The sequence below is a fragment of the Eptesicus fuscus genome, chromosome 6, assembly GCF_027574615.1.
Source record: "Eptesicus fuscus isolate TK198812 chromosome 6, DD_ASM_mEF_20220401, whole genome shotgun sequence".
Taxonomy (NCBI): Eukaryota; Metazoa; Chordata; class Mammalia; order Chiroptera; family Vespertilionidae; genus Eptesicus; species Eptesicus fuscus.
The window spans coordinates 29,820,209-29,942,104 of record NC_072478.1 but is presented as its reverse complement, the minus strand read 5'-3'; the positions used below and the strand labels follow the sequence as shown (position 1 = coordinate 29,942,104).

The following is a 121,896-nucleotide window of genomic DNA, read 5'->3' as shown; positions in this document are numbered from 1 at the left end:
TGGGAGGGAATCATTGATTGGCTGCTTCCGGATCGAGCCTAAAACCTGGGCATGTGCCCTTGACCGGATTTGAACTGGGGACCCTTCCGTCCGTAGGCCGACGCTCTATCCACTGAGCCAAACCGGCCAGGGCTCCAGAGCAGTTTTGATGTGCCTCTTCTCTCTCCACATTACAGCTGATTCACCCAGGGCTGTCAAAAGGCAAAGCTTACCTAAATGCACACCTCAGCTCCTTGCAGACCCCAGGCCCTCCCCCGCCCCCGCCCCCGCCATTGTGCCCACTCCCTTTGGGACCCTGATTTGAGCTCCAGCCTCCACTTCCTTCCCAATAACTCACTACTATCCCCCCCTCTCGCCCCTAACTCTAACCCCCAGGGCAGGGGTCCTCAAACTACCGCCCCGCGGAGGACATTTATCCGGCCCGCCGGGTGTTTTTGCCGCCGCTGCCTGTCCTGCTTAGCAGCCGACTCGTCTCCGGCCGCAGTGCGCAAGTGTGGAATGTGCAGCACTCTCCGACTCCCCTCCTTCTCTCTGAGGGACAGTGAACTGGCCCCCTGTTTAAAAAGTTTGAGGACCCCTGCCCCAGAGGCTGCCCTTTCTCTCTGTGATCTCCACAGCCTCACCTCCCTGCCACCTCCACCCCCTCCTGCAGTCTGGCTGTGGCCTGACCTCACCCCAGATCACCTGGGGCCCCTGCGGCCATGTCCAGCTTCACCGCTGACCTGTGAGCTGGGCCGGGTTAAGCACTGCCTGCCCACCTGTGCTGGTCCCCGGGACTGCCAGAGCAAATGACCACAGCGGGCAGCTTAAAACAATGGGCATCTTTCTCACAAGGTCCCGGAGGCCAGAAGCCCCAAATCAAGAAGCGCAGGGCCGCGCCCCTCCCAAGGCTCCAGGGGAGGGTCCTTCCTGCCTCTTGTGGCTTCTGGGGACCTAGGCTTCCCTCGGCCTGTGACCTCATCACCCCAGTCTCTGCCTTGTCGTCATCCTCAGTGTCCGAGTTAGAAACCTCCCTCTGCATGTCTGTCTCTCCTCTTCTGCCCCTTATAAGGATACTCGTCATTGGATTTAGGGCTACCCCAATCCAGAATGACCTCATCTCAAGAGCCTTAATCATATATCCTTTTTCCAAATAAGGTCCCAATCACAGGTTCTGGGGGATAAATCTATTTAAAAAAAATATATATATATATATATATATATATATATATATATATATATATATATATTTTTATTGATTTCAGAGAGGAAGGGAGAGGGAGAGATAGAAACATCAATGGTGAGAGAATCATTGATCAGCTGCCTCCGGCACGCCCCCCACTGGGGGTCAGGCCCACAACCTGGGTATGTGCCCTTGTCTGGAATCGAACCTGGGACCTTTCAGTCCATAGGCCTATGCTCTATCCACTGAGCCAAACCAGCTAGGGCTGGGAGATAAATCTTTACGGCTATGATTCAACCCACTTGACCCCCCTGAGCCTCACCAAAGTTGGGAGTGTGGACGGGGGATCACCTTGTTTTACAGAGGGGGAAATTCCACGGGCTGGGCTGGGCCCCCGCGTGTGTGGCTTTTCCTGATACCCAACCCATGCCCTGACGCCCTGACCAGGATTCAGCCCTCCAGGTGCTTCCACGCAGCCAGAGGGTCTGATGTGACTGACACTCACTGGGTTCACTGGCCTTGGGGCTCCCGTCCACCTGTGGTTTTCTCGCCGTCTCTTGGTGTTGCCCCTCCTGACCTGTGTCCCAAGCCCCTTGTCGCCTCTTGGAAGCTCTCCCGTGGGCTTTCCTAGCGGGCTGTCCCCCAGCCTCTCATCGCCCACTCCTCAGGCCAGCCGCCAGGGGAGACCTTGTCCGGAGCCCCTCCCTGTCACCAAGTTCCGCACCCCACCCTTCCTTCACTCCAGAGCTCCCTTCCTTCCTTTGGAACTTTGGTGGTGCCCAACTACTGATGGCCCACCCCTGGCCACCCCGTCCTCGCCTCCATGCCAACTGGCCCCAGAACTGTGTCTGGTGGCCCAATGGGCCAGGTCCCAACGAGACCTAAGGTGAGTGGGGGACACCTGTGGCTCATCACTCAGATGTCCTTTTGGGATGGGCGGTATTAGGACCCAGGAGGCAGATTCCCAGACCTCAGTATCCCCATCTGCACAGTGACAGGTGGATCCTGTCTAGTGGGGACTGGGGGCCCCACACCCACCACAGAGCTGGGAAGGTGCCCCAAGGAGGCAGCCTGCCACTGCCACTCCCACAGTGGCCGTAACTGACCCCACGGCTGGCCAGCCCCAGGGATGTGGAGGACCCGAGTCTCAGGAAAGGGGGGCCTGGCAGGACCAACCGATCTCATGTTCTCATCTGGAACCGGGCAGAGCCTGGCTTGCAGAACCTGGAATGGGGGTACCCCAAATTCCTTTATCTGGAAGATGGAAGGTGAGGAGCTGGGTCTGAGGGTCCCTCCCACAACCCAACCTCTCCATGCCCACCGGCCCCACACCACGCCAAGGGCTCGCACGTCATAAAAAGACTTTATTAAGAAGGCTTTGGAGTCAAAAAATAAAACTCTTGATACAATTTTCTGAACCCTTAAGTCAGCTCAGCAAATATATAATCAGTAATTTAGCTGCGTAAGATTAAAGGTCCGTTACTTTAAAATAAAATATATTTTAGTTCTTAAAATTTATTCCATAAAGTACATACATATTTCCCTATAAATTTGCTACATATACACAAGAGGTAAAAAGTAAAAGTAAAAAAAAAAAAAAAAAATTAAAAAAATTTAAAAACGGACAACATAAACCACAGCAGAAGAGGATTAATAATTAAAAATAAAAAAGTTAGAAATTTCTGGTTGGGATACCCCTGTGCCCCTCCCCCCTCCCCCCTCCGGCCTTCCTGGGGCTGACCTACAAAAGGGTGACCAGTTAGCCCCAAAAAGGGAGTGAAAAGGTAGTAAAAACGTCACCATCCTCCTGGCGGAACTTTCTGCAGAGGCTCACCACCCCGTAAAAACAACACTGTCACATCAGAAATCCACTCCATAGAAAAGAAGGACAACTGATTGCTGTAAAAAAATTGTTTTTTCTTTAAAAAGATCACCCTGGGGGTGTAGGTGTGTGTGTGTGTGTGTGTGTGTGTGTGTGTCTCAAATAAAAAGTGCAACAGACCTTTTCTCTCGGGTTTATTTTAACCTGTCAACTCAATACTGTTATTTGTTAAGAACTGAGGTGCCACTGGGCTGCCGGGTCACTGTCTCCATGCCTGGGACCGGAGTTAAAGCTCATCTGTAAACACTGGCCACGCTAACCCCTGCCCCCGCCCCGGCCGGCCCTCCACCCCCTGCCCGCATCTCCTTCCTCCCCCACCCCGGCCGCAGCACAGCCCGCTCCAGGGGCCTCCGGCCGCCCGTGGCCGGAGCGCCGCGTTAGGAAAAGATATGAATGGCCTGGGTGGCGGGCGTGCGGCAGGCGGGGCACTCGGGCTCGCTCTTGCCGCAGATGCGCACAGCGCAGTCCATGCAGAAGAGGTTGTGGCCGCAGGGCACCAGCGCGGCCATCACCTCGCCTTCCGCGCACACCACGCACTCCCGCACCAGGGCCGGGCCGGGGGTGGCGGAGGCCACCGGCACCCCGGGCCCGGAGGTCGCTGCGGCCGAGGGCTTGCGGCTGATGTCGGAGGCGCTGGAGTCCAAGGGGGAGCAGGAGGAGGCGGAGGAGCTGCTGGGCAGCGAGGTGGCCGTGGAGAAGCTGCTGCTACTCGAGAAGGACGACAGGGAGCCCTGCGGGGGCCGCCAGGGCAGGGCACCCACCGGGTCCGGGGGGCCGCGGCGGGCCAGGGGGAGCTCCAGGCCCAGGCCGCCGGGCTCGGGCAGCGTGGGGGAGTGTCGCGGGGTACCAGCCCCGCTGCTGCGCCGGACGCCGGACGCGGGGGGCGCGGGGGCCCCGTTGACGAAGGCGGGCACGGGAGCAGCGCGCTCGAAGGGGGCCCAGATGGTGGCCGCTGTGGGCACCGTCAGGTCCAGCGCCAGGAAGTCGAAGCCGAAGTCACAGTCCTCGGGGGCGGGGGGCCCGGCCGGGGCTCCGGGGCCGTCGCCGCCGAAGGTGAAGCCCCCGTTGCCCGAGCCGCCATAGGGGCTGGCGGGGCCCGTGTCCGGCACCGGCGGGCCTCCTCCGCGGCTGCCGGGGTAGAAGGCCTCGGGGCCGCCCGGGGCCCCCAGGGTGCTGTCCCCGCGGAGGCTGGCGGCGGGCAGGGTGGGCCGGCGCCCGGGGTTGGGGGCCTTGGCCCAGAGGCCTGCAGCGGCTCCGAGCAGGTCCAGGCAGACGTCGGTGCCGTTGGCGTGGAAGTCGCTGTCGGGGCCGGCGTCGGTGAAGGCGCCGGTGCGCAGCGTGATGTGCGCCTCGATCTCCTCGCGGGCGCGGTCCACGTTCTCCGGCATGCCCGTGACGGCGAACACCGGCTCCTTGTCCCGCCCCGGCGTCACGATGTACGTGTGCGTCCGCTGCTGGATGCGCTTGATGGTGGCGCCTTTGGGCCCCACCACCAGCCCCACCACGCGGTAGGGCACGCGCACCTGGATGGTGGTCTGTCCCGGCAGGTTGGGCGGGCCCTGCGCGGTGCCGGGCAGCCCGCCGGCCTTGCTGCGGGTGGCGCGGATCACGGAGAAGTGCTCCGCCGCCGACAGGATCTCCCGCTTGGCCATCTCCACGTCCTCCTGGCGGCCCGTTACGATGAAGACGGGCTCCTCCCCGCGCACCGGCGTCTTGATGTACGTGTTCGTCTTGGCCCGCAGAGCCTTGATTTTGCACCCTGGGTTGGGGGGGAGGGGAACATGGTGAGGTCCGGGACCCCTGCCCAGGTCCGTAGGGGCCAGGCCAGCTGGCAGCCTCCATTTGTGGGCTGTACCCCTGTGGCATTTTGACATCTCAGACATACCGCGTCCTACCCTTTGACCTGGGACCTTAGTTTCTCCTCTGGTCATGCGAGAGACACCAGGGGCCCCGGCGCCGGGGGCCCCGGGGACGAAGGCCAGCACAGGTGCAACACGCGGGGTGCCCCTGGGGTTGGCAAAAAAGCAAGAAGGCAAGGACTCTGTTGTGGGTTGGATAGTGTCCCCTAAAATCCATGTCCATCCAGAACATGGGAACGGGCTCTTCCCTGGAAACAGGGCATCTACAAGTGTAACCAGTTAGGATGAGGTCACAGTAGGGTCGAGTGGGCCCTGAACGCTAGTGGGACACACGGAGTCCGCCATGTGACAAGGCAGGAGTGCAGTGACGCCGCGCGCTGCTGGCAGCCACCAGAGGCCGGGAGAGCGCGCGGGACAGAGTGTCCCCTGGAGCCTCTGGAGGGCGCACACCCCTGCCAACACCTCGATTTCAGATTTCCAGCCTCCGGATCGGAGAGAATTTCTATTGTTGCAAGCTATTCAGTTGATTATGTCAGCCCTAGGATATGAATGCAGATCCTCTGGCATCAACCCCCTATTTGACGGGTGTGGAAACCGAGGCTCAAATTGTGTAAGCTGCCTACAATTTTCTCCTGACCACGTGACCCTTCCAGCCCAGTGTAGGTGAGGTGAGGTCTCAGCCCCATGTAGACTCCTAGGCCTGCACTCAGGACCCCTTCAAAGGTCCTCATGGCCCTGGCCTCTGAGGGATGCTCAGGGACACTTGGGAACATGACACTGTGGCTTCATCCTGCCAGGGCTGGGGGTCCCACCCTGTAGAGGGGCAGGGGCAGTTGTTCAGGGTCTCTGACAGTGGTGCCTGCCCAGGTCCCTGATACCCACCCCTCCAAGGCCTTCTGAGATATCTTGAGTCCAGGCCAAGGAATCTGGAAGACACCCCACCCCCACCCCCAGCCAACCTCAGGGGAGGCTAGAGGGACACAGTGATATTGTATCAATACAGAGGTGGCATTGAGAGGAGTAACAGTGTTGCTAACTTCACAACATTGAAAGACACAAAATTAGCGGAATCATGCCCTGGCCCGTTTCTAAGTCAGTGGTCGGCAAACTCATTAGTCAACAGAGCCAAATATCAACAGTACAATGATCGAAATTTCTTTTGAGAGCCAAATTTTTTAAACTTAAACTTCTTCTAACGCCACTTCTTCAAAATAGACTCGCCCAGGCCGTGGTGTTTTGTGGAAAAGCCACACTCAAGGGGCCAAAGAGCCGCAGTTTGCCGACCACGGTTCTAAGTGATTAGAGCAGTTGACCAACACACCAAACGGTCACGGGTCGATTCCCAACAAGGGCATGTACCCGAGTTGTAGGTTTGATCCCACAAATGGGAAGCAACCAATTGATGTCTCTCTCTCACACTGATGTTTCTCTCTCTCCTCCCCTCTCTCTGGAGTTAGATGAAAAAAGTATCCTTGGGTGAGGATTAACAACAACAACAACAAAAAACACCAAAAAAAAGAAAAGAGAAAAAATGTCGGCAGGATCAGCATGTCTGCCCAGAAAGAAAACGAGGAGACCGTGCCAGAGGTGGTAGGGGCACCCAGGGGCAGCCTTACCCTAATCTCAAGGAAGACAGCAGAGCTCCCCAACCAGGGCCTTGGCCAAAAGCAGGGCAGGTGAATGGGGGTCAGAAATCTCCGAGGGAGGGGCTGCCTTCCTACCACCTCCATGCCCACCTCCTGGGTCCTTAGTCACCCCCCGACCACCACCAAAGCTGTGTTGTCTCAATGGCATTCTCTTTGGCCTCCCAAACCCACCCTGACCTGTGGCTGCTCCAAACCTGCCCTGATGGTCCCCTCCCTACCTGGCCAACTCCCTCTGCCTAGGCCATGCTGTCCCCCACACACAAGTGTCCTCACCATCCTCACCCCCGTCCTGGCCCTTCTTTGCATCACATTACAGCCCGGCACTCCCTCCTCCTGGAAGCCCAACATGACCGGGCCAGGCCCCTGCACACACTTCCAGTTTCTCCTGACACCATGCCTGACTTTCTGAACTTCCTGAAGCCACGGGACTATGCTCTCAGGGCTAGTAAACTCGGGATTGCCCTGGGCCCTTGAGGGTACCTTCCTGTACCTCAATTTCCTCACCCATAAGAGGAGGGCGGAAACACCTAGCCTCACAGATTTGGGGCTGGACCCAAAGGGCCATGGTCCCAGGCAGATGCCCTGCCCCCGAAATGTTTGTTTCTGGCAGAGCCACGTGAGGAGAGGGAATCTATTGAGGCCTGGAGAAAGGGGGGATTTGCCAAAGGAGATGCAAGCAACTGATGACCCTCCCACCCCCCAAAACCACTGATCTTTTGTACAGATGAACAAGTGGGCCTTGAACCCAAGCACAAGGCTGGAGCGATGAGCCCCTAAGGTGGGTGAGGGCAGGGAGGGACCATGTAGCTTCCCCTTGGGTGCCCCCGAGTGGAGCCCTTAGTGGCCAAGAGGAGTCTAGTTTTCTGACTGCACTTCAGCTGTGACACCTGTTGGCCCCCAAACCCAACTCATATCAAGACCATGAGAGGGGGCAGAGCTTGGGAGAGTGGGAATGTCCAGTCGAGGAAACTGGGGATCCACAGTGATCCGGGACACACCCCCTACCCCAGTGGGGATGATAGAGTGCAGTAAGAGCAGGTGGTGAGCCCTGGCTGGTGTTGCTCAATGGTTAGAGTGTGGAAACACTGAAGGGTGGCAAGTTCAATCCCTAGCTCTGGCCTGCAGGAGGCAACTAATCTATGTCTCTCTCTCTCCCCTTCCCTCAAAAAAAAAAAAAAAAAGAGCAATGGAAGAAATATTCTCCTCAGGTGAGAATTAACAACAAAAAAGTGTGGGTGGTGACAAGGGGCTGAGTCCCTGCCTGGGGAACTCTGGGGGCCACCATTGACAGGTGGGCATAGACTGAAGTGAAGGCTCCTCGGGAGCCTTCTCAGAGGACGGGGTGTGCTTGGGAATGTGGAGATAGCCCTTGGGGCTGACACTGTCCTGCCTCAGGCCCTAGCAACCCTCCCCTCAAGGCGGGAAGGCTGAGAGTCTCCAGGGGAGCCTAGGAGACGAGGGAAGCCCTTTGCCTCCCACCACTCACATGACCCCCTTATGGGGTCCTGGCCATAACCATGTGCTGGCACTCAGGGAACCAGGCCCCACAGGTGACCACAGGCTACACCTGTCAACAAAGCCCCGAGGGGAAGGAGGACCGGGCAGAGGAGCACTCCACAGAGGAACCGCGGGGGCCGAGCTCCGGGGGCAGGACAGGGCTAGGACAAGTCCCCACCATCAGGCAAGGCCAAAGGGGACTGCAGTCCTGGGTGCGCCACGTCGCAGCAGGGTGGTCTGGGAGGAAGTTGGCTTGTCTGGGACACAGGGACACGGGAAGCTCCCCATGACAGGACTGGTCTATAATTGCCAACACAAGGAGCCCCCAAGCATGGACACCTCTTTATTTCTATGCCCCACAGTGGACAGACAGGAACACCGAGGCATGGTCCCCAACACCCCTGCAGTGTCCTGGCTGCCAGAAAGGACACCTGATGCCTGCAGGGTTGGGGTCAGAGAACAGACAATGGGAGACAATTCCAGGCCACCATCCACAGCCTGACCTCAGAGATGGAAGACCCGAGGCCCTGCCTTCATCATCGCTCTCAAACCCAACATGACCACGCCCAGCCCTGGTGAAGACATGGGCACAGACCCGCCCCGAGTACAGGACATGGATGGCAAGAAGGGGGGGCATGGGCCCAAGGTCACCCCCATGGCCAGTGCACCAGCCTCCCAGGAAGCAGGGTAGGCAGAGCCAGTGAGACCAGGGCTCAAATCCCAGCCCTGCCTCGTCTCTCAGCCTCTTCCTCCTGTGCCTTCTTGGGGAGGGGTGGCCCTGAATCTAGGGATTGACAGGAAAGGATGAGTAGTTGAGGGCAGGCTGTGCCCCCTGCACTGGGGAGAGCCTGAGCAGTAAGAAGGGGCAGGCCTGGCATCCAGGGACCCACAGGGTGGAGAGTGGGGTGGGTGATGGGAGGAGGGGAAGGAGTGGGGCTGGGGCAGTCTTTCAGGGTGTGCTTGAGAACTGGGTGGGAGAGGATGGGAGCCACAGATGGTTCTGGAGCTGGGGCAATGCAACCTGTCCTGGTATTCAGGCTCCCTCCCTGGTACCCTGTACCCCAGTTGTGGGGTGGTTACTGAGTGCCAGACTGGGTTAGAACCAGTGCCTTAAGAATCCACACAAAACCCTGAGGGAGGTGCTGCCCCCCCCCCCACTCCCGTCCCCCCATTACAGAGAAGGGCTCTCATTTGCTCAGGGTCACAGGGCCTCCTCAGTCTACAGGATTCACTGTATTGCCTAGTCTTCTTTGTTGTCCACAACCACCAAGAATACAGGCTGGCACCCAACAACCGGGTGCCAAATGCACACCCGGGAGGTTGGGTGGAGCCTGAGGCCCCAGGCTCACTCCTCCACACCACTCAGCCTGAGGCTACAGGTTCGAGTGCCCTCTGCCTGACTCCCATCACCACCTGTAAGACAGAAGATGAGGCCTCTCTGAAAGGACCCTCAGGTGTCAGGACCACATAGTCACACAAAACACACCCTCATGCTCCACTGCACAGTGGTTTGGGGCAAATGGCCCCCAGGCATCGGTATCCACACTTGCCCACCTGCAGGCTTCTGGACACTCAATATGTAGCTATCTGTTACCTGTCCCAGTGCCGTTTTGGGGGACAGGAGTGGGGAAGAGGGGGCCTATATAGGAAGGGTGGTGAAGCAGAACTGTCTGGCATGGGTCTAGCCTGAAGGCAGCTGGCAGGGTTCAGAAAGTGACCTGTCTTCCTCCCTCACTCTCACTCCTGATGGTGGGTCTCAGCACCTCGCCTGGCACTCCTTGTGTCCACATGTGGAAAGGACAAATGAATGGCCAGAGGGCTTGCTGGCCGAGCCACCCCACCCACTGGAACTAGCAGAGGACGTGTCTAGAGCATCCCTGTGGTCCTCTGCTTGTGGTGGGGAGGGTGACAGGCCACCTTATAATTCAGGTCACCACCCACCCTTCTCTGGCTCCTGTTCCCGAGGGCCCAGAGGCTGGGACACCCCCCCTCCCAGCCTGAGTGTCCTTTGGCCCTACCTAAAGCCCCGCCCAGGCCCCACCCCAAGTTCTAGAACCTGGCTGACCACAGGAGGCCGGCAGGGAGGGGGGAGGTGTGGGCAGGAGAGCAGGAGAAAGTTGAGGCTGGTGGGCAGGCAGCTAACAGGGTGGGTGGGTATGTGGGCACTGCCCACCACCCTCCGCCCACCCCGCAGCTCCAGGGCCAATGAGCGGCGGCCAGCCTGATGTCACCCTGCAAATCTGAGTCTGGCTCTCTAACAAAGAGAACAATGGGGCGGCCACAGGGAAGCTCGGCAAAGCCACTGAGGAGACCCCTGCATCCAGGGCCTGTTTCCCACCTGCCTGCTAGGCTATGGCCATGGGTTGGAGCCCCTTTTACAACTGGTCCTTCCACATACCCCCAAATTCCCGACTCGCACTGAGAGCAGGGTGGGACCCTGTCTCATCCTGTCCTGCCCCCATCCCCCAGCAGGGTCCCCAGGCTGGCAAGTCGTGACGTACCCTTTGTGCGGCCAAACTTCTCTCATCACCCTAACTGAGCACCCCACAACCCGAGCTGGCCCGCCCCATGCCTGTTTTGAGTGTGGAGCGCCCACCACCTACCCGGGGCCCTGGTCCCCGGGATGGCACAGCCCGGGGCTCCGCAGCAGCGCTGCACCTCGGGGTCCTTCCGGGCCGGAGGCGCCCAGACAAAGGCAGCGGTGGGGCCGGAGCGTGGTGGGGAGGAGCGCGAGCTGCGCCCAAGTTTCTCTCGCGGGCCGAAGGCAGGACAAAGGCACAGGCACAGGCGGCCACTGAGGCCAAAGCCCACGCGGGGCGTGGCCTGTGTCTGGCTTGCGGCCGCGGGCTGGGCTGGGGCGGCCCTGTCCCCGGAGCAGCAGCGCAGAGACCCCCGGGACTGCGCCCCCGACGGCGGCCACTCACCCTGGCGACCCACGATCTCGGCGACGTGCTCGGAGCTGGGTACCGGCACGCACTCGGTCATGTTCACGCTCTTCTTGCGGCTGCCAATCACGCTCATCTGCTCGGCCAGCAGCGTCGGGGGGCCCAGCGCAGCGGGGTGGGCCGTGAAGCTGGCGAACACATCGGGCGGCGACGGCCGGGGCGGCGGGGGGCTTACGTCGGGCTCCCGAAGCGGCAGCGGGCCCGGGGTCACGGCCACCACGGGCGCGCCCGCCTCAGGCCCGTCGGGGGGCGTAGGCTCCACTGCGGCCCCACCGTCCGCGCCCCGTGCCGCCGCCGCCACGCCATCCCCGCTGCCCGCAGCTGCCCCCTCCTCGTCCTGGTCGCCCGCGCCCGCCAGCCCCAGCACCGAGAGCTGGTTCAGCGCTAGGCGCAACGCGGCGGCCGCGTCGTCGGGCTCGGGTGGCGGCCGGGGCGCAGGAGCGGCCTCCTCGGCGGCCTCGGGTGCGGGCGGCGGCTGAGCACCTGGGCTGGGGTCCCCGCTGGCCGCCGCCCCAGGCCCGTTGCCGCCCGCGCCCCCGCTGCCGTCGGGCTGGCCGATGGAGCCGGACATGGCGCTAGCGCTCAGGCCCGCGCCCCTGCCTCTGGGCCGCCGGCCGCCCGCGCCGCCGCCGCCCGCGCCGCCGCCCTCCGCCTCTGAGAGCTCGGCCGCCGGCCGCCGGCATCCAGCGGCGGGGCGGGAGCGGCGGGGGCGCGGCGGCGCGGGGCTGCTCGGGGCCGCGGGAGGCGCGGCGGCGGCGCGACTCTGCTCGCTCTAGGCGGCGGCAGCGGCGGCAGGGATCTCGGCGGCGTCGGCGGCGGCGGCGGCGCGGACGCTCCTTCCCTCCCGCCCTCCCGCCGCCCTCCCTCCGGCCGCCCGCCCCGCCCCGCCCCGGCCCCGCCCCCGTGACGCGCGTGCGGCCAACAATGGGGCTCCGGGCAGGGCGCACGCGCGGGGCGGGGCGGGGTGCGGTCACATGGGCGCCGGCCACCCTTGCCTGGGGCGCTCGGGCGGGTCCTGCGCGCCTGCAGGTGCGGGCGCTGCCGAAGGTAGGTGCCCGCGGCGCCCTGTTGCCGGAGGACTCGCTGTGCCCCAAGGCACTTTACCCCTGTCCTCGCCCCGGGGCTGGGGTCTGTACCCCCAAGACTCCTCGAGACCTGGCCTGCCTTCGGACTCCGGTCCCCAGTTCCTGCACGTACACGGCTCCCGTGGGCCCCTGGGGAGGTCAAGGGCACCCACATCCCCCAGACGGAGTGTGCTGGAGCCCGAGATTGCGCCACGTGGGCGGTGCTTCCCGGTTTAGGCTGGTTTCCACTGGCCAGAGCCCTCGGAGGTGAAGATCTTCCCTCTTCTGGGGTGCCTGGCGCCCTGTCCTGTCCTGAATAGCCCAGCGTGCCCATTTCCAAAGCTATCCTGTCCCCGCGGCCCTTCCTTCAGCCTTTTTCCTTTGGAGTTTAAGGAGCCCTCCGGTTTTCCCGTGCGGTTTCTCATGATAAATGGGCAGGGAGCAGAATGGACTCCGTGGAGTCCCCCGCCCACGTCTTCAAGGGGACCCCTCCTAAGTCCCTGGTTGGCTGTGGAACTTCAGGACTATTGCATGAGCTTTTCAGGTGGGAGAGGGGGTGAACTGGTCCTTTTTGCCATGCACTGGCCCCTACCCTAGTGCCCACCGCCATCCTCACCGATTTTAGGTCTGCCCTCCACCCTCCACCATGTAGGTCCTCAGCCAAAGCTGTCCACTGTTGAATCGTCTACCTCCAGTCACTTCTCTCCACCTGCCTTCCTGGCAGGTACCCCTCCCCCAATTAAAGCCCTCATTCCTCCCTGGCCATTGTGGCTCAGTTGGAGCATCAACCAAAGGGTTGCAGGTTGTCAGGGCACATACCAGGATTTTGGGTTTGATCCTTGGTTGGGGTGTGAAGGAAGGCAATAATGGTTTCTCTCTCTCTCCCAAATCAATACAAAACATATCCTTGGGTGAGGATTAAAAAAAAAACAAAAAACCCTCACTCCCCTGTCTTGGTCCCTGTGCCAGACCCTTCCCCACCCTCACCCCCAGGCCAATTCCAGCCCAAGTTCCTCTGGCTGGTACCAGATCTGAGCTGGCCCTGCTATTAATGCATGTTGAATGAGTGATCGGAGGAAGCTGGAGATCTAATCCTAGGGCTCAAATTGTTCCCTCAGACCCAGAGGCTATGAATGGTGTCCAGGTTCCAAGGTGGGGTAGAGATGAGGGAGGTTGAGTGAGGGTGTGTCTTCTGTGGTGGGCAAGTGGCCTCCAAAGACATTCATCCTCTTTGCAGGTGGGATTAAGTCTAGGCCCCTGAGATGGGGTGATCTTAGATTTCCCCAGGGAACCCAGTGTCATCACACCCTCAGAAGAGGGAGACAGGAGGGTCAGAGTCAAACAAGGAAGATGTGAGTTACTGGCTGTTAAAATGAAGGGGCTACAGGCCAGAGATGTAACGCCTCTGGAAGCTGGAAAAGGCAGGAAACAATCCTCCATTAGTGCCTTTGCAAGGACCAACCCTGCACACTTGGGTTTAGCCCTATGAAGTCATGTCAGACTCCTGACCCCAGAATGAATATGTTTGAATTAAGCCACAAAGTTTATGGTGATTTGTTCCAGCAGCCACAGGAGGCTCGAAGTGAGGAGGCATCCCAGGCAGGCTGAGCTGGGTGTGGGTGTAGGGTGGCTCAGAAAGCTCCTCTGCCTGCCTTGGGCTGGAAGAAGCCAGGCACATTATGGTAGAGACATGGGGGTGGCTCAGGTCCATGATGCAGATGCCCTAAACCAGTGGTCGGCAAACTGCGGCTCACGAGCCACGTGCGGCTCTTTGGCCCCTTGAGTGTGGCTCTTCTACAAAATACCACGTGCAGGCGCGCACATACACTGCGATTGAAACTTCGTGGCCCATGCACAGAAGTCGGTTTTCGGCTCTCAAAAGAAATTTCAGTCGTACTGTTGATATTTGGCTCTATTGACTAATGAGTTTGCCGACCACTGCCCTAAACTGATGGCTCAGAAACCCTGGCACCCTTGTCTCTGGGAGTCTCGCTGGGGAGAAGAAAGAATTCAGGTGAGACCCTCAAGCTTGGAAAGTGTCAGGAGGGGTCTATGATGTGACTGGGCATTCCATTCTCGCAGAACCACCCAGGCTCTTGTCCTTTTTGAGGTCAGTGGCTGCTCAGGGCCTCTCAGTGGCCAGAGGCTGGCACAATCAGCTGCATGGGTGTTGGAGTCATGAAGACCCAAGTTCTCAGGTAGGCCCAACTCCTTTCCAAACAGTGCCCCTAGGCAAGTTGCTAACTTGAGCCTCAAGTTTTCCTTCTGGAAGCTGGAATCGGTTCCGGTGGGTGGGCAGGGCTGTCTGCAGAGTAAAGAGAATGCATGTGGAGGGGACACTCAGAGGGGGCAGGGGAGACAGAAAGATGAACAGAGACTCCATGTGGGGGTGAGGAGGGGGTCCAGGCCATTAAGCCTGACCAGCTGTGGGATGGGAAACAGAGGACCAAGCGGGGGGGGGGGGGGGGGGGGGCAGGTGGATCAGGGTTCTCCCAGTTCTTGCACCAGCCTTGTGAGCCTGACAGGGGTAGAAGGTCCAATTCAGGTCCCCAAGGCCAGACTCAGCCATGTCCCTGTGTGCCCAGCCCTGAAGAACCCCCCTCTACCCCAACACATACCCACTGGGAGCTCCAGGTGCTCCAAGGGAGTCTTGGGGACTTCAACCAGTAGGTGCAGGAGTCCCAAATCTTCTAGAAGCCTCCACATCTGGCTTTATGCCAACAGTGCTGGGACTGTCAGGCCTGCACCTTGGAGTCTATGGGGAAATCTGCCATCCTCTGGGACAGGCCAGCCCCTCCTGATTCCGTTATCGCCCAGCCCAGAATTGATCCACAGGATGCAGGCCTGGCAGGCCCAGATGAGGCCCGTATTGCTCAGAAACAAACACCACTCTTCAGATTGAGTCCAGGCTCCAAACATGCTTGCCCTAGAAGGATTTATTCAGTCGTCTGTCACCCACAGTAACCTCCCTGCAGCCCCTCTACTCAGACCCGAGGGACAGAGCCGGACTCAGGGCCTAGGGACCTCAGGCCCAACAGGCACTGGGACCGGTACAGGGCAGCCTTCTTGGTTCAGGATTTGCGTTTCAACTTGACTTGGAAGGATGTGGTCAGTTTGACTGCACCAGCATCCTTGGAAGATCAAGATGGCAGCAACCGCTCACAGCTCTGAGGGGCTCCCATGTCACCCCTCACCCCTGATTCACGTGCCCATACCTAGACTGCCCCGGGTGTCTGGCCAAATGACTCAGCAACCAGGATCCTTGCCCAGGCACAAGCTGCTGGTTAGGGCAGAGTGGGTACAAGGTGGTAGCCCTCTCCCAAGGCACTGGGGATGGAGGGGAGGAGTGAAGTAACAAGATTCTGATGATCTTCGCCCCCAGTGCTCTCGGAGACCACTATTCTGGGCGTAGCACTTAGAAATGCTTGGCCATGAAACACACCTCTAGACAGGAACACACAGGAGTCTGGGCCCCAGTGCAGCTCCAGCCAGGCCACATGACAGCCCACAGCCCAGAGTGTTGGCTATTAACTGTACCTGTTATACAAGGAAAAACGGAGGCACGTAGGTCAGCCCTACTGTGCTCCTGGCTGTGAGCAGTTCTCCTCAGATGCTGGTGGCTGACCCTTAGGCAGGCCCGCCAGGCCACAGACAGCGAGGTTTTCAGATGAAGTCCAGATTTCACATCCATGTCCAGCAAACACAAAAGGTAAAGAAGTTACAGGACGTTCAGCCTCGTTTGTATCACCGATTTATTGAAGGAAAACGTCTGGGCTGTGCCGCTTTCTTTCAGACACACTCTTGAGTGTCACGGCTTTGCTCAGCTGGATGGGCACTCGGGGAACCACCCTGCAACCCTTTCTGGGAGGGCTGAGTCTGGCCCAGAGGATTGTCCCTCACACTCAAGATCGGGAGGTAAGCCTGTTTCAAGAACCCTTTTCTGAGCTCAGGATGGCGACAATGAGTCCAGAGGCCCAGTTGCATCCAGGAGCCATAACCCTGCAGGCAGGGCCCAGGAGCGACCAGCACTTTCAGAAGTCTGGCCCTTCAAAGAAGAGCAAACGGGATTTGCAGGGCAGGGGACCATCCTCCAGCCATGACCCCAGGTGTCCTAGTGGCTGGGGGAGTGGGCATGCCTGGGAAGGGAGGGCCGCCTTCCTCCCAAGCCTGGTCCCATTAGGGCAAGGGCTGAGTCTGTAGGTGCCCCCCAAAGGCATGGCTCGGGCAGGGTCTCTGGAAGGACAAGGAGGGCCAGGCCACCCTGGGCTCCTCCAGGGAGACAGGTGCTCTCCTAGCACAGCCGATACCCAGCATGGAACAGGTCCCAAGAACTCTTGGACTGTCTCTCCCCCCTGTGGTCAGACCCAAGCACATGCTGTAGCCTGGGGTCCACCTACAACTGCTCTACATGTGCTCCATTTCCTGGTCTTGATCAGGCTCCTCCTCCTCCTCCTCTTCATCTTCCACCTCCTCTTCTGCACCTGGCTTGTCCAGCGGCGCCTCACCATCCCGGGCCAGCTCCTCCACATGGGCCAGCATGTCAGCCATCAGCGCCTCTTCCAGCCGTTTGCGAACCTGCTGTACCAGTTCCTCCTGCTTCCTGGAGACACATGGAGTGCTGACAGGGAATGTCCCTATCTCTGGGAAGACCAGGGTGCGAGTCCAGGAGGATGGGATGCATAGATATACATGGGCTACTGATTTTTTGGGGCCCGAGGATCCTCCAGCCCTGGCCTGTGGCTCACACTCCCTTCTCGAGCAAGTAGCTCTGACTCAGCCTTCCAGATGGTAGACCCCAGGGGCTCTGAGTGCTCAGACACTCTATTCCTATTCCACTGGCCTCCTCACTCCCTCTTGCCACCACCCTGTCTTCCCACCTCCTGGCAGGCACTACCCCAATCAGTTCTGGTCATTCTGGTCTGCCTGACAGCTCTCCTCCTCCCAGAATGGGTGGTCACCTGTCTGCTTGGCTCTTCTGGTCTAGTGCACATGCGTAAGCTCCTTCACTATCACTTGAGTGGGGTTTGCAAAGGGGAAAAAAGACCACTGAGTGTCCAGTCCACTGCCTAGCCAGTGTCACCTGTCTTTTGGATGAGTCTGCAGGTAGAGAATTCTAGGTGGGGAATGGCTTTCCATCCCCCCCCCCCAATATATTTTTATTGATTTCAGAGAGGAAGGGAGAGGAAGAGATAAACATCAATGATGAAGGGGAATCATTGATTGGCTGCCTCCTGCACGCCCCCTACTGGGGACCGAGCTCACAACCTGGGCATGTGCCCTTGACTGGAATCTAACCCGGGACCCCCGAGTCCGCAGGTCGACGCTCTATTCACTGAGCAAAACCAGCTAGGGCTGGCTTTCCGTCTCTTGGCAAAGAAAGCGGCTGTAGCCTCGTCTGCTTGCCCATCTGCCTCCCCTCCCTGTGGCTTTTAAGATCCATCCCGTCTCAAGTTCTACATTTTCACTATAACATGAATCTAACGTTTGGGTCTGTTGCCAGGTTGGCCCTGGCCCTGTCCTGTGTGGGGAGCGTCCTTTCTCTCCTTACCACTCTGTCCTCTCTGCACAGCTGGCTACTCACCTCTCCAGACAGGACCAAATCCACTGCCTAACCCATGACTTAAATTTTTCATTTTAGTGACTTCAAATTGTAGTTCTGCTTAGCTTTAAAAATCCTTCCAGTCTTTTTGGAGTTATGTTCTTTTTTTATACTTTCAATTCCCTCTCTAGCCCTTTCTCTTGGGCAGACTCTCTGGCATGGGGGACTTGGGGGTGGTGGTGTGGTATCTTAGTTCCATGACCTCACCTTACATGGAGCACAGGGGCTTCTCTCACATCCACGAAGCCCACAAACCCACAACCCAGCACATACACCAATCAGGCCATGCCGGCTCTGGTTTCCAGTCCCTTCTTTGTTTGGGGTTAGAGGGGTCCCTAAATTCTTAACTTCTCTTGACCTCACGAAACTTTTTGTTGTTGTTAATCCTCACATGGGGATATTTTTCCATTGATTTTTAGGAAGAGTGGAAGAGAGAGGGAAAGACAGAGAAATATTGATGTGACAGAAACACATCGACTGGTTACTCCTACACACGCCCCCACCAGGGCTCATGACGGGGAGGAGCCTGAAACCAAGGTATGTGCCTTTGACTGGAATCAAACCCAGGACCCTTTGGTCCACAGGCCAACACTCTATCCACTGAGCCAAAATGGCTAGGGCAGACCTCACAAAACATTTTAAGTTTTGCACTGACATTTAAACTGTGCACTGAAATTTTAGGTTTTAAAGGATGCATATTTATCCTTTCAGCACTTTTACGTTTCCTGCCCAGTGCCAGTTCAAACCACCTCCTACCAGGTCTTCCCAAAAGGTTCCAGTAAGTGGATGCCTCTCACTCCGAGTACACCTGCACCTGGGCACTACCCACTCAGGCCCAGCACTAAAGCCCTAGGATGTGTTTATCTTCACCTCAGTACTTCCTGTTCCTGTCATGTGCCCACTTCCTGCCACTCTCTAGAGCCTCCTCCTGTGCCACAGCTAGTATCCCACCCCTCAGCAGGACCCTCAAAGGCCTCATACCCCTGAAGGCTCGAAGACACACCGGCCAGGAGCCACAGAGGGTGAGGTGCGAGAGCAGCTACCTGATGTCCTCATCAGTCACCATGAAAGCCTTGCAGAGGGGCTGGGCTGTGTTGAGCCATACTCCAGGGTTCTTCTCCACGGCAGCTGAGAGCTGGCCAGTGATGGGCATGGTGCTGGTGTGCAAGGCGCTGGCTATGGCAGAGAGCAGGGTCTCATCTGTGCAGCCGGGTCCCACTCCTGCAGGGGCGCAGGAGGTACAGTCACCACCAGGCACTGGCCTTTGTCCCTCAACCTCGGATGTTGTTCCCAAACCCCCCTTATGAGCAGGCAGTTGCTCTCACATTACAAAAGGAACTCTACATGCTCAGGGATGGATGGTTGTTTATGGTGGAGCGAAATCACACCCCAAATTTTTCCAGGACCCTCCAGGAAGATGCATCTTTGCTGGTCCTGTGCCTCCCCTCAACCTCGCGGCCTCCCTCCTCCCACAGATGTGTGCTGCTCTGGGTAACTGTCTCCAGGACCAGATATCAGGCGTCTGCCCCTCTGATCCAAAGCTGGAGGTTGGAGGCCCCCTTCCTAACTTCCCCTTACCGTCCTGGGGTCTGGGTTTACCTTGCAGACCCTTAGGGAGGTCCATGGTCTTCACAAGCTCTTCAGCAATATCAAAGGCATTCAGGCCACTCAGCTTCTTCTCCCAGAAGAGCTACCGCCGGACAGATAGATGTGAGGCCAATAACACAGCAAGGCACCCCCATGCACGCACAGGTGAACCATAGCAGTCCGGGTGATGGCTAAAGCCCATCCACATGTAGTGCAGTGGTTGGTCTCAGCATGACCTCTAACCCCTACCCTGGCTGGGCTGCTAAGATCCCAGCTTGAGAAATGAGGGTGCCATGGCCCCAGCGGGCTCCACACCCATCTTCCCAGAACAGAGAAACACCAACTCCAGTTTTTGGCAGGACAAAGACCCAGGATGTTAGATGTGCGGTGATGTTCCCAAAAGACTGTCCCACACACCCCACTATACAGTGTGTGGATGTTTGTAAATATGTATGAAAACGCTGGCAATTCTCAGTTTTTGAAAAGCAGGTTATACATCCATTATGTATGATCTTATTTAAAACCCCTTCCCCCACAAAACTTAACCATTTATTCAAGAAAACACTGGCTAGCCCTGGCTGGTTTGGCTCGGTGGATGGAGCGTCGGCCTGCGGACTGAAGGGTCCCGGGTTCAATTCCGGTCAAGGGCACGTGCCTGGGTTGCGGGCTCGATCCCCAGTGTAAGGCATGCAGAAGGCAGCCAATCAATGATTCTCTCTCAACATTGATGTTTCTATCTCTCTCTCCCTCCCCCTTTCTCTCTGAAATAAATAAAAATATATTTAAAAAACAACAACAAACAAACATTGGCCAGTCTAGCAGGCATAGCTCAATGGTTGAGGGTCAACCTATGAACCAGGAGGTCACAATTCAATTCCCAGTCAGGGCATATGCCTGGGTTGTGGACTCGATCCCCAATGTGGGGCGTGCAGAAGGCAGCCGATCAATGATTTTTCCTCCTCATTGAGTTTCTATCTCTCTCTCCCCCTCCCCTTCCTCTCTGAAATCAATAAAAATATTAAAAAATAAAATAAAACATTGGCCCTAACTGGTTTGGCTCAGTGGCTAGAGCGTTGGCCTGCGGACTGAGGGGTCCCAGGTTCGATTCTGGTCAAGGGCATGTACCTTTGTTGTGGGCAAATCCCAGTAGGGGGTGTGCAGGAGACAGCTGATCGGTGTTTCTCTCTCATTGATGTTTCTAACTCTCTTTCCCTCTCCCTTCCTCTCTGTGAAAAAATCAATAAAATATATTAAAAAAACAACAACATTGACCAGAAAAAGCCCCAAGTGTCCCAGCAGCCCTCTGCATGGTGGGTGGGGTCAGGGTGGGGCTTTGCTCCCCACAGAACTAGGTTCTGGGTTGACTGTTCCTGACTGCACTTGGGCTAAGGGACCCAACAAATGTAGGCTCTGAAATGTGGACTGAGTGTCTTCTCTGAGGAAAACACCAAATGGTGGATGATGCCGGTGCTGCGGGAGGGCCTGGAGGTCTTGGGGACCCTAGAATGGGAGGCTGAGGAGGGTTTCATGGAGGATCTGGCAGTGGCATCTGGGGCTGAGGTCGAGGCTGGGGTGGGGTCAGGGTCAAGGCCGCAGAGCTCGCAGAAGCAAGGCCAAGGACAAGGAGTAGACCCAGTCACCAAGCTGGGCCACCTGGTCAAGTACACGAAGATCAAGTCCCTGTCGGAGATCTGTTTCTTCTCCTGCTCATCAAGGAATCTGAGATCATTGAATTTTTCCTGGGGGTACCCTTCAAGGACAAGGTTTTGAAGATTATGCCCGTGTAAAAGCAGACACCCACTGGCCAGAAGACCCAGTTCAAGGCATTTGTCACCATTGGGGACTACAATGGACCTGTTGGTCTGGGTGTTAGTGTTCAAAGGAAGTAGCCACTGCCATCCGTGGGGCCATCACTCTGGCCAAGCTCTCTATTATCCCTGTGGTGAAACTGCTGGGGGAACAAGATCAGCAAGCCCCACACTGTCCCTTGCAAGATGACTAGCTACTGTAGTTCCGTGCTGGTGTGCCTCATTCCTGTCCCCAGGGGCACTGGCATAGTCTCAGCCCCTATTCCCAAGAAGCTGCTGCTGATGGCCAGGATCCACGACTGCTACACCTTGGCCAGGGGCTGCCATGTCACCCTGGGCAACTGCACCAGAGCCACCTTTGATGCTGTCTCTAAGACCTACAGTTATCTCACCCCTGACCTTTGGAAAGAGACTGTGTTTACCACGTCTCCCTATCACTGACCATCTTGTAAAGACCCACACCAGAGTTTCTGAGCAGAGGACCCAAGCTCCAACTGTGGCCACCACATCATTTTATGCAAGAAAAATAAATTGAGCCCTGCTGGTGTGGCTTCACATCTGAGTGTTGACCCATGAACCAAGAGGTCACTGGTTCAATTTCAGGTCAGGGCACATGCTCTGTTTGCAGGCTCAATCCCCAGTAGGGGGCATGCAGGAAGCACTGATCAATGTTTCTATCTCTCTATCCCTCTTCCTTTCTCTCTCTCTAAAATTAATTAAAATAGCCCTAGCCGGTTTGGCTCAGTGAATAGAGCATCGGCCTACAGACTGAAGGGTCCTGGGTTCGATTCCAGTCAAAGGTACATGCCTGGGTTGTGGGCTCAATCCCTAGTAGAGGGTGTGCAGGAGGCAGCTGATAGGTGATTCTCTCTTATCATTGATGTTTCTACGTCCCTCTCCCTCCCTGAGATCAATAAAAATATATTTAAAAAAATTAAAATTAAAATCAAATAAAACGTATTACAAAAATAAAATAAAATAAATTGATACCCTGGCTGGGTAGCTCAGTTGATTAGAGCATTGTCCTGATAAGGTTGTGAGTTAGATCCCTGATCAGGGCACATAAAAGAATCAATGAATGCATAAAATAAGTGGAACAACAAATCGATGTTTCTCTCTCTAGAAATCAATCAATAAATAAAAAAGGAAAGAAAAAGAAACTGAATTAAGCCTGTTATTTTTTTTAAGAAAGAGAGGACCCAGCTTGGAGGGAACAGAAGGTTCAGGGCTGGGCCCGACCTGGCCAGGGTGTGTAGGGTAAATGCTCACCTGCCGGGGCTGCTCCACAGCCTTCTGGGGGTCACTCTTCACCTTGTTGCTGGGATGGTTGGTGATCTTGGTCACTGGCTGCTTGAAGATGGATGCTGTCTGCCTGACAGGGAGGGCCGTGTTCAGATCAGGTTTGCCCTGTGGAGACAGGAACACTGCCACTCAGACTCCTCAGAAGCCTGACTCTTGTCTTCTCCCAGTCACTAGCACACCCAGTGGCACCCAGAGACCTGGAGGAGATGCCAAGTCCAGTCCCTGCCTATTTGCTGCCCTCGGTGGGGCTCGGGACACACACTGGCCCTGTCCTTGCCTCCTGTGCCTCATTCTCTGTAAAGTACTAGCCTGGGACAGGTTCAAAGTCCCACTGAACATGTGTCCATCAGAGACTGTCAGCTATTGAAGACACTGTTCAAGGAAGGACAGTGCAACAAGCACCAGAAGCAGCCAGAGACCTCTCAAGGGACAGAATCACGATTCCTTTTTTCTCCTTTTCTGTGGCCTCCAAATTTCCCTTAGTAAATGGTTACTTCAACACCAGAAGTAAACTCCATTACAGTATCAGCTCTCTTTCCCCCTCCACAGTGGGTCTGAAATGGTGAATCCACTCCCCCCCCCCGCCCCCCCCCCCTGCCCCTCCATTGTGATTGGGTGGAGCAGGGCAGGGTGGCTCACCTTGACCTGGTTGGAGGAGTCATAGCGCACCCGTTGCCGGCTCTTGTTCATCTTGCTCATCAGCATCTTGCCCGTCCGGAAGTCGAAGGCCCCCAGGTCCATGGAGCCGCCCAGGTACCGTGCCAGCTGTGGCTTGCTGCGGAACTTCTTCCCACTCGGGCTGCGGCCAGAGAGGAGTCAGTGGCTGCAGGATGTGCTGGGCCACCCCACACCCCCAACTCCAGGCCCAGAGCAGAGATGAACACCTGGATCTACAGAGTGATGGGATGGGCCTAGCCTTGAGAGCCTGACTGCCATTTTCAGAACATTCCAGAAACAGAAATAGGCCATGTTCTCGAGAATAGACCCAATGATAGCAGGTATTTGAGGGACATGCCCTAATAGCAATCTCCTTCTAGTGGTTATGGCATTGAGGACTAGGGGCTCCTGGGGACCAGTAAAATCTCATGTTAAGATTCGGGACCAGGACCCCTAACAACTGCTCAGGCATGACCTGTTGGGAAAGCTGGAAAGCAGGAGCTGTGATGACCTGGCTGTGAAGATTTGCATCCTGCTCAGCTCTGAGGACACAACACCCACCCACAGGGCCACTGGACAGGACCAGCACAGGACCTGGCATGCAGGAACAGTCCTGCCAGGAAGACTTGTGCAGCCACTTTGGAAATAGTCTGGCAGCTCTTCAAAGGATCAAACAGCAATCCCACCCCTAGGTATCTCCCTGAGAAATGAAAACATACATCCACGAGAAAATTTAACCCAAATATTCACAGCAGCAGGATTCACAATAGGCATAAGTGGAAACAACCTAGATGGCCACCAGCTAGTGAATAAACACAACATGACCCCATCTACACACTGGTATATTATTACTCAGCCACGAAATGCAGGGAAGCTCTGACACTCTACGATGTGGATGAACCTTCGAAGACATGATGCTCAGTGAGAGAAGCCAGACACAAAACGCCAGTTTGTGATTTCATGGATGTGAAATGCCCAGAACAAGCAAATCCACAAGTGTAAGTAGATTTGTAGGTGCCAGGGGTTGAAGAGTAGGAAGGAGGGGTAACTGCTGATGGGCATGGGGAAACCTCTGAGATAAGCCCCTAATTTGAGCAAGCGCATACCTGCCCCCTCCAGTCCTGTTCCACATGTCCAGGCACATAGCAAACCAGGGACAATGGAGGGCAGGATGGGTCCTGTTACAGCCAGAAGGAAACCTCTGGCACACTCAGCTCAGGCAGCCCTGCTGGGACCCCCTACTGGGTAAGGTTATTGCAGGAACTTGTGCTTCTTCCCTTGGCCTGGCCACATCAGCTAGGACAGGATGCTTTAACAGAGTCCCCTACTGCCTAAGGCTGCTAAGGACTCCTCTGGAAGATCCACTTTTATATTATGCTCCTTGTTGGCAGATATGAATACCCAGCCCATGTGCTCAGGGCAATGGAAAGGCAAAGAGAGAAGGAACCCACTCAAAATACTCGCCAACATTTCTTTGCCTCTAGTCACTTCCACCCGTTGCTGTTGTCTTTAAACATGAATGAGAACAGGGAGATCAAAACACAGAGCCCAGCTGGTGTGGCTCAGTGGTTGAGCATCCACCTATGAACCAGGTCACGGTTTGATTCCTGGTCAGGGCACATGCCCAGGCTACAGACTCGATCCCCAGTGGGGGGCGTGCAAGAGGCAGCCAATCGATGATTCTCTCTCATCAGTGATGTTTTCTCTCTCTCTCCCTTCCTCTCTGAAATCAAGAAAAAAATATTTTTAAAACAAAACACAATGCACAGGTTAGCAGTTGCTCAGGGCTGGGAATAGGGGAATAGGGCATTGGGGTTCTTTTGGGGGTGATGAAAATGTCCTAAAATTGACTGTGGTGATGGCTGTATCTTTGAATATACCAAAACTGTACACTTTAAATGGGTGACTTGTGTGGTATGTATTACCCTATCTCAATAAAGCTGTTTAAAACAAGTGCCAGGGGCTCAGAGAGGGAATGGGGAGCCATGCTAATGGGTAGAGGGCTTTGATTTGGGATAATGAAAACGTTCTGGAACTAGAATGGTGATGGTTGCAAAATGTTTTCAATTGTACTAAAAATTGCCAAATTGTAAGCTTTTGGAAGTATGGAATGTGAAATTATATCTCAATTTTCAAAACAGGTTTTGCAGATCTGTACTGACAGATTGAGACATCCCTGATATTTAGTGAGAAAACAAATGAGCCCCATAGCCCTTCTCTGGAGGTAGGCCTACCTGGGAGCCCAGCTGGTTATGGGGATGGGAACCTGTGCCCAGTGTGGAGCCTAGGGGTCTGAAGAGATGCAAAAAGACAGACACTTGCCTCAGACCTGGTCTTTCCCTATACCTTTGCTTCTCATCAGTAGATGAGTCTGCTGCTCTGGTTTTCCTAAGTCTACTTCTACTTTTAAATGAGATCTTTTGGAAAAATCCTCTCAAAAAATTATTCGTTAGGTCAGGGAATTAACTTTCCTCAAGTCCTCAGTTTCCTGCCTGGATAGAAAATGTCAAGCAGGGACTGTTTTCACAAAGAAAACACGGGGAACTCCATAACCCCCAGTCTCAGCAGAATCATCAAGATGGAGGGTTGGGTGGATGAGCCTCCAGGGGATGGTCCATAGGGTCACTCCCTCTCTTGCAATCCAATTCTTCAAAAGAGACACTTACTCACTACCTACCACTTTTTGAAGGAGGAAGACAAGAATTCAAGGCCTGCATGTCTCTAGGGGCAGGGCTAGAACTCAGGGCCAGTCTAATCTGACTCCTCAGCCCCCCACTGCATTAAGACAATCAGGAACGTGGAGAGTGGTTTGGGATGAGAACAATTATGTGATACCATAATCAAAAGACAATCAGGAAAATCTACCCATGCTCTTGCCCAGTTGCTTGGTTCAGAAGGGTCTCCAGAGAGTGGGGAGGAGACCAGAAACTCACATTCCAGGAAAACACCATGGTTCCACGTCACATCCCCCCTAGAACTCCCACCACTGGGAGAAAGGAGGACAACTGGTGGGACACTCAGGCCAGAGACCTGGCAATGAGGCTGGACTCCGTACCCACCTCCTCCCCCATCTCAGGTCCTCACCTCTTCAGTGCAGCCACGGGAAACCTGAAGTCGCATCTGTCCAGCCCGTTTTGGAGCTTTCCCCCACCTCCGGACCCCTATGTTCTGGGTTGGGGCCTCACTCAGCTGAAGCTCTGACATGCTCCCAGGCAGGAGGGGATGAGGGTGCTCTAACTATGCTGGCCTTGGTTCAGCTCCAGAGCTGCAGACTGCTCTCTGCTACCACAGGCCTCTGCACAGACTCCTGGTGTTCCCACTGCCGCTCTTCCTGGGCTGCTCTTCCTCCCAGCTTCAGTTAGGGCTCAGCTAGATGTCACCTCCTCAGATAGGCCCTCCCTGACCTGCCCCAGCCTCTGCCAGGCACCCCTACCACCAGCCCTCCCAGATCCCTGCACTTCTCAGCATGTCACCACCTGAAACCCAGGAGTAACAGGGTGAGGGCTGGTGCCTCAGCTGTCACCTAGAAGGGGAGGGCCCGGGTCTTACTCCCAGCTGAATGGCCAGGACCCAGCAGTGCCAGACACCTAGCAGATGCTGCAGAGATGTTAAATTAACAAAGGACTAGAAACAGAGAGACCTGCCTCAGCCCTTGGATTTAAAAGCAAGCAAGCACACAAGCATGCTTGGAAGGATATGAGGCACATGGTCCTACTCTGAAGCCTCCCCACTGACCCAGGACAGAACTAAAAGGATTTAGGTTTTCTAGAGCCTGTGATGGAGTGACCTCACAGTAAATGATAGCAAAGGAGAATGCACATGTGTCCCTAAGAAACACCTTTGCAGCGCCACTATGTCAATGAGTAAGTTAAAGGTTCCAGCCAATTCTGTATACGTTTGGAAGCCCAGTTTAGCTCCCATCGCTGCCCTGCACTTTTTGGAAACCGGAAACTAGAGTCTGAGCTTGTCCTGGACCAGTCACTATCCTTTCCCAGCTCACTTCCCTCCTTCTTCCAAAAAGGGGCTAGCAAAAGCCTAGCTCTTCCCCTCCCGCCAAGTGCTGGAGGATGGAGCATTGGTTCTGCTTTTCCTTGGCCTCACCCAGCCCGTTTCTGGGCCCACAACCAGGCTGCATACCCCCCAGCACCAACTGGCATTCAACAGGAGGCAGGTGTCCTGCCGGCTCTTTCATCAGGGACCTGAAGCAAAGGGGAGGGAACCGTCAAAGCTGGCTCAGAAACAAAAGCTCCTTCTAGCAGTCAGGGGGAAAAAGAGGGAGAAGGCAAACAGCAGGTGGCCCACTGGGAATGGGCTTCAAGCCTCCCACTAATGCTTTGTTACACGGAGGGGGTGCAGGCAATCTGGCCACTTCTCCCAGGCTAAGGGCAGCCCCTGCTTCCAATTTTGGGGAGGGGGGAACTCTGAAAACCTCGGACCACCACCAACAGGCTGGGCTCTGTTTGTGCGGGGTTCATAAAGTCTCATGTCCCGCGTCTCTGTGACTGGAGGATATACGACCAACGGGGTTGCCGCTCTCCAAACAAGCCCAAAGATCGGAAAGGGTGACCCTTCAAAACATGCATCCCCGGCTACCCAGGGAACCCAGGAACCTGCTTTCCTAGGTATGCCCTCCCGGGCCCATCAGAGAAAACTTAGCCCAGCCCCCACCCCTGCCTCCCAGCGACATCTGGCCTGCACCGGCCGGCGCCCTTCGGCCCTCTGGCAGGTTTCCCATGGCTGCCGAAAAGAGGCCGGCGCTCGACCGTTCGGTGCAAGTGCCATGCGGCCACGTTGGGGGCGCACGCGCACTCGGCAGATTGGGGGCGGGGGGGGGGGCCGCCGCGCGCGCGGTCGCGCACGCGCACAGGGCTGGGCGTCCGCCGCGCGCCGAAACGCACGCACGACGCACGCGCGGGGGCCCAGGCCGCGGCCCCGGTCAGGGTGCCCAGGCCGCCGCAGAGGCCGCTGGGAGGCGCTCGTTGGGGCCCTGCCCTGCTAGCACGTTCATTCACCTATAGTAAAAGACATCCCTGTGGCCGGCCGACAGCCCCGACCTTCTGGGCACTTCTTCCCTTTCCCAGCCCTGCGGGAGCGCCGGGCACTCCCACCTCTTCCGCTCCATCGCGCCCGACTCCTCGGCCCGCCGCCGCCGCCGCCGCCCGGACCCCCGGTCTCCGCCGCCTCAGCTGCCTCCGCCGCCGCCGCCGCCGCCGCCGCCGCCACTTACCGTGGCTGTTCCGGCCCGCAGGCCCCCACCCTCCACCCCCAGCCGGGCGCGCGCCGGCTTTGCCGCCCTCTCAGCCCCCTCCCCGCGCTCGCCAGCCCCCGCTCGGGGGGCCCGCTCCGCCCACCCGCCCGCGCGCGGGGCCGCGTGCTGCGCAAGCGCTGCGCAGGCCCCGCCCCGCAGCGACAGCGCCACTCCACACCCGGACGGACAGAGTCGGGGCCTGAGGCTGCACGAGGCTCGCGCGCTCCGCGTCTGCGTTCTCTGTGCTTGTTGCCCCCTGTCTCGGAGGGATCTCCCTCCTGCACCTGTCACCACGACCCCGCAGGGACTCCAGGATGCCAGTCCAGCGGCGGGCCTCTATGCCGCTGTCTCCCGGTCTCACAGCGTCCAGCCTCCTCACCGGTGTCCACATCCCGGGCCATTGCCGTTGGCCACCCCGCTGCATACTCCGGGTCCCACCCAGCGCTTTTCTGACGTCTCAGAATCTGGCAATACGCCTCCTCCCCGCCTCCACCTTAGTCCAGCCACTATCTGTTGGTTGGGGGTCGTGCCCTCCCTTTGTCCCCCTCCCATGACCTCTTCCCACCCCCAGCCAGAGGGTCCAGGTGGCGCTGCCCCATCAGTACCTCTCCTGGCTTCATTGTTCCCCCAGAGCAGAGACTGCATGAGTGGACAGCTGTGGCCCGCGCCAGGAGCCGGCGGGATCTCCTGACTGCCGTCCTAGAATCCTCTGGGTCAGTGGTCGGCAAACTGCGGCTCTTTGGCCCCTTGAGTGTGGCTCTTCCACAAAATACCACGGCCTGGGCGAGTCTATTTTGAAGAAGTGGCGTTAGAAGAAGTTTAAGTTTAAAAAAATTTGGCTCTCAAAAGAAATTTCAAACGTTGTACTGTGGATATTTGGCTCTGTTGACTAATGAGTTTGCCGACCACTGCTCTGGGTGAGTGGGGAGGATGTGCGTGAGAAGGCCCCAGACTCCACCCAGGGAGTAAGAGATGGGTAATCCGCATACCTGGTTCTCCTCAGCAGGTATCTTCCCAACTCTGGGCCACGCGATTCATGCTCAGGTTGGAGGCAATTCCTGGGCGGGGAAGCCCAAGCCCACAGCAGGCAGGTGTCATTTGTTTAAAGTCTTCAGGTGAGTGCAACTTCTGAAGATTTCTTATATCCCTTCCCCTCCTGGGTTCTCCAGGGTGTAGCTGCATAGACAAGTGTGCAGGCAAAGTGGTCAAGTGGGCACCCTGAATGGGAATGGGAGGTGACGAGATTCCAAAGCTGGTTTGAAGCCTTCGGTTTCTATCTGCAGAGTTCAGACCCAAACCCAGGGCTCCAGGACCCTGGCCTTAACTAGTCCTAATCTGCTAGATGTGTTTTCCAGTGGCTGTGACTTTATTTTTTTTATTAATTTTTTAATCCTCACCAGAGGATATGTTTTTATTGATTTTTTAGAGAGAGAGAGGGAGAAACATCAATTGATTGCATCTGGGGATGGAACCGAAATCTAGGTATGTGCCAGGACTGGGAATTGAACCTGCAACCTTTTTGGTGTATGGGTTGAGGGTCCAATCAACTGAGCCACCTGGCCAGAGCACGACTTTATTTCTTTTTCTTTTTTATTTTATTTATTTATTTTATTGATTATGGTATCACATAATTGTCGTCATCCCCCCATTCCCACCCCAAACCCCTCCCCACGTATGCCTCCACCCACGACTTTATTTCTTAATATGAGAAATATAATTACAACCCAGATGGTGTGGCTCAGTGGTTGAGCCTCAATCCATGCACCAAGAGGTCCGGCGCATGCCCAGGTTTCTTCAAACTCGGTCCCCAGTCGGGGGCATGCAGGAGGCAGCAGATCAGTGATTCTCTCTCATCATTGATGTTTCTATCTCTCTCACCCTCTTCCTTCCTCTCTGAAATAAAAAAAAATATATTAAAAAAAGAAATACAATTATAGAGACAACACATTAATTGTAATCAGTGAAGCCATTTGAACACGTATAAAGGAAAAAGTATTAACAACACCCCCACCCCCCTGTGTCATGGGTCCCCAGGATTATCCCCTGCCCTGCTTTCAGTTTTTGGGGTATATACAGAAATGGAATTCCAGAAGTGAAATTGCTGAGTCAGATGGTAATTCTGCGTTTAGTTCTTTGAGGAACTGCCATCCTGTTTTACATAGCAGCTGCTCCATTTCATATTCCCATGAACAGTGCAACCGGGTTCCAGTTTCTCCAGATCCTTGCCAGCACTTATTTTCTGGGATTTGTTTTGTTTTTGATAGTAATCATCCTTATAGATGTTTGGTGTTGGATCATAATTTTGATCTCAGGAACCACTGTCAAATATACAGCATATGTGCCCCCCACTTTCTCCTCACATGCTTCTCAGGGAATCTGGCCCAAGCTTGGCCCCTGGAATCATACCCAAGCAGCTGGTCCAGAGGCTGTGTACCTGACTAGGAGAGTGGGCATGACCCCAAGAGGGAGGGACAGGGCTGCCCACTCTTCTCCCCTTCAGCTGGGCCTTCCCTGCACTTTGCTCCTTTGAAGTAAACCCCCTTTCCCAGGCAGGCTGGCTCAGTCCCCAAGCAGACACCCACTCCTGCCCATCTCCACAAGGGAAAAATAGAAATTAAACCAGAAGGTGCCATATGAAGAACCTTTAAGACTTTCTATGGCAGGGTCTCCCCCTCAACACTGGTTACATCAGGAGTCCAGTTATTCTCTGTGTATAGGGGGACAGGGGGACTTCCTGGGCATTGTGAGATGTTGAGCAGTATCCCTGCCCTCCACCTACTGGATGCCAGGAGAACCCTGAGATGTGATAACCACAGATGACCCCAGACACTGCCAATGTCCCTGCAAGCTAATATGAGGCTAGGGAGGCAACTCTCCTGGGACCCAAATTTAGGGGGGGTGACAAATACCTTGGTCATCAAAATGGAAGGTATTTAAACAATACTTTAACAATTCAAAATGAATGCAAACAACTTATTGTGAACAAAATGTAAAAAAAAATGTTAATACTATATCAATAAAATTACCAGGTTTAACATTCTTGAAGCCAAGAAAACCAATGATGCCAGATTCTGAATTTATATAGCACTTTCCTTTGAACACCCAGCAGGAATAAACTGCTGAATGCAGATACCATGCAGTGTATCAGTATGTTAAAATTTTAAGTAAATACATAATTGAGCAAACAGTGTTGTGTCAAGCCATTTTGGAGACCAAGACAAAATGAGACATGCCCCTTTTATGTCGTTTTAAAATTATTTTTAATGTATTTATTTAATTTTTATGTAGTTTTTTTTAACGATTAAGTCCCCCCCCCAGAATATTAAAGTCGTTGAAACAGTATTGCCCTAGCTGGTTTAGCTCAGTGGATAGAGTGTCGGTCTGAGGACTGAAGGGTCCTGGGTTTGATTCCGCTCAAGGGCACATGCCTGGGTTGTGGGTCCGATCCCCAGTAGCGGGTGTGCAGGAGGCAGCCAATCAATGATTCTCTCTCATCATTGATGTTTCTATCTCTCTCTCCCTCTCCCTTCCTCTCTGAAATCAATAAAAATATATCTTTTCTAAAAAAAGAAAAAGTATTAAGATATTGAGAAGAAATTGTATTAAAACTTGGTATACTTGGAGCTTAGATATTCTATTTGTACCCATACCTGAATTTATTAGAATTTCACTTTTCTGCCTCTTACAGAAGCAAACTCATATATATATATATATATATATATATATATATATATATATATATTGGTTAATCTTCACCCAAAGGTATTTTTCCATTGATTTTTAGAGAGAGTGGGAGGGAGGAAAGGGGAGAGAGAGAGGAAGAGAAATATCGATATGAGAGGGACACATCGATTGGTTGCCTTTCTTGCACCCCACCAGGACTGCATCCCAGGTTCATGCCCTTGACTAGGAATCTAACCTCAGACCCTTTGGTGGGTGGGCCAACGGTCTAACCACTGGGTATGGCCAGGTTGTGGACAGTATATTTTTAAACATCTATCTCCACCTCTAGATTTTTTCTTTTTCTTTTCCACTTCTAGATTTAAAAATATATATATTTTATTGATTTTTTAACAGAGAGGAAGGGAGAGGGATAGAGAGTTAGAAACATCGATTAGAGAGAAACATCGATCAGCTGCATCCTGTATACTCCCCACTGGGGATGTGCCCGCAACCAAGATACATGCCCTTGACCGGAATCGAACCCTGGGTCCGAAGGCTGACGCTCTAATCGCTGAGCCAAAGTGGTTAGGGCACCTCTAGATTTTTTTTTTTTTTTTGATAAAACATTAAGCCTCTGTCAAAAATGTATTTCTTATTTTAGGGTACAGGATTGAAGGACAAGATGATAGTTACAAGTAAAGAAAATTTACAAGAAAAAAATTGACAAAAGTTTTTCAATTAAAATATTGTAACATTCAAACTTGACTTGAAACATAACAAAAGAAACAAAATGGCAAACAAAAAATGGTTTGGGGTTTTCCAAACAAATAAATGAAATAGTGTTTAGGCAGTAGGGCTCATGCTGATGGCTAGCAGGAAGTAACAGAGTGTACTCTACTTGGAAAAAATCATTAATGTACAAACAAGCCCAAATTATGGACTGCAGTAATTTAATCATCACTGCCATTTATCTTCCAAAATAAAGCCTTGATTAAACCATTCATACCCTATTATTACTCATACCTTTACTCCAAAGATTAAGGAACTATATACAACAAATGAATTTATTTTCACCATAGGGATAACATATTGTACCTCTCTGCCAATGTTACTTGAAAACCTTCCATGTCAAAACAACTTGACAGTAGATATAAACAATTCAATAAATACGCAATGATCTTTCATTACAGTCCTTTGAAGATGCATGTTAATTCATGCTGTTAACCTTAGGATCACAGTGCATAGAATCCAAACAGAAACAAGTTGGGGTGACTTTCAAAGTAATGTTGGATCCCTCACTTTATTTATAATCCCACTAGAACCGTTAACGTTAATTTCATAGGCCCTATCATGCATTAATCACTGGGTGGCAGGAGTTAATGAAAATTTTTCCTGTTATGACGTCCACTGCCGGCAATGAACGTCCCAAAACCGTCAAGGAAGTCATTGTTATTGCACAATACATGAGGACCTGGAACTTTTCCAAAAGCTTAAAAAAATAAAAATAAAAAATGGAATTATATTTGACATTTCCTGACACCTGCATTAATACTGTATGACTAATAAAAGCATGTCAGTTGCCTGGACTGAACCAGCGATCAACATGCGCCCAGAATGCACACGAGTAAAAATGCAGTAAAAGGAAGTAGTCTTCATTGCCTATAGGTCACTTCCAGTCAAAGGTTAAAGTTCAAAGACTGAATGATCAAAGTGCTCATTTTCTCAGTAGGACTATCTTCTGCTAGGAGGATAATAATAGTGGCATCAACAAGTATCATCATGATACCACCATTTTGTTTTCTTTGGATTCTTGTTACATGTTCGAACATAAAAAGAATTATCTGGTGGTCGTCTCTGAGGAGAGTCAAAAGGATATCGACTACTAAACTTAAATAGAAGTTGAAATTTTTCCCCTTCATATAAGGAACCTGGTGCACCTTCCATGTCTACAATCCACTGTGTAATTGAATTTTGAACACTCTTTTCATTTAAAGTCATCCCAGGAGGTGGGTCATTTTGCAAAGCCAACAGTTCTTTCTGCAGTCGTTTCTGCATTGACGCCATGATGGAACCCCACCTCTAGATTTTTTAAAAATTAAATTTCTTTAGGTAACATTGGTTAGCAACAGTATATAAATTTCAGGCATATAATACAGCATCCGTGTACTCCATTATATGCTCACTACCTGAGGACTAGTCTCCTTCTGTCACCTTGTATTTTACCCCTTTTACCTCTTTTTTAAAATATATATTTTTTTTACTGATTTCAGAGAGGAAGGGAGAGGGAGGTAGAAACATCAATGATGAGAGAGAATCATTGACTGACTGCCCACACAAAATCTCCCAAAGCTTCCTGTACAAAATTGCTGATTCCCGCTGTTCCAATACCATTTTCTGTTGTTACCCATTCATGTTTCTCTGAATTTACACACCAATAGCAGATTGGGGCTGGTGCACAGTGTCTGTAGGGCACCCACCTTTAGGCCCCAGGGTTGTGGTGGGCAGGGAGTGGTGGGTGAGGCAGCAGGGAGGCTGCAGGTCACAGCCTGCACCCTCCATGCCACTCAGAGCACCATGTTCACAGGGCTGCCCATTCTAAATTTTTTGAGGAACCTGCATACTGTTTTCCATAGTGGCCACACCAATCTGCACTCCCACCAACAGTGCATGAGGGTTTCCTTTTCTCTACTTCCTTGCCCATACGTGTTTGTTGATTTATTGGTGATAGCCATTCTGACAGGTGTGAGGTGATATTTCATTGTGGTTTTAACTTGCATTTCTCTGGTGATGAGTGATAATAAAGCATCATTTCATATGCCTATTGGCCATCTGTATATCCTCTTTGGAGAAGTGTCTATTTAGGCCCTCTGCCCATTTTTAATTGGATTATGTTTTGTTGTTGAGTTATGTGACTTCCTATTGTATTTTGGCTATTAACCTTATCGGAGGTATCATTTGCAAATATCTTCTCTCATTTAGTTGGTTTTCTTTTTGTTTTTTGATAGTTTTTTGTACTATGCAGAAGCTTTTTTTTAAAAAAAATATTTTTATTGATTTCAGAGAGGAAAGGAGAGGGAGAGAGAAACACCAATGACGAGAGAGAATCTGTCTCCTGCACGCCCCCTACTGGGGATCAGGCCCACAACCCAGGACCCTTCAGTCCTCAGGCCAATGGTCTATCCACTGAGCCAAACCAGCTAGCGTTGTTAATTTTTATATATGGTATTAGCAGTCTAGTTTCATTCTATTGTATGTGGCTTTCCCGTTTTCCCAAAGCCATTTATTGAAGAGGCTTTCTCCATTTTGTGTTTTTGGCTCCTTTGTCGAATAGTTGCCCAATGTGTGAATTTATTTCTGGACTCTCAGTTCTGTTACATTGGTCTGTGTGTGTTTTCCTGCCAGTACGGTACTGTTTAATTACTGTGACTGAGTCAGGGAATGTGATGCCCTTGGTTATTCGTGGTACCTGATGGATTGTTTCTCCCTGCACTTGAGGCAGTGAACTCTTGTTTAGAAACTGTTTTGCTTTGATAAGTAGAGGTGCCTTTTCTTTTCCAATAGGAGGTGCTGTAGTGCAAGTTTGTTTTCTCTCACCTCTGGTGCCTCTCCCGGGTTCCTCTCAGCTGCAGGGGGTGGACCCAGGGAGACAGGTTCTCCAGTCTTCAGCTTTGCTGTTTTGCTAGTAATGGCAGCTCCTAGTCCACAGCTGCCATACCAACTGTGCCACACAGCTACCCTTCACCGGGTTTAGCTATACTAGGTGCTGGCTACTCAGGCCAGAATTCTGCTCCTCCTACCCCCGTGCCATTCAGGGGCTACAACCTGACTCCTCCACAACTACCTACCCTGTCAGCAGAGCTGTGGTGAACACGGGCCTGCATCTTGTGGCACTGTTTCTGTCCTTCCTCATCCCGCATTCCCTGCTCGTTCGGATGCGCCACCTTCCGATGTCCCCGTGCACAATCTCTCAGGCATATCTGGGTGCTGAGCAGGGTCCTTTGTTGAATTACAGTTGTCTGACTTTAAGGGGAGGGACAAAGGGGTCTTCGCACTCTGCTATGATGTTGATGTCACTCCTCAGATGTTTTTCTTAAAACCATTAACCATTATAAAAATGCCTAAAAATATGGGAATGGGGGCATGTTTCCTTTTGCACAGCCTGTCCACGCTGCACGTGTTAAATATTGTTAACAAAAACTGATCAATACTCATTTATCTCACAATTCACCGTGGGTTTAAATGACAGACGTGTTCATGTATGTCTGAAAGAACCTCTCAAATATTATAAATGGCAAATGATAGGAAATGAACATCCCTGGCTAACTGACTAGTTAATAAATGTTAGTACCAGGCAGTTTTAAAAACTGAGGATGCTGCCCTGGCCAGTGTGGCTCAGTTATTTGTGGAGTGTCGTCCCATGCACCGAAGGGTCTTGGGTTTGATTCCTAGTCAGGGCACATATCCAGGTTTTGGGTTGGATCTCTGCCCAGGGCATGTACAGGAGGCAACCGATCAATGTTTCTCTCTCTGTTCCTCTAGAATCAATGAAAAATCTCTGATTAAAAATAAATTACACAAGTGCTATGTGTGTCACTAATTTAACCTTTTTAAAATATATTTTTAATGATTTCAGAGAGGAGGGGAGAATTAGAAACAATGATGAGAATCATTGATTGGCTGCCTCCTGCTGGTGATTGAGCCAGCAACCTGGGCATGTGTCCTTGACCGGAATCGAACTCAAGACCCTGACACAGGCTGATGCTCCATCCACTGAGCCAAACCAGCTAGGGCTCATTAATTTAACTACATATATAGTAACAATGGTATTATTCTTCCCCTTTCCTAATTCTGACCATATAGTTTTCCTTTTTTCTAGCTATTTTGATTGTTCCATTGCTTTCTTATAATCCTGTATTCAATTTCTAGCACATCGCTCCACTTCCACATTTTTGCACTGCTTACACTTATGTGCAGTATTATTCCTTGCCTGCACAGATGTGGAAAGCTAGATATAAATGTTAAAGCTTGTTTTTTTAAAAGCTTGAGTTTTATAAACATTTTAATGTGTAGTCTGGACAGGATTTATTGACTAAAGTTCTCTAAACTGGAAGTGAAATGCAAACAAAAACAAAACTAAGGATACTGCTTAAGTGGTCACCCAAGTCATCAGGTTACCAAGTCTTCAGCATCACCACATCCAGGCAGGGCAGGTTTCAGAGCAAGGTTTAATGCATTCATACATCCAGGAAATAAGCCTTAGATGAACCAAGTACATGTGGAAAGGTGTGTAGTAAATGCCACTACTTGTGTTAAAAATATACAGCTGCTATGGACTGAATATGTACTTCCTGCCCCCCAAATTCCTATGTTGAAGTTCTGAGCCCCAGTGTGGCTGTCTGGAGATGGGGCCTCTAAGGATATAAAGAGGTTAAATGAGATCAGAAAGGTAGGATCCTGGCACCCTGGGATTAGTATGGTTCTAGGAGATACCAGAGAGCCCAGTTGCTCTCTCTTCCTCCCTCTACTCAGGCATCAAGTGAGAAGGCAGCTGTCTGCAAGCCAGGAATCAGGTCCTCACAAAAGCCAACCCTGTTGGAACCTTGATCTTAGACTTCCAGCCTCCAGAACCGTGAGGAAATTGAAACTCCTTTCATTATCTAAATTCTGTTAAAAATAAGATAAATTCTGTTAAGCCACCCAGTTTGTGGTGTTTTGATAGCCCATGCAGACTAATATAACAGCTATTTTCAAAAATATGCTGTCTGTATAGAATGTTTCTAGAATTTTCAAGAACTTGGCAAGAATTAGAGAACTGAGCAGGGGCACCAGAGAGGGAATGGACTATGCCTTATCCTTATGTGCCTACCTGTTTTTATATCCTTCATGTGATGGTTTAATACATCTATGAGTTCTGATATTCCTCCTTTGAAAATAGAGTCTAATTCTTCTCCCCTTGAGTGTGGGCTGGACTCAGGGATGTGGTCCTAATGAATGGAATGTGCAGTGAAAATAGAATAGAGGAATGGAGACTTTCGAGGGTAGTAATAAAAGACATGTGGCTTCTGCGTGGTCACCGTTAAACCGCTCACTCGGGGGTTGGAGGGGGCGGTGCGGGAGTTAGCGGCCACACTGTGAGGATGCCCAAGCAGCACCGTGGACAAGCCACCTGGAGAGGAGCTGAGGCCTCACTGTGCCAACAGCCACATGAGGGGGACATGCTGGCTCCTCCCTCCACAGTCTGCCCTTCAGATGAGGTGGCCCCTTGATTGCAGCTTCATGAGAGACCCTGAGCCAGGACAACCGAGAAGTTATTCCCAAATTCTTGGCCCATAGAAAGTGAAAATAATGAATGTTTGTCATAGGGTAATTTCTTCCTTTTTTTTAAAAAAATATATTTTTTATTGCTCAGCCAGTGTAGCTCAGTTGGTTGAGGTTGCTGGTTCAATTCCTGGTCAGGGCACATGACTGTGTTTCAGGCTTGATATCCAGAAGGGGGGCATGTGGGAGGCATCTGATCAATGTTTTTTTCTCTCTCCCTCTCTAAAATAATAAAACAAAAAAACATTGATCTGCCGCCTTTTGCAGGCCCCCCACTGGGGAATCGAGCCCACAACCTGGACATGTGCCCTGACCTGGAATCAAACCAGCAACCTCTTGGTGCATGGGACGATGCTCAATCAACTAAGCCATACCTGCCGGGCATTATGGGGTAATTTCTTAAGGTAACAATAGGTAAATACACTTTATAGGTATTACCCATCAAATACCTAAATAACCAATTTCTGCCAGCCATTAGGAAACTCAGCGATTTGCAAATTTTGGAGCTGAAAGGACCCCTGGGTCTCCCGAGCCACCAGGTTACCAAGTCTCCAGCATCACCATGTCCAGGCAGGGCAGGTTTCAGAGCAAGGTTTAATGCATTCACACATCAAAGTTATTTTCAGAAACATAGAAAGTCCTAAGTCACACTGTAGATTTCCTCTCGATCCATGCTGAAGGCTGGGGCTGTTCCAGATGCAGCAGGTGCTGAGAAGGAAGCTGTTGGCACCACCAGTCAGTCACCTGGAGGGGGAACAAGAGGGTGAGCAGAAGTCTCCTGGCTCCAGTGCTTATGGGAAAGGAGGCACTGAGCTGTGAGGAACACAGATGCTGCAGCCAGGTTCCAAAACCAGATCTAGCTGTGCTGCAGGTCCTCATCTGTGACATGGGGTTAAAGCCATGCACTCATGTGGAGAGCAAGCTAGTAACATAGCACAGTGATGATGGTCACGCTGGGGACTAATGGACAAGTCTCGAGGGTCATTACTGTGGCCCACCAACTCCACGGCCCCATCTGTAAAATGGGCATCCTTCTGTCCTACCCAGGGCTGGGCAGATTGAGATGGCAAGCAGGGTGCATGGTCATTCTCCCAGATTGAGCAGTGAACAGTGCCCATTCCCTTGTCCCATAAACTGAGGCTGCCAACTGGCAGGAGGTACCTGAAGAGCCTACCCAAGAGCTTCGCCCTTAGGCCAGATTCTCCAGGGTGAACAGTCCAGCCTACCAGCCTTGCTGCCCCAGGCCTGGAAATGTGGGAACCCACCTTGTGGAAGTTCACTCCTCTGCCATGGGAGAATCACGGGATTCACCTGCTGACAGCTGCTAAACTTACCAGAGGGGTCCGAGGAGGTCATTTTAATTAGTCGTCCTTCTTAAACTTGCCATTGATGTAGGGCACCCAGTCCAGAATCAGCCGCCAGTCGGTGGCCCACACTAGCCCCACGGTGCCCACGGTGCCCCACATGCCCGCCGTGGGGATCCTGTGAGAGGACAGTGGGGGTCAGGCCTCCTGGTAGGGGTCTCATCCTCCTGGTAGCACATGTGGGTCCCTCCCCCATCCCCAGCTACTGTAATATCAAGTACCCACCATGCACTGGCCCCTGTCCAGTGTGTGAACACATCCTGCTGATGATCCTGCAGGGTGGGCACAAACAGAGGACTCTGAAGTGACTCCACTCCTATCTGCTTTCAAATTGGGATCTGCCTAAGATTTTATTTGAGGAATTTGCTACTAAAAAACCCCACACCTGCCCAGCCAGCATGGTTCAGTGGTTGAGCACTGACCTATGAACCAGGAGGTCAAGGTTCGATTCCTGGTCAGGGCATATCTCCTGGTTGCAGGCTCCATTCCCGGGGGTGCGCAGGTGTGTGCAGGAGGCAGCCGATCAATGATTCTCTCTCATTGATGTTTCTCTCTCTCTCTCTCTCCCTCTCCCTTCCTCTGAAATCAATTGAAACACACACATACACATACAAACAAGTGGTAACCACCATTGCAACAGCTAATACGTGCATGCAAGCACCATATATACAGTTTACAGTGATTGGCTATCCCCTGCAACAGCCTAGAACTGAAGGAGGCATGAATATCAGGGTCTCTGTTTTACAGATGAGAACAGGCACAGAATGGGTGAGTTACTCCCTTGAGGACAGTCTTATATCATAGATCTCGTTTACTTTCTCTTGTCCACTGACTAGAATATCAGCCACAAAGGTTCCATTTATTGCTGTGTCTCTGGCACCCAACAGTGCTGTGTGCTAGCATATAGTGGGTGCTCAATAAGTGCTTACTAACTGAAAGCCTGGATGAGTTAGTAGCTGCTCTGACCAAGCCCAGATGAGAATGAACCAACTGAGCTGAGTTCGGGAAGCCAGAGCCAACAGCCGGAGAGACTGCATAGGCTTTGGTGGTTCTCACCAGACGCACCAGGGACAGCCTTCAACCGTCCTGGGCCCGGGTCACCCCAGCCGTCAATCATCGACATCAGTGTCCACCTGAAGGTCTCTGCCAGAGCCACTGTCCAGAGGCCGCTCCCACTCCTGCCTGAGCTCGGAGACTCGCCTGCCAAGTGTAGGCCCCTCTTTCTTAGCTCCTTACGCAGCCACCCCAATCCCATCTACTTCCCACAAGGGTGCAGAGGCAGATGCAGCCGTGGGCTTCATGCTCCCAGTACAAGGTCATTTAAAAAGTCAAAAACAAAGTAGGGAACACACAGGTTTATCTTTCAGGCCCGAAGAACTGAGCCGAGGATGCTGGGCGGGACAGGGGGCGCGCCTCCCGGGGGGGGGGGGGGGGGCAACGTCGCGGCCCTCAGGTGGGGGAACGGGCTCAGAGCGGTTCCGCCACGGGCCCGGAGCCCACCACGTACGAGAGCGTGTGCCTGGACCAGACCGCTCCGCCTCTCTGTGCCTCAGTTTCCCCATCTGTGTCCCTGCACAATTATGGGTTTGGGGGCGGCGTTGCGCGCACTGATTGGGGCCGCACAGCGGTGAAGCGGAACCGGGAAGGGCGGGCGCGGGGTACGAAGGGTAGAGGCCGAGACCTCACCAGTTCTTGGCCAGTTGGAGGTAGCGCGGGCCCAGGAACTTGCTCAGCATCGCGTCGAGGTCCGCAGCTCAGGGTGACCCCAGTTGCTCCAGGCCGGGACGCACGACCTAGGCCCGCAGAGATGCCCCGCCCCGGGTCGACAGACCACGCGACATCCGGAACCCCTGGCCGCTGCGCGCGCAGACCCGGAATACATAAACAGTCATTTCCGGGGCGGGGCGGATGACGTTTAGACGCGGGCGAGAGTGGGCGGGCTTATGGACACGTGACGCAGGATCTCCAGCCCCTCCAGTTCGGGTTTTCCTGCCCGCTGTCCCAGTGGCCCCCGGCTGCACGGCCTGAGGCAACTAAGGACGCCCCGCGACTTTTGGCTGGTAGCTTCGTGTTTTCACTACGTGCCAGACTTTATTTACAATTAACGAAACTGAGGCCAAGCTAGGAGGGGACTTGTCCAGAGTTGCCCAAAGCGGCAGGGTGCGATGTGAACCCACTTCTAGAAAAGTCGGGCTGTTACCGACCCGCTGTCAATGGGGCGTTGGCCAAAAGGCAGACCTTCCCCAAATCTGTTTGCTCCTCGCGCTTGTCGGTTGGAAATTTTCTGCACGTTTCGTTTGTGAGTGCGGTGCTCCCTTCCCCCGGCGGCGGAGGGCGGCGAGATGCAGGCGCCCAGGATACCGAGTCCCCTGATAGATGCGCCACCGGGCCAGGTCCTCCCCTTCATGGTTGACAGCCGCCCAGGCTCTCTCTTGCCCAGCGTGGAGGCTGCAGTTCTGGAGGTAAGCCCCGGGTGCCGTGGGTGTGTTACCAAACCCTGCCGTGGCCTCAATTCTCCACCCAAGGGGCTGCAGGTTCTGACCTGACCCTGCCTCCCTGCCTGAGACTGGGAACCGGCAATAGTATGTAGTGACTATGGTCTGGTTTCTCATTCTTTTCAGTAGCCTGAGAGTTTTTGAGTTTAGTATGAGAGAGAACCTGAAAAAGTCTCTGTCCTTGATGGAAACTTAAAAAGTAGGCAATAGGGGCCGTCATGATTGTTGAGAGAGGAGAATAGACAGAATAAAGCTCTCTGAAAAGACTAGCGTACATAATAGGCATGGATGTCTAGGGCTACAGTCTTGATCCAGCAGTTCCTGAAGCTCTACCTCTATTGCTCATTCTGCATAATGTATTCCAGCTCACAAGGCAGAATGCTTTTCCTTTTAGGTGATAAGAAAAGCAAAAACCAGTGTAAGAGAAAAGTTTTATGGCATGTTGTGTAGCTTCAGACATGGCTGGATTCAGCAATATCATGAATCTCTCCCTTTTCACCTCTCAGCCCTTTTCTCTGTGTCACCCTCATTCGCTGGCAAACTCTTTCTGGGCACCATTGCCTGCAAACTCTGGGTTCACATTTCAGCAGCCCTTGCAAGAAGATGGTACCTCTTTCCCAATAATTGCAGAAAATGTCCCAAAGCTGGTTCTTGTTAACCTTCTATGGAAACAGGGCAGAGCCAACCTTTCTTATATGAGGACATGGGCTGAAATGGGAAGAAGAGGATCCCCAAGAGAATAACCAGATTCTGTGACCAGAGGAGATGGTGGGTAGCAGGGACTGCTGACCTCCCTCCCACCCTGCTGACCCTCTGCCCAGGCCTCCTGGATTCCCTGTGGGTTTCTATCTGCCCCTCAAGGGGGTACACAGAACTCCTTTCTCGTGTTTACTGATGCAAAATTCACTTAACCTACGATTAACCATTAAAGTGTACAGCGCAATGGCATTCAGAAGGTTGTGCAACTACCACCCCTATCTAGTTCCAAAACATTTTCATTCCTAAAAGAAGCCCCATCCCCATTAGCAGTCACTCCTCATCCCTCCCCAGCTCCTGACAACTATGAATCCACTTCCTGTCTCTGTGGATTTGCCTGTTCTGGACATTTCACATAAATGGAATCACAATGTACGGCGTTGTTTATCTGGCTTCTCTCACTGAACATCATGTTTTCAAGGTTCATCCACGTTGTAGCAAGTGTTAGTGCTTCACTCCTTTTTTCAATTATAGTTGACATTCAATACAATTTTATATTAGTTTCAGGTGTACAGTATAGGGTTAGACTTTCATACAGTTTACGAAGTGGTCCCCACCCCCATAAGTCTAGTACCCACCAACTGGCACCACACATAGTTATTACAAGTGCCTCAGTCCTTTTCATGGCTAAGTAATATTCTAGTATCTGAATGGACACATTGTGTTTGTCCATGCATCTGTGGATGGATTCTTTTTAGATTTCTACAACGTTATTGACATATAAAAATGCACGTAAAACATACAGGTTGGTATTTGGACGTGCGTATCCGTGAAACCATCACCACCGCTGATAGGATGAACACCTTCCCTGCCCCTTTCCCAGCTCCAGCCACTCTTTGTCTGCTCTCTGCTGCTATTAATTAGTCTGCATTTTCTAGACTTTTTGATAGACAGTCATATTGTGTGTTCTCTTTGGTGTCTGGCCTCTTCCACGGAACATAAGTATTCTGAGAGTCATCCATTTGTTCCGTCTGTCAGCGGTTGGTTGGTTCCTTCTATTGCTGAGTTGTCTTCTGTCTGTGCGTAGATCTGTGTTTTCACTCACCTGGTGAAGGACATGCTGGTTGTTTCCAGGTTTTTTCTATTACGAATGAAGCTTCAGTGGACGATCATGTCCAAGTAGAACATGTGTCTTGGTTTCTTGTGGGTGGGTGCCTGGGAGTGGAGGGACTGGCTCACAGGAAGCATGTATGTAACTGTTAAAGAAACTGCCAAACTCTAAAAAATTGACGTATAATTGATAAATGACATTACACTAGCTTCAGGTGTGCCACCGCTGTTTTCTGAAGTAGCCGTAGCCATACACCAATCACATGAGAGTCCTGTGGTATTTGCATGTTTTACCATTTTATTAAAAAAATTATTTTTAAGTTGATTTCAGAGAGAGGAAGGGAGACAGAGAAACATCAACCAGCTGCCCCCTGCACACCCCCTACTGGGGATCAAGCCCAAAGCCTGGGCACCTGCATTGACCAGAATTGAACGGGTAACCTCCTGGTGCATGGGACGACGCTCAACCAGCTGAACCACACCAGTCAGGCTGTTTTACTATTTTAACAAGGATACACTATATTCGTTTCCCATGGCTGCCATAACAACTGACCACTCCACTCACCAGCTGGCTTGAAACAACAGGATTTAACCTCTCCCAGTTCTGGGGCCAGAAGTCCGAGATCAAGGTGTCACAGGGCTGTGCCATGCTCCCTCTGGAGGCCCCACAGGAGGGTCCTTTTTGCCTGTCCCAGCTACTGGGGCGTACAGTGTCTCTGGGCTTGTGGCCACATCACTGCAGTCTGTTTCCTTGGTTCTGTGGCTTCTCTCTCTCTCTTTCTCTCCTGTCTCTTATAGGGACAGTCATTGATTTGGGACTCACCCTGATAATATAAAATGACCTCATCTCAGACCCTTTCCTTGATTACATATGCAAAGCCTGTTTTTGTTTTCAAATGCAAGAAGTCCTCACTTGATTGCACTTCACAGATGTTGCATATTTTTTGTTTGACCAGGGAATTCCCCAATTAATCATTTTTTTTTTTACTTTTCTTAGCATTTATTTTATGTTGAATGTTGAATTTACTCCTGGGTCATAAGTTTTAATTTCCTCTGGGAAATCATCTCCATTTTTCAGGAATTACTCATTCACAGAGCATACCAGCATTTCATCTCTTAAATCCCAGAGTTCTCACGCATTCCTTATGGACCTTCATTAGGTGTCCACAGTACTCTTCCTTTCTCAACGATGCACACATCATCTCATGTCTTCTTGATCTCTAGGCAGGCTCAGCGGGGCTTCAGAGGCTTCTCCTGCATCTCACAAGGGCATGTAGCCACCAGACAGGGCATTTTTTAGGCCCCAGACTGGGCATTTCTTACAAATTGAAGGCAAGATCCTCCATCAGCAAAATGGTTGTAGCTTGCTTTATTGTGGTGGTCTGGAACTGAACCCAACGTATTTCCAAGATCTGCCTGTAAGGTCCCATTCATGGGTTCCAGGTGCCACCATCAGCTGCTGCAGCACAGTATGACCTCTGAGGACACCCACCATTGAGCGGAATGGGTCTCCCTATCTTAGTCTGGCATGTCCCTTCCCTCCCTGGCCCGAGAGTGACAGGGCTGCTCCAGGAGGCTAGACTCAGCGGGTTCTCATCAGGCCTTGGCCCTGTGTGGCTGCCTCCTGAGAACTGGAAGGGCTGCCTGGGGGCCCGGATGAAGGTGTGCAATAGGCATCTAACAAACCACACACCGACATCACTACTGTCAAGACATGGACATACCCATCATTCTGTTTCCCTGTACCCCATCACCTGCCCACAGGATTTCTCTGAGCTAAGCAGACTCTCCTTCCAGAAATTTCCATGGAGCCAACCCTTGCTGAGACAGAGAAGGAATGCCTCACTTGGTGAGGATTTAGGCACCTTTAAGATGTATTTTTAAAAAAATGTTTTGATTGATTTCAGAGAGAGGAAGGGAGAGGGAGAGAAACATCCATGAGAATCATCCATCGGCTGCCTCCTGCACGCCCCCTACTGGGGACTGAGCACACAAACCAGGCATGTGCCCTGACCAGAAATGGTACCCTGACCTGGTTCATGGTTGACACCCAATCATTGAGCCACACCAGCTGGGCTAAGAAGTATTTTTCAACACCTTTGTTGAGATATAATTCACATACTGTGCCATTCACCCATTTAATACGCACAATTCCATGGGTTTGGGTGTATTGCATTATTTTTATTTTATTGATTTTTTACAGAGAGGAAGGGAGAGGGATAGAGAGTTAGAAACATCGATGAGAGAGAAACATCAATCAGCTGCCTCCTGCACACCCCTACTGGGGATGTGCCCGCAACCAAGGTACACGCCCTTGACTGGAATCGAACCTGGGACCCTTGAGTCCACAGGCCTACACTCTATCCACTGAGCCAAACCAGTTAGTGCAAGTATTGCATTATTTATTTAAAAAAATTAATAGGCAGTGAGTGTTTTGGCCGGTTTGCTCAGTGGTTAGAGCGCCAGCCTACAGAACAAAGGGTTGAGGGTTAGATTCCTGGACAAGGGCACATACCTTGGTTGCAGGTTCCCACTTTCCTGCCCGCCCCCTGCCCCCCTTCATTGCTAAGCACACAGCTCCTGAGAAATCGGGAGACAGCGGAGCATTGTCTTACGTCACATTTATTGCTACAGTGCTGTTATGTACAGGACAGGTCTCCATATTGACTTTAAAGGGGGTCATTTAAAACTTCCAAAAAATCTAGCCAGCTGTGTGGACACTTGTATAAAATTATTTTTCTTAAAAAAAATTTAAAAAACAAACCAGTTATCTTGAGGCACTCGGAGCACAATCCCCCTTAACTGTGGTTTTCCCCTCCCCCAGTGCTACTTCTTCCCCTACTGGGCTCATCTCATTTTACATAATTTAAATTCTATATGTAAGACGCAGTTCAAAAGTCTGCAGACCTCCAGGGCACTAGGGCCCTCAGCTCCTGCCTGACTGGATCAAGGGGCAAGACCAAAAGCAGAATTAAGAGGGAAACTGAGGCAGGTTCCCCAAGAGACAGGAACCAATTGACCAGGGGAGTCACCAGGCAGTCCACCCGCCACCCTGCAAGCTGATGGCTCCTCGCTGTCCTGATGGCCTTTGGAAAGAAGACCCCAGAGGAGAACCTAGGTGATGTCAGGGGTCAGGAGGTGGCCCCAGCCTCAAGCCCAGTGTCTTGCCTGGTGCTGGCCATGGGATTCCCTGGAACTTCCCGCAGGGCACTTTGCTCCCAGCCTTGGGGTGTTATAGTCGTGGGGTGGAGGGGGGGGCACTTGGGGTGGGAGTCAGGTGGCTCTGGAAATTGGGGAGAGGCTGATATTGGTGGGGTGAATGCAGCCAGCCTGGGGGTCCTTAAGGCCTCTTTTCTTGGCGGGGGGGGGGGGGGGGGGGGAAATAAAGGAAAGGAAACCAAGACTCCAGCAGACCTGAGCCTATACCTGGGTGACATGTAGGGTGACCAACCATTCCGGTTTCCCTGGGAACTGCAGGGGATCCAGGGATGCAGATGGTCAATGTAAACATGGGACATTCCTGGGCAGCATGGGATGACATAGTCCTCCTCGTGACATGGAAGACCAGAGCGGACTTGGGGAGACCTGGGACACCAGGCACACAAGCCTGAGGGTGCCCCCTCTGGTTTTGCAGCTGGGCAGCAATTTTGGCAGGTGCATAGCCTTGGGGTTTTTCTGGGCATAGGGACCCTGTACCTTCTCCCTGCTCTGTCCATGCCTTATCTTTGGTCCCTCCACACCACACCAGGACAGCCACTTGGTGGGGTGGGCAGGGGGTATGAGTTTTCTAGGCTGGCCTCGAGCTACTGCCCCACTGCCAGAGTGCAGAGATGGGCTTGGGTCCCCAGGTCAAAGGAATGAAGGACAGAGTCTGGGAAGACCCACAGCATCGTGCTCCAGCAGTGCAGTCCTCGTGCCCTGGAATGTGGGTAACAACAAAACTCCCCACTTTGGAGGACTGTGGGCTCCAGGGAAGATGTGGGGAGGTGCCTGGGGTCCAAAGTGACACTTGAAGGAGGACCTTTGGCATTTTCACCTGGGAGGGCGGCGCCTCAGGTGTGCCTCTGCCCCTCCCGGGAGAGCAGGGTCTCTCTCCTGGAGGGAGAGAGGATGGGGTGGGGAGGCCCCCACTGGGGAAAGGCCCACTTTACTCCAAAGCAAGAAAACAAAATCCAAACATCTAAAGAAATGAGACCCACCCACCTATTCTTTGTCCCACGGCTAGGCTTCCGGGACAGGGGCGGGGACCTCAGGTTTACAGTGGAGTCTTTTAAATACAACTTTTAATCTGGTTGATCGTGAAATGTAATGCTCAGTTCTAGAAACAGCAGCAGAAATACAAGAGACACGAAACTTTTATACAAAACATTTGTTGCTTACAAAACATATGCAAAACCAACAAAAACAAAAAAACAAAGGCAACCTCCTTGCTAATTTTCTTCTACATTAAAAAAAATCTCATAACTAGCGTTTTTATTTTCTTTAAAAAAAAAAAAATCGGGCATAGGCACAATTTGCTGGTGGCTTCTGAAGAACAAGCCAGTTTTTCACAGCGTCTCTCCAACAAGTGATATGTTTTAACTTTTCCATGTTTTATACTTAAGGCATTTTTTTTTCTCGAATGAAGTGTATATTTCTTGTTTGTGTTCCAGTTTTTACCAAAAAAACAAAAACAAAAAAGAAAGCTCCTTCCAGCCAGGGCTTGTGTAGCAAGGCTGAGATGCAATTTCAGGATCCATCAGGCAAGTCCCAGCATGTGGGGGTAGCTGAGGCCTGGGGTGGGGACAGCAGGGTCCCCAGGAGGGTCCTGGACCCCACTGTCAGCCTCTAGGGCCCCCATCACTTGAAGCCTCCTTAGGCTGGTGCTGGCTCAATGCTGACCACAGGTGTATGTGAGGTGTGGACTGGCTGGCCCACGCTGAGGATGGACCCGACACGCTGTGTGACCATTCCAGGTTAGACTGAGGTCAGGTCACTTATCCCACGGTGGCGTACCTTTCACATATGCCCAGCAGGGTTGTGGGCCTCACTCAGGCCCGGGTGGGCTGCTGAAAGCACCATCTGGGGGTCTCCAACCACGCCTGACACCTTCTCCTCTTCTCGTCGCTTCAAGCACGCTGCTTTGGGGTTGAGGTTACGTTCTGGTGGTAGAGGGAGAGCACTGTGGGAGATGATCCCCAGAGAGGGAGAACATGAGGTGGCAGGGTGTGGGGAGCATGGCAGAGCGCCAGAGGGAGAGGCAAAAGGCCCTCATATATGTGGCTGCCTCCATTTCTTGACTTGTTCTCCCATTCACTGAGAAGGCTGTACAGGGCTGGGGCGTTGTAAATTATAAAGAACAGGTCGGGTGTTCTGGGGGACATCAGAGTCTGAGATGTGGACGGAGCCCAGGAGCCAGTGCACACCTGTCTCCAGTGAAGCACCATTGGCATGCAGGTGGGAAGGGGATAGGGTGGGGACTCCTGGCCTGGGCGCCTACCTCGCACCTGCTGCTCCAGGCCCAGGATGACCTGCACGGCCTGCTGCAGGATGAGCAGTTTGGTCTGCGCCTTGTCCGACTTGAGGTGCATCTGGCACATGCGCCCCAGCTCCCGGAAGGCCTCGTTAATGTCCCGCACACGCACCCGCTCCCGCGCGTTATTGGCCATACGCCTCTCCCGGTCCCTCAGGTCTTTCTCTTCCAGGGACAGCACCTCCTCCGTACTGCTGGGTCACAGCACCAGGGCCTCTGTTAGTTATGTGCGGGGGCAGGGGTTGGCTGAACAGTGGGCAGGTGGGTGAGCAGGGCCAGGGTTGTGGAGAGGGCACCCATTGGCTCTGTGTGTGTGTGTGTGGGTGGGTGTACAGCAGTGCAGGGGCAGGTCTGTGGCTTGTGTTGTGGGTGGGCACCATAGGGTAAGTGCCTGTGCCTGGTGTGTGCATGCTCATGTCCATGAAAATGTGCTCCTGGACTGGAAAGCTTAAGCAGTGTGCCTGTGACCAGTCCCAGGCAAGGCTATGTATGTGTGGTTGTGTTCAAGAGACATGACCAAAGCCCAACTGTCCCCAGGAGGCTTCATGGGAATGGAGGTGGGTCTTGATTTCCATCTATCGCTTGCCCATCCCACGTACCCCAGGACTGGCCCGCTGCCCCTCCTGGGATGACGACCTTCCCCATTCAGAGCAGTCACCTGCTGGGTGAGGGAGGGCTGGTTCTGCCTGGCTTGACAAGCCGGGTGGGAGGGGATCAGGAGACTGCCACAGTAGGCAAAGGCCTGGGGAGACCTCTAGGGCTGGGGAATGGTCCAGGACACTCAGTCCCACAAGGAGCCAACCAGTTCACACCCTCCAAGACCCCCACACTAGACTCTGGCTGCCCTGACAGCTGGCCCTCGAGTGCCCACCATGAACCCTGCCCATAGGTCCGACTCTAGGTGGGAGAGTTAGCTCCCTGGGCTTGGGGCCTCCGCGGCGGCTCCAGTTTATGGAGCACTGTGTGTGCCAGGCACTGAGTTGAGCCTGTTGCCCACATAAGAATCTAAATGGGAGCGTAGACACCTGCCCTCCCGGTGGTCTACACTCAGCCCAGGCCCGAGGAGCTGCGTGGCCATGTGGCTTTGGATAAGTGACCTCACTCTGTGCCTGTTTCTTTCTGGGTAGGACTGGGGCTAACTGAAATCGGGACACCTGCCACACTCAGTTGAAGACAAATGAAGAAGGCCTGGCACATGGTGTGCCCGAAATGCGGGAATCTGGACTGCTGGTGCCCTGTCCTGCTCCTGTGCTGGGGGTGGGGGGGGGCTGTTGCCCTCACCCTGCCTGCTGGCCCCGGAGCCCAGGACAAGCGCGCAGACCAAACTGACAGCCAGGCCCAGAGGCTGGTGCTCCTCGGTCCCCTTTCATCCCTCAAGTCTCCACAGGTGGCTTTGAGGGAAGAAAGGGCCCGAGGTTGCTACTAGCCATCCGGTGCTTGGGCAGCAAGTGCGAGGTAAGGAGGGGCTGCCGGTGGAAGCAGAGACGGACAGGCTGGGTGGGGGAAGAGCGCAGAAGTCAGAGAGCAGAGAAGAGGATGCAGGGGACACACACGGCATGATGCCCACACCAAGTGCAGATGCGGAAACCTGAGAGCTGAGGGGACAGTGCAGGGTGGGCCAGAGCCCCAGCTCCAGTACAAGCGACAGTGCTGCAGGAGAAAAAGGGTTAATGGGTGCACAGGACGGGGAGGAGTTAAGGAAGCAGCTGGTGGGGGTAGGGATTCACCTGGGATGGGGTGGGGTGGGAGGGGGGCCGGGACAGGGCGATTTCCAGATCCTCACCCAACCCTGGGGAAGGGGGTTAAACCCCACCTGCAGATGGGGTTTGATGGGGTCCTATGAGGTGTCTGCTCAGAGACAGTGACAGCCTCTGGGCCCACGGGGACCACAGGCCATTGCTGGCCAGGCTCTGGGGCTTTCCTGAGGTGGAAGGGCCGGGGTGCCTAGAGCCAAAGTGCCAAGGTCCGTAGGATTAGGGGTCCAGAGTCTCACCCTCCCGTTCCAGAGGGGACACTGGGGCCAGGCAGAAGGCAGCTGGTTCAGGGTGGGAGGATGGTCACTGGGGGGCGAGGGGTGTGTGTGTGTGTGAGACAGTGACTTGGAAGAGGATGATCACTGCAGGGAGAAGGTCACTACGAGAAGCCAGTCACTGCAGGGGGGCAGTCACTGCAGGAGAGGCGGGCTCTAGGAGGGGAAGGAGAGAGCGCGGGCAGAGGCGACGGGAGGGGAGCGGCGCCCCCACTGACCTCGCACCTGCTGCTCCAGATTCAGGATGACCGACACGGCCTGGTGCAGGATGAGCAGTTTGGTCTGGGGCTTCTCACTGTTGAGGTGCAGCTGGCACATGCGCCCCAGCTCCTTAAAGGCCTCATTGATGTCTCGGACACGCAGCCGCTCTCGTGCGTTATTGGCCACCCGGCGCTCCTTCTCCCGCTCAGCCTTCTGCTCTGGGGGGAGAAGGTCGTCCTCGTCCTCCTCCGGGCTACGGGGGTGGGGGAGGCCGGGGGGCCAGAGGGAGACAGTGAGACGGGGAACAGGCGCAGGGCCCGCCGGATGCCTCGCGGTGTGAACGCCACTGGTGTGAGCACTGTGTGCGTATGCTTGAGTCCTGATAGGTGGGGTAGGGACCAAGGAGGGGCTGGCACCTGGTCCGGATCCTGGGGGCCTTCAGCTCCTTCTTCTCCTCCTCTGAGTTGTCGGCCACCGACACATTCTCCTCGTCCTCCTTCTCCTCCCGCTTGATCTCACTGGTCCCTGAGGCGGAGCCCCTGTGACCAAGTCCTGCAAGAGGCTGGGGGTTAAGGTACTGCCACCTCAGGGCCACTCGGCAAGTCCCCTGAGACTCTCTAATGAGGGGTGAGAGCTCTCCTGGCCTTCCTTTGCAAAATGGGGGACAAACCATCTACCTTACACCACATACAGGCACCTAATTACAGACAAAATTAAAGGAAACCTTTAGGAGTGCATGGGAGTTTCAATGTGGCCTCGAGAGAGAGAAAGAATTCGTAAATACTAAAGCAGCGGTTGCCAACCGACTGGTGGTCCATGAGGTCCTAAAGGTTGGCGACCGCTGCACTAAAGAACTGTTTCCAAAAGAAATCAATAAATCTGACTGCTGTACTCTAATTAAGAATTTCAGATCACCAGGATACCTAAGAAAATAAGACATGCCACATGATAGAAATACTTGTCACATATAAGTCAGCAAAGGCTAGATCTCCACTCATACAAATCAATAGGAAAAGAAGATTCCTCAACAGGGAAACGGGCAAAGAATGGAGCAGGTGTTTCATAGACACAGAAACGGATGTTGCTATATAGAAATCTGCATTATCACATCAAGAAGTTAAGAAATTTCGAATGAGGTCCTGGTTGGGTAGTTCAGTTGGTTAGAATGTCGTCCTGATATGCCAAGGCTTTTGGGTTCAGTCCCATCAGGGAACATACAAAAATCAACCAATTAATGCATAAATAAGTGGAACAACAAATCAATAACTCCCCCCCCCCCGAACATCAATAATAAAAAATTTTTTTTGAGGACTATGAGCTACATATCACACACACTAAGAAGAACAGAGAGACCTGACAATTCTAAGTACTGCTTCTGATAGCATATTGGTACAGCCACTTTGGGGAAAAATTGGGCATTGTCTGGAACAGATGGACAGACATGTGCATACCCAGAAACTCCACACTTGGAACCACACCTGAGAAATTCTTGCACATGTGCACCAGGAGAACGTTCCAGAAAGCACCTGATGCAAGCAGAGTGAGAAGCGACCTATCGTCCTAGGTCGGGCCTGGGCCCATTCTTAGCCACTTGCAGGGTGGCAGACCTCACAGACAGCATGAGCAAGCAAACAGATGCAAGGGAACATTGGCAGGATGCTGATTTTTGGAAGTCCAAAAACCATGTAAACAAAATATATGGTTTCAGGGGAAACGGTTACACTGAACTCAACTACGTTGAGGTGCAAATGGCAAAATGCTGACCACAGGAAATAGCTCAGGGTTCTTCCGTGGATGAGCCGAGGGGAAGGGGAAAGAATCTGCGCACAAAAGCTTAGGGTTCCCCCTCAGCACTGGACACTGGGGCTGGGTCATTCTCTGTGGGGCAGTCCTGGGCGTTGTGGGGTGGTGAGCAGTATCATTGGCCCCCACCCACTCAATGCCAGGGAGTACCCCCAGTCGTGAGAACCACAGATGTTCCAACATTGCCAGGTGCCCCCTGGGTGAAACTCTGGGTATGGAGTGACAAAGTTAAGAAACATGAAAGCATTGACTTTTTCTCTAAAAGCCAGGCTGGCTTTGGGGGTGGGACAGGATGGGGAAGGTCCCCAGGTAGGCATAAGAGACGCTGCTTTATATAATTTGGGTTGCACTGTGGTTCCCAAGGTGCTTGGTATGTTAGGCAGTCTTGTCACATACCAACATCACACTAGTGTCACATGATGTATATTTTTCACTAGGTTGATACAAGGATGGGGTAGGTGGAAGTCAGGGATTGGCCACTGCCTGGTGGGGGATCCCTGGACCTTCACTGGGCCTCGATCTCCCCCGCTACAGCAGCACCAGCATCAACTGATCCTGGAACTGGCCATAATGAGACCCAGGCCCTTGATCCCTGGTGGGTGCTTCTGAGTCCTGTCACATTCCTCCCTCCTCTTCTGTGAAGACCTCCTACCAAATGGACACCTGTCCTGCTTACCAAGGGCCTCCTCTTCCTGGCCCCAGTACCTTCAAACACATTACCTATTCAGTCTTGAAAGAAACCCTCTAGACCTCACCCCTTCCACTCCTGTCCCTGGATAGTAACGCCCCAGCATTCCACTGGTGCTGCCCCTGTCCAGGTCACTGACCCCTAGTTAGTGTAGCCTGGGTCCTCACTCTGGTGTCTGACAGTCTACCCTCCTTCACTTCACTCAGCTGCCTGTCCCCATCTGGCCTGATGCTCAGGCCTGGGCTCTGCTCTGTCTACACATTGCCTATCGCCCCCATCTAGGCTCTTGCCTTTGAACTCCATCATATGTGATGACACCTAGGCTAGGCCTCACCCTGAATTCCAGACCCAACTCCCATCATCACCTCCACATCAGCAAGTCCTGTGGACTGCCTTCAGAATACCCAAAATCCACCCACTTCGCCCTGGCCAGGCCCAGCATCTGCCCCGGTTATTCCTCCTGGACCAGCACAACACTCCTCCCTGGTCCCTGGCTCCCAATGTTGTCCCTGTAGTCTGTCCTCCTAGCAGCAGTCACCAAAGGGCACCAGTGAGCACCTGAGTGAGATCCTGCCTTAGCCTTTCCCCAGCCTGTCCTCACCAAAGCTACCAAAGGGTATCCCAGTCTGGACCTGCCCTCCTCTGCTCAGAGCCCTCCAGGGATCCAGTCTCTCTCAGAATAAAAGCCCAACACTTCTGTGTGGCCTAAGGTCCCACATGACCTTCCCCTTTGCCCTCTCTCTGCTCTAGGCCTCTCTGATTTTTGCTCCTCCCTGATTCTGCTCACATGTCACAACCCTGCTACCCTCATTATCTTTAAAACTACAATCCAGCCCCGACTGGTATGGCTCAGTTGGTTTGGCATCGTCCCGTGCACCAAAAGATTGCTGGTTCAATTCCAGGTCAAGAGCACGTGCCCGGGTTTCGGGCTCGATCCCCGGTGGTGGGCATGCAGGGGGCAGCCAATCAATGATTGGCTCTCATGTCAATGTGTGTCTTTTTCCCTCTCTAAAAATCAATAAAAAACATTAAAAAAACAAAATAAAAAAATCTACAATCCACCTGCATCCCCTCCCCATTTTCTCATACCCATCTGTGTCCTCCCCCCACCCCCGGGTTGTGGGGGGTGGCTTTCTCTGTTGGATTTGCTGTTTTATTCTCCAGAGCCTGGAGAAACACCAGACACTTGGCACTGAATATGTGCCTGTTGGGTGAGCTCAGTTCAGTATACTGTGAGTCAATAAAAAGGCAGGGGCCCTGGTGGCCACAGCATCACCCTTGTGCCAATGCCAAGACTCCTGGGCTCCACCTTGCTTCTGGAAGATGGGTGGTGACTTTGTCACCCTTTCTAGGACTCCAGGTGCCTGCGACAGTAACCACACCTGCCTGGCCTCCACTCATAAAACGTTCCCAGTTCCCTTTGTGCCTCAGTTTCCTCAACTGCAAATGGAGGTGGGATAGTCCCAAGCCCAACAGAGAATAAACACTCAGCCCAGCCTGGCTGATGCAGTCTGTCACAAGCCCTCTCTGTCATCCCTGTTTTCCAGAGGAAGTGATGCCCAATGACTGAGCATCATAGAAGGAGCCAGAGCACAGATGACTCTGAGATGCTGGCTGCCCTGCTCAGGCACAATGCTGGGACTTACCACTGTAGGAGTCAGGTTGCCGAGAGAGGTCGGGGAGGGCGCTGGGCTGGTTGGGGAGGGCCACATGGTTGTGCATGAGGCTGCCACTGCCCGAGAGGCCATCCTCGGAATGGCTGCCTCCAACCTGTAGACCAGGAGTGGGTGAGTCAGGGCTGGTCAGGTTCCCACCAGCCGCCCACCTCGCCCCTCCCTTGTCTAGCACTTACCAAGCTGGTGTGCCGCCCACCCAGTGGCATGATAGGGCCGGCAAAGCCTGAGGCCAGTGTTCCATGGCTGGGCAGTAACCCGTGCACATCACCCGAGGTACCCACGGCATGGCTACGGAGCACGTGGATGGCCTCATCCAGGTGGTCTTCCATCTTGTTCTGCTGTGAGGGTGGGAGGTGAGTGACCTGGCTGCCATACCCCCACCTAGCCCTGTGTGGTCTGGCCTGAAATATGAGCCTTGGCTGGCCACAGAGATAGTGCTGGACCTTATTCCCAAGATATTAACTACAAAATTCACTGTTGTCAAAAGGACATCTAGGTCCTAATGCAAATTCTGCTGGTCACATGAGACCCAATGGCTCTTATGGAACGCAGTTTCAAAGCCACGTGAAACATGGCCACAGCAGACATGCTGAGCTGCCCCCGATGGGCTGCCTCCCCTGCCTCGGGAATAGGCTCTCCACATGCATCCTGTGTTTGTCCACAAACACTTCCATCCCCTCCCCATGGTGTCCCCACAAAGGCACATCCTCCCCCCCAGACAAGCAGGAAGCTCACCAGGCTATGGAGACCCCCATCATAGCTGGGAGATAAGGCACCGGGGGCTCCTGCTCGGGGCCACTGCGACGTCCCTGGAAAGGTTAGGAGACGCATGAATGGGGGTTGGGAGGACTTGAAGCAGGATGTTGGTGTAGCCTGACCCAGAGAGGGAGGGAGGGAAGAAGGAATTTGGGAGGCAGGGATGAGAAAACAGAGATCTATGATACACAGGCTGGCCACAAGGGGGCGTCCACTTCTACAGACCTGTTCTGGGCCATAAGTCCAGCCAGGTCCAGGCAGATTCACATCTCCCAGCCTCAGTTTCCCCATATGCAGAATCAACAACCCCTCCTCCCCCACAGGGAAGGTTGCTGGCTCAGAGGCACACAGTAGGTGCCCTAGAGGCCAGTTCCTCCCAGTCCTGCCACGCCACACAGGTCTTCCAGAAATCTGCTCTCACTCCTCCTTGCCCCCCTCCTCCGTCTCTGATGCTCCTCAGGTACATCCTTGCAGGGAATGGGGAATAGGAAGACCTGACCCCTTTGACAGAGCAAGCATGGGGCATACAATTGGTGCCCAACTAATTATCTGTTGGGTGGACAAACACCCAGGTGAGAGTCTCAGGTCGGCTGCTCTGATTCTGGGTGCCCCTGACCTGGCCCAACTGAGTCTCATGTGCCCTTATGCTCACAAACACAAATTGCTGGGTACTGCCTCCGGGCCTTTGCCCGTGCCGTGACCTAAGAATCCTGGCCTAGAAGTTCCCTCCTGGAAGCCTCCCTGGATACCCACGGGAACATACACTCCAAGGCAGGTGGTGTGTCTAGCTCCCTAACTCATGTATGCAGCCTGACGACTCCTTCCCACCTGCTCCAGATTGGAGGCAGCAGACACAGTGCCCTCCCTCCCTCTCCCTCCCCCTCCCCCTTCCCCTGTACAGACCTGCCAGGCCCTGTGGGGAACCCACGGGGGTCGAAGGGCTAGACGAAAAGTTATTGCTTGAGTGATCCGGAGAGTAGATCTGCAATGGGGAAGAGAGATAGGGCCACCAGGCAGCCAGTCAGGGGCTGGCCTCTCACAGTCATGGCCCAGCCACCCTTGCTACCCCCACCCACCCCACCCCACCCCCTGCCCTGAGCCTCACCGAGGCCAGCGCCTTCCCAAGGGCGTCCCCAGAACTGCCAGCTGTGGTCCCTCGGGAGCCTGTGGGTGCACAGAGGTGAGACCCAACCTCAGGGACTTGGTGCCCCAGTACCTGGGCTTAGCTTGGATGCCCCAACTGACAGGGAGTTCCCTTCTAAACTCAGCTGCTAGGCATGGATGCCCAAGCCCAGGACTGAGCAGCCCCTGATTATGGACTGGTTTCTGTCTGATGTCTTGCCACCTGCCTCCATGGAAGCTCTGGGGACAGGAAGACTGTGGGCCCTGGAGTTTTCCCAAATGTAATCTGAGCTACAGTTTTCCCAAATGTAAAGTGGGGTAATCCACTCCTTAAAGATCCAATTTCTGTGTGTGTGTAGTTTAAAATATAAGTATCATTAAAAACAGCAACAATAGCACAAAAGGCAGGAGAGGGAATTAAATGGAAAGTGTTTCAAGGTAACAAGCCATTTTCAAATATCAGAGATGGGACCATGGGGCCGAGGAGCCCGAGCTGATCCCAGGAGAGGGAGGACGTTGTTAATAACAAGGGCCACATCAGGGTGGGGTGAGGGGGTCATACCCATGAGACTTTCGGCCCCACTGACAGGGGGCGTGTGGCTGGCAACGCTGCCATAGGTGGCTGTGGGGGCTGAGAAAGTGGACACAGCTGGGAGCCCACCATTCACCTCCGCACTGTGCAGTTGGTAGCCCTGTGGTGGGATGAGGTCAGAGGGGATGAGATGGGGTCAGAGGGGTCAGAGAGGGTTCTACCCAAACGCACGCCCCCGCCCCATATCCAGGGGCCTACCATGCGCTCGTGCTGATGCAGGCCACCAAACCCACCGCCACTACCACCGCCCACGGAGCTGCCGCCACCTGGTGGGAGGGGCAGGGGAGATGAGCTCCCACCCAGCATGGGCCCGAAACCCGCCTGCCCTGGGGGGCTCCAGAGCTCAGCCGAGGGGTGCAGGCTGCCATCTGCAAAAAGGGGGAGATAGTGGAATGAGCAGGCAGAGGAGTCTGGGCCCTGTCCCAGCCATCTTGGTTGAGCCCCCATATACCTGCCATGTAGAAGGGTGCTGGGTAGGTGCTGCTGGGGGTCTTGGCAGATGGGTAGGGGGTGGTATCCCTGCCGTAGTCATCACCTGAGCTGGGTGGGTACACCTGTGGACAGGTAGGTGGACATGGTCAGATAGAAGGGGTAGGACTAACTTACCCTCCATCCCTTGGCCGGCCCCTTCTCCAGTCCTGTCCTCCACTTGACAGCAGTCTACCCCACCACCCCGTTTCCCTGAGCTGAATCTCCTGCACAGAATTCCTTTTCTCTCCTTAATCCAGCAAACTCCTTTGATCAAAGCCCAGCTGTGATGCCCCCAGCCCTTCCTTCTTCCCCCAGTGCTGGAACCTCCCTTGGCCTCAGCCCTAAACATGCAAGACCCAGAAGCCTCAGAGACAGGGTCCTGGACTAACTTCCATCCAGGGTAACCCAGAGCAGAGAGATAACAAAGGTCTTCTAGGATCAGTGCCAACTCTGATCACTGGGTACTGCCTAAAACTAAGGCAGGGCCCAGGAGAAAATGCTGGGATCAACTTGTTATGTCTGCCCCAACACTGGAGTAGAAAAAGGGGTACAGAGTACTGGCAGGATGAGGTGGGCCCCGGGGAACTGTCAGCTCCAGGAAATTGGAGTGGGGATTTAGGTGAGGAAAATGGGGAGTTAATGCCATTATAAATGACACCAGGAGTCAAGCCTTAAGACTTGAGCCTGACTGCACCTCCTGGCTGTAGAATGTCAACTAACACCCAAGCCTATTGCCTGGAATGGGCTAGGTCAGCTTGTGGGGGCTCTGCCTGACCCCTAGGCCCAGGGGCTCCTGAAGGCTGGTGCAGAGCCAAACTGAGGAAACAGACAAATTGCCTTTTCTTCCCATGATTAAATCTCGAATGGCACAGCACCATCTGTTGGGCCTGGCACCCTGCCAACCTGCAGGCAATGAGGTGGGGATACAGGGTGGCTCAAACCTGGGTGGACAGGGTGAGGAGACCTAACTGGCTGTCAGGGTGCCCCCACCTGCTCCCACTCCCAGGACCCCATCCATACCCTTTCTAAGACATCACAGGACATGATTTCTTAAAGAGGATCGAGACTAAACCTCAGGAAGAACTTCCCAAACTCCCTAGGAAGTAGTCTCTGGTCAGAGCTGAGTCCTTGGGGGCAAGAGCCCAGCTGACTGACCAGTCTAGCTGGAGGCTTTGTCCCAGAACCCACATGCCTACACTCAGGAGGCCATGTGGATCTACATGTTCCGGCTGCAGCAGCATACACAGCCCAGTGCCCCCACTGACACATTGTGTGGCCTCCAGCAGGGACAGCCCCCAAACCTGGAGGGCAGAGAGGCATGTGGTCTGTGGGGTCCCCACTGCATCCCACAACTCACCGAGGATGGAAGACCTGGCGGCACCTTCCGGACTTTCTTGGGCTGCGTATCTGTTAGGAGTAAAAGGAGTGAGCCACCCCCATTCAGCCTGGCTCCTGCCCCACTCAGCCAGAGTCCTTTAAGGCCCAGGGACATGTGCGCCTATCATTGGGAGTGTCAGTAGACAGCCTACCCCTGCACCTTGGAGAGGAGACCCCTGAGCTTCCCATGTTCTGTTTTGTTTTTGTTTGTTAATCCTTACCTGAGGATATTTTTCCATTGATTTTTAGAGATAGTGGAAGAGAAAGGGAAAGACAGACACACAGAGAGAAACATCGACTGAGACACACTGATTGGTTGCCTCCCACATGCACCCTGACATGGGCCGGGGAGCGAGCCTGCAACCGAGGTACATGCCCTTGACTGGAATAAAATCTGAGACCCTTCAGTCCACAGGTCAGAGGGGATGCTCTAACCACTGAGTCAAACCAGGTAGGGCTTGAGCTTCCCTTTTAATTTAAATAAGGGCTTGGGTCTACATGCAAGGGACTGATACTGTGCAAGAATCATGGGCGGGAGGGGGTCTTCAGCAGCGAGTCTGGAAAGTGGGGAGTCAATGGGTACTTGAGCCAGGGCCTTGCTCCAAGGCCCCTATTTCACCCCCACTCCAACACCCATAGTCGATCCTCTTTGTTCACAGATCCAAGACTTGCAAATCTGCCAAAGCTGGTTTCCCCAAATTATACACAGTGTGTTAGGGGTCATTCACAGCCATGCACAGAGTGGGGAAACAGGTGGTATTCTGTCTTGCAGTTCCAGCTCAGACTACAAACCAGGGTCCTTTTCTTAGTCTATTGAGAGCCCTGACTTACACACTTCTCCCCATGCTTGCATGGTGTCCTGGTGCTGGCTAGTGTCTCTGAGTGCAAAAACTGGGATATGAAAAATGTGTTGGCCCAGCCAGTGGTTGAACATTGACCTATGAACCAGGAGGCCACAGTTCGATTCCCGGTCAGGGCATATGCCTGGGTTGTGGGCTCGATTCCCAGTGTGGGGCGTGCAGGGGTCAGCCTAACAATGATTCTCTCTCGTCAGTAATGTTTCTATCTCTAACTCTCCCTTCCTCTCTAAAATCAATAAAAATGTTTTAAAAAGGAAAAGAAAAATATGTGTTAGATCAGCTACATTCAGGCTTGAGTTACAGCACCGCTGGCTAGTTCCGTGTTAATGAAGCAATGATTTATGTGAAATAAGATGCCTTTAGCCAAAAATACATGTGGCACAAGGCTATGTGTTGATCTGTTGACCAGAGACTGACAAGAACATATCCTCCCATTTCCCCAGAAGCAGGGAATCAGTGTTCATGGTGACTTGATAAGACAGAACTGCTGCAAATAACAAGAATCCACTGTTTCTTTCTTGGGTCACTATCCATCCTTCTACCCATCTGATCTCCTAGTGTGGGAGGCCCACAGTGGGGACAGACCCCCTCCCTGCCCCACCCCACCAGCAGCCCCACTCACCAAGGCTGCTGTCCGCAGCTCTCCGCCGCGCATGGCTGGGGTAGGAAGAGTAATACTGGGATCCACTCTTGACGCCTGAGGGGGACAGTGGCCCGGGGCTGCTGAGGGCCAGCTCACTGGGCAGGAAGCCAGCCTGAGAAGGGGGGTGGGATGGGGGTGGGTGGAGGTCATCACCAGGGGCTAGGCTGGCATCTAGCACCCAGCCTGGCAGTCCAAAGGATGGAAATAACCCCTACTTGAGACATTTTTCTCCTGACACCTCAGCATTACTTAAAAACAAAACAAAACAATTGCCAGCCAAGTCTGAAAAGGAACTGCATTCTGGGATGCAGAATGTGCAAACGTGCATCTGGGCATCAGTGAAATCTGGCTGATTTAGTTTGTGCATGTCTTTTTTTTTTTTGAAAGGTAGACAATTTAATTTTGCATGATTAGTTTAAAATGAGTTTTCTTCCCTTGGGAGTATGAGTGACTGGGATTTGAGGCTCCATCTGAGTGGCTGCTCTATGTCTGACATTTCCCATCTGTAAAATGGGCATATTGGCTCAGGGCAGTCGTGGAGATCAATGGGGGGCCTTATGAGCTCTGCCCTTGGCACAGGGCCTGGTACCCAGTTGGTGCTCAAAAGCCAGGGCTGCTGCCACCCTGGAACAGGCTTGGTGTGCACACAAGTGTTGCCACCTGGGATAAGGCATGGCTGCACCCTAAGATTCAGAAGGCACAGGAGGGGACAGGAATGAAACCCTCAGGTGTGTGTGTGGGGTGACCTGGACAGAAAGCTACATGGGACCACTGTGGCCAGCCAGTGCTGTCAGCCTCACAGCTGGGGTGGGCCTGAGTTTCGCCCAGGGCTGGGGGCTTGTGGGGTTGGCTCCCTGGGAGGAACAAAGGGCAAGACCCCAAGGCTGCTGGGCTGGCCTGGTGTCTTTGAGGAGCCATAGGGCTGTGGCCTCCCTGCCTCCCCTGCCCCCCCGCCCCCACTCATCCACTTCTGGCCAGCTCAGCCTGCCCCAGGTACCACTCCTATTTTAGCTGCTGGAAAAACGACCAGCAGTTGGTTCAGCCAGAGACCCTTCTGCAGATCAGGGGAGGAAATTGCTACCAATTTGTTTAAAACTTTAAAAGGTGGGTGGGTGGGTGGAGCGGTGACTGTAGCCTCCACTAGCTTCCCTCCCTCTCTGGCAGTCCCTGTCCATCTACGATGCCCCTCCAGTCTGAAAAGTGGGGTCCCCCCCCCATTCTCTGGGTTCTGCAGACAGCTGAGTGCCAATGGGCCCCAGCAGCCCCCACCCTACAGACACGACCTCACCTGAGTCAAGCTCCCAACACTTGCATCTCTCCCGAAGGCAGTATATGCGCTCCGCTCGCCACCCTTGCCTGGAGGGGAGGAAAAAGGGTCACTCAGAGCCAACCCCAGGGAGGTCATGTCCCAAGCACCCGGCACATGTCTGCATACAGCAGTGGTTCCACAAGTGCACAACAATGAGAGAACCAAGGTGGGATTCTGGTCTTCCCAATGGCCTGGCAGACAAGCAGGGATCTGGATAGACACCATTCCTTTCCTGATGACCTAGAGGGGCTCATGCAAGTCCACCACACACACCAGGTCTCTGAGATGGGTGAGTGCCGAGGTCAGAACCCCCTGACCTCTGAATCTCATTTCCTCTGTTCAAGGTCATGAGAATAAAACTCCCCAGGGTGCTGGGATCCCAGGGGCAGGATGATGTTGGGTGGTGGTGGTGGTGGTAGTAGTGCCTTGAGTCTGTGAGGTTTAGTGCCCAGGCCCCTGCCAGGGGTTAGTTCATGACATCCTGGGAACGCTGATTGAAGTGACTTGGTGAGAAAGAGCCCTTCTCCTGTGTGGGCAAGTGACACCTTGGGCTGTGGGACACTGTCTGCCTGATAGCCACCACTGTGGACAAACTCTTGCCACCGCACAGAGGCTTGGATCCATCCTTGCCTGAAGCAGGTACCTGAATCAATCAATAGCTGAGACATTTAAGTTTGTTTTTGGTTTAACCTGGATGCTAATCTCAACATGAGTGAGGAATCAGAATGCCCAGCTAGCTAATTTGAATTATTCTCCACCTTGTAGGGGGAAAAAAGTATCATTTTCTTTATTTTAAAAGTAGAATTTTGATTAGAGCAAAGGATGCTAGGGGTGGGGAGAAGGGTCATGCTCCCACCCACAACACCCAGTGACCCCTCAGGGCAGGTGACCTTGGGTCATCTTAGGGATAAGCAAACCGAGGCCTGGAAGTTAGAGGCGGCTCACCCTCAATGCAGGGGTGAGGGGGCATGTTATTGCTTCCTTCCTCTCAGGGTGGGTGTGGGAGCAAAGCTGGCAGGCCCAGCCAGGGTTTTGGGCTCTGCCTGGGGAAGCAGCTTTACCTCCTAGACCTCTGACTCTCCCTGCTAGTCGGGGCTGCCACTGTTTAGGCTCTGCACAGAGCAGGTGCCAAATACAGGTTTCCAAAGAGGTGGGGTGGCAGAAGCAAGGAATCTATGTGCTGGACCTGCATATCAGGGCATTAGGGTAGGAAAAGGACAAACAGCAGAGAATAAAACCACCACGGTCTCATTAGGGGCCACACTGGGCTGGAGGCCAAGTAAGAACAGACTAAACCCATCCCTTGGGGAGCGGGAGCAGGGCCCTCACCACCCACAATGGCTGTCACCAGGCTTGTGAGCCACACTAGCCCTATCCAGCCTAGTTCAGGGGTGAGAAACAGGCCCAGGGATGCCAAGGCTGCACCCACCTCCCCACTGGGCTTGGCCTGGGCTTTATGCTGCACTCACTGAACTCCTTGGCCACAGGACTTGTGGTGGACCTGGGACACAGCTGCCTCTGCGTCCTGCTGACCAGGCTCAGCGTGGGAACTGCCTGGGCCAGGAAGAGGCAGAAGGAAGGAACACCAGAGGGGAACAGCTGCAGGTGCAGAGGCTACCCTAGGCCACGTGGGCTGGGCCTTACTTCCTGGTCTGGGAAATGGGTGCAGACTCTTGCTGTGCAAAGAAGGTGCAAGGATGCTGCTCCTTGCCACGATTCTTCTCAGGCCACACTCGCCTGTCCAACCCTACTGTGCACCCTCTTGGGCTCAGCAAGGGACACAGGACTTGTGGGGTCTGGCAAGTGCTGTCCCCTCAGGGTTCGTATAAATGCCTTTGGGCTCCGTTTCCCCACCAAATGGTCAGTCACATCAAGGGTCCCAACAGTCCACATATTTACTCCCCCAGCAGCCATCTTAGACTATAAACTGCTAACAGTGGCGCCAAGATAAGCAGATCCCACCCAACTTTTGTGTGAAAGATGCTGTCTTAGGACTCTCAGGCAGTGAACTAAAGCCCCACTTATAGCCCAGGCTGAGTTGGGAGCTGACCTAGGGCAACAGCACCCAACCCTCCCAGAGAAGCCAGCTTTACAGTCATCCCAAGGCTTCCTCAGAACTGGAAAGGGGGTGCCAGGGCTCAGCAAGGCACCCGGATGGTCCCCTGGTGGGAGGGATGGCACAGAGGACAACAGTCCAGGCCAACAGTCCCAGTGGACAGAATCCTTGCCAGCAATGACCAGCCACAGACCCTGGACAGGTCCCTTCTTGCTAGTCCTCTGTTTGCTCATTTGCAAGATAAGGGGGCGCACGCACGCGCACGCCCATGGGACCTGGAATGTTGGGCAAGGCCTCACAACTTGCTATGAGAAAGGTTCTGAGAATATCCCTATCCTATGGGTGGGGAAGCCGGGTCTAAAGAGGAGACAGCCTAAACCAGGACTAGTGAGTGGAACTCAAGCACAGGTCTGCTGAGCCGATTCTCATGGTCAGTAAGAGCAGGCTCCAATCTCCTGAGTCACCAGGATGCCCAAGTCCACTTCCTGGTGGGGACTTGGTCAGGCCCACTGACCCAGGGGGAAAGCTATACGTCTAGGCCATATCCACCTGCACCCTCTGCTCCAGGTGAATGTCCTGGAAGTGTTGCTACTGACCACACCCCAGGGACCCCACGTGGGTGTGGGGGAAGGGCTGTGCTCCAAAGACACTCACCTCCAAGTCCCGCTCCCAGGAATGTAGATGAAGAGAGGCTGCCATGGGACTCACTGAAGTGGGCACTTTCGCTGTAGGTCTGCAGAGAGACAGGTGGGGATGAGGGGTGCTGGGGCACATTTTACAGCTGGGGAAACAGGCTTGGGAGGCAAGCATGCTTTTAAGTACCCGCGTCATGACTTTTACCCACGTATCTAAGCCCAAAGTCCCTGCAGACTAGGTTGGTGTCCAACTTCCCCCTCTAAGCCCTAGTTTCCTCATATGTCCCTCTCTCCTGGAAAAGGGAAACTGAGGATCTCAGGCCTGGCAGTAGCTCCTCACCCGGCTGGGGTCGAAGGAGGAGCTGTTCTGGTCGCCAGTGCCCCAAGAGCCCGAGCTGGGCCGGTCCTCCAGACCTGCAGGATAGGAAGAGAGAGAGGGTCACCCTTACTCCTGGCCAGCTCTAAAGTCAGTTCTAGCTCTCGTCCTCATCACCTCAGAAGAGAGGAGCCCTCATTTGATTCGGCATGCCTTCTGGGCCCATCCCAATCCAGACTAGCCCTGTAGCCTATCCAACCTCACCCGACTCTAGTTCTGCCTGTACTGACACCACTGTCAGTGGTAAAGTGTCCAAGACACCCCGGCACTTGGCATATTCCCAGGTCTGCAGCTCAATAAACAATTCTACCAGCTGTCACTGCTGGTAAACTCCTATCCATTCATCAAAACCCTATATACCATGCCTACCCTGGGCAGAGCCCTCACTCACACTGCGTATCCTTCCCCCAGCCCTGATCACACTGGCTGGGGCTTCTGTGTCAGGCTCAGTCTCTCTTGACCATGTGAGAAAGGCTCACAAAGGCATAAGCAAATGGATCATGAGTAATCAGCTTGGATCTTGGGAAAGTGTGAATCTCCCCTTGCCCATCCTGCTAATTCAGGAGGTGGGCCATCCCTTTGTTGAAAAAGCAGCAGCTGTCACTGACTACCCACTAAGCAGACTGGCAGCCCTTCTGGGGTAGAACCCAGTCCCCGTTAGGGACAAACCACCAAGGCTCCTGCCACCTGCCTGCCAGGCTGGGATGCCAGAGGCCCAAGGTGTAGCCCGGGTTAACGAGAGTGGGGAGAGGATCTTGGTCTCAAGGGGCAAGGCAGGGCAGGGTGGGGCCCTTATCTTCCCGGACACTCTCCTAGGCACCAGGCACCCACCCAGGACCCAGAATCTTCCCCCCGGAGCAAGAAGCCTAGGCCTGCATCCTTCCAGGGCCAGGGCTCCCACCCCATCCCTTGGGGATCAGAACATATGTCTTGGACAAGCACAAGGGGAGCAGTCCCAAGCCCCTCCTTCTCTGTGCCTCAGTTCCCCTCCTCTGTAAATGGTATTATGAATAAGTCCACTTGGCAAAATTAGGGAAGGGGACGGGGGGACGGGACGGGACACGGGAGGAGGGGGCCACCTGTACCAGCACAACCCCACTCCCAATCTACCTCCAATCCCGTATGTTGGAGTTTTCCATACACTCCATCCCAAACCCTGCATCCCACTTCCTGCCCTCCCGCTTCCTTCAAATTGTGTCCTTCTATTTCGATGGCATTGTGTTAATCATTTCCCTCAGAGAACTGGTGTTTAATTGCTGTCTAATTTTCATGATTATGCATATTAATCTCCCATCCTAATGAATATTCATACATCGCATTTAGATTTTGTTTTCTAATAAAAAATTTCCAACATGATTATGGTGGGGGTGGGGCTGGGGGCTGAGGGGCTGCCTCAGCAGGTAGGGGACCTAGTAAGGGGCTCCTGTGGTCTCCAGGAATCCATTCTGTGGTCTGCCAGGTTTGAGGTATCTGTACCAAAAGGTCCCGGACTCCCACTTGGCTCTGGGAAGAAGAGCAGAGTAGCCAGTGAGGCAGGGGTGACCTTGGGTAAAGTGCCACCAACCCTGGAGCCTCAGTTTCCCTCTATGTGCACTTGCCTGTTGGCCCCTCACCCTCTGGAGCAGCTCCCACTCCTGAAGGCCTGGGCCCCACAAATGCCTGGCAGAGACAACAGGGTGCTGCTCTGCCCTTTCTGGAAGAAGTCCCAGTCCCTGTATCCCCTTCTATAAATGACAAAAATAGGGACAGACCCTCCCTCCCTCACTACTTCCATTAATAGTTATTAGCCGCTCCCCCCACCGATTATGCATTTTAAGAAACCATCCCTTATTTGTATTCTAACTAAAACATACCAGCCTGGGCAGTGTAGCTCAGTGGTTGAGCACTGACCTATGAACCAGGGGGTCACAGTGTGATTCCTGGTCAGGGCACATGCCTGGGTTGTGGGCTCAATCCCCAGTAGGGGGCGTGCAGGAGGCAGCCGATCAATGATTCTCTCTCATCATTTACGTTTCTATCTTCCTCTCCCTCTCCCTTCCTCTCTGAAATCAATAAAAATATATATTAAAAACACAAACTGAATCATTCCTGCAGAAGTATACTACTACTTTCAAGTGTGTTACTGAAAGGTTTGCACCTGATTGGTTCACATGAGACATTGGATTTCTCCCTTCCTCCAATCAGGAAATTCTTTCTATAACATGCTTATCACCCCAAAACTAGAGTGAAAGACATAGCTGGCCAAGCATTTCTGAGCTGGAGACCACAAGGGCTCACTGGCAACCCCCCAAAATGAATGAAAAAGCACAGAAGGTTAAGATGAACATGTGCATTCACTGAATGTCATGGGCAGACAAAGATACAGGAGGAGGTGGAGGTGGGAAGGCAGGTGGCTGAGGAATTCTACTCCCAACTATCCTGTGCAAGGCAAACATCACCAAGTTCCCTTGCTGGAAATCATCTCTTAAGACACACTCCAGACTGGGAGGGGCCAAACATGAATGTGCGAATCAGGAGGATGTGATGAGTGGGGCTGGGGAAGGTGATCCCATCCCATTAGCCTTGAAGTGAAGACAACATCGAATCAACAACAGGACCGGACCAGGGGCCTTCAGGTGCCACACTGCTCTGTTCTCATGGTTTATCCCACAGGTTTCTTACAGTGGCTGCTAATATCCCAATTTGACAGATGAGAAACTGAGGCACAAAGAAGATTAGTCATTTGCTTAAGGTCTCATAATAAGCAGCAGAGTCAATAAAAGGACATGTTTTTCTGAGCAGGATACAAATATACATAACTCATCAATGAAGAGAAAACAATGTTTTTAAAAAGTGTCGATTTGTTTATACTAAACTAGAGACCCAGTGTGGTGCATGGATTCGTGCACCGTTGGGGTCCCTCGGCCTGGACTGCTGGGATTGGGCTGAAACCTGCTCTCTGACATCCCCTGAGGGGTCCTGGATTGCGAAAGGGCACAGGCCAGACCAAGGGACCCCACCGGTGCACTAATGGGGCCAGGGGGGACCGCGGGAGGGCCCCAGGGCATGTCGGGCCCATCTCGTCCAGTCCCGATCAGCCAGACCCCAGCAGCAAGCTAACATACTGGTTGGAGCATCTGCTCCCTGGTGGTCAGTGCGCGTCATAGTGACTGGTCGAACGGTCAGTTGGGTACTTAGCATATTAGGCTTTTATTATATAGCAACAGTCGCCAATCTTTCGGACCTCATGGATCACCAGTGGTCCGCGGACCACCAGTTGGCAACTACTGCTCCAAAGGTTTCCTTAAACCAGTCGTCGCCAACCTTTCAGACCCCATGGACCACTGGTTGGCAACCGCTGCTATATAGGATACCAGTGTGGGGAAGAGATGCAGAGGCTCATTCCTCCACTTTCCTTCAGGAGGGACATGTGACTTCACTTCTGCGGGTAAAAAACCAGAAATGGGAGGTTTCAACATGTTCTTTAAAACCATGAAAATAGCCCTGACTGGTTTGGCTCAGTGGATAAAGCATCGGCCTGGGGACTGAAGGGTCCCAGGTTCGATTCCAGTCAAGGGCATGTACCTTGGTTGTGGGCACATCCCCAGTAGGAGGTGTGCAAGAGGCAGCTGATTGATGTTTCTAACTCTCTATTCCTCTCCCTTCCTCTCTGTAAAAAAATCAATAAAATATATTTTAAAACACACACACACACACAAAAAAAACACCCATGAAAATAACGACCAGTGAGCTGCAAACCAGCAGAGACCTTTCAAAACCAATTCTAGAAAACACATGTCAGACATATATATGCAACTACAGGAGGAGGTAGAAAGACAAAGTATGAGGAAGGGCTGAAAATGTAAGCCTCACAATTAATTTCTTGAAAACTAAAGCCACAGCACCTACAGAAGACATTCTGGAACAAGCAGATCCAAAGACGAGAGAATCAGCTGCACAAAGATGGACCAAAGCATGAAACCAAAAGGTGGAGTTGTAATATTCATCTAAACGTCTGTTTTTTTAAAATCCTCACCCAAGAATATTTTTTCCATTGATTTTTAGAAAGAGCAGAAGGGAGGAAAGGAAAGGGGTGGGGGGGAGAGAGAGAGAGAGAGAGAGAGAAACATTGATCTGAGAGAGACACATTGATTTGTTGCCTCCTGAATGCGTCCCAACAGAGGCTAGGGATGGAACCTGCAATGGAGGTATGTGCCCTTGACCAGGAATCAAACCCACAACCCTTTGGTGTGCAGGCCAGTGCTCTAACTACTGAGAAACACCAGCCAGGGCTAAAAGTCTGACTTTTTAGAGGCAATTGCTCACTGGGATAGAGGTGATGGCTTTTTGCTGGGGATGGGCTTGATTCACAAAGAAGCCCCACTGACCCAAGTTTCATGTGCTGATAACCCAGTGTACAATCAAATAAGCAGGAGCCCGGGGAACACTCAGAGAACAACAAACACTGAGGGGAGATGAACTACTCTCTCTCTTCTTTTATTTTTTTAAAATATATTTTTATTGATTTCAGAGAGAAAGGGAGGAGAGGGAGAGAGAGAGAAACATCAATGAGAGAGAGAATCATTGGTAGGCTGAGTCTCGCACTCCCCCAACTGGGGATTGAGCCTGCAACCCGGGCATGTGCCCTTGACAATAAAACCTGGGACCCTTCAGTCTGCAGGCCGACACTCTATCCACTGAACCAAACCGGCCAGGGCTGAACTGCTCTCTTGATGTCAAACAAATTAAAACCCTAAATGTGGTCAGGTGGGAACAAAGACCTCACGGCTCCATGCCCAACTGTCCCTCAAGTACTCGGGAAGAATGACAAAATGGCTCCATTTCAGCGAGAGCAGGAACATTCTATACTGTTTGGATAATTGCAGCAGCTCACGCTGCATTGATTTCTGCATTGGTGACCTATAATTGAAATTCATCAATCCAGGGACAGATACTCCACTTCCAACCGAAATCAGAAATCTCCAAAATAAAGACTCAAAGAGAAAAAAAATTTAAATGATCAAGTATCTCTAAAACCTAAGGAAACTACCAATTACTGAAATCGGCAGGATACAACTAAAGTGGTCCTCAGAGGGAAATGTATAATCCTGGGCTCTGATTACTAAACAAGAGAGAACAGAAACAAACAAATGTGGTCTTTGAGTTAAAAATCAAAATTAATAAAAATAAAAACTTTAAAAAGAGGAGGCATCAAGGAAGAAGAGGTAAGAGAAAAATGTCAATTGATAAATACTGATTCAAAAATGAAGCAGATTGGAAGAAAGATCAATAACAGATAAAGGACAAGGAAGCGGAATCAAGGACAAAAGAACAGAAAAACATATAGATTTAGGACAGACACAGTTGCTACCTCCTGATGTTACAAGGACAGGTGACTTTACATATGATGAAAGAATGCAACATTAAGCATTTTTAAACGTGTCTGAAATGAATTATTTTTTGCCTAAGGAAATGGTAAAATGGACAAGAGGAGCAAACAAAATCTCAACAGGCTGATTATAAGCAATGGGGGTCAAACAGGGCAGGGCCATTTTCCCAAGTGCAGAGGAACAAGGTACCACTTGTTGGAGACTGGCTCAGATATACAGCAGTGCCTAAAGATACAGGCCAACACGACTGAGAAACGGGCAAAATGTAAAATAGATCTAGGTAACAAAGAACATAGGCCATGCACAAAATTCAAGGAGCGTCTGGGGGTTACAACAACCATTCATTAGCGGACGTCACGACCAAGTAAAGGAGGAAAACTGGGGGCCATTCTGAGACATTTTTTGTGCGTGGTCATATTGGACAGGAAGGAAACGCCCTAACAAGATAAACATAGACAGAAAGATCAATATCTAATCGATAGCCAGTGTCAGGCTTGGTCCTGCTTACCAAGCAAACAGCATGTGTTGTATGGTTCTAGAAATACCAGCCAATGCAAAAAGGGACATGGTATCTGCACTGGGACGGGGAGGCTAGGTGTCTTAGGATGAGTGACCTGAAAAACCAAACCAAGGGGAAAATGCAAATAATTAATGGGTGGTAGGAGGTGATCAGGTGGAAAATATGATGGAAAAGATCCCAAACCACAGCACAGAAATTATTAGAATACCTAGCAATAACCCTCACTTGAAAAGTACATGATCAGATTTTTAAAAAACTATATAAAATGACTAAGTGCTTTATACTTCAATCTTCAAAGTTTACCTTAACACTACTAAGGATCAAAAAAGAAAACTTAAATAAATGGAGAAGACATCAGGTTCTTACAACGGAAAGACAAATGGTTCTTCACAAACTTATCTATGTATTTAACATTTCAAAATCCCAACAGGTTTTCTTGGGGTGGGGGGAGTGGGGAAAGGAGACATGACATAATTATTCTGAAGATTATGGAAAAGACATATGTAATACTTTCAGCAATAAAGAATTATAAAAATAACAATTTAAAAATAATAAAAAATATTAAATAAAATAAAGATCATGGAAAAGAATCAGCATCTCTGAAAATATGTGAGAAAATAACCTAAAAAAGAACAACTGAGGTAGGACTATAAGAACATCCTAACGCTACAGTATTAACACTGGGTAGTACTGCGGTAGTTAACATAGTAACAGATAAAAAGGTAAAAAGATTGAAAAGCCCTAGCCAGTTTTTCTCAGTGGTTAGAGCATTAGCCCGTGGACTGAAGGGTCTCAGGTTCAATTCTAGTCCCTCAGTTGCAGGTTCAATCCCTAGCCCATGTTGGGGTGCATTCGGGGGTGGGGAGCAACCAATCGATGTGTCTCTCTCACATCAGTTTTTCTCTGTCTCTCCCCCTCCCTCCCACTCTCTCTAAAAATCAATGGAAAAATATCCTTGAGTAAGGATTAACAACAACAAAAATCAATGGAAAAATATCCTCTTGTGAGGATCAACAAAAACAAAACAAAACAAGAACAAAAGAACCAGGGGAAGTTCAAGGGTCTCTTCTCCAAAGTGCAGGGGTAGGCTGTCTCCTAATACCCCCCAGTGATAGGCGTGTCCCTGGGCCTTGAAGGACTCTGGCTGAGTGGGGCAGGAGCCAGGCTGAATGGGGGTGGCTCACTCCTTTTACTCCTAACAGATACGCAGCCCAAGAAAGTCCGGAAGGTGCCGCCAGGTCTTCCATCCTCGGTGGGTTGTGGGATGCAGTGGGGACCCCACAGACCACATGCCTCTCTGCCCTCCAGGTTTGGGGGCTGTCCCTGCTGGAGGCCACACAATCTGTCACTGGGGGCACTGGGTCCAGGGATGTGTGTTCTGAGCAGCCCCGTGAATGAGCCAGATGTGTGCCCTTGGCCGGAGATGTTTAGCTCAGCTGCAATCACTGTTAAGGTTGCTGTCCCCTAGTAAATTTTTATGTCTTTGCTCTGACAAGGACAGTGACAGCATGCTTTCCTACCCTCCAGCATCTTTCCCGTATATCCCTCAACCTGATGTAACAAGAAGCAGACACATTCATGGCTGTCACATCTGAACTGCAGAATGGACTATCATCCAGTTCTTAAGGATTTCTCAGAAATGGCACCAAGTCTAAAATACATCATAAATGAAAAAGACTTGACATCATAAAAATTAAACCAGCCCTCGTTGGTTGGCTCAGTTGGTTGAAGCTTTGTTCTGTACACCAAAAAGGTTGCACATACCTAGATGTGGGTCAGGACATATGGGAGGAATAGATGGGTGTTTTTTTTTTCTCTCTCTCTCCCTTCCTCTCTCTAAAATAAATAAAAACATATCCTCAGGTGAGGATAAAAATAAATAAATAAATAGTCCCCTGAGACAAATGAAAAACCTCCATTTTTAACAATAGTTGGTAAGTTGGGAAAAAACAGCTGCAATATAGATCACAAAAGATAAGCATCCTGCCCGGCCGGGTGGCTCAGTGATTGAGTATTGAACTATGAACCAGGTCACAGTTTGATTCCCGGTGTGGCCTCGATCCCCATTTGGGGACATGTAGGAGACAGCCAATCAATGATTCTCTCTCATCATTGATGTTTCTCTCTTTCTCCCTCTTCCTTCCTCTCTGAAATCAATAAAAATATTTTAAAAATAAAAGATAAGCATCCTCATATAAAAATTATTGCAAATAAAAACGTCAGTATAGGGTGGGACTACGACACACTATGGAAAGGCCAGCATTGAGTGGTTACCTGGGATCGTTATTAAACTTGTTTTAGCTTTTCCATAAGTAAAATGGGGATGATGATAACACCTATTTTACTGACCTCTGAGGACAGAAGACTCACAATCAATGACCCACTGGCATACAGTGTTCAAGAAATGGTGACATAAGTTATTGTTGATAAGTGTTATGATTCCTTTTGCTAAAATGTTTATAAAGCAGCAAAAAAGGAACCAACCATTGAAACAGCCAACAACTGGGATAGATCTCCAGTAAATTATGCTGAGTGGACAAAGCCAACTTTAGAAGGTGACAAGTTGTATGGGTCTATGTATCTAACCTTCTCAACAGGACAAAATGTAGAGATGGAGAACACTAAATTAGTGGTCACTGGATGCAAGTGACTGTGAAGGGGCAACAGAGGAGAGTGGGATGACAGAACAGCTCTGTGTCTCGATTGTGGTGGTGGCTTAATGGCGCTAAATGTAGGACAAATTGCATAGAACTATATACATACACACATACATGCACTGGCGAGCCCTGAATAAATTGTGCACTGTACCAAGGTCATCTTCCCAATCCCGTATTATATTACAGACATGCAGTATGTCTGGGGGACGGGGGGAGAACATGGGGCCTCTCTGTACAATCTTTGCAATGTCCTGTGAATCCATGATGATTTCAAAAGACCCAATGTTGGTTAAGGGGTGAGGACATTTCATGGTAAATACACGGCCAGTCAGCTAGTGACTTCCCCAGAGGACAATCACACACATATGCTGCAGGGTCCTTACAAAGATCCAATATGGAAGCCACCTCTCCTAAGTGTTAGATGTTTTACCAAAGCATGCCAGGTTTACACAAACCAAGAAAACTGTGGATAAATTAAAAATAGAGACACTTCCTTTAGTCTGACAATGAGCCCTCCCTGATGTCTCATGTGGCCTTGAGCCCTGTAGTCTTTGGCAGAGAATGCACTGTCACGTAGAGATCTGTGCCTCAGGGTTTCCCAAAAGGGAAAAACTGGAAAAATTATTGTTTTAAATGTCTTCCAATCCAGAGAACAACTAGAAAGCCTCGGCCTGGCATTGGTTGGCCATCAGTGCCTTTCTGACACCATTTTTTCAAAGCAGAGATGACCCAGGCAGCCATGGGCAAGGCTGCCCACAGACCCTCAACATGCCACTCAGCTACTATTTCAGTTATTTTCAGAGACACCTCCTCCTTAAGGCCAGGCTGCTGATTTTCTGATAGGAAATGACCTTTTGAAATAAACTTAACAGAAGCAAGTTAACTTAAAGCCAACACCAGGAAAATGCCAGACCGGGACTTACAAGGAGGTGTGAGGAAATTGTGGCTGGAGGACCTACTAGCATTTGGAAACTTAAAACAAAAAAAATAATACATATAATACATATAATATATATATATATACATACACACATACATATATATATATATTTTAAAATACACACACACACACACATTATATATGTTTTTAATTGATTTCAGAGAGAGGTAGGGAGAGACAGAAACATCAATGATGAGAGAGAATCATTGATTGGCTGCCTCCTGCACACCGCCTACTGGAGATCGAGCCAGCAACCTTGACCAGGAATGGTACCCTGACCTCCTAGTTCATGGGTCGATGCTCTACCACTGAACCACACCATCAAGCACATTTGAAAACTCTTGTAAATAGTGGTGTCCCCTTTAAACTAACCTAGTCTGTCTGGAAAGAGGGTGACCCACTTACTGATGAAAGGGTGTGTGTGTGTGTGTGTGTGTGAACAAGACCCTCCCTGTCCAGAGAGAGGGCAGGGGCTGCAGAAATCACAGAAAATCTATCTTCAAATATTTACAGGAGTTCCTAGAGGGGACCTTTATACCCTGGGCCATGGTTTTGGCTATTTTTAAAATATATATTTTTATTGATTTTAGAGAGGAAGGGAGAGGGATAGAGAGATAGAAACATCAATGATGAGAGAGAATCATTGATCAGCTGCCTCCTGCACGCCCCTCTCTGGGGATCAAGCCCGCAACCCAGGCATGTGCCCTTGGCTGGAATCGAACCTGGGACCCTTCAGTCCATAAGCCGACGCTCTATCCACTGAGCCAAACCAGCTAGGGCGGTTTTGGCTATTAAGGGATGCTGGCCTTGTGAGTGGACACCAAATTAGGGAAGACAGCTCAGGGCAGAGACCCAGGGCGAGATAAAGGCACCTCCTCCAAGAAGCCCCCCCAGGGTCTGATCCTCTGCCTGAGGCAGGGAAGTGGAAGCACCCTAACTCCTGGCGGCTATTTCAGGGGGGAGGGATGTGGGGATTTCCATACCTCAAGGAGGACTCCGGCTGTCCCTGCTGCCACTTCCTCAGGCAGAGAGGAAGGCCAGTGCAGGGCAATGGGGGCGGCAACACAATATTTCTCCCTTTGGGGTAGTGCATGAACATAAACCACCCCCACAAAACCCCCCTCTCCTCCAGCCAGACCTCATTGGATATCCCATTGGAATTCAGAAATGACTCCAAGACAAAACCTTCTGTCCTGGATCTGAGATGCGGAATGGCATGGCACCAATCCTGGGATCCCAGAAAGACGCCAAAGTCCACACAGAGTGCCGGAGGTGCTGGAAACTGGAACAGCCAGCCTCCCCAAAGGCTCCCTGCAAATCCTCCCGACAGCCAGAGTGGACTCCCCAACATGCACATGGCAACTCTCTGCTCACAGCCCTCCAGGGCTCCCATCTCCTTTGGGATGGAAGTCCAAATCCTCACCATAGCACACAAGGTACTGCATGACCTGCCCCGTCCTCTCCCTTCCCTCATCTCCCTCTCTCCTGTTCACTCTGCTCCAGCCACACAGGCCTCCTCCCTGTTTCTCCAGCACAGTAGACGCCAAGCAAGGTCCTGCCCCAGGGCCTTTGCATGTGCTATGCTCCCTGCCTTGAACTCCTTCACCCTGTCTCTGCTCAAACTTCTCCTTGGAGACCAACCACAACTGGCCTGGTTTTGTAGAAGCTCCCTCCCTGCTGCTCTGCTTCCTGACCCCTGCTGTAGGTTCCTTCAGGCCATACTGTCCATCCTCCCACAGGCATGTCAATGGCACTCAGTGCCAGGTAGAGTGACCAACTCATACAGGTTTGCCTGGATATGCCCAATTTGAATGCTCTAAGTCCCAGTAACCCTCTGAATCCTCCTGTATACAGTAAGGGCCAGGAGCTGGGCCTCTCTCAGGGCTTGCAGGATGGGCAAGATTTGTCAAGGGCTAAAGTTCTACATCATGCTCCTTCTAGACCATAGTTTCCCCTTTGGGGATGGAATGGAGACCCAGGACCCCACTGCGGCCAAGAGACCTCAGAGGCTCAAGTCCTTGTCTCACACAGGACTCCCTTGTGAGTGACACAGATGCTCCCCATCCCCAGTCCAGGGGCCTAGGTTCCAAGTGCTGGACAAAGGATGACATGCTGACCTCCAGGCTCCCTTCGCTATACTCAACACAGGTTGTGCGACCGCGACAGCAGCTTGTTCTCTAGCCCCGACTCCAGCTGCTGGACCTGAGCGCCACTCCCCCAACACCTCCTCCTCTGGCACCCTTGTCCATGAGGCTGCAGCCAAACTCAGCCCCACTCCACATTCCAGGTCCGGTGCTGTACCCTGTTCCTGCTCTGCTTCAGCCCACCCTCTACACAAGCTCATCTTTTTATGCAAACTCGCAGCCCCAAGGCAGTGGGATCCTACCTGAGCCTCCAAACTGGGCACCAGCCAGGGAGGTGGGCCGGCCTTTTCCATTGGCCACTGGCAGGGGAAACATCTGTGGGGAGGCAAAGAGAGGTAAATGAGGTTGGGGCGGGGGGTCAAACCAGAGATGCAGCTGTACCTAGGGGTCCTATCCCATCAGAGGCCCAGGCAGGAAAAGGCAGCCAAGCTCACTACACCTGCCTAAGCAGAGAAAGGCTCTCTTGGAGAAGCCCTTAACCAAGGCCCCTGACAACACAGCCCACCACTGGCAACAATGTCCAATGGAAGTTAAAACCTGTTGTTTACACAAGGTTTATATTTTTCCAGGTTTGCATTTTTTTTAGATGGACTAATTACTTAGGTACTTGATAAAATTTATCTGCTATTAGATGTGACACAAAGTTTTCTTTAAGTTTCAACTTAAAAAAAGTGAAACCATTTACACCTAATAGGTAGACCCTGCCTAGCCCCTCCAGCCGCCCAAAGGTCACCATGTGCACATCCCTGTCTTGAGTGGCAGCGATATGGGGAAGACAGTCAGGCCCCACCACTGGGACAGACAGCATGACCCAGATCAGTGGTTCTCAACCTTCCTAATGCCACGACCCTTTAATACAGCTCCTCATGTTGTGGTGACCCCCAACCATAAAATTATTTTCGTTGCTACTTCATAACTGTAATTTTGCTACTGTTCATGAATCGTAATGTAAATATCTGTGCTTTCCGATGGTCTTAGGCTCTACAGCAGCGGTTCTCAATCACAGGTTGAGAACCGCTAGCAGAGTCGCCTAAGACCCTGGTCTAGAAAGGTCTCCCAACCCCTGGGACTTGTCTTTGTTTTTTCCCCTAGAGAGCCTGGGGCAATGGGCTGTGTCCTTTGGGCACTATGGGCCTCCTCATCAGCCCAGATAGGCCCCATACCCCTGAACCTTGGTATTCTCTTCTGTGAAATGGACTTGGGGCTCTGACCACATGGGATGTTGTGAAACCCCAAAGCACATGGGTGTCTTTGGCACCTGGGGGCCTCAGTACACATGCCAAGCTCAGAGGGGAACGCAATTAGGTCCAGGACAAGGGCTGCCAGACCCCCTTGTCTTCCCAGCCCCTCATCAGGCAGAGGGACCATCTCTAGCCCACTCAGGGGTCATCACCTCAACACCTTCCTTTTCTAACTCAGGAAACTCAGGGCCAATTTCCTTTGTTTCTTTGTATTTAATTTTGACTGTAGCCTTTTCTACTTTTGAGAAACTAACCCCAAAAAGAGCTGCTTCCCTTTAAGTTTCTTTGTTTCAGTCTAAAAACAAAGTGTTTCAAGGAAATAAATTAACTCAGTTTCTGTGGGGCAGGTGAGAGAGGGCGCTATGGAGGAAGAGAAGATGGGACCTGCGCTAAAATAGGTGGCTGCCTCTGCGCCGACTTGGCCAGGCCACTCTCTTATAACAAGGAGGGACAATGAAAAATCAAGCTCTGAGTTTCTCTGAGAGGAGACACCAGGCACCTCACCCTCTCAGCCTGAAATGAGTTGCTGTTTTTCAGCTGGGGAAGGGGAAACATTCAGACCCTTTGGACAGAAGAGGGAGGCTGACAAGTGGCTCGGGGTTCTCAGATAGAGGAGGCAAAGGGGCCAGCTCTAAACTTGTGCTCCCTCATCCCCAAGCGGGTCTGTTCTGGCCCAGTAGTCTGTGACTTGTCAGTTTAAAAAAAAAAAAAAAAAAACCCCCCACACACACATACAAAAAACAACAAGTGAGCTGTACTGTGCCCGTAGTTACTCAGCCAGGGAGGCAAAAATAAAACGGCTTAAAAATATGAGCCTGGCCCTTCCTGAGCAGAGGCCCGCTGTCTCAAGGGCTGTTTTTCTGCAGGATGGCTGATATTTCAGTTTGGGGACTTGTTTTTGACAGACCTCAGTGGCCTGAGCCTCATACTAGTGGAGGGTTAAATTCAGACCGAAAGTGTCCTCCCCCAACCTATTTCAAACCAAAAATGGTGCTTGGGTGGGGGGGAGGGGTGAGACTTAGGGAGCTGTCCACACTGGGTTCCTCGATTTGTGTGGAAACACCGATCACCCTAATACCCGACACGGGTGGTCCACTGCACAGATGAGCAAGCCCAGGACCCTGGTCCAAGGTGCACTCCAGCTCCCAGCACCCAAGGGAGCTCTGCTCTGGTCTCACTGGGCCTGTCTGAGCTGTGTGACCTATGGAAGCCAGTACCCTCCCTGAACCTCCACCTACCTGGCAGGGAAATGGGCAGTTCAGGGTGGATCAAACTGCCTAAAGTATAAGGATTCTCACCTTCCCCCATGGGGCCTGCCTCTCACCAACAGTAACAATGGCAGTAATAGTAGTGGTGGTTGAATGCTGCCCACAAATTCTCACACGGTTCATAAGGTCTCCTCCTGTCACCTGACTGCATTAGCCACCCTGTGGCTAAATATCTAGTTAAAACCATGGACACCACCTCCCCACTTTTTAAAAAAAATCCATAATGTAGCAAATAACCCTGATCACATCCATTTTACAGATCAGGGCTGAGCCTCCCCTTGGAGACAATGGAAGCTCTGGGCAGTCCCTTCCACTCTCTGGGCCTCAGTTTCCCCACCCGTAGAGTGGTAGACTAGACCCACTCTATGCCCCAACAAACGCCTGGGTAACAGGTGCCTTTAGAAGCTGACGAGGGCTCCACTGCCATGGGATGTCAGCCTGCCCCCAGCGGGACACCCCAACTCCCCCAGCTCTACCTAGGGGCTCCTCCATCCAAACAAGTGTGAGGTCTGGCTGTTGGGGCCGTTTCAGTTGGTGCTTCTTTCCCAGGAATCCTGCGGGTGAAGGGGGTGTCTGAGAGATGGGTGGAGCCTGGCTTACCATGCTGAAGTCCAGGAGGTCACTGAGCTCTTTGTCTGTGCCCACGGGTGCCATCCTCTGTGGCTGGTTCATTCTCCAGCTGCAATGGTGGGCTCAGGGGCCAAGGTGGGTACCTCTGTCCTAGAGATGGCCCTGCTTGGTAGCCCATGGTGGTGGATGGTGGTGGTAGTGAAAGCAGAAGGGGCAGGGACAGACACATAAGGAGAAACGGACAGGAGGAAAAAATTTTGAGTGACTGTGGCCTAAGTAGACAGATGGGGAATGCGGGAGCTGTTTTAAAAGCCCCTCTAACCATCCTGAGGTCTGGGTCCTCCTAGACTGAGTCCCTTCCTGACGCTGGGGGGGTGGCACAGGGCAGCCAGAATTCCAGCCCCTGGAGAGACCCCTGCCCAGAGCCCTCTGAGTTTGAACAATGAGGGAGAGGGGGAATAAGCAAATGAAGATTTCCTAATTCCCTCTGCGACCACCAGGGACTCAAGCCGCAAATTTTAAACTGGCAGCAGAGTGGGAGTAGTCCCTTCTCCACGTACTAGGCCCCTCTCCCGCCACATCTCCCATTCCAACCACCCCCAAGTTAACCCTGGCTCCGCCTCTGGGAAGGGGGAGGGGCGACTCAGACCCCGCCCCGAGGAAATTTGCTGACCCCCTCCCAAGCAGCTGTCACAGCACGTTGAAGCCTCGGTCACCCCCAAATTCAAAGAAAAAGAACCCTCAAGGCGAGGCCCTCTGCCCTCTTCATGATTGAATTGGGGTGGGGGGGGGAAGAACGGGGACCTACCCTCAAAGCTCCCCTCCAACTCTTCCCCCCACAAAAAACAACCCTAGCTTGTAACAACCCTGATGTATCCGGGAATTATTTTTAAGCAACTTTGAAAACATCTCCTGCCACCCGCCACTGGGGAAAGCGGGTTCCTAGACCAGGATCCTCCGCATGGTCCCAGGGGTTCCATTCTAGAACCCGGGGTGGGGGATCCACCTGCCAGAACCCATCCCCCCTCCACCCCACCCTCCCCCACCCCCGAGAAAGGCGCAGAGCAGGTCTTCGTTGTCCCGTAGACGGACAAGACACCCCTCTGGCTTCCTCCCCGGGTCCCCAGATGTGGGCAGGGGTGGCCGCGGGGACACCGCGGAAGCTGCGGGAAGAGGGGGTTCTGAGCCCGAGGGAGCCCCAACTTCAGTGGTGAACTCCCCGCTTTGTTTGTCAACTAGAGACTGGGTGTGAAACGGCTGCCCCTGGGCACCCCCTCCCCCGCTAACTTTTTTCTTTTGGGGAGGCCATGTGAAACTGACTTTTTGAGTACGAAACCGCAATTTTTTTGTAGGATAGGTGAAACTGATTTTAAGGCAGACTGGGGAGGGGGGGGCGCTGAAACGGGCTTTTATAGGGAGCTAAGACTTTTGGGTGTCACAAGACTTTTGGGGACTCGGAAAGTATTTGGAACCACTTGGAAAGAGGGGGATCGGAACGTCTTCCTTTGAGGGGGAGGCCTGGGAAACCAACCGCCCACCCCCCCACAGCCGGTGCAGGCGGCGCGGCCCAGGAGCCCTTTGAAGCTGGGGCGCCACCGCCCCTCTGCTCGCAACACCGAGCCGCCGCTGCCGCCTCTCCCCGCATTAACGCGGAGCAGATGTTCCCTCCGCACCCCCCCTTCAGCCCCCAGCCCTCAACCTGAGCCTCAGTTCGCGCGGCCGCACCTTCCCCGCTCAGACAAAAGGACTCTCCCTCCCTCCCGCGCTCTCCCTCCAAACTTCAGCGCCCCGGCTTGCCCCTCCCAGGGGAGGGGGCGCCCCCAAGCCCTCGTGTCGGGGCCGGGGCCCTCGCCACAAAGTTGGGCGGCCTCTCGGGCGCCCCCCGCGCCACCTCCCCAGGGTCTGCAAAGTTTCCTGAAGTGGCCGGCCCGGCCGAGGAGGGGGTGCGCGCGGGCCTCGCGTGCGCCGGACCCTCCACGTCGTCCGCCCCAACCTCCCGGCGCGCAAAGTTAGAGAACAATGACTCCGGGCCGCCGCCCAGCAGCCGGCCCACAGGGGCCGGGGAGAGGGGGGGCGCACCCCAGAGCGTCCCTCCCGCCCCAACTTCCCGGCTCCCGTGTCGTGGGGAGGCCCGAAACAACTTTGCACAAAGATGCGGGGCTCTCGACGCCGCGCGGCCCCGGGTCCCGGTGCGGTTACCTGCTCAGCGCGGACCGGCCCGCAGCTCACGGGAAGCGGCGCACGTACGGCTCCCCCCGCCCCGACAAAGGGGTGCCCGCCGACCCCGAGGGTCGCGCGTTGGCGGCCCGTGGCCTGGGACCCTCCCCGCGTGCCCGTATGCGGTCGGGGCACTGGAGGAGGAGGCGTACGTAGAGTACGCGGTGCCCGTTGCCGCGTCCGGTCGGCTCTGTCCGGCCCGCTACGTCCGCGGGCGCCACCGCTGCCTCATCTTCCTGCGGCGGGAGACATGTTCCGTCCCCCGCCCGCGCGCCGGCCACGCCCACTCCAGGGCCCGCCCACGGTCCGCCCCGTCCTGGGACGCCGTGAATCCCTCCGCCACCACCGACCGAGTGGGCCCCCTGCCCCGGTTCTACCTCCCTTGCGCTCGCAGGAGGCGGTTGCAGCGTCGCGAAGCCCGGAGTCTGGGAGTGGGGGCTCCCCTGAGGTCCGTCGGCAAACGGTGCGGGGAGCGGACAGGGACTATCTTCTAGCGCGGAGGCGCACGTGGGTTGGAGTGCGTAGCATCCATGACACCAGCGGGAAAGGACCGTGAGATGGAAAAATAAGGCAGAGCGGTAATGGCCAATCGGAAGGCGCAAAAGCCTGATTGGCGGTGCCCTCGGCCATTCGTGAAGAGGCCACGCCCTCTCTCTACGGACAGCGAAGAAAGAGGCGGGACTCTCCAAGAGAGAGGCCACGAGAAACGGCGGGGGTGGGCTTTGCAGTTTCATTCTCAGGTTTGCGTGGGCGCCCGCGCGGCCTCTCGGGCGTCGTCGAGTCTGCGTTCCTAGGGCTAGCCCAGGTGCTGGGTGTTGCGAGCGGGCGAACGAATCAGACCCATGTCATGGGCAGGGAAACCAAGGCCAGCTCTGTTTCAGGGTCAGAGCCCCACGTGGGACTTGCTCTGTGCCTCTGACTCGCTGGGTCTCAGTTTCCCCATCTGTAATATAGAATTTGGACTTGCGTTTGAACAGGACTAAGGCCAAACCAAGCCTTCTGATTCTCCGTATTCGCTTTGTAGGTCCAAAGTTCCCCCCACAGCCAGGGGCTCCTCAGCTTTTGAAGACCGCAGACCCTATAGGATAGGAGTAATAACTATTATAAATTAACTAACACACTCTTTCATGGCTCCCTGTGCCCCCAGAGAAATAGTTACACTGCTTCCAGGCCTGGGAAGAGGCTACCATCCCCCTGGCCCCTGGACACAGGGCTTCCTCACTGTTCGGGAACCTGCCAGGCTCATTCCCACCTCTGGGCCTTTGTCCTTGTAAACCCCTGGCTGCAATGCTCTTCCACCTCCACCTGCAGCCACTGAAGCAACCTTAGTTAAGGAAGTCCAGGGAGCTGGGCTGAAAGGAAAAAAAAGGAGGAATAAGGGGGTGAAAACCCAGGGAGAGGCAGGGGTTCCTAATAAAGTCACAAGCCCCTCCTAATACACCTGTAGTAAGCCGATTCTCACCCTGACACTGTCTTCCTTCTGGCCCAGAGAGTCCCCCACCTGCCCCAGGCCTGGGAAGGGGAGTCTTGGGTTCTGGGTTTGAAACCCTCATCCTTCCCACCTCACTGTGACCTTGGGCAAATTCTTGCCACACCCTGGGTCTCAGTTTCTCCATCAGGAAAATAGAAGGGTGCAGTGATGGGCACAGGGTAGGCCCCCACAGCTCCTGCCTGCATCCCTAGGCCTCTTCACACTAATGGACCTGGGACTCTTAAGTGAGGGTCCCATAGCCCCCAGCCCTTCCCGGTGGCCCAACCCTGACCCCACAGTTCTGTGGCCTGTTCTGGCTTCCCCAGCCTGGGAGTGGTTTCTGGAGGACCAAGCTGGGGCTGAGGGTGGGCCAGACTCCTAAGGCTATGATTTTAAACTATAGAGTCTAGCCAGTGTTCCTGGGGTGGCCCTGGACATACCCCCAGAAGTGGGTGATGGTCCATTCATGGGCCATGCAATTACTGAGCACAGACTATATGCCAGGCTTAGTGTTTAACATTAGGGCACAGTGATACCTTTGGTCTGTCCGGTCCCTGTCCTCCAAGGCAAGCTGGGCCATCAGAGCTCCCCCTTTAGTTCCAAATGTGGCACTTTCCATCTATACATTTGACTGTCAGGTCCTCACACATACCTGGGTGATTAAACCCTTGTCCAGATGAGGAAACTGAGGCTCAGAGAGCTCCTCCCTGGGGGCCAGGCCAGTCCACCCTCTAGGGCTCACACCTGCCAAGAGGTCTTCCTGGCATCCACAAGCCACCATTGTCCTCCCTGGGGAGGCCTGATGTGGGGCTGAGTCACTGGGTGGAACAGCCTGTGGGGGCCCCCAAGAGGCTGCTACCTCTGCCCAGCCTTAAGCCTCGGGTGCACTCTACAGGGTTCTGGCACAGGGACAGGCAGCCAACGGCTGGTGCCAGGGTCCTCTAGGTAGGCCCACAGCCCACGCCCATCCACCTGACTTTGGCCTTTGTTATCTGGATGCCTTGGGCTGGAGCCAGAGAGCTCCAGTAGGGGACCCTGTGGTGAGAGAGGTCACCCCATTTCTGGTTGGAAAACTAATGCCATGCCCTGGCTGGTGTGCTCAGTGGTTAGAGCACAGACCCATGTTACCAAAGGGTCTGAGGTTAGATTCCCAGTCAAGGGCATGTACCTTGGTTGCGGTTTGATCCCGGGCCCTGGTCGGGGCTCGTGCTGGAAACAACCAATTGCTGTGTCTCTCACTTCCATTTTTTTTTTTTTTCTCTCTCTCCCCCTCCTTCCTCCCTTCCACACTCTCTAAAAATCAATGGGAAAAAAATATCTCCTGGTGAGGATTAGGGGGAAAAAATTAATGCCATGGACAGATTCCCACGAGTGTGTGTGTGGATGTGTCAGGGGATGTGGCATGGTGGTAGAACCTGCTAGAAGACAGTCCCGATATGTATTTGGGCCACAATTGTTCATGGGGAGAATGTAATTGGACTTGGGACTTCAGGGCCACCCTCCTGACATCTGTTTTCATTTGTCTCTAAAGTGGGTACCTTCTCCTGGAGTATGAATAGACACCCTCACTCTCCCACCCCACCCAGCTCCCCTCTGCATTTCAGATGTGGCAGGAGGGAGAAACACTTATCACTCAAGCTAGACCCCTCACACACACCTCACTTTCTCATCCCAGCTTGTGCTGACAAGTCCATGTTCACCATGATCCCTCCACCCAGGCCTGGATCAGGGCTCATTCATTCATTCATTCATTCTCCCTGGGAGTTCCTTCTGGGCCTGCTGGTTGGGCCTGGGGTTGGGGGTCTCCCTGGAGATGGGATGAGAGGCTTATTAACCTCTCCAGATGAGGGAGGGGATGCTGGCCATAGTGTGTTCAGTGGTTGGTGAAGCAGCAGTTCCACCAGGCCTGACTTCTCTGGTACTCCCAGGTGTGAGTATAAGGAAGGGAGGGGACCCCAAAATGCTTTGGCCCCTGCCCCTCACCTTGGACTTGTACTGGGGAGCAGCTGGCCCATGAGAGCTGGGCAGGGGGCTCTGAGGGTGACCGGAGCCGCAGCCTCATGCCTCCCATTGCCGGGTGTCAGATAAAGATCCAGAAGATTCTCTGAATGTGTTCTACAGGACCCTGACTCTCTGGGATGGATCCCCTGACCCAGAGACACTGGGTGTGACCAGAAGGAGGAGTGAAGTTGATGGACAAAGAGAGAGGAGCACTCTAGGCAGGAGGAGAACAGGGGCAAAGGTAGGGAGGTGGGACTGCACAGGGTGTATTTAAGGAAGCTATGGGGCGGGAGCCCCCAGAATGGAGGCAAAGGAGCCAAGGTGGAAGGCCAAGGCCTCGGTTACCACAGGGAGGGGTCAGATCTTCATGGTGACGACATTAGGGAGCCATGGGGGAGGTCTGAGCCTGAAAGGGACCTGATCCCAGTGGCTGCATGGGGCGGAGGCGGGATGGTCATTGGGGAAGATAAGGGCTGGCCCTGGGCAGATGAATCAGGTAAATTTGGGATAGATTTGAGGGGGAACTGAAGGGTCACCCTTGGGAGGGGGAGGAGGAGACAGCCACCAACAGTGTGGAGTGTGGGGCTGGGACCTGCATCAACAAATAGTGGTGCCCTTCTCCTAGCAAGGACATCTTGGGGCCAGTTAATGACAAGGGATGGCCAGGAGGGATGTGTGGCAGAGGGTGGTGAGTGAGTGAATGAGTGAATGGATGGGTAGATGAATTAATGAATGAGTGAATGGACAAACAGTGACCTGAACTAAACCCAAAACCAGGCTGGGTCCCCTCACCCAGACAGAGCCTGACCATGGCACTGCTTCTTTCCCCTGGACCCCCTCACCTACCCTGTGAGCATCCATCCTCAGGCCCAAGCCACCTGCTGAGGGCAGACCCTCCCCCCTGCTGGTCTGGTGCCCCAGGCGGCCCATAGCTCCTGAGTCAGGGGCCCCAGGGCTTGTCCCACTGCATTCCGGGGCAGCCTGTGAAAACATGGGGTGCTTCCCCACCTTCCCCATGGGCACTGTCTGGCCCAGTTCCCTGAGGTGGTAGGGGGGTGGTGGGAGGGGTAGGCGACAGGGAGCCAGGCTGGATTCCTGCTGCCCACGCACCCACCCACAGAGTAGCCTCGCTGACCTCTGCTCATGGTGAGATGGAAGACACTCCTGTCCCCCTTCCTCCTGAGATTTCTCCAGATCCCCTGACCTCAAACGAGGAAGCAGGAGTCACCTACTGTTCAGATAGGGAAACTGAGGCTTAGGCCTTCCACCTGAGGCTGGCCAGGCTTCCACACTGGATTCACCTGGCCTCCCAAGCTCCTCACCAGCTCCCTGGTGCCTTCCAGAAATGGGGGAAGGGCATTCCGGACTGCCAGCACCTGCTAGGCTGAGGCGTGTGGGTGGGTCTTACTCAAGGGCCCTGGGAAAAAGCCAGGAGGGTGACGTGGTCTCACTGGGGGCCTGGGAACCGAGCCTGAAATGCTGAGGTGTCCCTGGGCTGGTGACGGGGATCAAAAAGAGGGCACAGCTGGGTAAAGGCGGGGAGATGGCATGGCAAGCCATCCCCTGGGCATGCTGAGGGCCATGGGAAGCCTGTGGCAGTTAGTGGTACTGACCCAAGTTCCGGCCACCCTGTCTGGACCCCAACCCCACCCTGGCCTCCTCCCTCGCTCCAATTCAGCCCACCTCCCCCCTCAAAGCCTCAACAGACCTTCGGATTCCCCTCCTTACTGTCCTTCAAACACCCGTGAGTTTCCAGGCCTCTGTCCTGGCTGTGCCCTCCTCCTAGGCCACCCTTCCTCTTGCTGTACCTGACTATCTCCTCCTCGTATTTTTGGCCCTTAGATTGGGTGCTGCCTTCTCCAGGAAGCCTCCTGATTTTTATGGGAAGGTTTGGGGCCTGAGAGGTGGGTGTCCAGGGGAGGAAATGGAGAATGAGTTCTGTTCCCAGCCTTCTGGCCCGGCTCACCAACAGATCTATGTTTAAATCCTGGCTCTACCTTGTCTTGGCTGTATGACTCTAAGCAGGGGCTGCTCCTCTGGGGCCTCAGTTTCCCCTTGTGAAAATCAGGAGGCTGGGCCCAAGAGATGCCACGTTGTGCTTTATCTTGGCGTATCATCTCATTGAATCCCCCTGCCCTGTGAGGTGGTAACCGTTCGTTTTGTAGATGGGGAAACTGACACACAAAGGAATGCAGCCGATTAAACCAAGTCGCACAACTGGGTGGTAAGTCTAGGCAGGGTTCTGCGCCCAGGACCTCCTGAGGGCGTGGAACCTGGGTGGGTGTTTAGGCCAGTTTTACACTTGATCTTAGCCAAAAGGCCGAGAAGCGACAGGCCAGTTTTACAGAAGGAACGGGTCAATGGGGTCACCGAGGTGCTGGCTCTGTGCCTGGCCCTGGGATGCAATTTTTGTGCCCAGTATCTCCTGTGATCTTCCTGCCCGCCTAGTGAGTGGGGGTAGGGGTGGGGGATGGGGGCTGTGGTTGGCCCCAAATCACAGGGGAGGAAACTGAGGCCTAAAGAAGTTGAACCAACTCCATATGCTCCCTCCTGGCTGGGGCTTGACATGGCCCGGCTGTGTGTTTGCAGAGAAAATAAATAAGTTGCACAAATAGGTCATCACGAAGCCCAGGAAGGGAGGCAGATCTATTTGGGTCCCCAGGCGTCTGGGTTCAGGCCTGGCCCCTGCTTGTTGTTGCGTGGGTGGCAGCTTTCAAACGGTCGGTGGAGAGTGTACGTGAGGCAGGATCAGAGGGCAGGAGGTGCCTGGACTCAACTGAGCTCCCTGTACTCCCAGTATTGGAGGGGAATATGCAAAGACTGGCCTTGCCACCCTCCCCCTTCCCCTCCTTGCCTTCTTGGGGGTGAAAAAGACACAAAGCCCCGAGCTATAAAAGGAGGAAAACCTTCAAATTTGACTACATAAAAACAAAACCCTTCTGAATTGTAAGAGACCCACAGATGAGGTTAGATGAGGTGTGACAGCTGGGAAGAAAATATTTGCAACATCATAATAGAAGAAAGATTTGTATCCTTCCTACAAATCAATAAAAACGCCAAAAAAGCAAACACACACACACACACACACACACACACACACACACACCAAAACAAAACAAAACAAAATTAACCAAACAAAAAACTGGGCAAAGAAATGAACAATTAGTTCATACAAGAAGAAATACAAATGGCCAATGGAGAGACAGAGAAAACAAAGCATAAAGTCACTCATGACGACAGAAATGCAGAGACAGAAACAAGAAACCACCTTCTGTCCTTATCGTTGGTAAAACAGTAAACGATCGGTCGCCTCCTGCAACGGTGACGGTAGACGTAGGGACCATTGTGGGGTGCTCATTGGGATTAAGAAACTCTACATCCCTTTGAACTCCCCTCCCAATTCCAGTGCTAACACTCATTAACCTAATAAAAGTGGTAGCACAGGCAGGAATGTTCATTTGAATGTGGTTTATGGCAGCAAATATTCGGAAAAAAAACGCTATGCCCAGCAAAGGGGATGTATGAGAAGACATGGCTGAGAGCCGAGCACTGTCTCCCCTGACAGCAGAGGGGTCTGCACATGTGCTCTGAGCAAGGAAGATGTCTGAGGCAGACGCCACAGATACAACACAAGTTTGCTACCACGGCACCATTTAGGGGTGGCGTTTTGTGTGTGTGTGTGTGTGTTTTTTTTTTTTGTAAAGGAAGAAAGCATGTATTAAAAACGTGCAGGAGGAAATGCCCAAGGTTTCAGTGGTTACTCTGGTTGGGGGGGACTTTCAGTTCTTACTTTATATTTATATTTAAGAGGTGGGATTAACGGAGGGTGGGCTTTATTTTCTCTGTGTGTGGGGAGTTGTTATTTTTTTTTTTTAATTGAAAGAAAGTTTAGTTTTGCAGCTCTATGTGAAGCTGTGTAACCCTGCAGAGATACAGAATGGGGGGTGGGGTTTCCCCTGGGAGGGCCCCCCAACCACTTCAGTGACAATGCTCACGGGGTATTCCCTGGGTGGGGCAGGCTTCTAGCTGCCCTGGGGTCTTCTGGGGGAAACCGCGGGTGCCTGAGAAGCACCCCCCCCCCCGCCCCAGGGCAATCCTGAGAATGAGCAGGGCACAAGGAGCACTGCAAAGAGAGCCCAGCATGATCATCCCCTCCTCAGGGCTGGAGTTCTCATAAATGGAAGGGGATTAGTGACAACACCCATGAGGGTCAAGGCTGGGTCTCCAGGTGCTGCAAGAACAGGAGGGGGCTCCTTAAGGGAGGACAGGGACAGCCCCAAGCACTGCCCGGGGGGAACGGGGTTACAGATTCTCTTCTCTGAAGGTTGCTGCTCTCAGTTTCCCCATTTATCTTTTTTTTTTTTTTTAATTGATTTCAGAGAGGAAGGGAGAGGGAAAGAGAGAGAAACATCCATGATGAGAGGGAATCATGGATCGGCTGCCTCCTGCATGCCCCCCACTGGGGATTGAGCCCACAACCTGGGGGCATGTGCCCTGACCAGGAATCGAACCGTGACCTCCTGGTTCCTGGCTCCATGCTCAACCACTGAGCCACGCTGGCCTGGCTCCCCATTTGTCTTGAGGGCCTGCCTCCAATCCTTGTAAGTCCCTCAGTTCTGGTTTCCTGGGCCTGGCCTCCCCATCACCACACTGTCTGGTGGGGGAGGGGGGAACCTGGCTCCCTCTCTGCTTCTGTTTTCTTCCACTCCAAGCTAGCCCCAGGGCAGAGCACAGTGGAATGCTGGATCCCAGGCCAGCCTGTGACCTCTCTGTGCCTTGCTTATAGGGTTGCAGAGCGGGCACAAAGAAGAACAAGAAAATTCACCCACCAGTTTCTAATTCCTTCCCCACCTGTGGCTCGGTTATGTCAGCAATGCAGGGGCCCAGCAGGGCCCCAGAACTGGGCAGACACCCCCAGCCAGGGATGGGGTCTGGGCAGGACCAGAGGAAAAGGAAGAAACTGGGGAGAGAAGGAAACGGGGTCGGGGGGCCGGGGGGGGGAGAGCATAAAGCACATACCCTGTGCGCTCAGGCCTGACCTTCCTTCAGCCACACTGGCTGCTTCTCGCTGCTCCTTGGACTTGATGTCTCATTCTGACCTCAGGGCCTTTGCACGGCTGGGCCCTCTCCCAAGAACACCCTCTCTCCTCATTCTGCAGCCTATCAGGCTTCATTGTTACCTTTCCCCCTTCTACCTATCAATATCCCAAACCATCTGATTGGCTTGTTCAGTGCCTCTCCCCCCCCCCCCACCCTGTAAACCTCCAGTTTCACAAGGACAGCCCCTGGGCCTAGCCAGGCCACCCCTGCGTCCCCAGCACCCCACCTAGGCCTGGCACACAGTGGGCACCAATGGGTGGAGAGGATGAATTGAAGGTGGTTTCATTGCACAGGTGAGGCTCAGAGGCCTGTCCCACAGCTAGTGGTGCCCAGAAGCCCCTGCCTAGGGGCACGTTCCCCAGCCCGGGGACTGTGGGGTCCCAGGGCAGCTGGGAGGGCCACCAAACAAGCCCGTGTGCCTGTGTGTGTGGCAGCAGCAGCTGGGGCTCCTCTGGGGCCCAGCCCCCACCAGGAGTGCCGGAGGGAGGGCCGAGGAGGGAGGAAGGGAGGCAGCAGCTGGCAGCTGGCCCTGGGCCAACTCGGAGCCTCTGCTGGGAGGGGTTGTCGGAGGGCTGTGTCTCCGTATCTCTCTGTCTCTCAGTCTGTCGTTCTCTGTTTTTCTCTGTCTCTGTCCCTGTCTCTCTTTGTCTTTCTATTTCTCTCTCTCAGTGTCTGTCTCTCGCTTTATTGTCTTTCTGTCTGCCTTTGTCTCTCTCTATCATAGTCTATGTCTCTGTCTGTCTGTCTCTTCCTCTGTCTCTCTGTAGAGTGCTTGTGGGAACCCTCTCTGGGCCCACAAGTGCTGGGCACGGCACCTGGTGGGACCACAGGCTGGTGATATGTGCCCTGGGTCGGGGAGAAGGGAGGCATATAAGGGGGAAACAATCCTGAAGGCGCTGCTGTAGGCATCTGAAGCTGGTGTGGGGTCAGAGCTGGGTGGCTAGGGGGTCCCTGGGAGGGAAGATGAAGGCCAGAAGTGATCCTGGTTGGAACACTGCCAGTGCAAAGGCCCTGAGGCCCGGGGGCCATCCTCAGCCAAGTTCCAGTCCCTAAACCCAGGTCACCTGGCAAGCTGGCCTGGCAGAACCTGCCCACTGTTCCCCTTTCAGGTCCCAAGGTCAGGCTAAGGGAAGGAGGGTGAGAGGGGTTTGCAAGCATCAAGTAGGGCCCTCACCCCCCAGATCTACAGCCCCTTTCCCGCCCTAGCACATCAATATGCCAAACCTCACTGACAATAGAATCCATCACTGCAGAAATATCCTCTGGGGGCTGTGGCTTAATCACCCCCTGATTTGCATTTCTGCATATTAATGATGGCAGAGTTGCTAATTTTGCTGCATTATTTTAAAGGCACAGAAACTCTGCTCAGCTGTAGTGGCTGAGTGTTTGAGCATCAACCTATGAACCAGGAGGTCATGGTTCCATTCCCCATGAGGCCTGGGTTGCCGGCTCAGTCCTTGGTGGGGGGTGTGTGCAGGAGGCAGCCGATAGATGATTCTCTCTCATCATTGATGTTTCTATCTCTCTCTTTTTCTCCCTTCCTCTCTGAAAACAAACAAAAGCCACAGAAATTCTGGAGCTACCCAGGGGGTGAGGATGGGGCCTTCCTCACCCTGCCTGTGGGTACAAGATCCTTGCCCTTTAGTGTTACCCCTGTCCCTGGGATCACAGGGACCCCACTCCCCTCACCCCCCCCCCCCATAAAGGCATCAATCTTGGCATCAGCCAGGGGGACCAGGATTACAGAAATTTCTACAGGGCTCCATTCTGAGGATCCCATATTGGGAAAGTTGAGAATTTAGGATCAAAATCTATCTTCAAACCTTTGGATTCTGTCATTGAACCTGAAGGATGCTATCAACCCAACCTCCTGAGTTCAGGCCAGAACCGGGGGCCCCTTCACAGCCCCAGGTGTGGTCTCTCTCTCCAAACCTCCTGCCTCTACATTTGTCCTCTGGCTGGCTCAGCCTCAGGATGCCTTTCAGCTCCCACTTGTGCAGATGGCCTACCTTTAGCCCTTCGCACATGCTGTTCCCCTGCCTGTGTGCTGGTCTTTTTATTTTTTTATTTTTTAATGTATATTTCTTTATTGATTTCAGAGAGAAAGGGAGAGGGAGGAGGGGGAGAGAGAAACATCAATGATGAGAGAGAATCATTGATCGGCTGCCTCCTGCACGCTCCCTACTGGGGATCGGGCCTGCAACCCAGGCATGTGCCCTTGGCTGGAATCGAACCTGGAACCCTCCAGTCTGCAGGCTGACGCTCTGTCCACTGAGCAAAACCAGCTAGGGCTGTGTGCTGGTCTTTTTCATACAAGGTCACCTCTTCCCAGAGGCCTTCTGTGCCACCTTGGACCACGCACGTCCCCATTGCAAGCTGGGAAACAGAGCGCAGCGCGGTGGGGTGCTCCATGTTTAGCGGAGGTGTGCACCTGGGCACCTGCTGTCACCTGGTGGCGCCCTGAGGAGAGGCCGCGGGACTTCTTCGGAGTCCCCGCCCCATGGAGCCCAACCCGCACTCTGGGACCCCCAGGAAGTGCCCAGGTTGGGGGGAATACCAAGTCAGAGAGGTTCCCCCAGACCAGGGCACATGGGCTCCAAAGGGCGGGACGGAGGGGCTGAATGGTGAGGGAGGAAATGGGGGCCCTACTCGGCTAATTCCTGGGAACCCTCCCGCCTGATTTTTCATGTAACCATTTGACTCCCACACCGATTCCCGGCCTGACCTGGTTGGAGAAGGGACCACCCCAACCAGGACCCTCAATTGAGCTCTCAGGGATGAACCTATAGTGCCCCCCCCCCGCGGCCACTGCCCATTAGAGGGCGCTCAGCGCCCAGAAATGCGGGGACGCCCGCTGAGCCCGGCTGAGACCAGCGCACGTGCCTGCCAGCGCTGCACTCGGGCCCCTGAGCGTGCGCGGGTCTGGCTCAGGCATGTGCGTGGCGGCGCACCTGGCTGAAGGACAAGCCCAACGACTCTCCGTGAAAACAGGGATCCATGCCCAGCTCCAACAACACAGCCACAGTCAGCCAGCCCCAAACAGAGGTTCCAGCATTACAGACAGTCATTAGCAAAGCAGGGACCCTCCCTGTAATCCCATCCACCCCCCCCCCCTTCCTCCTTCCTCTCCACTCCCAGGGCTGGATGCGGAGCTGCCTCCCTCCTTCTTACTGGTCCGTCTCTACTCACAAACTCCTATTCATCCTGCAGGGCCCTGCGCCATTGGCCCCTCTTCTAGGACACCTTTCCTAGTCTCTTGGGCACGAATAGATGCAACACCACCATAGAGAGCAGGCAGGTGCCAGCTCAACCCGGCTCCCAGCCCTGCCAGGTGACCTCAGGTGGTCCAGGCCAAGCCTGCAGACAAGAGCCTGTCATCAGTGGTTCCTCAAAGGTAGACCTCCAGGGATGGGTGCATGCTGGTTCCTGGGCCCCACCCATGGCTGTTAATATAGCTGACAAGCTCCCGAGGAGGCTCTGATGTGAAGACCGTGGCCCTTTGCTGTAGCTCCTTTCTGCTCTTTCTCTGTCCTTCCCTCTGTCCATCTCTCCCCTCCCTCTCTCCTCTCTCTTTACCCCTCTCTCCCCTCTCTCCCTGTCTTCCCTCTTTCAGTCTCCTTGTCACCCCCTGGCCCTGGCCACTTCCTCCACTCAGCCCTCGTGGGCCATCTCCTTGGCAACGGCGGCCACAGGGTCTTCCACTCCATCAATCTTTTCTCACCCCTGCAGCCCAGACTCTGGTCCCAGAAGGTGACAAGGAAGTGGGGTCAGGCCTGGGTGTTCGATGTGGGGGGAACACCGTGGGGTTAGGACAAGGGTCCCTCAGCCAGAGCAAAGGTGGTGAGACTCAGAGAGGGTGAGTGGGTCCCTGGGCGTCGTGTCAGCAGGGTCAGAGGTCAAGTGAGCCCTGGGCACACAGGGATGGTATGCACATGGGCCTCAGTTTCTCCCAAAGCACGTCCAGACTCCAAATCCAACCCAGGCCAGTTTTTGGAGCGCTCACTGTGTGCGAGGCACAGTTCCTCAGCCCACCAGGAGGAAGGCTAGGTCCTCCTCACAATTTACAGCCCACGACAAGGCCACCGAGCCAGGCACTGGTCAGGGCCGGCACTAGAAACCAGGGCTGTGTCCCCAACACAGCAGACACCGAATTCACATTCTAACGCCTGAGCTGGCTGCCATCACTGCTTCTGGAAGACCCACCGTTCAAACTCTGAGCACCTCACCGTTCCAGGTCCCAGGGAAGCAGTCAGGGGCCTTCGGGTTTTTCCTTTATAGGACGGGGCAGGGGAAGGTTCCCAAACACCCCAGGAGGAATAGGCTTTCTCCCTTGTTGGCAGGGTGATGGGGATAAACTCAGAAGGCAGCATGGGAGGGTGGGGGCCACAGGGGGCCTACATACAGGTCGATGAGCTAGGTCCGGCACAGACATTGATCACTAAGTATGTTTGTATGGATCCTGGGCCTGGGCCCACGGGGAGGGGATGCAGAGGGACCTTGGGGCAGGGGTGCTGAGTGGGGATGATAGTGGGGAGGTGATGGTTTGAGGGAGAGCAGAATGCAAAGGATAAACCCTTTCTGAGTCTCAGTTTCCCCATCCAGGCAATGGGAGCAGATGGGCACGTGGGGCTCCTGGGACCCTTTCAAGGGGGAGGCAGCTCAGAGAGGTCAGGCTGCTGGTTCAGGACCACACAGCCTGGGGGTGGGGGTTACCATGGGCTGTGCTGATGCAGGGAGCCTGTCTTTCCACAGCATTGAGCTGGGTCCAGGCCTGACTATGGGGCTCCCTCTCCCTGCTGGCCAGGGATGGGCTGCTGGCCCTTTAAGAGCCTCGTTTTGGCGCCGCCTGGGGGTTATTGATCGCAGTCTTGGAAACAGGATTAGATTACCCCGGCTGGGTAGGGCCGCCAGGCAGGGGCGGTGGGAGAAGCACAAGGCTTCTTGTAAAGGGCTCCCCAGGGCGCAGGGCCGAGGGAGGGGTTGGGGGTAGGGGGTGGCCTCTTGTTTGGGGGCTCCCTGCGTGCCCTGTTCTGGTGCTCCCGGGACGAGGAGGGTGCCTCATTGGGGCCCCCATTCTATAGGTTTAGAGATGGAGGCTCCGTGAGGGGTGCCATAGCCAGGAAGACCCATTTATCCAGCTGCATTTGTGGAGTGCCTCGTGTGGCAGGCGTATGTGGGGTGTATGCGGGGGCACGTTAATCCAATCGTCACTATTATTGTTATTATTTAAAATTTTTAAATATTTTTACTGATTTCAGAGAGGAAGAGAGAGATAGAAACATCAATGATGAGAGAGAATCATTGATTGACTGCCCCCTGCACACCCCACACTGGGGATCGAGCCCGCAACCCAGACATGTGCCCTTGACTGGAATCAAACCCGGGACCCTTCAATCCGCAGGCCGACGCTCTATCAACTGAGCCAAACCAGCTGGGGCTATTATTATAATTAATAATAATTGTGGCTCATGATTGGCCCTGTTGTCCTTTAGGGGTCTGTTTCTGGTCACTGCAACACATGGGGTGGGGGAGTCCGTGATCCCATCATATAGGTGGGGGAACTGAGACCCTGAGCTGCCACAGCCAGAGGGCTGAGCCTAGAACACTGCCCTAAACCCCTTCCTGAGCCTGGACCCCTTCCTGGGCACCCTGCTCCCCCCCTGGGTCTCAGGAGGTGGGCAGGAAGGCAAACCTGGCCTGCCTCTCCCATCTCTCCATCTCAGACAGTTCAGTCCCGCCTGGTGTGTGTGTGCTCAGCCTCATCCCAGACTCCCTGCCTGCCCCCAACCTCCCTACCCTCCCAGGAGCCTAAGGGCCCGGTTTAAAATGGCTCCTTCCTCACCCCTTCCTTACTCTAAAGCCTGTGGCTCCCAGTGAACTCCAGAAAAAGGCCTGAGCTCTCATACGAAGCGCCCCCACCTCCCCAAGAAGCCTGGCCAGCTTCAGAGCCTCCCCCCTACCCCCCACGTCCGTCCTGATTCCTGACTCAGGGCCTTTGTAGTTTCTGCTCCCTTTGCCAGAAATGCCTTTTCCCCTCTGGACCCAGGCGTTCCGGCTCATCTTTTAGCCTGCAGCTGAAAAAACAGTGCGGAGAACTTGTGGGGAAAACCGGGGTGAAACCTGGGGGAGAACTTAGGAGAGAACCTAGCGGGGGTGGTGGGGGGCGGGGAATGCCTGGGGAACCTGGAGAGGACCTGGGGGAACTGGTGGAAAAACTAGGGGGGACCTGAGGGGAAACCTGGGGAGGACTTGCGGCAGGGGGCAGGGGGCGGGCGGGGGGGAAGGAACTGGATTTGGAGGGCCCAGCTCTTTCACCCATCCTACCCCCTTCTGTACTGCAAGGCCTTTGGGAGGTGCCTGACCTTGGGGGGCAGGGCTGAAGGCAGATTTAGCCTCCAGTGTGGGCTGAGGAGGTGGTGAGCAGAGGCACATTAGGAGCTGGTTCGGGTGGCCACCCACACTCACCCCAGATACGCCCTCAGAGGCCCTGTTCCAAATGCTCCCACAGCTAGCGTTTGTCAATTGACTAAACAATAGTACTTAGCAATAATGGTGGTGGTAGTAAATTAAATTGTAACCACTCAGACTGGACTTCTACTCGTGATAACCTTCCCAGTCTCATTGTCTCCACAAACCTCTATCGTTCCATCATCCCCAACATTTATAGAGTGCTAACTGTATGTCCCTGGTACCCCCTTCATCCCAACAGCCCTGTGAGGCGGGAAACATAACTGGCCTGGTCTACAAAGGGGGGAAACCGAGGTTCAGGGAGGATGGGGGACGTGTTCAGAGTCCAGAAGATGAGAGTCTAAACCCAGATTCGTCTATGTCTGACCGTGAATTTGCCTTTACAAAAAGGGCCTTGAGCGTGTATTTCTGAGGCGCTGGACATAAGAAAACTGAGGCACAGAGCCAAAGAGGGGCCTGGGGGTCTCCCTGAGCTTCCAGGAGGAGTCAGGAGGAGGTTCCAGGCAAAAGCTGGAGATCAACCAGGTTTGGGCCACAGCCACATAGTATGACCTTGCCCACTTCACCAGGGGCTACCATGGAGAAGGGGCCTGCCCGTGGTGGAGGTGGGGGTGGGGGGGGTGAGATCTCCGTACAGGGAGGTCTAGGGAGGGAGCATGTCCCTGGCCTCCCTCAGGGGTCCTAGACCAGCCAGAAAGAAGGGCCCTTCAGAGCAGGAGCTTAATAGAGGCCGAGTGAGGGCTCAGCAATGACCATGGGAGGGACTGCCTGGGAGCTGGCCCTGGGCCTTGGGCAGGGGCAGGGGCAGGCTGGGTAGGAGGGCCCCCCATGTCCTGTCAGAGCCTTCCCTGCACACCCCCAGAGGGCCCCACCTGCCTGCCCCTCTCATAACTCTCCTCTCTCTCCCTGTCCCTCTGTCTCTCTCTGCCCCCTCTGTATATCTCTACCTCTCTTTGTCTCTCTCTCCATCTCTATCTCCCCCTCCCCCTCCTATGACTCTCCCTGTGTCCTTAGCCACATCTCTCCCTACTTCTCAGCTCTGCTCGAACCCTCCCCACTCCCTCTCAGCAGCCATTGGCTGTGGTGTCTCCAGGTGTCCCTGCTGGACAGCTGTGAAGAGCCTGCTGGCAGGGGGTGTGGGGGGCTCACCACCACCTCCCTTAGCGCAGACGCTGGCTCACGCTCAGGGCCACAAAGACGAGAGGCTCCATGGGCCCCCTGACCCTCCCAGAGCCAGGTCTGCAGCCGCCAAGGTGTGTGCGCTTGGCTGGGCCCCTGCCCGCTCTGGACAATGTTACCACACTGTCAACAGTCAGGCTGGGGGAGGGGCGGGGACCCCAAAGGGCTGAGTCATTGGGCATCTGAGAGGGGATATGCAGGGCCCTATCCTTCCCTCTGGCCCAGCCCTGACTTCATGCAGGATGCGGGAGTCCATGGTGGGGGACACCAGGGTGGGGGAAAGGAAGAGAATAAGTGAACCAACTGCTCACCTCTTAGGTCTCACCTGCCGTCTGCCAAATCCCCAGGTGGGGCCTGAGCCCTCAGGGGTCTCCCCTCACGTCCTAGGAAAACTGAGACACAGGGTAGGGGTGCCAGAGGAGGGCAAACGCTTCCAAGGCCTGGGTGTCCCCTGGCTGCTCCCAGGGGTGGTGGAGACTTCTCAGGCCAGGGGCTTGGGCCTGGACCATCCCCACCTGGTAGTTCCCTCCAGGTCCTCCCCAGGTTTCCCCCTCAGGTCCCTCCTACCACCCCCCCCCCCCCGCCCCACATAGCTCCTCTCCAAGTCCCCCCCTAGGTTCTCCCCCAGGTTTCACCCAGGTTCTCCCTACAAGTTCCCTCCTCTGGTTTCTCAGCTGCAGGCTGACAGGTGGGCAGGCACGCCTGGGCCCAGAGGGGAAAAGGCATTTCTGGCAGAGAAAACAGAAGCTGCAAAGGCCCTGAGGCAGCAATCAGGATGGGGGGGGGGGGGGGGAAGGCTCTGAAGCTGGCCAGGCTTCGTGGGGGTAGGGGGTCGTGATCCATGGGAGGATTCAGGTCTTTTTCTGGAGTTCACCGGGAGCCACAGGAGGCTTTAGAATAAGGAAGGGATGAGGAAGGAGCCATTTTAAACCTGGGCTCCTGGGAGGGTAGGGATGTTGGGGGGCGGGGGGCGGGGGAAGGCAGAGAGGTGAGGAATCTGGGATGAAGCTGAGCCCAGAGTGCACACACACACCAGGCAGGACTGAACTAGGTCTGAGATGGAGAGATGGGAGAGACAGGCCAGGTGTGCCTTCCTGCCCACCTCCTGAGACCCAGGGGGGAGCTGGCTGGCCAGGAAGGGGTCCAGGCTCAGGAAGGGGTTTGGGGCAGCAGCCGTGGCCCCGCTGGCCCCTCTGAAGCAGTAATTAAGGGCTGTGGCGTCCCCGCGGCGTGATGTATGTGCGCCTTAACTAATCATTTATTAGGGCACTGATGGTTCGTCAATATTAATTCATTTATTTAAACAACTCGGCTCCGTAATGAAGATGTTGCCTGAGAAGGGAGGCCGGCAGGTGGCGGGGCCGGGAATCAGGGAGGGGGCTCAGACCAGGGCCTGGGGGTCTGCAGGGTTTGGGTTAAATGTCCCCACTGGTTAGGGTTAAGCCAACACCTTGCTGGGCCAATGGGGGGATTGAGGCCAGAGCAGGAGGTGACCTGCCTGAAGGCCTCATATCAGTCAAGGAGGGCGGGGCGAACTCAGACTGACCACGCTGGACACTTCGCCCCTGCTCACAGGACCCCCTCCCGGCTGCCCTGCTCCTGGACCCTAAACACCAGCCGGAGGGCTACAGGCTGGCATGCTTAAAGGCTGGCCTTCTCCTCCCAGGGCTGTGCCCTTGGCTGGCGCTTCCTCTCTAGTCTCCCTGCCTGCCCGGTGGGCTGGTCCAAGGAGACATTTAAGAACAAAAATCAGATCACATTCCTCCTCTGCTCAGGAGCCATTCATGGCTCGCCAGTGCCCTGCAGAAAACATCCACATCCATCTGTTCCACGGACCTCCCTGGTCCTCCCCAAGCCAAGGGCCCCCATTACATCTCTATCACCCGTGACCCTGGTATTTCCCCAGCAGCCTCACCTGGGTAAGGAAAGGGACCCTGCCTATCCCAGAGAGTGGGTGGCACTGAGCAAACGCCCCCCCCCCCCCCCAGCAGACACTGTGGGGCCTGGGTATCCGCCCCTTGGCACCTCATTCCAGCACAGCTGCAGCTGCCCTGTAGGGGCAATGGAGGGTCTGTTCTCCCTCCAAGTCTCTGCTCCCCAAGGCCCCCGTCCCCCAAGGTGAAGGGCCAATGTCCCTCCATGACCTGATGGACAAATGCCTGTCCTTGACCTGTGGCAGTACCACTCTGGAGCGAGTCCCTTGGAATCCCTGGGAATTCCTGGCAGAGGGACCAGCACATGCAAAGGCTCAGAGGTGTGGAAGGGCAACCTTAGAAATCCCATCCAACCGTGGACAGAGGCTCAGGGCCTGTTAAGGTCTCTGCACTCTTGTGGCACTGGGGAGCCATAGAGAGTCTCAAGCGAGGGAGGGACGTGCCTGATTTGCCCTCCAGATTTACAAGTCCACTCTGGGTTATAAGAGCTCCACTGGGCATCGGAGACATGGCAAGCACTAACTGAGCACCTACTGCGTCCCAGCCTTTGTTCCCTCTCTCAGAGGTGACATCAGGCAGAGGCCAGAACTGCCACTCCGTGTAGGCAGCTGTCTTCCCACGTGCCTCATGTCTACACACAGGAGGGTGGCCTCCCAGGCCAGCCTGGGTTCCTCCTGGGCCTTTCTGCACAGCTGGAGGCTGTTGAAGCTCACGGGAGCTGGACTTGGTGGCCAGGCGGTGGGTGGCTGGCCTGACCCGACACGGGCTGGCCCACCGGGGAAGCACCCACACGTCGGGGTTCTCCCTGCCACCCGTGGAACCGACCAGCCACTCTGACAGTGTGGGAGGCAGACGGCCAGGGCATTAAAGTTAACTTCCTCTTAAACAGACTTAATTAGTGTTCTCCAGTCCCACATAAATTAATCGTGGCCGGCCACGGAGGCTGGGATGCCCGATCGATGGGCAGCTGGACGGCTGCGAGGAATTCTCTGGCTCATCCGTCATGTCACTCTGGCTGATAACGGCTCATGGCTTTATCTTCTCCAACCAGGCCCTGGCGGCCGGAGGGGGTCTGGGCAGGCAGTGTCCCACTCTCGGCCCCACTTTCCACATCTGTGAAATGGGGTGCTCAGATGAGGTGAGGCGGCCATGAGCCTGGAGGGGAAGAAGGACCAGCCTGGTGCTAAGTGCCACCTCATTTAATCCGGGCCAGGGCCCCGTAAGGCATCCCTGTTGTCCTTAGCTTTTCTCCAGATGTGTCACCTGAGGCTGGAAGAGGTCGAGGGAGCTCGGGCATCAAGCCCCAGGACTTAGTTTAACCATGTTCCTCGGTGTCTCTGGCTCTACAGGCTGGGGTTTTGTGGATGGTCACCTGTCCCTGGGTTGTGCCCTTGCTGTGTCGAGGAAGGGGCTAGGAGGAGCTTAGAATCCCCAGAAGGCCCTGCACCCTAAACTCTTCAAAGGGAAGAGGGCGCTACAAATCTTTAGGAGTCAGAGGGCTTGAACAGGGTCGGGGGGGTCCCAGGAGGCAAAGGGTGCAGGCAGCTCCAGGCCGCCCCTCTGGAGAAGCCCAGCCTGGCACACTTGTTCTTCCAAGGCCAGGGGACCAGGCAGGAGTCTCCAGGCACCCACATTCCCACATATCTACACAAAAGTCCTGTGACTACCTCCTGAGTCCCAGCTCCTGGGTGGGATCCTGGGGCCTGGGTGATGACACCTGGAAGAGGCCTCTTTCTGTGGGAGAGACAAATGGACGTCTAATTAGAAAACGGTGGCGGGTTCAGGGAGGGCTGCCTGGAGGTGGGGTGTTGGGCTGATAGAGAACTGGAGGGGAAAGGGCTGAAGGGACGGGTGGATGAGGGTAAATCGATGCCACCATGAGGGGGTGGAGAGTGGGAAAGGTATGAAGGGGTTCCAGAAAGACCCCCAAACCTAAAACCATTCTGGAGTTGCGGGGGAAGTCAGTGATGAAACCGCTGGTAAAGGGCAGAACCAGGCAGCAGTGTGGGCACGAAGGGGTGTGGCTTTTGTGGGGGCGTGGCCAACACTAAGAAATGCTGTGGGGGCTTGGTCTATAAGAGGCCTGGCTTTCCTTCCCGCAGGGGCATGAATTGGGCCAAGGTTGGGGGCCCCTATTTGATGACTAGGGCACAGGTAGCACTGCCCCCTGCCCCTCAGGAATCTTTGAATAAAATTGAGACCCATGAGACCTCTATCTCAGAGTGGAGTCAGAGAGAAGAACCCAGGACTGGGGGAGGAGCCTGCAGGGGCAATGGAGGGTCTGTTTGGAGGACAGGGAGGGATTCCCCAAGGAGGGGCTTTGAGGAAGGAGGAACTGGCTGGGTGGGAGAAGATAGAGGAAACTGCATGTGCAAAGGCCCTGTGGCAGGAACCGTGTGAGGTTTATTAGCTTCAGGCTGAGTAGTGGTGGGAGAGCCTCAAAGACCAGGTGGAAAGGTTTTACTGAGGAGGAAGGAGCCATGCGGGCTTCTAGCACGTGAGTGGAGGCAACAAAGCAGCTTTCCTTTGGAAAAGTCCCTTCTGGTACCACCTGATGGGCAGGCAGTCCGAGGCAGGAGGGTAGGAAGGGGGAGGGGGGGGACAAAGATCCAGGCAGAAAGAAAACAGGGGTGCCCTGGACTGTGGGAAGGCAGAGGTGGGGAGAAGTGGGCAGATTAGACATGCTTTTTTGTTGTTTGTTAATCCTCACCTGAGGATACTTTCTCCATTGATTTTTAGAGAGTGAAAGGGAGGGAGGGAGGGAGAGAGAGAAAGAGAGAGAGGAGAGAGAGAGAGAGAGAGAGAGAGAGAGAGAGAGAGAGAGAGAGGAGAGAGAGAGAGAGAGAGAGAGGAGAGAGACATATTGGTTGCTTCCCACATGGGCTCTGATTGGGGCCTGAGGTGGAACCTGCAACCCAGGTACGTGCCCTTGAACAGGAATCAAACCCAAGACCCTTAGGTGTGCAGGCTGATGTTCCATCCACCGGGAAACATGGACCAGGGCTAGAGATGATTTTGAAGGGGAGGTTGGAAGAACCAGGAGACCCTCTGCTGGGTGTGGGGGAGGCACAGATGGTGGTCTGTCCCCGCCTCCACCCACCCCCACCCTGTGTGTTCTGAGCCTGCCAGGCCTCTTCAATCATGGTGGCTCAGGTGTCCTGGAATTCTTATCCATAAACATATTTCAAGGCCGGCCACTGAGCTGGGATCCAAGACCTGCACTCTGACCGCCATGTCTGATGGCTTCAAGGAGCTCAGCCAGGCATGGAAGAAACTGGTCCTGGCCCAGCACCGAAGAGTCAGCCCAGGCTAGGCAGCTCACCTAGCGGGCCTCAGTTTACCCATCTGTGCAGTGGGCTTCATGCAGACCACGACAGAAGAAGGACTGCTAGTGGGAGATCTGCAGGCAGCTGGGCGTGGATCTGCCTTTGGGGACGCCTAGACAGGGGAGGGGGGGGTAACTACACAGAGACTCTCAGTCCCAGAGATCAAGGCAGGAGACAGGGGAGGCACTGCTGAGGGGGAGCATAGGGGTCTCCCTCTTAGGGTCTCAGTTTCCCCATGTGGGTGGGTGTGCTTGACTGCCAGGCAAACAATAACAACAAAAATATCGTTAATAATCCCTTTCCTGGGTGGCTGAGGGGGGCCTCCAGGCACCCCCCTTACTTGGGCCAACTGACCTCTCCCTCTGGGCCTGGCAGGCAGCAGGCTGGAGGTTTGAGAAAAATGTTGTCTTTGTTTGAATAGTGATGGTCGGGGCGCAGCTGGGCAGGGTCCTCTGCAAACGTGCCAGCCCTGCATCCACGTCCAGTCTCCACAGACGGGTGGGCACTTTGCCACGCCCCTGGGCTTCAGTTACCTGGGAGGTGGGGGTGATTGGTGACACGAGGCGCAGTTCTGAGACATCAAGTCCTGAACTGGGTGCCAGGAGTGAGATTTTTGTGGGTAAAGTGAGTTATTGCCTGTTGCCCTCCATTAGAACCCCACCTCCTAAAGGGAAGGCTGTCCCACCCCCACCCGCCTCCGCCTCCACCCCGTGTCCAGAGCTTGAATGTGGAAGAGAGGAGGGAGGGAGGGAGGGACAGAGGAGCTAGGGCTGCCTCGTCCTCTGTAAATTCACAGGAATGGCCTGCGATAGGTCTCCACGTCTCGTACTTCAGTTTCTCCAACTCTGAAATGGCCGCCACTGACCAGCAGGCCTCTGTCGGAGCCAGGAACAGACCCTTCCCCACTCTGAGGGGCCTTTCTTCCCAGCTCAGCCCCCCGCTCTGCTGGTACATCCCCCGAGGGATGAGGCGCTCACCCCCTCCACAGGGCCTACGGGTGGAGACTTGATGTGCGTCAGGCGGGGGCCCGGGGATGGGTCTGGGGGAGGCAGTTCTGAGAAGAGGTGAAGACAGTTCTCAGAAACCCCGAGACCCTGAGGGATGCTGTTCCTTTCTCAGAAATGCTTCCCCACGGACTCGGGAAGAAATGTGGGCACTGCAGGCAGGGGGCTTGGACCGGCAGCAGGGGCCAGCCCCAGGCTGCCCTGAGGTCCCCCCTCTCCCACATGCACCCCTCTATGCCAGGCCCATGTCTCTCACCTCCTGCCAGACCCCAGGGGCCCCATCCTTCCCCCCAACGCCTGGATGCACTCCCCACCCTCCCCAGTGTCCCTCATGGTTCCGAGCTAAGTAAGGGCTTACTCATCCCCTGCCCCTTATCATCCTGTAACCCCCTCCCTTTGGGCTGACAATCTACGGATCCAGGACTCACACCCACGGTGCACAAAAGTGGGGACTGCTCTCCAGCTGTTTGGGCCCACGGGTCACGCTGGATAGAAGCAGTCCCTTCAAAGTGGGGTGTCTCTGGGTCCCCACCTCTAGGAAACAGCTCAGCCTGGGGGACCCCCCAGGTGTCTTTGCTGGCAGTCTGGAGACAGCGGGGCCCCCTGAGGTCCAGGTTGAGCAGCTGCATCTTTCTTACGACTGGGGTCTCACCCTGGGCCCCAGCAGGGGAGCCCCTACTTACCCCAGGTCATCCGAGGTGTCCACAGAAGGAAGGTAGGTCTGTGGACATCTGCTGGGCAATGATGGGGGGGGGGGGTTGAGACACAGGGGGAGCCCCTGCCTCAGTATTGGGGTGGAAATGCTGGAAAGAAAAGAAGGAACATCACCTTTCCCTGCTGCTCCCAGAGCAGACCCCCCCCCCTGCCCCCGCCATCGCCTGAAAATCCAGGTGGTCCCTCCGGAAGGAGCCGGAGCTGGTGGGTACTGTGGGGTGAGAGGGGGAATTCAATTGGACTCAGGTCCACAGCCTGGCGACTGGGTGTTTAGGTTATTGCTGAGCCTCACTGGTGAGGTCTTCCATGAGGGGACTCGGCTTCGTGCATGCTCTGCACCCCCCTTCTTCTACCCCCGCCCCCGCGCCCCACAAGCAGCAGTATGTCCCTAATCCCCAGGCATGTCAGCCCTCCCTCAGAAATCACTAATGGGTTGTCCGTCATAACTTGAAACTTCCCAGCGTCCGATTGCTGCAATAAATGTCAGGTTTCACACCCAGTAGAATGGCTTTAAAAAATGGTCAGTTTGAGAAACCGGAAATGCCAAGTGTTGGCGAGGCGGTGGAGAAACTGGGACCCTCACTCCCAACAGCCGGTGGGATGTTGGATGGAGCAGCCGCCACGGAGGACAGCATGGCGTTTTCTGGAAAAGTCAGACAGAGTCACCACACAACCTAGCAGTGTGGGTGGCGGTAGCCTCCTCTGCAACACCGGATTTTTTTTAAATTGAGGTAAAATTGACATAAAGCTAATAATTTTAAAGTGAACAAGTCAGTTCACAATGCTGTGCAACCAGCACCTCGTTCTAGTTCTAGAACATCCCATCACCCCAAAATAAATCCCATCCCCATCAGCAGAGGCCCCTCCGGAGCCTCTGACAATCGTGAAACCACTTCCTGTCTCTGTAAATGCGCCTGTTCTGGACATTGCACGTGCCTGGCTCCTCTCCCTGAGCGCCATGTGTTCAGGGTCCAGCAGTGCTGTGGCGAGCGTCGGTGCCTCACTCCTTTTCACGGCTGAGTCATATCCACGGGGCGGTGGACACATTGTGTTTGTTTGTTCGCCTGACTTACAGGTGGGTTGTTTCCACCTTCTGGCTGTTGTGGATCCTGCTGCTGTGGAAATTGGTGTACAAATGCCCGTGGAAGCCCCTGTTTTCAGTTCTTTGGGATATACACCTGAGAGTGGAATGGCTGGGTCATAGGGTGATTCCATGTTTAGCTTTTTAAAAATATATTTTATTGAGTTTTTACAGAGAGAAAGGGAGACGGATAGAGAGTTAGAAACATCGATGAGAGAGAAACATCGATCAGCTGCCTCCTGCACACCCCCCACTGGGGATGTGTCCGCAACCAAGGTACATGCCCTTGACCGGAATCGAACCTGGGACCCTTTAGTCCGCAGGCCGATGCTCTATCCACTAAGCCAAACCAATAAGGTCTTAAATATATTTTTATTGATTTCAGAGAGGAGGGGAGCAGGAGAGAGAGAGAGAAACATCAATGATGAGAGAGAATAATTGATCAGCTGCCTCCTGCACGCCCCCTACTGGGGACTGAGCCCGCAATCCAGGCATGTGCCCGTTACCAGAATAGAACCTGGGACCCTTCAGTCCGCAGGCCAATGCTCTATCCACTGAGCCAAACCAGCTAGGGCAATGTTTAGCTTTTTGAGGAAACTCCAGACTATTTTCCACAGCAGCTGCCTCATTACAGCCCTGAATTCACCTTCATCCTCTGGGAAAAGTAGTCATCTGAGAAAATAGGGTGTGAAACCAAGAGGCTTGATGAGGGGGCTCTCAGCTCAGTCAGACCATCACTCAGACTTCCACCAAGTCATGCTCAGCCTTTGCCTCAGTGTCCCCATCTGACAAATGGGCTAAAAGGGGCACCAGGGTTTCAAATCTTTGCATGTAGTGGCAGAACCCTTTTTTCAACACATCAGTTTGGAAAAGGCCAGTGTGATTAAAAGGGGTCCTCTCCTCTAAGAGGGGTGCAGGTTCGGGGGCATGTGAGTTTTCTGTTGAGACTTTAAAAACTCACCACAAATCAGGGTTTAAGCTACAAACATTTATTCTCTGACAGTTCATTTATTGTCAACCTCCTCCACTCCCGCTCCACCTGGGAGCTAGGACACCATTCATAGGGAACAGTGTGAGCCTCTGAGATGAGATGATCTCCCGTCACTCACTTACTGGATAAGCATTTATTGAGCACCTGCTGTGTACCAGACCTCTGTAGCAGGGCTGGCTTTGTGAGGTTCAGTGCGCTGCTGTCGCTATCTTGAAATTCTTGCTAATTTAATCTCTGAATTTGTGTGTTGTAAGTGGAGTCTGGTGGGACAATGGAGAACAGGACACATGCACAACACACGTGTCCCCCTCGGTCCTGGGGGGCTCCATTTGCACCCACCAGCTTCCACAGTGTTAGAAGAACATTTGAATGACCACAAGTGAAACAAAAACAGCTTGGTTTGGGACCGTGCTTCAGTGCAACTGATGAGAACAAGATACACACATACAACCTACGAAACACAAGTGGTTCAATGTCGGTGAATCTGCCCACATGTGTTCTGTGCTCTTGTATGAATTTATTTGCATTTAAGACTGATATTGCAGACAGAATCTGTCCCATTCTGCTGCTTGTTCACATTTTTAATTTTTCTTTATGTAAAATGACAGGGGATGGCAGACGGGGAAAAAAACCATGGCAAGTGGAGAGAGAGAGACACAGTTAAAGAAGGAAAAAGCTTTACATCTTAGCACCTCGAATGACACCTTGTTTCTTGCATTGGGAACAAGTGGCCCTGCATTATTAGTTTGCAGTGAGCCCTGCAAAGCACATAGCCGGTCCCGTAGGTACTCTGAGTGCTGGAGACAGTGTGAACAGACAGACAAAAATGTCCACTTTCACGGATCAGACATTCTAGTGGGCAGACAGACAAGAAATAAGTGAATATTACACATATAAGGTGACGTGAGCTGTGGAGAAAAATTAAGTGGTAGGGAGATTGGGAAGGCTGAGGGAGTTGTGGTTATTTATTTGTCACATAGTATCAAATGTTTACCATGTGCTGGTGGTGATGTTAACCTGATTTCAAGTTATTTGAGTAAAAGAGGACACTGAAAAATCTCAGGGAAGGACTTTGATTGGCCAGTGTGGGTCATGCACCCATTCCTAGACCAATCACCACAGCCATGGGGAGGAGATACTACATGATTGGCTGGCTTGGGTAAGGTACCCATTCTCATGGACAAGACATGGTTGCTGCCCAGATTGGGAGGAGACAGAGCTGGACACATATTTCCAGGCCCAGGTGTTCAGGGCTGGGGTGAAGGGTGGGGAGAAGTTATAACCAAAGGTTATGCTTCTGGTTCAGGTGAGAATTCACAGAGGAGGAGGGGCATTGGAGTTGGGGCTTTGAGAGATGAGTGGTAGTTTGCCTGGTGATGAAGCTGAAGGGCAGAGGACATAACATCAGTGAGAGAGCATGGCTGTCAAAGTGGGTAGTGATGGAGGTCAAATTCTAAAGAGCCTTCCTCCCCAAGCCAAGGAGAGTGGGACCTTTGTCCCCAGGCAATGAAGAGGCACAGAAAAGGTTTAGAGCAAGAGAAGTATGTACCAGCTTTAAAAAAAAAAATGTATTTTTTAAAACTGATTTCAGAGAGGAAGAGAGAAGGATAGAGAGATAGAAACATCAATGATGAGAGAGAATCATTGATTGGCTGCCTCCTGCGTGCCCCTAGTGGGAATTGAGCCTGCAACTCGGGCATATGCCCTGACCAGGAATCGAACCCTCACCTCCTGGTTCATAGGTCGATGCTCAACTGCTGAGCCATACCGGCCAGGCTGTACCAGGTTTGAGAGTGAGAAAGAGCCTGCGGAGGTCAATGTTGGGGGTGGTTTAGATAAAGAGTCAGCAAACGATGACCTAAAAGCCAAATAGGGCCCTTGGCCTGCTTTTATAAATAAAGTTTTATCGGCACACAATCATTTCTGTGTCATCTACAACGCTTTCACTACAAGGGCAGAGCTGGGAAGTCCTGAGATCATCTGGCTCACAAACCTGAAACTAGTTATGCTCTGGCCCTTTGCAGTCTGGTCTAGAGCAGTGAGAACAGAGGAAGGTAGGAGACCCTGGAGGAGGTAGGCCCATGGGCACACTGCAGAGGGGGCCTGTTCCAGGGGTCCTGAGGAGGCGAGACTGAGGATGTTAGGAGGCCTGAGTGTGGGGCTGAGGGAAGGAGAGAGGACAGTGTTTCTAGCTGGGAGATGGGTGGACAACATGGCCATCACTGATGGGGCCTCAGGAAGACCCTGAGGCCAGTTAAGCTGGCTGCGTTTGGGACATGGGACAATGGGGAGGGTTTTCTTTTTTTTTTTTAATATATATTTTATTGATTTTTTACAGAGAGGAATTGAAAGGGATAGAGAGTTAGAAACATTGATGAGAGGGAAACATCAATCAGCTGCCTCCTGCACACCTCCCACTGGAGATATGCCCGCAACCAAGGTACGTGCCCTTGACTGGAATCGAACCTGGGACCCTTCAGTCCGCAGGCTGACGCTCTATCCACTGAGCCAAACCAGTTTCGGCTGGGGAGGGTTTTCTTGGACGAGAGATAGATGCACAGACCTGGAATGTTCTGTGGGCCCTGGCGGGCTGGGGGCCAAGGCCTCCAATGGCTATCTTTAGAATGGCCCTGCATGGCTGGAGCTCCAGTACAGCCTGGAAGGCCCCGTAGTCCAAACATTCTGAAGGCCTGCATTGCCCGGAAGGCAGGCACCAGGTATTGAAGCTCTCCTGAAGGGCTGCCTGGCTGACCCCGGGGGAGCTGCAGAGTGAGGAAGGGCCTGCGTTGTTGGAGGACGTTCTGTGCCAGGAACCCCACAAGCCATTGTCTGCGGGGCATTTGAAGTATGTGGGGTCCCTGTAAGTGCCCGGGCTGAGGTGCCTGTGCTGTGGGGCAAGGCTGGCATGGGGCTTGGGGTCAGTTTGGGCAGAGCTTCAGATGACCACCTGAGGCACGGGGGCTTCCACCACTAACAACGGGGACCCTTGAGCCTGCACGAAATGCCCCACCCAGCCCTGCCTGTGCCCTGTAAATGCCCCAGGGCAGGGCTGCCAGATTTGTCTCGATGGCCTCTGCTGACCTGGCACCCCAACACCCTGCCTGGGCCCCTTCAGCCTCCCTCCACCACCCTGGGCCCCACCTGGCACAGACCTGGTGTCCAAGCGTGCCCGGAAGGATGGGCCATGGGGAGGGCCCCCGCGATCAATAGCTCCGTCAGTCACCGGGGCCGACGGAAGCCAGGCCTCGGCAGCCGCTCGCCGTCCCCCATCCCACCCTCTAGGAAAGCGGATGAGACTAGGGGACCCTCTTGAGCGAAGCCCGGCACCCGCCTGCCGCCCAGCACCCCTATCTGCCGTGGAAGGACCCAGTTCCTGAATTGCTCGGATGGGCCGCGCCGCGGGCCTCCACCGAAGCCTTTAATAGCCGGGGCCTAATGTTTTATTGTTGGTTTTAAAAGTGTAATTAGTTCAAGTGTAAACAGAAAAAACCTGCTTAATTAAGAATTTTAAAACAGGGGCATAAAGCTCGAGCGGAAACATTGGCGAACCCCTAGAGCTGCTTTCATAAAATCGATCCGAAGAGGCTCCGAGTGGAGGGGCCGGGCGGGGCGGGGGGGCTGGGGGGGGGCCTTCTGATGGAGGCTATTTGCCTGCCAGGGCAGGGGCCCCAGGGACCTGCTGTTTTACGATCGGGGTCCTGGGACCAGTGCCTAATGATTTTTACGCATTAATGGAGATGAGAGTTGGCCAAGGCAGGCTGTTTAAGAAGCGTTTATGGGTGGCTTGGAGCTGAGTCATGTGACCCTGGGGCCGGCCGGGTGGTGAGAACTCCAGCCCCAGCCAAGGAGGCCCCCAATGCTACCCCTTCTCTTTGGGCTGCTGGGCTGGGCACCCTCCTGGTATAGGCCACACACACAAGGCATCGCTGGACGGAGGCTTGGTGGTCACTGGGAACCTCCTGGGCGATCATGCCTGTCCCCTGTGTGTGTCAATGCCCGCCCGCCCTCAATGTCAAGGGCTTAGACTTCCCACTCAATTTAGACAGAGCCTGCCTTCCACTAGGGACGAGGCAGTGTCCACAGTGGGACCTGGAAGCCTTGGTACAAACCACGGCCTGAGGCGAGATCAGCTGGACCTGGCCTCTGGGGAGGGGCTGGTGGGACTGTCACCGACCACCAGGAGGTCAAGGAGGCCCCAGATTGGACCCGACTACTCACTGAGTCCCAGAGTTTGGCTCTTCCAAGTGTCATGAGCTTGAGAAGCAGGAGAAAAGCCACAGAGAGCCAAGTAGTGGATGGCACTGTGTCTGTGCAGTCTGGAACCTGGGGCTGCGAGTCCTGGGGTCTGGGCACAAGCCAGGCAGGGTATGGGGCAAGGGCTCCGGCCCGGCCTCAGCCACCTCCTCTGTGAAGCCGTCTGTCCATTCCTTATCCCTCCCCGGCCGCCATGGCATCTTTCTGAAAACAAAAACACTGAGGTGCGTTTTGAAAGCAGTTGGCTGGTGGCTAGGGTCCCACTTCCAGCCTCGGAGCCTCTCGGATGGAGAGGGGTTGGTGGTCTCCTTCCCCTCCTGGGAGCCCCTCAGGTGCACCCAGCTCTGCTCATGTGGAGACGCGACGGGAGCTGGCCTGGACAGGGGTTCTTGCACTCTAGGAGCTGCACAAATTCTGCTGTTCCTGCCACTGCCTCCGCACTGGACAGGAGTGGACACCTGGGCTTGCCCCGTCTCCGTGGCGGCCCAGGTGTCTCATGCAGCGGTGTCTGGCTCCAAGGCCTGAGCTTGGAACCACTGAGCCTACTGGAGACTGCCAGGGGGTCCTGGGTGGAGGCCCAGAGGAGAAGACCCTCCATTTCCAGAACAAAGCGCCCCCCCGCAGGGAGACCGGTGGATGGTGATGGTGGTGGCTAGTCCCTGGAATCTTGGCTGGAAGGGACTCAAAGGGCCCCTTTCTGGTGATCAGTGAGGCTGAGAAGGCCTGAGGCACCCCAGCTGGTCAGGGTAGGGGGATCTTGGATCTTGACCTCCCACTGCCCCTCCCACTGCCCCTGCCTAAGGACAGAGGTGTGTCTCCAGTGGCCTGTTTGCCCTCCCTGGTGTTGGGGGCGTCTCTGGGCTGGTCCCCCAGGGTGGTGATTGCTTCCTATGAATCATACAAAAAAAAAAAACACACATGAAAGTGGCCAGCATTGACGCCACTGCATGGAGCCCCGCCTGCCCCCAGCTGCAGCCACGAAGGCAAATCAATAGCTGGCGAAGTGGCCGCCGGATGGGGGATTTCTCTCCTCTAATTGGGAGGCGAATGCTGAACACTGTTAGGGGGCGAGGCCTGGCTGGGTGTGCTGGGAGCCAGGCCCGGGCCAGATGTGCGCGTGTAGCTGGCAGGCACATCTGCTGAGCAGGGGTCAGGGCTCCGGCCTCACTCTGCCACCCTCCCATTTGTGGGTCACTCTCCGTGTCTGTGTCTCTCGTGTCTCTGTTTCTCTCTGTGTCTTTCTATGCTTCTGTGTCTCTTTATCTCTTCTTTCTTATTAGTCTCTGTTTCTCTGGGTCTGTTGCCATCTCTCTCTGCCTAGTCGGCGTCTCTATGTCTCTCCCTCTGTCCCTGCCCCTCTCTGTGCGTCTTTCCCTGTCTCTGTCCCTCTCTGTCTGTCTCTCTTTTCTCCCTTTCAGAATCCAAACTGCCTGGGTGGATGTCCCTGTGGTTCACTCTTTGGGTCCGGTGACTTTTTCTTTTGTAACGAGTGGCCTGACCGTGGCCCTGGCTCCAGCCCGTGAAGGAGAGGTCACCCGGGGCCACTGGCAGTGGGCTCTAGGACAGCAGGGACCTCAAGAAACCAGAATCGAGGGTCCAGGGTGCAGGGCAGCCAGGTCTGGCAAGGCTCTCTACTGCCCACATGTGGACACCAGGCTGGTGGTCCCAGAGTGTCCACCCCCACGTTCCAACGGGACAGGACAGGGCAGAAGCACCCAGACCTCTGGGTGGCACGTGGCCACCATGTCTCCAAAGCCATTTCGTAAGTGCACAGTGTGGGCGGGGGTGGAGGATCCACAAACAGAGGGAGGGAGGGACACAGAGAGACACACAGAGAGAGGGCAGAGTTAGAGGCTAGAAAAGCACCAGAGACGCACTCAGCAGTAACTCTCACTGTCTATTTCTCTCTGTCCGTCTCTGTTTCTGTCTCTCTGTCTATGTCCGTTTTTTTAATTTATTTATAGATTTTTAGAGAGAAGAAGGGGGGGAGAGAGATCTATTTGTTGTTCCACATATTTATGCATTCATTGGTTGATTCTTTTTTCCATTGGTTGATTCTTGTATGTGCCCTGACCAAGGATCGAACCCACAATCTTGGAGTATCTGGATGAAGCTATAACCAACTGAGCTAACCAGCCAGGGCTGTCTCTGTCAGCTTTGACTCCACCAGGCCAGCTAGTTAACAGATCTGTACATAAAACACAGGCAGAGCTTGGAAGGTGTGGCTCAGGGGTAGAACGCTGACCCATGAACCAGGAGGTCATGGTTCGGTTCCCAGTCAGGGCACATGCCCAAGTTGCAGGCTCCATCTCCAGTAGGGGATGTGCAGGAGGCAGCCAATCGGTGACTCCCTCTCATCATTGATGTTTCTATCTCTCTCCCTCTCATTTTCTGTCTCTGAAATCAATTTTAAAAATACAAAATAAAAAAAAATAATATATATATATATATATATATGAATAAATGAAGAAGGTATACAATCCAGGATTTCCATTTCTAAATATCTCCCCAGAAGAACTGAAAAGAGGCATTAAAACAAACACATGTAAACACACCTTCATAGCAACAACACAGCATGATTCACAATGGCCAAAAGATGGGCATAATCCAGTATCCATGGATGGAGGAATGGATATACATACACAATGTGGTCCATCCACACACTGAATATTACTCTGCCATGAGTAGTATTGAACTGACACTCCCTACAGCATGGATGGATCTTGAAAACAGAATGTTCATTGAAATAAGTCAGACCCAGAAGGACAAATACTGTATAATTCTACTCATAGGAGGGCCCTAGAGGAGTCAGATCCATAGAGACAGAGAGTAGGTGGTGGGTGCCGGGGAGTGGGGGATGGGGATGGGGAGTTAGTGTTTAATGTGGACAGAGTTTCAGTTTGGGAAGATGAGTTAGTGGTGAGAGTTACATGACAATGACGGGCTTAATGCCACTGAACTGTGCACTTAAAAATGGTTAGGATGGGGATCCAAGATGGTGGCAGAGTACGTGGAATTGACACGCACCTCCTCCCAGAACCAAACTAGAATTACAACTAAAATACGGAAAAATCAACCTGAATAACCAACTGAAGACTAGCGGCACATAAGTCTTAGGACCAAAGATTTACAGAAGTCACTCCAGCCTGTTAGGAAGGGCAGAGATGTGAACTGGGTTGGCCCCACACCACGTGCAGCCGTGGACGATCAGGAGGGATGTCTCAGCTGTAAGGTCCCCTGAGGAGCATAAGGTCTCAGCCCCACGTCGGGCTCCCAGCCCAAGCACCGGAGCTGGGAAGAGGCGCACACATAGCCTCTGGCTGTGAAAACCGGCTGGGGTTTTGTCCTCCAGGGAGCGGTGGAAGTCTGCCAGGCGCCCTCTCACAGGGCTAACGCACACAATCTTGTTTGCAGCCACTCACCCTGGGCTTCAGTGGAGGGAGGGCGACTGGGAGAGGACCGGAGTTGAGTGAGGAGAGACTGGGTGGTATGGCTCTAGGGAGAGAGCTGGGTCCCTATGCTGAGTCCCTTTCTCACACAGCCCACAGATGTCACCTTTCCTAGGCTGAGCACTCCCCTCCGTATAGCATCAGCCTGAGGGAATGCAGTAGCCCCGTCCTCCCGGCTCTCTGTCAGCTCTGTGGAACTCATGCCCCGTGGAGGAGTCAGGTAGCAGGGCCTGGGATGTAGAGGTCAGGGAGGACACAGGGGGTGTCAAAGACTGAGTTGTGTGGGGTGGGGCCATCCTCCCTGCCCCCGTCTCACCTGACCAGTGCTGGCCCCCTCCACAGTGGAGATCCATTAGCCCCACCCTCCTAACTCCTTGTGACACTGCCCTGCTGAGCTCTAGCCCTGCAGAACTGTCAGCTGGCTGTGGCCAGCCTGGTCTGCAGTGCAGACTTTCTAGGAAGACTCTCGAGGCAGCGTGGGCAGAATTGGGAAGAGACTGGGCTGTGTGGCTCTAGTGTGGGGGCCATTTCCCCCTTGATCTCCCGACTGGCAGCAGTGTTCCTGTGCAGAGACCTCCCTTTACACAGCCAAGTCTTGGTCTGTTTGGGCCTGATGAACCCTGCTGGCCTCACCCGATGACTCTCTGAGACCCCCTCCCGCCATAAAGGTCCGAAGGCACCCGGCGGGTGGGGTCTGGCCTTGGTGTACCCTGGAACGTTGGCTGAGTGACCTCAGACCCAGCACTGGTGCCGAGTTTGAACCTGAATCAGTCTGAACACCACTCACCCCTACCTGGTGCCTCACTGAGAACCTGCCTCGCACAACTTGCATACGGCCAGGCTCTTTCCAGGCCTGAGCCTAACAGGCAGCTGGCAGGCAGAGGCAGATCTCAGGGTGCCTGGGGTCTTTTGCTAGCCTGCCCCCCGGCTTGGTGTTAGTGACGCCGGCCTTGGTGCACAACTTGGTCCTTCCCCCACACACTCAGGCCCAGCAGAGGCACCCACAAACGGTGGGTTGCTTTGTAGCTCCAAACAGGTAGTCCAGAGCTGGTCACAGGCAGTGCCTGACATTGCCCTGCACTGAGTCCCTCCCAAGAGGCCCCAGAAGCGACACTTGGTGGCAGGCTTCAGATCACATTAGAACACAACACAATTAGCTCCACTAATGGCACACCCAAAGGCAAATGCTGCTTCACAGGGTCAGCCCCCACATTGTGTGATCCTCATAGTTAGCCAGCCTGAGGGTCAACCCCAGTCATGAACGGGCCAACAGCAATCAAGACTCAGCTACAACAGGAGGGCTCACATAACCCACATAAGGGACATTCCTAGCTCAAGTGACCAGGGATATTGTGCCACCAAGCCCTACAAGACACCTACTACATAAAGCCACCCCACCAAGACTAGGAGATCTGCCTAATACACAGGAACAGATAAAGAGAGACCGCTAAAATGAGGAGACAGACAACAAAACAAAACAAAAACACATGCTCCAAATGAAAGAACAGGAGAAATCCCCAGATAAAGAATTAAATGAAATGGAGACAAGCAATCTACCAGACACAGAGTTCAAAACAATGGTTATAAGGATGCTCAAGGAACTTAGAGCTTAAAAAAACATATATAGCAAGCATAAAAAAAGACATAGAAACCATGAAAAGTCAGACACAAAGAATACAATATCTAAAATGAATATATTAGAAGGAGTCAAAAGCAGATTAGATGACGAGGGGACTGAATCAGCAATTTAGAAGACAAAGTAGCAGGAAACACCCAGACAGAGCAGCAAAAAGAGAAAATAATTTAAAAAATGAGGATAGCCCGTTGGTGTGGCTTAGTGGTTGAGCATCAACCTATGAACCAGGAGGTCATGGTTTGATTCCAGGTCAGGGCACATGCCCAGGTTAGAGGCTCCATCCCTGGTAGGGAGTGTGCAGGAGGCAGCCTATAGATGATTCCCTCTCATCATTGATGTTCCTATCTCTCTCTCCCTCTCCCTTTTTTTCTCTGAAATATACACTGAGTGGCCAGATTATTATGCATTCAGAGATCATAATAATCTGGCCACTCAGTGTGTGTGTGTGTGTGTGTGTGTGTGTGTGTGTGTGTGTGTATATATATATATATATATAATTGAAGAAGGTATACAATCCAGGATTTCCATTTGGAAATATCTCCTCAGAAGGGGCCCTGGCCAGTGTGCTAAGTGGTTAAAGCATATTCTTGTGCACCGAAGGGTCCTGGGTTTGATTCCTGGTCAAGGGCACATACCTGGGTTGCTGATTCAATCCCCAGTCCCGGTTGGGGTGCATTGTGGGAGGCAACCAATCAATGTGTCTCTCTCATATCTTTCTTTCTCTCTCGCTCCCTTCCACTGTCTATAAAAATCAATGGGAAAAATATCCTTGGGTGAGGTTTAACAAACAAAAACAAAAACAAAAAAAAGAAAAGAAAAACAGTATGGAAGATCCTAAAAAATTAAAAATGGAACTGCCTTATGAGCCAGTGATTCCACTTCTAGGTATATATACGGAGAAACCCAAAACACTAATTTGAAAGGATATATGCACCCCTATGTTTATAGCATTAGTTACAATAGTCAAGATATTGAAGCAACTTATGTGCCCATCAATATGCGAATGGATAAAAAAAGCTGTGATATATATATATATATATATATATATATATATATATATATACACACACAATGGAATATTACTTGGACATAAAAAGAATGAAATCTTACTATTTGCAACAGCATGGATGGACCTAGGGGGTATTATGCTAAGTGAAATAAGTCAGCTAGAGAAAGACAAATACCATATTATTTAACTTATATGTGGAATCTAAAGAACAATATAAATGAACAAACAAAACAGAAACAGACTCATAAGTACAAAGAAGAGACTGACGGTTGCCGAAAGGGAGGGGAGGTTGGGGGAGTGCGTGAAAAAGAGCGAAGGGATTAAGAAGTACAAATTGGTACTTACAAAATAGTTCTGGGGATGTAAAGTACTGCATAGGGAATGTAGTCAATAATATTGTAAAAACTATGTATGGGGACAGGTGGGTACTGGAAATATCAAGGGGAACATTTGTAAAGTATATGATTGTCTAACCGCTATGCTGTACACCTGAAGCTAATACAATATTGAATATAAAGAATGGTTAGGATGGTAAATTTTATGTTATGTCGATTTTAACACAATACAAAAACATTCTTACAAATGGAAAAATGATGAGATAAAATTTATACAGAGTGAAAGGCACGGATCTTAGTCTAGTGTTTGATGAGTTATAACGAATATGACTGATGTGAAAGGAGTTCTGCCCCATTGGCCTGCTGTGGTTCTAACTCATGAAGCTTAGTTTCTCAATTTACTGGTCATGTTATTGCTGTGCTTCCTCCTGTGGGAATTTCCTCACTGTGCTTTTTTTTTTGCAACGAAGCCTGTGGTCATGAGGAACCAGAGCCACCTCAATGTCCCTCCAAAGGAGGCTGGTACAGCAGGTCTGGCTCCTGGTGGGACACGGTAGGGAACTGGAAGTGCTCATGTGGGCTGAGTTCAGAGGTGTGTCACCTAATGACAATCCTGAGGTCAAAGAGCGTTGAAAGAGACACATGAGCAGATGCTACACTTGAACAAAGCAAGCCGATGTCTGGAAGAAGACCCAAGACCCTGGTGATGTGTCAGTGGGGAGAAGGACTGAGACAGGGGTCTTTAAAATTTTTATTTATTTATTTATTTATTTTTTAGCTCTATTATTATTATTTTATTGTTTAAAGAAACAGTCTAAATGCCCATCAGAAGATGAGCAGATTAGAAAACTATGGTACACCTTTAAAAAATTTATTGAATTCAGAGAAGAAGGGAGAAATAGAAACATCAATGATGAGAGAGAAACATCTATGGGCTGCCTCGTGCACGCCCCCTACTGGGGATCAAGCCCAAAACCCAGGTGTGTGTCCTGACCAGGAATTGAACATGACCTCCTGGTTCATAGGTCAACGCTCAACCACTGAGCCACACCAGTCAGGCAAGAGATGGGGGTCTTTTTGCTGTTTTATTTGGTACAGCTGAAAGTATTTTTTTACCACTTCATATAATAAAATACATATGTCTGTAATTTAAAATTTACTACTGGTGCCACTATCCCCAGAAAGCAGAGCCCCCTCTCTAGCCCAGGGTTGAAAAATCCTTTCTGGTTGAAATTTCTTGTCTCCCCTCAAGTCCCGTCTCTAGGCCTTTGAGGCTCATCCTTCCCCTGGCAGAGGACTGAGTGTCCCTTCCCAGCCATGATTCACCCCTGCATAGAAGGGACTGGATTAGTGTTGACTGGAAGTTGGGGAGACAGACATACACTCAGGGATACAATTGGATGAACAGACCAAAGAATGGATGGGTGGGTAGAGGGTGGACAAGAGGAAATACATGAAAGGTTTAGAGCAGGACCTGCACATGAGTAAACAATCAATGAGGAGTTAAATTGTGGTGGGAAGGGGGAGAGAAGTGGAGGATAGACAGTGGAATGAATGAAGGACTAGGTGTTACAAAGATGGATGAATGAATCAATGAAGCCATGATGGACAAGTGAATATATAGGCAGACTAGATATATAAATAAGTGCCTACAGCAATATGTAAACTAATGTTTGGGTGGATGGGTGAATAGACACATGGTAGATTAGTAGGTGGGTGGATGAATGGATGAATGATGGATAAATGCATGGGTCTATGGATGAATGATGGGTGATGTATGAATGGATGGATGGACAGACAATGGATGATAGGCATATGGAAATACGAATGGACAGGTAGATGATGGATAAATGAATGAAGGCATGGATAGAAGGGTATATTATGAATAATAGATATATAGATGGCCAGATGAATGGATGAATGGATGGATAGATGGATGGGAAGAATGGATAGATTATGATGGGTGGATGATGGACAGATGGAATGAATGAATGGAGGATGAATACATGTATGGATGATGACTGTACAGATAACTGGCCATACACATAGATGGATGAACAGATGCATCGACAGATAAGTGGATGGACAAGTATCCCCGTGTGTCCCACATGATGGGGCTGCATGCCATCACTTCCAAGGCCATGTTGATTCACTGAACTTCCAGCCCTGGATGCAGCCATCGGCTTCCCTCTGGGTCTCAGTCTCTCCCACCTCACCCTGAGGGAGGGGACATGCAGGGGCCCAGCATCCTCTATGTTACCCTTCCCACACCACACTCTGCACTCCTCCTCCCCAGGAAGGGCAGGTCCAGGAGCAAGGAATGAGGTGGAAGAAGCAAAAAGGTAATTAATCTGTGGAGAGGGAAGCAGTGTTAATACCTTGGAGACACTGGGGACACACTGTCAGCTCCTACCAATTAGTGGCCTGCACCTGTGTGGGTGCTCTCCGTGGTGTGGCCGACTTGATTACTCTAATTAATTTTGTATCGACCCACATGGATCTGCTGGGAGAGCACTGATCAGCCTGAGAGACGGATGCTGCCAGCCTGCTCACAGCCCCCAAAGCCCGGCCGCCCCCCATCCTGAGAGTCAGCCCCCCAGCACTGCCCAGCCCACAAGGTCCAACACCTCCCCACCTGGCCTTCAAGACCCTGAGAAGGGGAAAGGCAGCCCCTCCTCTCCAGAGTCCAGTCAGCTGCCCGGGGCCCACACCTAGACCCGCATCACTTGCTTCTTTTCAGAGTAGGGAGGGGCACGGCTGTGACTCTGCACCCGCTCTAGCCTCAGGTCCTTGTAACAGGGGTGGGGAAGCGCAAAGCATCTCCCAGGGCAGAGAGCCCTCCGTGGTCACTGGAGGCCGCCCCGTGAGAGAGAATGTGGGTGGGGACACCATGAGTCAAATGCTTGCAGCTAATGAAGCTTTCCCTGTGGTGGCTTCTGGTGACAGCCAGGCTCACCTTCCACCATGCATGGGTGACTTATGGTGACTAAAATACCTAAGTCAAAGAAGG

At 53.3% G+C, this 121,896-nt stretch overlaps 5 protein-coding genes, 2 long non-coding RNA genes, 1 other non-coding gene and 2 pseudogenes across 20 annotated transcripts; 3 read left to right on the top strand and 7 right to left on the bottom strand.

The window, feature by feature from the left end:
• Window positions 1-2,513: 2,513 nt before the first annotated feature.
• On the bottom strand, window positions 2,514-11,803 carry MEX3D (mex-3 RNA binding family member D). Its single transcript, XM_054717554.1, has 2 exons — window positions 10,971-11,803; window positions 2,514-4,803 (listed from the first exon to the last, which is right to left on the bottom strand). The coding sequence occupies exons 1-2, from the start codon at window positions 11,560-11,562 to the stop codon at window positions 3,422-3,424; spliced, it is 1,974 nt and encodes a 657-aa protein (XP_054573529.1). The 5' UTR covers window positions 11,563-11,803; the 3' UTR covers window positions 2,514-3,421.
• A 178-nt stretch (window positions 11,804-11,981) lies between these two features.
• LOC129149429 (uncharacterized) lies at window positions 11,982-16,571 on the top strand. 2 transcript variants are annotated; one of them, XR_008556323.1, is made up of 4 exons: window positions 11,982-12,038; window positions 14,171-14,253; window positions 15,849-15,970; window positions 16,492-16,571. It is a non-coding gene; the product is annotated as an uncharacterized LOC129149429 (long non-coding RNA). The 2 variants fall into 2 exon arrangements; XR_008556322.1 differs by lacking the exon at window positions 11,982-12,038 and having other exon boundaries at window positions 14,066-14,253.
• On the bottom strand, window positions 15,790-28,218 carry MBD3 (methyl-CpG binding domain protein 3). Of its 4 annotated transcripts, none has more exons than XM_054717551.1 (7): window positions 28,117-28,218; window positions 27,146-27,207; window positions 22,991-23,150; window positions 22,319-22,456; window positions 19,254-19,344; window positions 18,698-18,875; window positions 15,790-16,655 (listed from the first exon to the last, which is right to left on the bottom strand). In XM_054717551.1, exons 2-7 carry the CDS (start codon window positions 27,163-27,165, stop codon window positions 16,460-16,462), a joined length of 783 nt encoding a protein of 260 aa, XP_054573526.1. In that variant the 5' UTR covers window positions 27,166-27,207; window positions 28,117-28,218; the 3' UTR covers window positions 15,790-16,459. The 4 variants fall into 4 exon arrangements, with proteins under 4 accessions (XP_054573526.1, XP_054573527.1, XP_008148903.1 ...); XM_054717552.1 differs by lacking the exon at window positions 28,117-28,218 and adding an exon at window positions 28,021-28,055; XM_008150681.3 differs by lacking the exon at window positions 27,146-27,207 and having other exon boundaries at window positions 28,021-28,218.
• Window positions 16,626-18,400, top strand: LOC129149430 (uncharacterized). The gene is made up of 3 exons (XR_008556324.1): window positions 16,626-16,709; window positions 18,074-18,191; window positions 18,366-18,400. It is a non-coding gene; the product is annotated as an uncharacterized LOC129149430 (long non-coding RNA).
• On the top strand, window positions 20,617-21,584 carry LOC103294364 (40S ribosomal protein S2-like; annotated as a pseudogene).
• Window positions 28,219-31,262: 3,044 nt separating the features above from the next.
• On the bottom strand, window positions 31,263-31,400 carry LOC114234870 (small nucleolar RNA SNORA8). Its single transcript, XR_003621052.2, has one exon. It is a non-coding gene; the product is annotated as a small nucleolar RNA SNORA8 (small nucleolar RNA).
• A 1,145-nt stretch (window positions 31,401-32,545) lies between these two features.
• Window positions 32,546-33,986, bottom strand: LOC129149310 (ubiquitin-conjugating enzyme E2 W-like). The gene has a single exon (XM_054716923.1). The coding sequence runs from the start codon at window positions 33,981-33,983 to the stop codon at window positions 33,684-33,686; it is 300 nt and encodes a 99-aa protein (XP_054572898.1). The 5' UTR covers window positions 33,984-33,986; the 3' UTR covers window positions 32,546-33,683.
• A 4,831-nt stretch (window positions 33,987-38,817) lies between these two features.
• LOC103294287 (cytochrome b-c1 complex subunit 10) lies at window positions 38,818-41,470 on the bottom strand. Its single transcript, XM_008150680.3, has 3 exons — window positions 41,288-41,470; window positions 39,572-39,719; window positions 38,818-38,981 (listed from the first exon to the last, which is right to left on the bottom strand). Exons 1-2 carry the CDS (start codon window positions 41,335-41,337, stop codon window positions 39,599-39,601), a joined length of 171 nt encoding a protein of 56 aa, XP_008148902.1. The 5' UTR covers window positions 41,338-41,470; the 3' UTR covers window positions 38,818-38,981; window positions 39,572-39,598.
• A 3,541-nt stretch (window positions 41,471-45,011) lies between these two features.
• LOC129149578 (cytochrome c oxidase copper chaperone-like) lies at window positions 45,012-45,195 on the bottom strand (annotated as a pseudogene).
• Window positions 45,196-48,239: 3,044 nt separating this feature from the next.
• On the bottom strand, window positions 48,240-83,186 carry TCF3 (transcription factor 3). 9 transcript variants are annotated; one of them, XM_054717545.1, is made up of 19 exons: window positions 82,917-83,186; window positions 80,748-80,882; window positions 77,881-77,953; window positions 65,973-66,046; window positions 65,652-65,730; window positions 62,921-62,988; window positions 61,612-61,744; window positions 60,110-60,159; window positions 58,733-58,835; window positions 58,480-58,649; window positions 58,252-58,381; window positions 57,673-57,731; window positions 57,471-57,549; window positions 56,547-56,620; window positions 55,988-56,149; window positions 55,782-55,905; window positions 52,061-52,196; window positions 51,662-51,897; window positions 48,240-49,043 (listed from the first exon to the last, which is right to left on the bottom strand). In XM_054717545.1, exons 2-19 carry the CDS (start codon window positions 80,817-80,819, stop codon window positions 48,901-48,903), a joined length of 1,965 nt encoding a protein of 654 aa, XP_054573520.1. In that variant the 5' UTR covers window positions 80,820-80,882; window positions 82,917-83,186; the 3' UTR covers window positions 48,240-48,900. The 9 variants fall into 9 exon arrangements, with proteins under 9 accessions (XP_054573520.1, XP_054573519.1, XP_054573521.1 ...); XM_054717544.1 differs by having other exon boundaries at window positions 80,748-80,879; XM_054717546.1 differs by lacking the exons at window positions 51,662-51,897; window positions 82,917-83,186 and adding an exon at window positions 49,382-49,608 and having other exon boundaries at window positions 80,748-81,172.
• Between the last annotated feature and the right edge of the window lie 38,710 nt (window positions 83,187-121,896).

Coding starts and splice junctions, on each gene's coding strand:
- TCF3 (XM_054717545.1), bottom strand. CDS start 80,819: ATGAACCAGCCACAGAGGATGGCACCCGTGGGCACAGACAAAGAGCTC. Junction 57,732..58,251: donor TGGGGCCGAAAGTCTCATGG/GTATGACCCCCT, acceptor GTGCACCCACAG/GCTCCCGAGGGACCACAGCT. Junction 51,898..52,060: donor GCCCCCAGGATCCGGACCAG/GTGCCAGCCCCT, acceptor CCACCCCCGTAG/CCCGGAGGAGGACGAGGACG.
- MEX3D (XM_054717554.1), bottom strand. CDS start 11,562: ATGTCCGGCTCCATCGGCCAGCCCGACGGCAGCGGGGGCGCGGGCGGC. Junction 4,804..10,970: donor CGAGATCGTGGGTCGCCAGG/GTGAGTGGCCGC, acceptor CCCCCAACCCAG/GGTGCAAAATCAAGGCTCTG.
- MBD3 (XM_008150681.3), bottom strand. CDS start 28,130: ATGGAGCGGAAGAGGTGGGAGTGCCCGGCGCTCCCGCAGGGCTGGGAA. Junction 23,151..28,020: donor AGGGATGTCTTTTACTATAG/GTGAATGAACGT, acceptor CTCTGGCCGCAG/CCCGAGTGGGAAGAAGTTCC. Junction 16,656..18,697: donor GTGACTGATGAGGACATCAG/GTAGCTGCTCTC, acceptor ATGTGTCTCCAG/GAAGCAGGAGGAACTGGTAC.
- LOC103294287 (XM_008150680.3), bottom strand. CDS start 41,337: ATGCTGAGCAAGTTCCTGGGCCCGCGCTACCTCCAACTGGCCAAGAAC. Junction 39,720..41,287: donor CTCCAACTGGCCAAGAACTG/GTGAGGTCTCGG, acceptor GTCCTCTCACAG/GATCCCCACGGCGGGCATGT.
- LOC129149310 (XM_054716923.1), bottom strand. CDS start 33,983: ATGGCGTCAATGCAGAAACGACTGCAGAAAGAACTGTTGGCTTTGCAA.